A 113,194-nucleotide genomic window follows, 5' to 3' on the forward strand; every position below is an offset into this window, starting at 1 on the left:
ACACTTTTTTTTCTGAGTCATCTGACATATGCACTCATCGCAAGTTTAACCCAAAGAATCCTCCTCCTGAGGACAAGAGCATTTCACACAGGACAATGACGGCACTCAGGACACATACACAGGTAGATGCCATTCTCCAACAGCCACTTACAATTCAAATTTACCCAACTGTCCCGAGAACATCCTTCATATCTGTTTTATCTTCTTTGGAACCTTTATTAAAGGTCCCCTAAAGGGAGTCTGGGAATCATGCCTCTCTGTTTCCTCCCATGTAGGACTGTCGCCTCAGCTTTGGTCCAGTCATTCATTCACGTAGTGAGTCAGTTGTATTGCAGCTTACAGCTTTGATCTGTTTGAAGAGTCCAGGCCAGTGGCTTTGCAGAATGGCTCTGGATCTGGATGCATCTGATTGTTTCCTCATGATTAAGATTCAAGGTTGGGGCTGGAGTGGTGGCCAGTGGTAGAGCGCTTGCCTAGCCTGTGTGAGGCACTGGGTTGGATTCTCAGCACCAAATACAAATAAATGAACCAAATAAAGGCCCATCAACATCTAAAAACTTTAAAAAAAAAAAAAAAAAAAGAGATTCAAGGTCAACTCTTCTGGGGGAACCATGTACTTCAAAGGCAATGTTTGGTTCTCAGTGCGTGACAGCAGGGGGCATGTAAGGCTGGCACTTTGATCACCTAGCTCAGGTACCTAAATTAGCCTGGAAGGCTTGGTTAAAACAGCGACTGACAGGTTTCTCCTCCGACTGACAGGTGTGGCTCCTACTGAATGTGCATTGCTTTCACACCATCAGAAACCCAAAACACTGAAAGTTGAAACTTTGTCAGAGAAACATCCGTATAGGTTCCCTTTTCCCGGTCCCGATTGAAAAATGTAATCTCTGAATTAATCCTTGATGTGTCTTGCGTTGAATCAATTATTTCTCTGGTAGCTGCAATTGGTGATTTTTCTAAAACCACCTTTGTCTCTGCATGTATTAGGGGCATTTCTGAATGGGATTTTTTTTTTCCTCCAAGGGGATGGAGGTGACACTCAAGTCTGAGCTCCTCCCCAGTCTCAGTTTTCAGGAAGCCTCCTGAGCTATAAACCGGGGTAGATGCCCAGCCCTGTTCTCTGCCCTCGGGCCATCCCATAACCCTCTTCTCTGGGCACTTCCTTATCAGTCAACGGGAGGCAGGCGGATGGGGCTCAGGACTCTACAGCCTGGGTTCCAGTTGTCCCTGAGGCCTCACATCTGCCCTCTCCAGGTGTGCAGGGGGGCAATTCTGATGCCAGGCTCAAGCAGGGCATGGGGCACAGGCCCAGCCAAGGCCCCTCTCACCCAGCAGGGGTGGCAGAGGTCGGCAGAACAGGAAGGGAGGGACAGTGGCTGTGCCTATTGCCCTGGCCATGGCAGATCCTTGTTTGCTAGCTGGGTGGGGCCAGCCGGGAGGCCTTTACAGCTAAGCCCAAGGCCCATGCCCCTGTTTCTTTCCGCCCTTCTCCAGGTCTGGTGAGGCTGGGATGCCCAGCAACTCTCCCTGGTGACTCCAAGGACCCTGTCCTTCAATACGATTCCCTGAACACACAGCAAACTGCTGCTCCAGTGGCCGCCTTGGAACCAGAACGGAGGAACCTCATCTGTCCTGGAAACTGAGCGTGCTAGCCGGCTCCAGGTGAGTTTGTGTCTTTCTTTCTTGGATCTGAGCCCACCTGAGAGCTGATAAACTCTACCCGACTCATCCATCCACACGGGGTTGTTGAGATCCTGTTCTGGGCCAGCCTGGAGGGTGAAGCGTGAGGGGTGGGGGTGGGGGACGTGGTTGGCAAGGGAAACTCTGCCTTGGCCCTCAGGGAATTCAGTTAGATGGGGGGGGTCAACTTCCTGAGCGCAGAAACTGGGCTAGTTGGCTCCCGCCTTCGATCTATCACATAGTAGGTGCTCAACTAACCCAAAGAAAACTTGCTTTGTCTTCTGTTCCATTCTGCCTTTCACGCTGCTTTGTTGGCCTTTCCTAGTGTGGTCCTCTCTCTGGCCTGCACCTTTTTGCTCAGGCTGTTCCCTCCACTGGGAGCACGTTCAGCTGTTCACTGATCTGTCTGTGGAGGTGGACCACGGCCTGGCACGGAGTAGGGGGCACATTAAATATTTGACGACTGACTGAACGAATGAATGAATGAATGACTGCCTTTGTCCATTGTACACCCCAAGAAGCAGGGACGCTCGGGACCCTCCCTATTCTTCTCTGTCCATCGTCCGCCCGCTGGGGATGAATGCATCTTTTCATTCGCTGGCAGGATGGCAGGGCTGGGGCAGAGAAAGCAGGGCGGGAAACTGGGTTGGGGGCTGTCACCTCCCCCCGCCTCCTCAAGGGTCTGCTTTTCTGGAGTTTGTGTCCTCTCCCCGAAACTCGGCCTGGGTCACCTGACTCCCACGGCCAGCCCCGGGTGCCTTAACACCAGGGGCTCCCCAGACTAACACTCCGCCGACAGCACGCGGTGCAGGGGTCCCAGCTTTTTATTGGCTGCTTGTCTCCTTTCTCCCCGGCGATTGGCCGGAGCCCAGTCGCAGCTCCCCCCTCCGCCGCGCTGCAGTAGTACAGCCCGCCGCGGCTTAGGCGGGGCGGGATGGTCCACTAAGCCGCCGCGCGGGGGGTTCGGGAAGAGCCCGGAGAGGCGGAGGGATCCCCCTGGAATGTTTCCGTCGGGTCCACCCAAAGCGGGGCAGCGCGGATTGGCCGCGGACGCAGGCAGGCGCCTCCGATTGGCTGCCCCTGGGCGCCGGCCCCGCCCCCTCGCCGCGGCCGCCGGAGAGGCCCGGGCCAGAGTTTGCGGAGGGCCGGGCCAGGCACGCGCAGGGCGACGGCGCGGCTCAGGTGAGTGTCCCCCGCCTGCGAGGTGCCGCCGCCCCGTCGGGGGTTGGGTGCAGGGCAGACCCTGGGGTCGCGGACTCGCGAGGATCCAGCAGATCGTGCGAGGTGGGGCCGGCTGCGTGGACGCAGCTGGAGGTGGAAACTGGGCGCGGGGATGCCCCGGACCCCTTCGCAGCGGGACAACTCCCTTCCGGCTGGTGGCAGGGGACAAGCGCCTCCGCCGCTGGACTGGGGTCTCCCGCCGCGCCCTTGCCATTCTTTCCTTAGCTGGATCGTCTGGTTCTGGTGTAGACAGGCGGGGGGCGGTATTTCTGACTCTTCCCGGGATACCGTTCCAAAGCTGGGGGGACGCGGCGAGGACCGAGGTCTGGATGATGATGGTGATGGTGATGATGATGATAAAACTCACCCTAGCCAGCTTACTGAGACTTCCTTGTCAGCCATTTACATGCGGATCACCGAATCCAAACACCTCATGGGAGGGGCTTTCAACTTCTTTCAGAGGTGCGGTAGCATGCCCAGAGAGGTGGAGTGATGTGTCCAAGGTCACACAGCTAGCAAGTGGCAGATCTGGGTCTCCGAACCGTGCCTTAGGGTCCAGAACTAGAGTCTCGTCTACTAGACCAGATGCCCGGTGACTCCAGGGCTCAGGTGTCCGTGACCAGCTCCTGAGCTCAGCCCCACCCCACACTCACATCTGGGCTACACCTGCTAGTCTACGCTTTCTGCCCACCCAGAGCTCTCCAGACACCAGCACTCAAACAAGAAGCTGGATCATGTCCCTTCTTCCCTGGGCTGCAAAGGAAAGGCCTGAATACCTGGGGGTCCTGAGAGAGACCAACGTCCAAGGAAATGGGCAGGGAGCCAAGATGCTGGAGTCCCGGGCATGCAAGGCCTCCTGGCCTCTGGGCAGCCTGCGCCAGGACTGGGCAGTGGGCGGTTTCCCGAGAACCACTCAGGGGCCGGTTTTTCAAGAATGAATCAGAGGCTCCTGCCTTCCTTCTCTCCAAAGCAACACATTGCTGGAGGGGGGGAGCCAGGGTGTGGTGTGCCCCCCCACCAGCTCGCATGGGCTCCTGAGAACCCCTTCCCTACTTCCTGCTCCCCTCACTTTGCTTCTGGGTGGTCTAGTTGCTAAGTTTCAGGGCCTTCCCAGAGAGGAGAGGCTGGGGGGTGCTGGAATTTCGCCCAACCTGTTGGATGCCCAAAAGCTCCTCTTCATGGGTAATTGGTGTTGTGGGAACTACCTGGCTCACAGCAGGCACGTGAGGGTGGGGCCCAGACACACATTCATTCATCCTAAGGTTGGGGGGGCTTTTCTGGCAGTGCTGGGATGGAAGCCAGAACCTCGAACATACTAGGCAAGTGCTGTACCTCGGAGCTAGATCCCCAGCCCTTACAAGTATTTATTGAACTCCTACTGTGTGTTAGGCACTGAGGTTGGCTCCAAATACGATGGTGAGCACGACAAAAATCCTGCTTTCAGAGAGGGGCCTTCTAGTGGAGGCAGAACAGGCAACAGACAAGTCAGTAAGATCATAGAGGAGATCACTTCAGGTCTTGCTTAAGTGCTGTGAATAAAATATGAAGGAGTGGCATCAGAGAGAGTAGCTGTGGGCCGGGGGTGTGCTCCAAGAAGTGGCTTTTTTGGTGGCAGTGGGATGGAACCCAGGGGTGCTCTACCCCTGAGCCACACCTGCACACCCTTTTTGTTTTTTTGATTTTGAGACGGAGTCTACATTAAGTTGCTAAGGTTGGCCTTGAACCTGTGATTCTCCTACCTCAGCCTCCCGAGTTGCTGGGATCAGGCGTGTGCGGTGGCAGGTGAAGAAGGTGGCTTTTGGAGTTGAGACCTGAACAAGAAGGAGTCCACCCCGCAGAGATCAGGCAAAGCTCAGGCACAGGCAGGGCGAAGCCTCGGGGCTGCGCGGGTCCAGGAACAGTGTGCTGGGGCAGAAGATGGAGTCGGGGTGATTCTGCAGGAGGCTGTGGGTCCGGGTAGGGGGCTTTGTTGTGTGGGCTTTTTTCCCCCTGTAAGGTGGGATCCTGTTGTAAGATCTGAGGCAGAGGAGCAATGTCATCTGGTTTACATTTTAAAATAGAGACACAAAGTGAAATAACAGCCTGATGCTGGAGGACAGCAGTTGGGTCAGGGCAGCATGTAATTAAGTTCGCAGGCCTGAGCCGACTGGACCATAGAGGCTGGTCCAGCAGGCTAGAGCAAGCCAGGAAGGCTGCCTGGAGGAGGTGCTGCGAGCAAGGCTCAGCAGACACAGAGGACAGGGGTGTTCCTGGGCAGAGGAGGGAAGGCCTTTGAACAGTAGGAAGGACAGCAGTGGCTGGGTCTAGCTCCGGGGTGGAATGCTTGCCCACCTCGTGCGAGGCTCCGCCAGCGGTCCCAGCTTCCCTAAGTGGCAGAACAAAGTGCCAGCGGGTCACATGCGGGCACACGCGCTCTGGATCCCTAGAAGCACTCCCAGAGACAGGAATTCTGCCCGTTTTTCAGGTGAGGAAACTGAGGCCCCATGAAGTGAAGTGACTTCCCCGCGGCCACGCGACTGGTAAGTGGCAGGGTTGGGATTTGAATCCAGACCAGGATGCCTCTAGTGGCCCCGTTTCCCTCTCCACCAGTGCTCCCCTTGCATAGGACACCGGGCTGGCCGACCCCAGGGCCGTGGTGTGGTCAGAAAGAGTAAGGAGGTTGGGAAGGGTGTGTGACACTTGGGAAGTGGGGATCCTGGAAATTGGTCATGGTGACTGACTGAAGGACCGTTTTGATGGAAATTGTTTAATAATCATCAGTATTTATAGACCTTTATTATGTGCCAAGAATTGTTCCAAGCACCTGCATAGTTTCCTTGTAGCTCAGAGAGGTTAAGCTACTTGCCCCAAATCACACAGCTAGTGAGAGGGGAAGCCAGGTGCCAGCATCCTACCTTCCAGCAGATGGATCGGGGATAGTGACGATGACAACTGGTGAAGGGTGGGTTTTTTCTTTTTTTCTCCCTTCCTTTCCTTTTTCCTTCCTTTCTTTCTCATCATTAAGTTTGCTGAAATAACTTGAGGGGGCCGTACTGTTTTATTCATTGAGATTTTTTTTTTTTTTTTTTGGTCAAATATTTAGTGAGTGCCTACTGTGTGCTGGACTCTGTGATGGCTGTTATGGTAGAGAAATGAGGGGAGCAATAAAAGACTGGTATCCAGAGTATATGAAGAGTTCCCCCGGGCTGGGGCTGGGGCTCAGGGGTAGAGCGCTCACCTCGCACGTGCGAGGCCCTGGGTTCAATCCTCAGCACCACATAAAAATAATTAAATGAAATAAAGGTATCGTGTCCAAAATGAATTCCCCAAATCAATAAGAACAAAACTAGGCCACACAGTTTAAACAGACCATGCATTAAAGGGGAGGGGGCCAAGGCTTAAGCAGGCAGTTCACCAAGGCCAGTCCGGAGGCCCAGTAAGTATCTGAGAAGGTGTGTGCGCCCCTGGTCGTCAGGGGAGTGCACAGACCCACAGGGAGGCTGAGGGAGAGGCTGGATGGAGCTCCTTCATGTGCCAAGCAAACTGTGAGCAAGGGGCCAGGGGACCACAGACGTGGGACTTGTGCTTTTGCGGGGGAGACGAGACCCTCCTGGGGACAGGGTCTCCAGCCCACAGCCCTTCAGTGCCACAGGGCCAGGCCCAGGGACTGTTGACCAGGGAGCTTGGGGTCACTCGTTCCTTCGACAGGTGTTTCCTGAGTGCCCGCTCTGAACCAGACTCTGCTCTGGGCACTGAGTGTAGAGGGGACAATGCAGCTGGCGTCCCCGCCCTTCCAGAAAACAGACAGTGACAGGGTCAGTGGACAAAATGCGTATTCCGCCTGAAAGACAGAGGGAATGAGTCACAGCAGAGGGAGCGGCCAGTGGAGGGCCCGAGGCTGGACTGTGTTGGAGGGAGGGAGGGGTGGGCAGGGAGGGCAGGGAGGGGGTGACAGGTCTGTGGGCCACTGGACAGGAGCTTTTATTCTGAGTGAGATCCGAGGCCTGGGAAGGGTGGCAGAGGATGGGTGTGAGGTGACTTCTGTTTCACAGGTCATTTGGCTGCTGTCTTGACAAGACTCTGAGGGGCGAGCGCAGACCAGAGGCCCCAGGAGGCAGCCTGTGGTGTGGGTGAGTGAGTGTGCGGCCAGGGGCTCGGGGAGCGCCTGAGCAAGGGTGGACAGGGAGTGGCACCAGCCAGGCTCCGAGAGCCCCTCCCAGGGCAGCAGGTGGGCACCGACCCATGAGGTCGGTAGGACGTTCCCCTAGAGGATCGCACAGCGGAGGCCCAGGGAGGTGGAGTCGCTCGGGGGACAGATTCATGGTCGTGAACTTGGGTTTGGGAGTCAGACTGCAGGTGCCTCTTGGCTCTGCGACTTTGGACATGGGACTTAAAAGTAAAATCTAGCTGAGTGCGGTGGCACTGGCCTGTAATCCCAGTGACCTGGGAGGCTGAGGCAGGAGGATTGCAAGTTCAAGGTCAGCCTGGGCAATTTAGCAAGATCCTGTCTCAAAATCAAAATTAAAAGGGCTGGGGCTGTAACTCAGCAGTAGAGCGCTTGCCTCGTACATGTGAGGCATTCGGTTCGATCCTCAGCACCACATCAAAATAAGTCAATAAAATAAAGGCATCGTGTTTAGCTACAATTAAAAAAAGATCTTAAAAAAAATTAAAAACTAGATATGGGGTTAGAAATGATGGTGGGATGTGTTGGACATTACTATCCAGAGTCCATGTATGAAGACGTGAATTGGTGTGAATTTACTTGTATACAACCAGAGAAATGAAAAATGGTGCTCCGTGTGCGTAATAAGAATTGTAATGCATCCCACTGCCAAATATAAATTAAAAAATTAATTTAAAAAAATGTTAAAACTGAAATAGAAAGGGCTGGGATGCAGCTCAGTGGTAGAGCGCCCCTGGGTTCAGTCCCCAGAACCACAAAACAAACAAAAAAAGTGAAACCTGAGCCCTGCCCCAAATGACCCTGCATGGCTGGTCTGGTCGGCGTCACCTCCTCTGCTCTCACCTCCTCCCATTTACTCTGTGGCTCAGACCCCTCCCATCTCCTGAGGTCCAGAGGCCCTGTGTGCTGTGTGCCCTGTCACCTCTCTGCCCTCCCCTCCCCCACGCTGAGCCACACAGGCCTCCTCCCCATTCCCCAAACAGGCCAAGCATGTCCCCACCTCTGGGCCTTCGCACCAGTTCCTGGACATTCTTGCCCCAGATCTTGGCAGGGGGCTTCCTCCTGTCCCTCACGTTCACCTTCACCTGCTCAGAGGCCCTCCTTGACCTTGTGCGCAGAATCAGTCTTGATTTATTGTCTTCCTAGCACTATTAGGGCCTCACTAAGTGCTGAGATTTGGACTCAAATTTGCGACCCGATCCTCGTGCCTCAGTCTCCCGTGTCACTGGGATTACAGACATGTCCATGCCCGGCATATAGTCATGTCCACTTAACAGTGAGGATAGTTCCTGAAACCCTCATCATTAGGCAAGTCTGTCATTGTGCAATTAGCATATTAGAGCTGACAGTAGGGGTTCCCACACCGGCTGGCTCTGTTTTCTGAGGAGTATGGTCAGAGCCCCAGCTAGTGTAAGTAGCTCCCGTATGTGAACGGGAAAAAGACCCGCCTTCCTCCCGGCGGACACCGCCGCACCAGGTATGTGGTTTGGCAGACAGAACGCAGACTGAAACTCAGTCCTGCCTGATATCTTGGTTTAGTACTTTTGCACAATAGACAACCTGTAGAACTGCCCTGATGTTCCTGCCCTGGTCTTATTAAAATGGTACGTGGAATGTACTAAGTACCCCCCTCCAAATGTTTCCTTAGGGAGGGAGAAAGAGAGAAATAAAGAATAAAGAAGAATATAGTCATATCCACTCAACAGTGAGGATACTTCCTGAGACACACATCGTTAGGCAATTCTGTCATTGTGCAAACATCGGTTTCACTTACACAGACTATGATGCCCCTAGGTGATCTAATCTTGAGGAACCACTATTGTGTATGTGGCTCTTTGTCCACTGAAATGTCATGCATCACATGACCATAAGTCCATCGGGACAGGTTTTGCTGCTGTAACAAACATCCCCCAAATATTAATGGTTGGACCAACCAAGGTTTAGGTTTTGTTCTTGCTGTGCATCCACTGGAGCTCAGCAAGAGGTTGTATTTATTGTAGTCTCCCAGAGCCTGGCCTGACGGAGTTGCCACCATATCAGATGTGGCCGATCACCCTGCCCGAGGCTGATGACCCCATGAATTAAATGCTCCAGCTCAGAATGTCACATATTGCTTCCTCTTATAACTCATTGGCCAGAGGTAGTCCTGTGCCTGTCCCATCCCAGGAGGATCAGTAAGTGCCATCTGCCTGTGTGCTTTGATGGGGGAGACCCCAACTTTTTGCACACCTCGTTGATGACTGTGACTGATAGGAAGATGAAGGAAGGCCTCGTTGTTTCCAGCCTCCGTGCTCCTCATCTGTTAAATGGACGTGATTATCACATGATGTGGTCTCTGCGTTATAGTGTGGGGTGAGGACTGAGGTCGCAGGCAGTTGCACAGAGTCGTGGTAGATACTAGCTGGGGTTACTTCTGTACAGTTCAACACCAAGCTGAGAATTCGAACCAAGACTCATCTGTGTTCTGAAGAGTCGCTCTGCCATGTCCATGGGTTCTATGTCCACCGATTCCACCAATAGTGGATGGAAAATACCTGGGGAAAAAGTTGGCATCTGAACTTAACAACTGGACACAGACTCTAACTTATTATTCCCTAAACAATATAATGCAACAATCTGCCAGGCGCAGTGTCATACACCTGTCATCCCAGTGGCTCAGGAGGCTGAGGCAGGAGGATCGAGAGTTCAAGGCCAGCCTCTGCAATTTATTGAGGCACTAAGCAACTCAGTGAGACCCTGTCTCTAAATAAAATACAAAATAGGACTGGGGATTGGCTCAGTGGTAGAGTGCCCCTGAATTCAATCCCTGGTACCAAAAACATATGTATATATAATGTAACAACTTTTTTTTTGGAACCAGGAATTGAACCCAGGAGTGCTTGACCACTGAGCCACAGCCTCACCTTTTTTTATTTCCTCTTGTTAAGTTGCTTAGGGCCTCACTAAATTGCTGAGGCTGGCCTTGAACTTTCAATCCTTATGCTTCAGCCTCCTGAGCTGCTGGAATTACAGGTGTGTGTCACCACACCCAGCTGTAACAATGATTTTTATAGCATTGGCATGTGTAAGGTATCTTAAGTCATCTACAGTTGATTGAAAGTCTCGGGAAAGGCTGAGGTGTCGCTCAGCAGTAGAACAGGCACCTGGCAGGCACAGGGCCCTGTGTCCCATCCCCAGCACCACAAAAAATAAAAATAAATAGTTAGACATAAGATACATGGAAGGATGTGCGTAGGGCCTGTGCAAATACAACTCCTATTTATATCTGAGACTTGAGCATCCAAGGGGCAAGTGCACATCATTGTCACTTGTTGGATGGTACTCGTGGGGGGGCGGAGCACCCGAGTCCTGCCGGCCCCTGAGCCCTGCCTCCCGTCTGCAGATCTCCTGGGTGGACCCCCACTTCTCCCTGCTCATGCCGCTGGGACTGGGGCGGCGGAAAAAGGCACCACCCCTGGTGGAAAATGAGGAGGCTGAGCCCGGCCGAGGCGGGCTGGGCGTGGGGGAGCCGGGGCCCCTGGGCGGAGGTGGGGCAGGGGGGCCCCAAATGGGCTTGCCCCCCCCACCCCCGGCCCTGCGGCCCCGCCTCGTGTTCCACACCCAGCTGGCCCACGGCAGTCCCACGGGCCGCATCGAGGGCTTCACCAACGTCAAAGAGCTGTACGGCAAGATCGCGGAGGCCTTCCGGCTGCCAGCCGCCGAGGTACCTGTGGAGGGCCCAGCAGGGCGCCAGGGCCCCTAGCGGGGGGCCACAGGCCGGGGTGAGCCGGGGCTCAGGTGCCACCGCTGTGGGTGCAGAGGTGGTGTCCCGCTCGATGGTGGGGAGCCGGGGTCACTGGTGGAAGCCACGCTCCGTCAGGCCTTTCCAGGTCTGTGCCCCAGGAGAGAGGTCCTAGAGCTCAGAGGGCGCCCGGCCCTGGGGTGGAGACCCCTAGCCCTTTGCCAACCCCCGCCCCCCCCCAGGTGTTAGCAAAGGGGCCCGGGGAGGGAAGCCAGGGACGAGCATCTCCCACCCTGCAGGTGATGTTCTGCACCCTCAACACCCACAAGGTGGACATGGACAAGCTCCTGGGGGGCCAGATCGGGCTGGAGGACTTCATCTTTGCTCACGTCAAGGGGCAGCGCAAGGAGGTGGAAGTGTTCAAGTCGGAGGACGCTCTGGGGCTCACCATCACAGACAACGGCGCTGGCTATGCCTTCATCAAGGTGCCTGGGTGGTCGGGGCACCAAGTCCTGGGCCCAGGGCAGGCCATGGGCCCCAGGTAGAACCACCAGGGCTGATGACCCCTCTCCTTCCCAGCGCATCAAGGAGGGCAGCGTCATCGACCACATGCAGCTCATCAGTGTGGGCGACATGATCGAGGCCATTAATGGGCAGAGCCTGCTGGGCTGCCGGCACTACGAGGTGGCCCGGCTACTCAAGGAGCTCCCCCGAGGCCGCACCTTCACCCTGAAGCTCACAGAGCCTCGCAAGGCCTTTGGTGAGGGGCTGCCTCCTGCACCCCGCCCTCCATGACCCTGCTCCTGGCCCCATGCGCCTGCAGTGCCTGGAGCCACCAGCAGGTGGCGGCCGTGCCTGGCTGGCTGCGGGGGAAGGCGGGAAGCTCCGCCCCGCCCCAGGAGGGCGCGCTGGCTCCCCGCCCAGCCTGGGAGCAGGGGCCAGGGGGGTAGGAGGAAGTTGCCCCCACACCCCGCTTCCAGGAACCGTAAGCCCAGCCAAGCGCCCCCAGCCCTGAGAAGCCAGGCTTGGCTGCCCTGTGCCCGCACCCCCACTTTTCCATCTGGCTTCACTAACTCCCAGGAATGGGCCCCAGGCCCCTGTGGTGGGGGTGGAGGACTCTAAAGCCTTTCCCTGGGCAGACGGGGCCGGTCTGTGGCCGGCAGCTATGGCCCCCACCCCTAGGCCGTGGGGACAGTACTCGGAGGCCAGTTCCCATCCCCTCTATTCCTCGGGGAGGAGAAGTGGCCCCCTCTGGTCTCCTCTCGCTTTCTCCAGGCCTGGGCTCCGGCCCCCGACCTCGAGGGCCTGGAGAAGCTTGGAGAAGGTGGGGAGGGGGTTCGCCGAGGCCAGAAGGCTGGTCTCTGGCCAGGGCCTGCTGAATTCCATCTCCCCTCCTCCCTCTCTCCTCTTCCCTGCCTCCCACAGACATGATCAGCCAGCGTTCAGGGGGTGGCCGCCCCGGCTCCGGCCCACAGCTGGGCACCGGTCGAGGGACCCTCCGGCTCCGATCCCGGGGCCCTGCCACAGTGGAGGATCTGGTGAGTGATCTACCCAGCTCCAGCCCCTCGCCCTTCAGGTCGTGGTTGGTGAGGGGACTCTGGGCAGCCTGCCTGGATTCACATCCACTCCTGCCCCTGGGCCTCGGTTTCCCCGCTGTGAAATGGGAGTCATAATAGGAAATGTCATGGATGAAAAGATATGTGAAGCCCAGAAAAGGGCACTTAATAAAGGCACTAAATAAGTACCGTGACAGTTCTGTTCCTATTATGATGACGTCCCTGTCCCTGCTCCCCCCACCAGCCCTCAGCCTTCGAGGAGAAGGCCATTGAAAAGGTGGATGACTTGCTGGAGAGTTACATGGGAATCAGAGACACGGAGCTGGGTAAGCTGCTGGGTAGGGAGGGTCCCGGCCTGGGAGGGTCTTGGGGAGGGGGCTTCTCGAACCATCTGTGCCTCCACCTCATCTCCTCCCCCACACAGCTGCCACCATGGTTGAGCTGGGGAAGGACAAAAGGAACCCAGACGAGCTGGCCGAGGCCCTGGATGAACGGCTTGGTGACTTTGCCTTCCCGGATGAGTTCGTCTTTGACGTGTGGGGTGCCATTGGGGACGCTAAGGTTGGCCGCTACTAGGACTCCACTGGACCTCATGTGATGACCTGGGCCCAGCCTGGTGGGGATCCCCAGAAGGACACCAGGGCCTGGGCCCGAGTTCCCAGCCTGGGGCAGTAGCTCAGCAACGTGAGGACAATGCGGAGCAGAGGTGGGGCCTGCCCCGGCCCCAAGCCAATCGGTACCACCACCCTCCCTGCTTCCCAGCCCGGCTGGGGTCCCCAGCCTCCCTGTCCGGTTCCCCATCTACCTCAGCCGGGCCAGGTGCGTGGGAGGGATGGCCCAATTGGGCTGCTGCCCCTCCCCCCAGCAGTCCCCACCATGGCTGCCAGACTGGTCCCAGGGTCTCTGGGGCCTCAGGTCCTCTCTGGGGGCTGTGACCTCTCCAGTTTCCTGCTGCAGGGAATGCAGAAGGGGGGCACCCCCCACTGCCAGCAAATGCAATAATACCCTCCCCTCCGAGAGGAGCCCCTCAACCTGGATTCTGTTACCTCCGCATTTGAAGAGTCTGCTGTGAACCCCCACCTCCCCACACCCTCATGGCCAGGCCCCAAACCAGAGCGGGAGGGAGGGACTTTGTATCTGAATTTGCGTCTGGAACATAAAGAATCTATCTGGTATTGGACCTGGTGGCCTCGGGTGGGAGGGAGGTGGGCCTGGCAGGGAAGAGCACAGCAGCTGAAATCCATCTTCCCCGGGCTCCAAATTGAATTAGGAGCTGGCCGGGCCGCCGCCCCCTCCCACTGCCCTGACAAGGCCTGGCCTCGAGCCACCAGGCTTCCAGGCAGTGCGGAGATTCCTGGCCTACTAGGGGCTCAGCTCCTGGCCCCCGCCCGCATCTCCCAAGCCAGTGTTGGGCCTGGACGCGCAGGGTCCGTCCGCAGGCCCATGGCACGTGACCCCTCCCACGGACATAAACCCGTGGCTTGTTTTGACAACCCTCTTCATCCCAAAGGATTGAGGGGATCAAGGAAGGGGAGGGCGGGACCCTGGCCAGACCTGGAGAGAAGGGAGAGGGCTGAAGGAGGGAAGCGGGGCCAGAGGTCTCCGCAGGAATGTTTGGGGGGTGAGCGGAGGTGCGAAGGGGGTAGGGAAGGAGCCACGTCCCTGGGCACTTGAGGACTCTTGGTGTGGCAGTGCCAGGGGACAGCGCCAGGGTGAGGGTGAGGGCTGGTCCTGGGTGTCTGTCGGGTTGATGGCTGGTGACCATGTTGAGCAGGACTGCAGGTGCATGGTATGGGTGGGGGTGTCTGGCCGAGCTGTTGGAGTAGGAGCTGGGGGGTGCCCCTCCTTGCATCTCGGAATGTGCCTGTGGGTCCTCGTATTGCTAGGGAGTGTCTTCCCATGGCCTGGAGTGACGGGGACTTTGCAGAGTCTCAGGTCCTCAATGCTAAGGGGTGTGTTGGAAAGGTCATTTCAGGGGGCTGTGTTTTGAGGTGTCAAGGGAAGTGGCTGGTGTCACAGGGGGTCAGACTTTCCTGTGGCATCTCAACCCCCCATACATAACCGCAGGGACCTCTGACGCAGCTCCCCTCCAATCCTCTCCCCTCTCTCCAGCTCTGGCCGGGGTCCTGCCCCTCCCTCCCTTCCCCTCAGTCCTCCAGGAGGGTGCTGCAGGGGGGCTGGGTGCTAGGATGACGCCTCTGAGTGGGGCCAGGAGGCAGCAGTGGCTGGGTCTCAGGGTGAGGCTGTATGGTGGGCCCCCAGGGGTGCGCATCTCAGGGCATGAGGTGAGGCCGCAGTCTGTCCAGGGTGCGTCTTCATGCCTTGGGGGTCCCACGTGTGCTCAGCTCATCCTAAAGCAGGGTTGCAGAGGCTGGCCTCATCTCCAGGCTTCCTGGCTCCCCTGGGCCCTCAGCCTCCTCCCTGTCTCCAAGGGTGTGACTCCCCGCCGCCCTGGCCTGGGCTTAAGCCCCTGTGTAAATAGTGGGCGGGTCCCCTGACCAGGCTGGGCCTGACCCAAGCCAGTCCGTCCAAGGCACTGACCACAACCACCCATCTTGATGCCTACAAAGGTTCTGGCAGGTCAGGGAATAGTTGCTGCCCCCCACCACATGTTAGGCCAGCCCCCCAACCCTCAAACCTGGTGGAGACAGCACCACCCCTGCAGCCCGCCCAGCTTGCCCTGGGCGACGCTCATATTTTCCAGTGTTTAGATTTTATCCGCTTTATTAATGAGGCAGGCAAGAGGCCCGAGCCCGGGGGGAAAGGGGCTGCTCCCGCCCCACTGGGCGGAGGGGGTCACAGGGGACCAGGCCGACTCTTAGGAGCCTCCCTCCTCATAGAGGAGGAGCTGGTGCCCCCAGTGGTCTCCACCCATTGCCAGGAGGACAGACTGGGGGTCTCTGCCACTCCAGGCCCCCAGCAGGCGCACAAGGGGTGGAGCGGTCCCTGGAGGCCAGCAGGGCTGCGGGTGGAGGCGAGGAGCCGCCCCAGGAAGAGGGAGGGAGGGAGCGGCCGCCCAGAGAGCCAGGCGCAGCGGGCGTGGGCAGCCGGGCCTGAGCGGTGGGCCATGGGGACCCAGCGTCCCAGCGCTGGGTAAGAAGGCTGGGTTCAGGGTTGGGTTTGGGGATGAGGATGGGACCTTGGCTACTTTGGTTGATACTGCTGTGTTCCCTGGATCTCAGTCCCTGTGTGTCTGTCCTTGGGTCTTACTCTCTGTCCATCCACCTTTCCCTCTGGCCCAGGGTGAAATCTGGCCTTTTACCCCCCACCACCAGGGTGTGGTGGAGTGGGAGGGGGAGAGGGAGGCAGGATGTGGGTCTCCCTGAGGTCTCTGGGACAGGGAGGGGTCGTGGGCAGTGTGGGATCGTGGGCCTCCAAGTGAGGTGGTGGTCAGGGATGGTGCCCGGGTGAGAGAGCAGTGGAGCCCAGAGACCACCGTGGAGGACCAAGTTGTGGCCATGGGCACAAATATGACCACAGGGCCCAGAGACGAGGTTCTGGGAGAGAGTACCATGGAAGCCAGAGATGGGACTGTGGGGACAAAGACATGACTATAAAGATACAGTGCCATCAAAGCAAAAAATGGGACCAGGCTGTGAGGCACAGAGATGGGGCCTGGGACACAGAAATGGGCCCACAGACAAGAGACGGGGCTGTGGGGGAGGGTTACGGGGACAGAGACAGTGCCATGGGGGTCAGAGATGGGTCTATGGGGACGGGGATGTCTGTGATAGTGGAGTTGGAGCTGGGGACATAAGGATGGGACTGAAGTGAAGGTGACATGGTGAAGGTCAGTGCAGGCACCTGCGAGCAGCCTGTCCCTGGGGTCAGAAATAGGTGTACCCCATGGGGCCCTGGGCCAGGAGTTTGCGGTGCTGCAAAAATGGGAGATGGGGGTCAGAGGTGGATCTCTGGGGTGCAGAAGTGGGGCAGAGACCTGGGGGGCTGGTCCAGGGCAGCCTTAGAGTGGTGGGCATATAGGAAGCAGGCGACAGAGTGGAAGGAGGAGCAAGAGATGGGCTAGTGAGAGGCGGGGGCATCAGAACAGCTAGGGTCATCTGGAGTTGCCACAGGCAAAAGGGCCTTGGGGTCAGATGGGTTCTGGTGAGATGGGACAGTCAATCCGCGGTCTCCCGCGGTGTCCCTCCAGACTCACTTGCCTTCATCTCCTCTACCCAGCCCTCCTGGCGCCTGACATGAGTCTGTGCGGGCCCCTTAACTGGAGCCTGGCCGGCGAGGCTACCACGTGCTCGGCGCCCGGGATCCCCAACGTGTCGGTGGTGCCGCCCTTGGGTGGCACGGGCGGATCACCAGCGCTGCCCATCTTCTCCATGACGCTGGGTGCAGTGTCCAACGTGCTGGCATTGGCGCTGCTGGCTCAGGCCGCAGGCCGCCTGCGGCGCCGCCGCTCGGCCGCCACCTTCCTGTTGTTCGTCGCTAGTCTGCTGGCCATCGACCTGGCGGGCCACGTGATCCCGGGCGCACTAGTGCTGCGCCTGTATGCTGCGGGGCGCGCACCGGCCGGTGGGGCCTGCCACTTTCTGGGTGGTTGCATGGTCTTCTTCGGCCTGTGCCCGCTCCTGCTGGGCTGCGGCATGGCAGTGGAGCGCTGTGTGGGTGTCACCTGGCCTCTGCTCCACGCCGCGCGCGTCTCGGTGGCCCGCGCGCGCTTTGCGCTGGCCGCATTGGCCGCTGTGGCCTTGGCGGTGGCGCTGCTGCCGCTAGCACGCGTGGGTCGCTATGAGCTGCAGTACCCTGGCACCTGGTGTTTTATTGGCCTCGGGCCACCCGGCGGCTGGCGCCAGGCGCTGCTTGCCGGCCTCTTCGCAGGCCTCGGCCTGGCTGCGCTACTCGCTGCGCTAGTGTGCAACACGCTCAGCGGCCTGGCCCTGCTGCGCGCCCGCTGGCGCCGCCACTCCGGACGTTTTCCCCAGGCCTCCCGCCCAGATAGCCGCCGACGCTGGGGGTCACGAGGCCTCCGCTCGGCCTCCGCCTCGTCTGCCTCATCCATCGCTTCAGCCTCCCCAGCCCTCCGCAGTTCCCGGGGCGGAGGCTCAGCACGCAGAACCCGCGCCCACGACGTGGAGATGGTGGGCCAGCTCGTGGGCATCATGATGGTGTCGTGCATCTGCTGGAGCCCGCTGCTGGTGAGGGGCACAGGAGCCCCTCAAGTCACATGCCTTCCCCGGCCCCGCCCACTCTTCTCTATTCCTGTAGAGACCCTCACCCAGCCAAGGCTCCACCCCTTTAAGACCCCACCCGCCAGGAAGGCGACCCTTTGCCTTCTCGTTGACCTCCGTTCTCCCAGCCCCGTTCTCTTGGTCCTTCCAGGGGTCTGTGTGAGCCGCCCCGACCTACACCGGCCCCCAAGCCCCTCTCCCATAGCCGCCTCCTCCCTCTTTCGTGGCTTCCCTTTTTCCTGTATGCTTGGGGAGACTTGGCCCTTGTATGCCTTCTGGCCGACGCCCCCACTTCTGGAGGCCTTTGCTTCTGCACCCCTCCTTCCACAGCTCTTTCCCACATAGATAACCATTTAAGGTCCCCATGACACTCTGCCCCTCCCCCCACCTCCTTCCAGCCATGCCCCACCCACCCCAGCCTCACCCTCCCGCCCTTCTCTAACCCCGGTCGCACGGCTCACACCGGCTTTTCCCGCAGGTGTTGGTGGTGCTGGCCATCGGGGGCTGGAACTCCAGCTCGCTGCAGCGGCCGCTATTTCTGGCCGTGCGCCTTGCTTCCTGGAACCAGATCCTGGACCCCTGGGTGTACATCCTGCTGCGCCAGGCCGTGCTGCGCCAAGTGCTTCGCTTTCTGCCTTCAAGGGCTGGCGCCAAGGGCGGCCCCGCGGAGTTGGGCCTAACCCGGAACACCTGGGAGGCCAGCTCTCTGCGCAGTTCCCGGCAGAGTGGTCTCAGCCACTTCTGAGTGCGCCCGAAGGCTAAGCCACCCAAAGTGCTCAGCGCAGCGCCTTTGAGAAACCAGAGTTTGGTCCCGTCGGGGCTGCAGCACACACTGGGGCCACGTGGGGGCGGCAGAGGATCCGTGTGCGCCTCGAGACCGGTGCAGCTCCGAGGCTTGCCACGCGAGGGCGCAGACGCCCGAGGCTCAGTTGTCCAGCTGGGAATCCAGAGCCAAAGCCACAGGAGCACGCGCACAACGCCAGGGCCCCAGCTCCGCAGTGACTAGAGCAAGAGTGTTTGGGGGGCACTTTCTGTCACTGCGGCCGCCAAGACAGATTCTGTTCATTAGATCCTGAGCTCCTCCCAAACAGCCCCAAGACCTATGCCCAAGCCATGCACCTTCATGGCCTCGAACTCCCAAAGCCTCCAACAGGACCCTGACCCCCTCCCATCGCGGCTCACCACTCCTCCCACCACAACAGCACTGAGTCCCACCCTGCCCCGACCCTCTTCAAATGAACCCCCACCGATCTGCCCCATCACCTGGCCCTACCTCCAAGCATGTCCAATCCCAACCCCCTCTCGACGCACAAGAAGGGCCAGGATGCAGGGCTGGGGCAGACCCCGGAGGCCTTTTTAAAAACTAAGAGCTCGGGGCAGGGGCAGGGGATGGGCTAGCAGCCGCCGGCCACGAAGTCGAAGTCCTGGAAGGCTGCCTGCTCAGTGGCAGTGAGGGGCCGCGCGTCGCGGGGTGGGCTCAGCGTGGGGGCCTCCCCAGTGAACTCCTCGTCGAAATTGCTGACATCGGTGCGCCCCGAGAGCGTGGGCACGAAGGGTGGGGGCAGGCGCCGGGCCAGCAGGGCTTCCCAGCCCAGTGTCTGGGAAGGCAGGAGAAGGAGGTCAGGATGGGAGGCTCGGGGCAGGCGTGGCTGAGAGGCCGGCCCTGGGTTTGTGGGGTCAGCACAAGGTAGAAGAGGGATGAGGCTGGGGCAGGGGGAACTGGCTCACCCGGGACACGGCCCACCAGGCCAGAAGGAGTGACTTGGCCTCCACGGGGCAGTGTGGGAGGGGAGGGGAGGACACAGCCCGTGGCTCAGGGCCCCTGGGGTGGGAAGGGCGACTGGCTCCTGGGGTCTCACCCTGAAGAACGGCTGCTTCTTCACGTCCTCTGCATCTCGCTCACTGGACCCCAACCTCCGCTCTGGATTCCTCCGCAGCAGCTGCGGGTGCAAAGCTGCGTCAGGTCCATATCCCGCCGAGGCCCTGACCCAGAGCCCCTAACCCAGAGCCCTGTCTGGGCCGTCCCTGCCCGGGCATCCTCACCCTCCGCATGATGCCGATGGCCTCCGCAGACAGGAAGCGCGGGTAGCGGACCTCATCATTGACGATGCTGTCGAACACCTCCTCCTCATCATCCCCTGGGAATGGCGACTGGGGACAGGGGTGGGGTGAACGAGGCCCCTCTCCGGGACACCACACCCAGTTCCACCCGAACCCTTGCTTTGGCAGTGCGTCCCCACAGGGGCTGGCTTGAAGAGGGGCGGGTATCCCATTTCACAGATTGGGCACTGAGGTCCAGGGGCACAGCCACCTGTCCTCCTCCCCCAGCTGTGACGGAGGCAGAGTTGCGTCCCAGCCCTGGGCACAGGCACACACTCCAGGCCCCGTGGGGCGCCCTGGGGCCTCACCTCACCGACCAGCATCTCGTAGAGCAGCACGCCCAGCCCCCACCAGTCCACGGCCCGGGTGTAGGACGTGTCTGTCAGCACCTCGGGCGCCAGGAACTCCGGGGTCCCGCAGAAGGTGCTGGTCCGGTCCCCATAGCCCATGCCTGGAGCAGCAGGGCCAGACGAGCTTAGCGGGTGGCCCAGCACGGCCACCGTGGTCCACACAGCCGGCCGCCCCCTCCCTGTCCGACCCCAGGCTCCGCTGCTCACCCTCTTTGCAGAGGCCAAAGTCTGCGATCTTGACGTAGCCCTCAGTGTCCAGGAGCAAATTGTCCAACTTGAGGTCCCTGTGGGGTCAGAGGTACAGACAGGCTGGTTTGGGGGGGCTCTGGCGGTGCCAGGGCCGAGGCGCCCCTGCAGCACACACCTGTAGACGATCTTGTGTTCGTGGAGGAACTGCAGCCCCAGAACCACGCAGGCCGAGTAGAAGCTGCGGAGAGAGTGGGCGGGTCCTGGGAGCCTGCAACCCGCACCCTTGGGCCCCCAGCCCCCAAGAGCTCCCGGAGGCCGGGGAGGCAGGGCCCAGGGATGGAGGGGGCGCCAGGGCTGAGAGCCTGGGCAGTGGCTCACACGGCTCGCGGCTCGGAGAACACGTCGCTGTGGATGTGCAGCATGAGGTCGCCGCCCGCGGAGTACTCCATCACGAAGCACACGTGCTCCGGGGTCTGGAAGCAGCCGAAGAGGTTCACCAGGAACGGGTGTCCCGCGCTGGTCACGGCTGCCAAGATCCGCTTCTCACACATCAGGCTGGGAAGGGACAGGGGGTGGGGGGCACAGGTCACGGACACCCCCAACCCCCAACCCCCACTCTCCCCAGAGTCCTCAGTCCACCGCAGATACAACTGTGCACTCCGGATAAGTTGCTTACAATCTCTGAACCTCAACAACCTGATCTGCTAAAGAGGCACCCAGAACCCATCTGTCTTCCCAGTAACTGCCCCATGACCTTCCTTTGGGGAACCGCAGGGCTGGGCACAAGGCCCAGGCCACTGGGGTGCTCCAACTCTTTGGCCAGGGATTGGTTCAGGGATGGGCAAGCCTAATCAAGGGTCTTGGATTGAGGTCCCTGTGGGGTCAGAGGGTACAGAGAGGGATAGACTAGTTTGGGAGGGGGCTCTGGCTGTGCCCAGTGGCTGAGGCACCCCCACAGGGACTCTGCTTCCACCACTGGATTACCAGGGTTTCCACTGGAATTATTAAGGAATGAAGGCTAAAGCTGTGGGTGAATCTCAAGCTGTTGGAGTACAGAGGTATCTTTGCCCTCTGGAGGGGACTGCAAGCCAAGTCCGCACACAGGAACACAGAACTGAGAAACCTCATCTGAGCACCTGGATACAGCCATGCCTGAAGGCACTCACCCCAGGACTTTTCTGGTCCAGCTCAATAAATTCTTTTGTTTGTTTAAACCTTTCTAAGTTGATTTCCTGATTATTATTATTGGGAAGGCTGGGGACAATCCCAGTGCCTCTGTTGAGTGTTTATAGGGATTAAGCTCTGTTTAGAGTACTTCAGATGAATCCTCTCATTTACCCTGCAAGAAGGATGTTATCATTCCTCTTTGACAGATCAGGAGACTGCAGTACTGAAGGGAGAACTCAGGTTCTCCAAGCACATCCAGCAGAGCTCAGATTTTAACCTGGGGCCCTGACCCCAAAGCAGAGGCAGTGTAGTAGCACCAGCTTCGGAGCCTGAGGCCCTAGGTTCAAAGCTGGACCTGCTGCTTATTGGCCATGTGACTTTGGACAAATTGCTCAATCTCTGTGTGCCATCAGCAGAAAGGGAACTACAACAGTATTTACTGCTTGAGAAAATAACTGCTCTTTAAATTGTCACTATTATCTTAAATATAAGAGTAATAAGTTCCAGTGGCTGTTATGAGTCACTCTCACTACAGCTCCAAAAACAGTATGGCTCTGTCTCTCATTTCCCAGAAGAAAAGACAGAGGTCCCCAGAGGGTCACAGCAGGGTTCTCACCTCTCTACCTCATCTCGGGCCACAATGTCCCCTTTCTTCAAAGCCTTGATGGCAAACAGCTCCCCGCTGGACCGGAATTCAGAAAGCAGCACCTGGAACCACAGGCAGCCTCAGTGGCCAGCCCAGGACCCAGCCGGACAGGACCCCCAGCCCCCAAATCCTTGCCCTGCACTCACCTTCCCAAAGTGACCCCGGCCAAGTACTGCCAGGAACTTGAAGTCCGCGAGGGTCAGAGGTGACTTCCTCAGAGGGCTGTGGAGAGAGGGCACTGGTGGGGACAGGGATGGGGGCAGGGCTGGGGAGTGGGGACTGGAGAGAGGCGTCACCTGCACAGGGCGGGGCCCGGGGTCTCCTGGGTTTCCGGGGGCAGCTCAGGAGTGCTGACAGTTTCCTGGGTGGGGGAACTCTATGGAGGAGAGAGGAGGTCAGGTGGGGGGCCGGATGCCCCTGCCCCGACCTGCCCATCTGCCCTGGACCCCTCTGTCCTGGCTCTTCCCACACCCGCCTTGCGCACACCCCTCCAGCCGTGAGGCGTCCCTGCCCTGCATACACTGGGCACACTGTGTGTGCTGCCAACTTCTGACCTAGAGCCAGACCCAGGACAATGCCGTCACCTTGGCAGGCTCCCCTGTCACTCTTCTGTGAGTGATCCCTATCTGGAGAACGGCAAGATCCTGACCTTGTCATTCACAGGAGCTGTGCAGGGGCCGGAGGTGAAGCTACTCGGCGCAGGTCACTCAGCAATGAGGGGGAATGCAAGCAGCTGGGCTCCCCATTCCCTTTTTTTAGGACTGGGGATGGGCCCCAGGCCTTGCAAGTGCTCTGCCACTGAGCTACACTCCCAGCCCCTGAACGCAAGGATAGAAAGCCAGGCTCCAGTTTTACTAGAGACATGCTGTGTGAGCCCAGGGAAATTCCTGGCTGTCTCTGATAATGGACCAGGATGCCCAGCACAGCTCGGGCCTAGTGGGAGAGGGGACAGACGCCTACCAGGCTTGAGGGGCTGGAAAGAGGCCCCGGGAGGCTCTTCTGGGGCGAGCTGTCCGAGTCAGCTCCGAGGTTCAGCTTCTCCACGGAGACGTCACTGCTAGAGGGGAGGAGGGTGTGTGGGACCCGCAGCGGCTGCAGCTGTGCAGTGAGAGGCGGCTGGGAGCCCGGGGCGCCTCCTTACCCTGTGGTTCGGGCCTCGGACCCTGGAGAAGGCCCGGGACTGAAGGTGCCTGTGGCAGTGGCGTTGGGAATGAGCCTCCGAAGCAGCCGCACCCACGTGGCGACGTCGATGTTCATCTGCCTGGCACGCTGGAACGCCTTTCCTGAGACAAGACCCAGGGGCTGTCACTCCCTGGGACATTCGGGCCGCCTCCCCCGCCCCAGGCCAACCTCACCTTGCTGCTTGGAGAATATCTTCTTCTGCCTCCGGAGCCGCGGGATCCTCTCAATAACGGGGTTGCGGAAGGTGACCTGGGCGGGGAAGGCGAGGCCCTGCTCACTGAGGGCAGCCTGGTGAGGACCCTCAGGAGACCAGGTGTGTCTGCCCGTGCTCTGTGGGTTCTGATCACCACGCACTGCGCTCAACCCCAGAGAGCCGGGTGTTCCCACCTGCCTCCTGCTTGGAAAGGGAAGGAGCAGGCGACCAGGCCCCCGGAGGGGGAGGGTCCGGCCCATGGGACTGACATCTGCGCCAGCCAACTGAGGTCCGGCAGCACCCACTGCCCTGATTCCCCAGGTGTGGCCCAGGGCAGCTGACCTGGTGGCACCTGATGCTGTGGTCTAATCTGGAATGGCCTGTGTTAAAGGCTGGTCCTGGGCCTGTGCAGTACTGGGGGGCGGAGCTCCTGGAGGCGGGGCCTGGGGCAAGGCCGTCAGGTCGCTGGGCACCCCAGCCTGGGACACCAGGGCCCTAATCCAGGACACCAGGACCCCAGCCCCAGCCGGTTCTGCTCCTGCGGGGCTTCCAGCTGCCATGAGAACAAGACCGTCTACCACGTGCCCCTGGCAAGATGTGCTGTGCCCCACAGGCCCAGAGCGACGGTGCCAAGCAGCCACTGACCCAAGCTATGAGCCAAACACCTCTTTTGTCTTTTAAGTTGATCACTTACAGGTATTTTGTCACAGCGGGAGAGTTGACTAACACCTGGGAACTTGCTCGAAATACAGATTCTCAGGCCCCCATCATGGACTACCGAACCAGAAGCACTGGGGGTGAGGCCCGCCAGGACGCCAAGGTCCTCCCACACGGGAAACCACCGTCTGGCTCAATCTTCCCAACTCCAACAGCTTCTCGCAGGTTCTGAAGTCCAGAACCACAGTGTCCCACGTGGTCACCACACATGGTGACTTAAATTTAAATTAGTTGAAACTTAAGTACCATTAAAACTTTGGTTCCTCAGTCACACTGCCACGCTTCAGATAGGAACACTCCAGCCACGACAGAATCCAGTGACCGTGGCTCTGGGACGACAGAGCGGCAGCAAGTTCTGTGACTGGAGCTTCAGGGGCCTCCGACACAGACAGAGGCAGGCGGGAAGCCTCGGCCTGGCGCTGCCTCCAGCCCCCTCCTCCTGGTGTTTCTCTTGTTTGTGTTTGGTTTGGGGGGAGCTGGGGATGGAGCCCAGGGCCTAGGCACTCAGGGAGGCCCTCTCCACAGGGCCTCGCCCCAGCCCAGAACAATTACACTGCCCACCACCTGAACTCGCCTTTCCTTCAAGGACCAGGTTGCGTAAGAGTGTCCAGGTGAGGGTGTGGGACAGGAGACAGACTCAGATACAGGGAAGTAAAGGGTTTTTTTGTTTTGTTTTGTTTTGTTTTTTGCTATGCTGTGAAGGGACCCAGGGCCTCACTCATGTTAAGCACGCGCTACCACCAGGTCCCATCCCGGCAGGTCCCATCCCAGCTCCTTCCCTACTTCTTTTTTTTTTTTTTTGGGGGGGGGGGGATCGGAGATTGAATTCAGGGGCACTCGGCCACTGAGCCACATCCCCAGCCCTATTTTGTATTTAATTTAGAGACAGGGTGTCACTGAATTGCTTAGGGCCTTGCTTTTGCTGAGGCTGGCTTTGAACTTGCAATCCTCCTGCCTCAGCCTCCAGAGCCGCTGGGATTACAGGCCTGCACCACTGCACCCAGCTTGTTCCTCTACTTCTGGTGGAATTCCACCCCAATATGAGGTTGAAATGTCGTAAGCTACAATGCACTGAATGCCCCCAACCCACCGAACGTCGTCCTCTGCCTCGCTGCCAAAATCCTACCAGAACTACCCCCCAACCCCACGCCTGCAGTTGAGCAGAACCGTCCACCGCACACCTATTTAATCTAAAGGCATCGACTAGTTCAGGTGGTTTATTGACTATGGTACTGAGGGTCAAGGTCAGCACAGCTGTGCTAGCAGGTGACCCAGGGTTTCTACTGCATGTGTTCTCTTTCTCCCAGCATCATAAAGTTGAAAAACATTAAATCCATGCTGGGGGTCACTCAGGAGCAAAGCCCCACCAGAAAAGAAGAGAAGAGGAATACACACACGTGGGTGCATATAGAAAGAGTTTTTGAGGGGCTGGGGTGGGGCTCAGTGAAAGTGCTTCCTTGCATGTGTGAGGCCCTGGGTTCCATCCCCAGCACCACAGAAAAATAGATAAATAAAGATCCTGTGTGTTCATCAACAAATGAATAAATAGGAACAAAAAGTTTTTGAGAAAAATCTGGCCAATGAGGGGGGTCAGAGACTTTTCTTCTCTGTGCCTGAGTTTCCCCCTCTGTCAAATCCAATTAATAATGGTCCTCTGTGTGGCTGCTCTAAGATGTGACAAGTTCACATCAGCAAGGTCTCAGTACCGAGTCTGGCTCCACGATCCTGGGATCTGCTAAAACCGTTATTAATTCCACCTGTTCTCCACCAGAGGCCTCCTGTCTGGATAAATATGTGCTTTTTTTGTTTGGTACTAGGGATTAAACCCAAGGACACTTCATCACAGAACTACATCCTCAGTCCTTCCTATTTTTAGAGACAGGGTCTTTGCTGAGGGTCTTGCTAAGCTGGTCTGGAACTTGAGATCCTCCTGCCTCAGCCTTTGCCTCCCTAGTCATGGGGATTAAGGCATATGCCACCAAGCCCTGATGGAGATATTTTTGCCTGTCAGAACTGGAACAGGCCTGGGCAGGGTGGCACACGTCTGTCATCCCAGTGGCTTGGGAGGCTGAGGCAGGAGGATCAAGTTCAAAGCCAGCCTCAGGAAAAGCTAAGTGCTAAGTGAGACCTTGTCTCTAAATAAAATGCCTTTGCATATTTTATACAAAATGGGGATGGGGCTCAGTGGTCGAGTGCCCATGAGTTCAATCCCTGGTACTGGGGAAAAAAAAAAAAGGAACTGGAGTGGGCAGAGCTGCTACTGGCACCCTGTAGGAAGACCAGGAAGCACCCTACTCTGCTACCGTTCACAGGATGCCCTGCCACAGAGAATGAGGATCCAGTCCCCGGTCAGCAGTGGCTTTAGACCCTAACCTAAGGCATCTGTGGGAGGAGCCTCTGCCTGTGAGGCTCTGGGGCAGGCTCCACCCTTGCTTTCTTTGTGGGCTTGATAAAACTTTGTGATTTTCTTCCCGCTCAGTGCTGGGGACGGAACCCAGGGCCTCCTGCACACCAGCCAGCGCTCCCCCGAGCTGCACCCCCAGCCTTTTTCAGAGAAACAGACATTTCCATCCCTGTGCAGACGCCGTGAGCGCACTTCACACAAAAGATGGTAAAGTCAGGAAAAAACCACGTAAGGTGGCCACGGTGTCACTGAGCGATGTCACCTTATGGGGCCTCCCTTGTCTACCTGGTCTGTCCTCTGCCTCAGAACCGAAGCAACCAGCGTCACTGATGGGACTGAGTAAGGGGCCGAGGCCCATCCGAAGTGCGTCCTACCCTCCCAGGAAACGGGGGGCGGGGGGGGATTTTCTCGGGGTGGGGGGCGGGGGGCTGTACCTCAGCCACCAGGCAGCCCTGGGGCTCCATGTCCAGCTGCACCTCATGCCTCTCGTTGTCCAGGAAGTCCTCCAACTTCAGGAACTTGAGGGCACACAGGCCCCGCTGGTCCCTCCAGAACACCGCCAGCTCCAGCTCCCGCGCCTCGGGGGACAGGAACAGGGTTATCACCTGGGGTGTCCGGAGCCCAGAACTCGGCTGACCCGTCTGTCCAACACAGCTCACCCTCTCCAGCTCCAGGGTGAAGTTCTGGTCCCAAGCGTTGGGGCCACACGGCTTCCAGGAAGTCTGTCCCACCACTGTGTTGTCAAGCTTGAGCACGGTGCTGACCTCACCTGCAACAGGGGAGCAGGTCAGGAAATCGTGGGGGGTCTCTAGGGTCTTCTTAAAGAAATCCCAGTAACATTCTCTTTACCATATTGGCAAAATTCCAAGTTTCGCCTGTGATGTTAAAGGCTTTGATCCAGTTGATTTTTTCATATGGTGTGAAGTAGGGATCCAAATTCACTTTGTGTGGGTGTGGTACTGGGGAGGGAACCCGGGGACACTCTACCACTGAGTTACATCCCAACGCTTTAAAATTTTTTTTTTTAATTTTGAGACAGGGTCTCTGTAAATTGTGCAGGCTGGCCTCAACTTGCAATCCTCCTGCCTCAGCCTCCAAGTAGCTGAGATAATAGTTGTACACCACCACTTCCAGACAAATTCACTTTTATTCTATTCACAAGTGCCAGCAGTATACTCCTACCCTAGATAAATGCATGCAGGCGTTATACTTCAGGAGATGCATACATATGCTACTTATATAGTGGACCTAATCAAGAAACATCTCACTGTCCATTAAGAAGAGAATATAGGTTGAATACCCCTAATATGAAAATCCCAAATCTGTAATGCTCCAAAATCTAAACTTTTTGAGCACCAACCTAACCTTCATTTTTGAACTTAGTTTCATGTCCAAGATCACTAAAAATATATAAAATTACCTTTGGGCTATGTGCATAGAGTATATGAGACATAAATGAATTTTGTGTTTTGACTTGGGTCCCATTCCCAAGATATTTCATTATGCCAATTCTCCATAATAAAAAAAAAATCTATATTGTTGGAGACAAACAGGTGCTAAAACTACAAAGGAAAGCAAGGACATTACAACCATAAGCATGAGAAGACCAGCTACCTGAGGCTGGGGCTGGGGCTCAGTGGTAGAGCACTTGCCTAGTATGTGTGAGGCACTGGGTTCGATTCTCAGCACCACATATAAATAAATAAATAAAAAAATAAAGGTCCATTGACAACTAAAAAATATTAAAAAAAAAAAAAAAAAGAAGAAGAAGAAGAAGTCTAGCTACCTGAGGGTAAAAGGATTAGAATTGAACTGGGAAAAGGAATTCTGGAAGGCTAGCAATATTCTATTTCTTTTTCTTTCTCTTTTTGATATTAATTGAACACAGGGGTGCTCTACCACTGAGCCACATCCCCAACCCTTTTTATTTTATTTTTTTTATTTTGAGACAGGGTCTTTAGCTAAATTGCTAAGTTGCTGAGGCTGGCCTCAAACTTGTAACCCTCCTGCCTCAGTTTCCAGAGTCGCTGGGAATACAGATGGCAACAGTCTATTTCTGGGCCTGGGAGGTGGTAAGATGGGTGTTTGCTTTATTGTTATTCTTTTGATTTCTCTTGTTTTGAGTTTTTGGCTTTTGTTTTTGCAGTGCTAGGGGTTGAACCCAGGCCCCTGAGCTAGGCAAGCACCCCCCCACTGAGCCACGCCCAGCCTTATACTCACGTTTTTGTACATGGGTACGTCTTTCTTTCTTTCTTTCTTTCTTTCTTTTTTAAAAGTAAACCAAAATGCACATCAACACCACCATAATCATTGTTGAGTGGGCAGCTCTGTGGCATTGAGCAGTACCACGATCACCACCACCATCTCCAGAGCTCTTTTTCATCTTACCCAACTGAAACTCTGTCCCCACAAACTCCCCACTCAAGTCTCTGGTACCTGCCTTCTAATTCTGCCTTTATGAACTAGACTCATGAGGAAGTCACGCGGTGTTAGACTGTGTGTGACTGGCTTACTTCACTTAGAATGTTGTCCTGAAGTCCTCCATGTTGTAGTAGGGGACAGGATCTCCTCTTTCTAAGGCTGAACCATGTTCCCCGTACGGCTACAGCACACTGTGCTTCTCCACTCATCCACCGGTGGACACCTGGATGCTTCCACCTTTTGGCTACTGTGAATAATGCTGCCATGGCTGGGCAAGGTAACGCATGCCTGTTATCCCAGTGGCTTGGGAGGCTGAGACAGGAGGATCACAAGTTCAAGGCCAACCTTAGCAACTTAGTGAGGCCCCATGACACTTAGTGAGATCTTGTCTCAGAATTTAAAATAAAATGGACTGGGGATGTGGCTCAAGCAGTAGTGCGCTTGCCTGGCATGCGAGCGGCCCGGGTTCGATCCTCAGCACCACATACAAACAAAGATGTTGTGTCCGCCGAGAACTAAAAATAAATATTAAAATTCTCTCTCTCTCAAAAAAAAAAAGAATTTAAAATAAAAAAGAAGTGGGAAGAGCTAGGGTCGTGGCTCAGTGGTTGAGCACCTGCCTCACATGTGGAAGTCACTGGGTTTGATTCTCAGCACCACATATAAATAAATAAAATAAAGGTCCATCAACAACTAAAAAAATTAAAAAAAAAAAAAAAGGAGTGGGGATGTAGCTTAGTGGTTCAGTGCCCCTGGGTTTAATTCCTGGTACTAAAATATAAATAAATAAATTATACTGTTGTAAATGTGGGTACACAATGTCTCTTGACGATCTTGTTTTATATGCCAGGTGCAGTGGCGCGCACCTGTAATCCCCATGGCTTGGGAGGCTGAGGCAGGAAGATCGAAAGTTCAAAGCCAGCCTTAGCAACTTATCGAGGCCCTGAGCAATTTAGGGAGACAATCACATTGTATAAAATAAAAAAGGGCTGGGGATGTCGCTCAGTGGTAAAGTACCCCTGGGTTCAATCCCAGTTACCAAAAATAAAAAAAGAGAAATTTCTTCTAAGATCTTATTTCCAATTTTTAAAAAATTTTTGTTGATAGAATTTTATTTTTATTTATTTATATGTGGTGCTGAGAATCAAACCCAGTGCCTCACACATGCAAGGCTAGCACTCCACCACTGAGCCCCAGCCCCAGCCCTTGTTTCCAACTGTTTTGGATGAATACCCAGAAACAGAATCACTGGATCATATAACTTTATTTCTTTGTGGCACTGGGGACGCCACCCGGGACCTCACAGGTGCTAGGCCAGTGCTCTACCTGAGCCACCGCCCAGGCCATGCTCCGTGTTCTGAGGAGCCACGGAGTTCTCCACAGTGTGCCCTTCACATTCCCCCCAACTGTGCACAGAGGTTCCAGCTTCTCCAGGTCCTCACCAACACAACACTCTGCTCTGTTGTGGCTGTCACTGCTGTTGTGATAATAGATGAATTGGGGAGAAGGGACGTTGGTTGGTTGTTTTAGTGTTTTTTGTTTTTGTTTGTTTCTCCTTGTTTTGGCTTCTTTGCTTTGTTTTCTGGAGATGGGGTCTGGCTCAGGTATTCAGTTGGCCTCCCACACAGCTGGGATTACAGCCGTGTGCCACATGTGCACTGTTTAAAGTGTCACAAATGTGGGCGTCCGGGGCCCCATCCATGCCCACCCTCAGGCCCGGTGCCCACTCACTCGTGTTCTCAGCTTCCGCTTTGAGGCTGCTCCGGCCGCTGAGGCTTCCACTTCGGCTGTAAAGGCCCCGAGCTGGGCGGCTCAGGAAGGTGGTGCGGCTGTCAGGGGTCCCAGGTACCCCCGTCGAGGGTGAGGGGTTCCAGGGGATGGTCTCTGGGAGGTCTCTGCAGCCCACCACACGCACCTCCAGGGTTCCTGCAGGAGGGGCAGGATCATCAGGGGCCACCGCAGGAGCAGGCTATGGGGCCCATAAGGGAAGGGACACATCCCAGGATACAAGTGGGAGCCCATAAAGGACAATCGGATAGATGGCTGTGCCCAGATACGAGAACAGGGAGAGGTACTCTAGAGGGTCTCGAGGAACTCGCCAGGACCCACGGGTCTGGGGCAGGATCTGGTAAGCTGATCTGAGGTTTGAGAGGGGCTGAGGCAGAGGTTAGAGGTTCAGGGCTGAGGGGTTTGTCGGGCCAGGAGCCAGGTGGAGAGAAGGGGATGGGGCAAAAATCTAGAATCAGAAAGCAAAGTGGGGTGGGAAGCCAGGCTTGGTAGTGCACGCCTGTAATCCAGCGACTCCCAGTAATCAAGCTGCAAGAGGAGGACTGCAAGTTCGAGGTCAGTTTCAGTAACCTAGCGAGGCCCTAAGCAACTCAGTGAGACCCTGTCTCAAAATAAAATATTAAAAGGGCTGGGATGTGGCTCCGTGACTAAGCGTCCCTGGGCTCAATCTCCAGTACCAAAAAAAATCCAAACAGGTGGGAGCCCACGTGCAGAGGGCTGTCTGACCTGCGGACATGGGGTGCAGGATGAGAGAGACAGGTGGCAGGGAAAGGGAGAGGACAGAGGGACAAGACTCTGATTGGAAGGCCTGGATCCAGTTCAGAGGTCTCAGGGCTGGGGCAATATGAGGGGTCAGAGGCCCAGAGCCGCCAGGGGAGGGCAGACCCGGGGCGCACCTGTGAGCGGCGCAGGCTTGCACAGGGTGCTGTAGTGCATGGCGGGGAAGGGCCCAGTCAGGAGCGCGCTGAAGGCGGCAGACGAGGCCACAGCGAGCTCCTCCCGCAGCAGCCGCCCCTTGGGGTGGTCAGCAGGCAGCTCCGTGAGCCTCCGCTCCAGCGCCTCTCGAAGCAGCCCCAGCTTCTGGTTGGACTCGGTCAATTTCTCCTGCGCCTGCAGTGGGAAGGCAGGGCTGAGGGCGGGACTGGGCGGCCTACCCAAGCACAGATCTAGGTACTCCCCCAGCTTGGGTTCCTTCTCTCTAGGGGTTTAAATTTCAAACCACTGTTCCTGCCCTTGAGCTCCCTGTAGACCAGACCCTGCCCCTTACTAAGGCCCATCCCTTGCAGAGGCCACACCTCTTACCAGTTCATCCAGCCCGAGGCCTCGCCCCTCACCGAGGCCCTGCCCTATAGTGGCCCCATTCCTAGCCCAAGCCCCACCCATTGCTGAGGCCCCACCCCACGCTAATGAACCGCCCTGCTGAGGCCCCGCCCCTCCCTCATTGAGGCTCCACCCTCACCAGGGCCGGTGCAGGCTGTCACTGCCCTCACTGTAGCTCCGCCCACCGCTGACGCTCCAACCCCTCACCTCCCCAAGGGCCTTGCGGTCTGGGGTCTTGGCCGCGCTGAGCAGGCGCAACACATTTTTGGCACCCTCGGCCACCGCATGCTCCACTCGGAAGTGATGTCGTAGCTCCTCGATGCGGAGCTCTACTGCTCCCAGGTCTGGGCCCCCTGTTGGGATGGAACTTTGGACAGTGAGGCTGACCTGCAGGTCCCGGGGGAACCTGGCCCCAGACACAAAGCCATGCAGAGGCACAGGCGCTGGCCACAGACATACCACCGCCAGGACGCATCCCGCTTCTCCCCAGGGGCAGTCACTTAACAGTCATGCTGCCACTCGCAGGCAGGCCACACTCAGCCAGACTGTCACTCTTATCCAAACACCACCACTCACAGAGAGCGTCCTAAGGACGTAGCAGGAGTCACTGTAATGAAACACAGGCATGCTGTCAACCTGGGCTTAGGGACAGTCCCACTGTAATTGCGTCTTCATTCCAGAGAGCAGCAGGGGGACAGGCATGCAGTGATCCAGGGCAGTCACAGAATTAGCTAGAGTCAGTCACTGTCATCCAAATAAGACACTACATTTTTCACCCAGGGACTGTCACCCACAGGGACAGGGACATAAATCATGCTGTCATGAGGTGTTGACACACTTCACTCCCCAGTGAACAGTCACCATCCTGCGGTCACATCCTTAACCAGGCACAGGGACACCTGTGGGCATTTGGACAGCCACAGGGATTCAATGACACTGCACTCACGACGCTGGAGCAACAGCCATCCTAAGACAGAGTCCTGGATGCTCCGACCCCCATGGGGCACGTTGGAGCAGGGGCCTAGGGAGGTGACGAGGATGAGTGGAGTCGTGAGGGGCACCTGGGATAGAACTGAGGCCCCTCAAAGAAGAGAGACCCAGGCTGGGTGTGGCCCAGCAGTCCAGCACTTGGCTGGCAATCCGAGACCCCTTCTGTCCCCAGCATGGCCAAAGAGACAGAGGGACAGAGACCAGAGAGCCTGCCACGTGTGCTCACTTGAGCACATGGTGCCTTCCCCTCCTCCCCACCTCAGGACATGGCCAGAAGGTGGCCATCCGCAAGTCAGGAAGAAAGCCCCTGCCCACCACGCTGTCACCCTGATGTCACCCCAGGACTGTGGGAAAACAAATGTGTTCATTTCAGCCTCTGGTCTGCAGTCCTGAGATGGCAGCCCAGCCCAAGGCGGACCTGCGGGCACCCTGTTGCCCACAGGGACAGAATGCCATCACCACCTGTCACCTGCAGTGGAACACACAGGTCACAAAAACACAAGCACACTGGCACACAGGACTGCTCCCAGGTCTGGGTCAACGACACAAGTCAGACTCTGTTACCATACAGACACAGTCCATCAACTTGGCACAGGGACACACCATCACAGGGGCAGAGGGACCTGGTCAAAAGACAGGAATGACTTTATGCCCAAGCCCAGAGCCAAGAAAAGGGACAGTTACACTGCAGCAAAAACCCAGGCACTAACTCCAGCCCGGGAGTCATAGAAGCATGATCACGCCACCACAAGGGCAAGGCATTGGGACGGCTAAGAAATGCCACCACACTCCTCAGAGGTGGGGCTGTATCACTGAACCCACAGAGACTCAGTGTCACAGAGAAAGACTGGGTGTCAATGTAGATGAAGGCACAGGGACAAGCCACATCCCAACACAGGAAAGAGCCACCCAATGGCTCGAGGAGCACATCCTGTGACACAGGTGTAGGAATTTCATCACTCACAGGCACCGTCACAGCTCACTTGGCTACAGCTGTCAGTCATTAGGATGGTCCTACAGTCCTGGGTAATGGCCCAGTTCAGACCTCGCACTTTATCACAGAGCCACGTCAGTCACACTGTGCCCACAGGTGTGTGGCGCTCTCCTAGACAGGAACTGATGTTCCCGGAATGTCATCTTACAGTCACACAGGGGTTCCCAGGCATGCTGGTGCACGATGCTCAATATGCCACAGAGACTCAGGGATAAAACTACAAGCCACTAACGGTGACAACACCCAGAGGCAAAGGGCCACACTCACACAACACAGTCACCAAGAAGCACACAGACACACCACAGATGCACACAGGCCCCAGACACACATGCTGCCACCAGTCACAGGCCAAGAGCTGACCCTCCATTACCTCCCCTATGACACACTAGACATATAGTTGTCCCTTGATATCCACAGGAGACTGATTGCAGGATCCTCCTCTGGTACCAACATCAAGTCTCATTTATAAAATTGAGTAGCATTTGCATAGAACCCACGCACATCCTGCTGTAAACCTCAAAGCACCCCTGGGTGACTTAAAATTCAATGTGAACGCGGTGTGCATAGATGTCACGCCGCATCATTTACAGACTAATAACAAGAAACAAAGGTCTGCACGTGTTCATCAGAGGCACAATTTTTCCTTGAAATATCTTCAACCTGTATTGGCTGAATTTACAGACAGGGAACCCAGGATATGGGGGGCCAACTGAACATCAGCCCCTGGTCCCCATCCAAGTCACATTAATGCTGACCCACACCAGTGGTACAACCACCGCACACAATACACCAAGACCCTGCCTGCGCTTGGGGCTGGCAGTCTCAACACTTCAGCTCATTCGTACCTGCAGACCCAGACATGCAGGCTCATGCTTAGAACCGTGCGTGCGTGTACACACACACCCACACACACACACGGATTTGTCCTAAGGATGAGAGTTGACTGATACCTGATTTAGTCCAAATTTTAAAATGGGACAAAATTTCAAACAGACCCAGAGAAGATCAGGAACAGGTTACAGTCACACAGCGGGGTCATGGTACCTGCCTCCTTGCCCCAGAAAAGGATGCTTTGTGGAGCTGCAGATTGAAGCCTGCAGGGTGGAATGCAGGCCAAGCTATCTCAGGGTGAGGGACTTGCCTTGGGCCTCCTCTGGGGCCACCTGGCTCTCCAGCTGGCCAGCCTGCAGTGCCCGGCGGAGCTGCATGCGGATGATGTCAATCTTGGTCTTGCTGTCCTGCAGCATCTGCTGGGCTGTCAGCAGCAGCTTGCGGTCCTGGAGGCAGAGAGGGGTTGTGAGAGGAAGGCTGGAGAGCTGCTTCTGTCCACACCACGCAGACCCTGGAAGGCTGTGTGACAGTGAGTGTTCACGTGTAGGTACAACAGCGCACACTCCCATGGAGTCCTGGGAGGTGGGTCAATGTAGTCCATGGGGTCTAGGTCCTCACTCTGCCACTCCACCTCTCTGGGCTTCAGTGCCTTGTCTTCAGAGTACTAACGGCACTCGTCTCCACTGGCCCGATGACTGAAGGAGCTGGTCTGTGTGCAGAGCGCAGAGCCAAGCCTGCTAATGTCTGCATTAGCCCTCAGAGTGACGGGCATGTGGGGAGGCGGTCCCCCAAGGCCACACACAAAAGGCTACGCATTGTATTTATGTGAAACTTCCAGAACAGGTGTCCATACACACAGAATGTAGATTCGCTGTTGCCAGGGGCTAAGGGAGGGGAGGGGGGCTGACTACTAATTAAGACGGTTTCCTTTTAGGGTGCCCCCTGAAATGTTCTGGTACTAGACAGAGGTGCTGGTTGCACTACATGGAGTACACATAATGCCACTAACCTGTGCACTTTAAAATGGGCACCATGGTGAGCTGGGTGCTGTGGCGCATACCTATAATCCCAGTGACCCAGGAGGCTGAGGCAGGAGGATTACAAGTTCAAGGCCAGCCTGGGTAACCTGGTGAGACTCTGCCTCAAAATACAAATTTTTTTAAAAAGGCTGGGGATGGAGTTCAGTGGTAGAGTACTCTTGGGTTCAACTCAAGTATCACAAAAATAAGTAAGTAAATATATAAAATGGTTTAAAAAATGATGAATGATTGGACACTAGATTAGTTTTTGATTGTTTTGCAGTACTTGGGGGAACCCAGGGCCTTTCACATGCTAAGCACATGTTCTGCAACTGGGATGCACCCCAAGGCCCAGGGTGATTTCTACTGTGCTGTGCTTGGGGTCTGTCCTTGTGAGACTCAGTACAAAACAATTCTGGCACCTCCCCTGGTCTCCCCCATGTGACCTCTCAGGTGCCCGGCTGCCTCCCCTTACTGTTCTGCCATGAGGTCCTCCCCAGAAGCCGAGCAAACGCCAGGCCTGCGCTGCACCTCCAAACTGACCTAAATAAATTATTTTTTAAATAAATTATCCAGCCTGTGGTTTAGCCGAGTTCAGTGGCGCACACCTCGAATCCCAGGGGCTAGGGAGGCCGAGGCAGGAGGATCGCAAGTTCAAAACCATCCTCAGCAACAGTGAGGCCCTAAGCAACTCAGTGAGACCCTGTCTCTAAATAAAACACAAAGTAGGGCTGGGGTTGTGGCTCAGTGGTCAAGGGCCCCTGGGTTCACTCCCTGGTGCCAAAAATAATAAATAAGCAGTCTGTGGTTTTCAGTTATAGCAACTGAAAATGGAGGAAGAAGATGTGTGTGATCGTGTGTGCACACACATGCAGGCGTGTCCCTGTGTGAACATGCAGGTGTGTGCCCGCGAGGAGGGTCTGCGCTCGTGGGTGTGCACACAGGCCCACGTGCGCCCAACGCCCACCTTGGTGCTGCCGTTGCTGTAGGTCTGGATCATGTTCTCCGCCCCCTGCTTCACCTTCTGCTCAATGGCCAGCTGCTTCTCCAGACCTGCCACCAGGCTCAGGTTGGTGGCCGAACAGGCAGGGCCGCCCATACCTGGGGATTGGGGGCCATCTGGAGGGAACAAGAGGAAAAGCAGTTACCACGACTGTCACCTAGCTCTGCCTAGGACACGTTGCTCCAGCCATGAGCATCCACCCTCAGCCCACCTGGGACATCGGATGTTACCCAGGGGCAGAGGGGCGGAGGAGCTGCTGCCACCACACAGAGGGGCAGACACCAGGGCCCAGATGTCCTGACACCCAGCCCTCACGGGAAACCCCTTAGGACTGGGGTCAGGACCCAGAATGAATGAAGATGGCCCACATCCAGGTGAGTGCCTGCCTTTGGGGTTCACTGGTAGGAAAGGGCCCCAGGTGTTCACACAGCTGTGGGTGAGCCCTCGGGGTGGGTGTGCTTATGTTGGTGAACCGCAGGTGTCACCCCCAATGCTGGCACATCTGTGAGATACTGGGAGATCCTGGTGTTGGCTGTTCTGTCCGGGACACCACTCTGTTTGGGTGTGCAGGGCTGGTGTGGCTGTGCTGGTGCCTCGGGGCGTCTGCATGAGTCTCTGAAGGGTGGTGGGACACAGGCAGTTGGAGCCGCAGAAGCAACTGCGTGAGATCTGGGTGTTGGCTGAACTCTGTGCCTGCACGCAGGACACGGTGACAGGCTCTGTGCGTGAGGTGCTGGGCACTGGTGTGGGAGTGTGCGTCTCTCGGTCTTGTCTGGTCACAGGTGTCCCTCTCTGGCTGTCCAGGGGACTGTGGAAGTTTGCAAGGGTTGGTGTGTGTCTCTGGGAGCTGGTGTGGCACGTGTGCAGGTCTCTGTGTGTCATCTGTGTTTCTCTAGGTGCTGGTGGCAGTAAGTGTGGGTGTTGTCATAACTAAGTGACAGTCTCTGGGATGTGTAGCTGGGTGCAATGGTGCATGCCTATAATTCCAGTGGCTTGGGAGGCTGAGGCAGGAGGATGGTGAGTTCAAAGCCAGCCTCAGAAACTTAGCGAGGTCCTAAGCAACTCAGTGAGACCCTGTCTCTAAAAAAATATAAAAAGGGCTGGGGATGGGGCTCAGTGGTTAAGTGGCCCTGGATTCCATCCTCGGTACCCCCCCAAAAAAAAGTCATATGAGAGTGTCTAAGTCCTTGGTGTCCAAAGGGTGTTGTGATTGATGGTGTGTTTTTCTGGGGAGTTATATGACAAGGTGTAAGTTCTGGGGTGCCATCTAGGTGTTGTGTGACTGTAAAAAGCTTTAGATGAAGAGTTCTAGAGACCTGTTACAGCAGTGTGAGCATACGTAACTCAATAAACTGCACTTACTGTGGTAAGTTTTACATTTTTTTTAACCACAATTAAAAATAAAAATATAATATTTTTAAACATTAAAAAAAAATGGGTTGGGTGGAGCTCAGTGGCAGAATACTTGCCTGGCATGCTCGAGGACCTGGGGTCCAGGCCTAGCACCACAGAAATGAGAAATGAAAAATAAAGTCCCTGGGAGTCGTGCAAGCATTATGTGGTGTCTCCGGGGTATTTGTGTGACAGTGTGCACATCCTTGTGTGTGGGTGTGTGACTGGTGAGAGCTGCCGGGTGTTCACGTGACAGTGTGTCACCAGGTGTTGCCCAGGTGTTGACATGTCCGGGTTTTTATTTTCTATTTTCTGGTACTAGGGACTGAACTCGGGCCCTCCACCACTGAGCCACCTCCCCAGCCTGTTTTCAGGCACTTGTGTAGCCATGTTGTCTCTGTGTCGGTGTGGCTGTGGCACCATGAGTCTCCGGGTGTTGTTTGGGTGTCACGGTGGCTGTGTGATGCAGTGTGCATCCTTGGGTGGTGTCGGGCACGGGTGTGACCAGGCATGCCTGTCTCTGGGTGTTGGTGACCTGACCGTGTGGGGCTGGACACTTGCTGTGGCTGTGTGCTGACATGGACAGGTGTAGTGCCGGTGTGTCCCCCTGGAGGCACCGGCAGACGCCCTGTGTCCCCGCCTCACCTCCAGCAGGGTCCGGCAGCACCACATGGGCGTGCAGCTCCTGCAGCTGCTGGTGCAGCAGGTCCAGGCGGCGCGAGGAGCCGCGCAGCAGCAGCTCCACGGGGCCCAGGCTGCGCCCCAGGTCGGTGGTGGCCCGCCGCAGGTTCTCGGCCCCCTCCTTCAGCTTCAGCTCCTTGCGGATCTCGCGCCGCAGCCGCTCCCGCTCCAGCTCCAGCTGCTGCTGTACCCCGGGGGCCGCCAGGTCTGCCCCAGCCAGGCCCAGCTGCTCCAGCAGGGACCAGCTGCGTGGCTCGCTCTGAGGGGGACACAGCAGGCGGGGGGTGAGGGGGACTCTGGGTGCAGCCCCCATTGCACAGCCGCCCTGGCCTGAGTCCACCCTCAGAGGCTGGCACCTTCCAGCACTTACCCGACCTCTGACCCCAAACTGCTTCCTGTCCCCCAAACTGAACGGTGGAGAGCAGGTCAAGAGCAAGCCTTCCTCTCTCCCTGTCCGCTAGACCAGGGGACCCCAGGTACAGTCCCGCTTCCCTTCACCTGTCCTATATGCAGTGGGGTCCAGGGGCAACCCTACTGCCCCCAACTCTGCCCCCACGGAGGGGACTAAAGGAAGATGCCTTCTCCCCACGGCTGCACCCCCAACTAGGAGGTCCTGAGGAAGGCCCTGTGTTCCCTCTACTGTACCCCAAACTAGGAAATCCCAGGGACAGGCCTCACATGCTAATGTACCCCCAAACTAGGAGGTCTCAAAAGTAGAACCTTCCCTCTGCCTCCTAAAACTGGGACTCCACAGAGCAGAACCCGTCTTCTTCTTCCTGTCTCCCCAACCTACAAGCCCTGGAGGCCCCAGATATGTTTACCCTCCGCACAGAACTGACAACCACACTGCGTCCCCTCCACAGTCCCCAACCAAGAGGTACCCAGGGCAGGGCCTCCAGCTGGTGTCACTCGGGGTCCCCTTCCACACACACCCGCGGGGACCCCAGCTCCCACCTCCAGCTCCTGCTCCGTAGGGGGATCAGCCTCCGCCATCCTGGGTCCAGGCTGAGGGCCCCGCCCTCTTCCTGAACCTCAGCCCTGCCAGGGCCTCTGGGCCACCACTTCCTCTTTCCTGCCAGCTCCCAGCACCCCCTGCGCCAGGCCAGCTCAGGGGCATCTGAGAGGCCCTCAGGGTCGTGCCTGCTTTTTCAGGGCACCCCAGAGACAGCCCTCGCTCCCTGCAGATGTCCACAGTGTGGATACCCAAAGTGTGCACATGGCAAAAGGGTTCCCGTGAGGGCACACAGGCTCCAGAGGACAATGGGTGTGCGCATGCTTTCATACGTCTAAAGGAAGGTGCACACAGCACAAGGTCACAAGATGCACACACTTACAGGTCTGCAGGTGTGTACGTGGAACACAGGCGTGTACATGGAACAGCAGTCACTATAGGCCCTCAACGGGCTGGGGCTGGCCTGGTGCTGGCTTGCCCAGCATGCAGAGGGCAGCGGGTTCCATCCCCAACATCACACACACACAACAGGTTCACAAATATGTGCAGGCTCACAGGTACACACATGCACACCTATGTATGTGTGTATAGGACAGGGCTCATAACTATGAGCACACTTCCCTTCCACACCTTCAGGTGTGCGCCCAGGCTCACCTGTGACACTCCTACTCCCACCTGCATGCATACTCGTATGCAAATGCCCATGAATTCTTATCTGGGTCACTCCAGACCCCACACGATACACACTCCACCTGCCCAAGTGCACACAGCTCACGTGCTCACGCCACACGCACACTTCCCCAGGCACCATGGCCTCTAGCCCCAGTACTACCTACCCCAGGCACACCCTCCCACCGGCCTTGTGTCCCCAGCTTCCCCTTTGGGGTCAGAACGGGCAGTCCTGCAGAGGCCAGGCCCCCTTCTTGCAGACAGGCCATCCTGACTTCCTGCTTCCTCCCTGTCCAGACAGCAACTGCTGCTGGCCACAGCCCTGAGGCCTAGGGGTACCTCCCTGAGACCAGCACCATGAGAAAATAGCACTGGGGGGCAGGGACAACAAAGTCCTCCAAACAAGCAGCCCACAAACCACTTGCTGAGCACACGGTTAAAAAGCTCACCTATCCATAATAGATGCAGGCTGGGGCGGAGCTGGTGGCCGAGCGCTGGTCTACCATGCGCAAGGCCCTGGGTTCCATCCCCAGCACCACCAAAAACAGCAACAGCAGATACTACAAACCTCCCCCAGGTCTCAGCTAGCACAGTCCTGTGACATAGGTGCTATTATCAACCCATCTCCAAGATGAAGAAACTGAGGTCCAGAGCACTTGCCCACAGTCAACAGGAAGCAGGGCCAAGATTTAAAGAGCATTCAGAAACCCCACGAGAGCTGGAGGTCCCCACTGCATTATATCCCCTGGCTCTGAGACTCTGTTTCATAGGTGAGGAAAGTCCTCCTTGGTTCCTGACCTCAAGGGCAGCTGCCCCCAGGCTGGACCATCACAGGTCAAGAGCTTAACTCCATGACCCTACCATCCCCCAGGACACCCCTGAGCTGCTGCCATTGCTCCCCCACTTTACATCGGAGGAAACTGATTTTGTCCTCACCCCAGGGGACACGACACGTGGCAATGTCTGGAGACAGTTTGGGTGTGGAGGTGGCATCTATCAGGCTGATTCTAAGAATGCTGGCCAACATCCATGGTGCACAGGACAGCCCCCACCACAAAGAAGGACCCAGCCCCAAAGAACGCCTCTGCCCACCGAGTGTGGCCCATGCCTGTTTCTCTCTCCATCCCTCTAGGCCTGGCTCCCCCTGGCAGAATGGAGGCTCCGAGAAGGGAAGGCATTTGGTGCAGAACATCCAGTTAGAAAGGGTCAGTGCTGGAATTGAAACCTAGGCTCACCTAATTCCACCCTGGCCCAACTGGGCTCCACCCACCACCCTGCTGCCAGCCCCACCCTGTCCCCAGCAGGCACAGCAGACATAGCCAGGAGCAGGGCCAGCTCAAATGGGGGAAGTCCAGGCAGAGAGGAGGAGTGACCTCCCTAGCCCCACCCACAACAGCTGAGGCCTGAGAATATGCAAAGCAGGGAGGAAGCTTAGGAAGGAGGGAGGCCGGGCCTCCTGGGTCCTCCTACCCTTGGGTGACTCACTGCTACCCAGGGGCAAAGGGTCACCTGAGGGCTAGAAGGGGAACCCAGGAACCAGGCCTGGCATGGCCTCGGAGAATCCCTACTCCTCCACCTCTCACCCGGGAGCAGGAGACACCAGACCCAGAGTGCCCACCTCCCAGAATTCCCCTCTTCCCAGAGCAGCCAGGGACCTAGACCCCACGTCCTGAGATTTCAATGCCTTGGGCGGTTCAGGAATCTGAACAGGACATCCGTTCGCCGGACACAGAACAGACAGGCACACATTGGGACGGAGGGACAGGGCAGCAAGCCCAAGCAGCCACAAGAAAGGGATGACCAGGAAGGGAGAAGAAAGTGGGCAAGTGGCAGGGACAGGGACCGGGGCATGGGTCCAGCCTCATTCCAGGAATCACAGCCTCCATGTGGGTCATGTGTGGCACACGCCAAGTGCATGCATGCACCAGGGGACTCCTACAAAGCCCTTCCTGGCCTGTGGGTGGAGGCAGGGACCCAGGCCCATCCCAGCCCAGAGGTCTGACCTTGTGTGATCGGCAACACCAGATACGCCCAGCTCCTCGGCAAGGCTGGCAGGCCATCAGCAGGACTGGGGGGAAGGGGGCACAGGGAAGACACAGAGGGGACAGAGGCAGGTATAGAAGATGAAAACCTGGTTACACAACAACCACAGGACAATGGACTGGATGGTGAAGCACCAGTGGAGGCAGAGCGACACACACACTTCTCAGATTTGGGTCCTTGAACCAAGAGGGTCAGAGGTCACCGTGGCCCCAGATTGTGATGAGAGGGGAAGGTGAGTCCAGGGCAGTGATGCCCACCAAGTGGCACCAGGCAACCTGGTTGAGCAGCAGGCTGGTGCCAGTCACTGTGTCTCTGTGTGTAGGGGGTTCGAGGGTGACCCAGCAGTGCCACCCATGCATATGTGTAGGATTCTAAGTATGGGAGCATGCTGGTCTGTGGATATGGACACTCCCCACCTGGGATAAGGTTCCAGCAGGCAGCTTCTGGCAGCCTGAAGGGTGGGTGTGGGGGTTCCCAATCCCCTAATCTAATGAAGTGACTCGGGCACTTCCGCCAACAGGTGCCTATCTGGGTGGCGTCGAGACCATAGTAAAGCTCAATCTGGAGGCGGGGTGGCTGGAGCTTTGTTGTGCGGGGGAGGGGCACGAGCCGGGCAGCCTCCTCCCCTCAGGGGCACGGTGCCAGACACCTGTCCCAGGTGAAGCGGCACCTGCCAGGAATCGAATGCTGAGGAGGGGGATGAAATGCGGACCAGAGACATCGGGATGCACAGCCAGCCACAGACACCCAAGGGGGGGTCTCCACTGCGCGCCCACAAATTCTCGGGAGGGGCCGAGATTGGAGGTGCGGTAAGAGCCTCTGGGCCAGCAACTCCTCCAAGGACCACGTCTGTGCCTCCACCTGCCAAGAAGGGGGCCGCGCTGGCTCTCCGGTCCCGGCCAAGGGAGAGGACACCAGGCGCTAGAGGGGTCCCCGCCCTCGCCGCCCCCGTCCCGGGAGCCCCGGCAGCTCCCGGGCGGGGGCCCCCGGCGCCGTCCCGCAGCCCCGCGGGTGCGGACGCAGGTGCGCCTACCTGCACGGCGTCGCTGGCCATGTCCTCCTGCCGCCCGCCAGGGGTCCCCGCGCGGAGGGAGGGGCGGCGAGAGGAGCGCGCTTGCGCCCCGTGCGGGGCGGGGAGGGAGCGGGCGCGGGCGCGGCGCGACCCTCCCCAGGCGCGCGGCCCGCTCTGGCCTGTTCCACTCCGGCCCCGCCTGGCCAGGCCGCCGCGTCCGCGCGCCGCGCCCTCCGGCCCCAGCGGCCGCCGGGCCGGGTCACGTGACCGCGGAGGTCGGCGCCCGGGGAGGGGGCGGGGCCGAGGGGCGGGGCTCCCGGCGGCCCCCGGGGCTGCGGGGTCCCCTTCCCTCCAGCCCAGAGCGCCTCCTGGCACCCCTGCTTGCCTCCTTCCGGATCCCGCGGAGACCGCGCTCTGCGCAGGGTTCCCACATCCAAGCGCGCGGGAACCCCAAAGAGATGAATGGGCCTCGTTAAAGCGGGCAGTGCAGAGGCCTCTGGGGCTCCCGGGACCACTGTAAAAGCAAAAACGACCATTTATCCCCCAGCATTGCAAGCTCAGACCGCCTGAACCCACGGTCCCCCGGTCGGTGGCTTGGAAGTTTCCCCATTGCCTGCAGACGAACTCTGGGCGGGTCTGAGTTCGAATCCCAGCGAACGATGTCGAGGGAGCCCCAAAGCCGAACGCTTCGTGCGTGAAATGGGAAGGGTTTACTCACCTCTCGGGTGTTGGTAAAAATTAAGTGCCAAGTGCATGCTAAGTGCTGAGAATACAGTAAGTGCTCAGTAAGTGTTGGCCATCGTCACTTTTAAAGCTACTGTTACCATTATTCAAAGGGGTTCGAATCGCAACACGGCCTCGCACTGGCTGCCACTGTGGACCTCGGGAGCTTCTGAGCTTCAGTTTCCTCCCCCCCCCCCGCTGTGAAGTGGGGACCGGGCTCTTTTTCCGTAAATGCAGATTAGTACCCAAGCGAAATGTAGAAGTTTCTGCAGAATTTCTCCAAGGTGCTGGAGTCCCCCGGGGAGTGCAACTTGGTTTGTGGCCGCCGCCGGCCCCCTCTCCCCCTCAGGAACCCCGTGAAGAAGCCAAACCTTGGTGCCCGGGGTTCCTGGCGGGGAGCGCTCCCTTGAGGCGGTGCTCGCACTTCGGCGCCCTCCCGGGACCGACCACAACGCGGGGTTGTGGGTATCTTGGTTACCAGCGGCGCAGCTCTACGGGTGTCTGTCGTCCCAGAGATCAGGCTGCGGTGTTTTCTCTTGTTTGCTTCTGGGCAACTCTTCGGAGGATTTTAACAGAGAAAGGAGGAGCAGAAGCGTGTTGATAGAGAATCCGCTCACTTCCACCCTCTCCAGGTCCAGCTCTCACACCACTCATCTGGACCAGTAGTTGCCTTCTCCCTCTTCTCAAGGCCTCGTCCTCATCCCCCACAGTCTGTTCTCCCAAGGGATCCCGTGGGCACCTGAGTTGGGGTATATGTCTCTTCTGCATAGAACCTGGCGCCCAACTCACCAGAAACAAAACAAAACGCAGCCTATAAGACCCTGCACAATATGCCCTTACTTCCTCCCATCTCTCCTCTTCATTCCCTCCAGCCAATTGGCTTCCTAGCTGTTCCTCAGATGTTTGTTGAATGAATTCAATAACTCTTCAAGCTAGTTATTTTGCTCCTAGTTATTAGCAGATAAAAACAAAAACCCTGAGAAGCCTCTTACTCTAATAATCAAGATAGGATATTTGCCAGGCATACCTGTAATCCCAGAACTCCTGAGGCTGAGGCAAGAAGATCACACGTTCAAGGCCAGCCTTAGCAATTTAGCAAGGCTCTAAGCAACTTAATGAGATCCTGTCTCAAAACAAAACATAGAAAAGAGTGGGGGATATAGCTCAGTGGTAAAGTACTCCTGGGTTCAATCTCCAGTACTGACAAAAAAAAAAAAAAAAAAAACAGGATATTTATGGTCTTTGCACTGATGGACATATCATCTCCATCTAGTTTTCTCCCACCCATTTAACAGAAGGGGAGTCCAAGGTAGAGAGGTTTCCAGGGAGGCCAAGGATGATTGGCAGAAAGCATCTTGCCCAGGGACGAGCCCTCGCCCGCCTGCCAGGTCCCAGGCTGCTTCCCTGGATGCAGCCGGGGAAATCAGCCAAATGTTCTCTTCAACCTTCCCGCATTCATTTACTCAGTGAACATTTATCAATGCCCGCTGGGGAACTTCGGTGGCACTGGAAACAGAGTTACAATGGGGATCTAAAAGGCAGACAAAGGACTAACTGTAATATCTGAGCTAGCAGCACGTCCACCGTAACTTTTCTGGCTACTCATCAATCCATTCTGGGGCCCTGGAATCCCTAAAAGACACCATCTCCCACCTGTCCCTGCTGGAAAACCTGCTCCTGGCTTCCCATCAGTCTTACAAAAAACTTCTCACCCCTTACCTGTCCTGCATGGTGTTTTTGTCAGCCACCCCATGGGGGGAGCAGCCAGCATGGGCTTCCCAGAAGGGCTGGCACTGAAGTTGAATTCCAAAAGATGAATTAGAAAATCGCCAGGTGGTTAAAGAGGGGCAAAGGCCCAGAGAAGAATCAGGAAAACCAGGCACACTCTGGGGACGGCTGTCCTCCATCCTCATCTCCCACCAACTCCATGATCATTCCACTCTAGTGGCACATGCCTCAAAGGTGCAGAGCCTGTCCCCTGCCAGGGGTCCTCTACCATTAAGCTACATCCCTTTTTATTTATTAACTTTAATTTTGAGACAGTGCCAGGCTTGGATTCAGGAGGCTGAGGCAGGAGGATTGCAAGTTCAAGGTTAGCCTTGGCAACTTATTGAGACCCAGTTTCTTTTTTCTTTCTTTCTTTCTTTCTTTCTTTTTTTTTTTTTCTGTGATACAGTCTAAGTTGCAAGGCTGACCTCGAATGTGGCAGTCCTCATACCTCAGTCTCCAGGATCACTGGCATGACAGGCATGCACCACTGTACACGGCTCATTTCCATCTTTGTGCAAATGTCACCTCCTTAGAGAAGGTTTCTCTGATTGCTTCCCCATCTATATAATAAATCCCATCCCATCCTTTCCAAATTTCATCCCTCACTTGGCTTGATTTTTCTTTCATGCAAATTTTAATAAATTTTCTTTACCGTTCCTTATATAGCTCCCCCCAAAAGATGACAATAATCTAAGGGCGAACATTTGTCTTGTTCTCTGCTGGGTTCCTGCCTCCTAAAACAGGGTCTGACACATACTAGATGCTCAATAAACAGTTGCTGAGGGCTTGAGGTGTAGCTCACGGACAGCCAGCTTGTATAGCATGCATGAGGCCGGGTTCAAGCCCCAGCACAGTAATATAATAAATAAAGTAGCTGCTGAATTAATAAATGGGGATACAACCCAGACATCATACAGCTGAGCTGGAATTTTTAGTGCTGATAAACTTCAATGTGGATTCGGCAAGTTCCAGACACTGCCCACGGTGTGGTGGGAGTTTCAATTTGACCCTGAGGACAGTGAGAACCAGTGATACATTCTTATCAGGGAGGAACAGAATGAGGCTGTATTTCCCAAAGATAAAGTTCTTTGCAGACCAAGTGTGGACCAGCAGGAGCCAGAGAAAGAAACAGGAGTGAATTAAGCTGAGAGCAGAACTAAATGTACCAATGAATCTATCTCAAAAAAAAAAAAAAAAAAAACATTTCCCGGGAGACCATTGTGGTGGCCCATGCCCATACATCCCAGCTACTTAGGAGGCTGAGGCAGGAGGATTACAAATTGGAGGCCAGCCTGGGCAACCTAGTAAGACCCTGTCTCAAAAATAAAAAGGGCTGGGGATGTACCTCAGTGGTAAAATACTTCCCTGGGCTCAATCCCCAGCAATAAATTAAGAAAAAAAAAAGTACAGTGTGATATGATTTTCTATTGATTAATAAAACAGAGAAATAAGGTAGAAAGGTAGGAGAGCCTCATGGAGCTCACACTAATACAGACAGCTCAGGCAGGTTACTGTTCTGTATTTCAGTTTGTTCATCTGTTAAAAAAGGATGATAATAGCAGCCCCTAGTCATAGGATGGCTGGAGGCTTGAATGAATTAAGTCTTCTGGAACACAAGGCCATGATTATTCACTAGCATTATTTTTTATTTAGGGTATTGTTACTGTAGCAGGGCAGGTGGTGAAGCAGGGTACTTTGACTTTATAATGTGTTATTTCTTTTGTTTTAAACTATTAATTATTTTGACTGAAGGACATTTTAGCTATGGTAAGATAAACAGATCTTTGGGTGGGAGGTGTGGCACTATAATTTTTTTTTTTTTTTTCTGTAGCTGGGATGGAGTCCAGGGCCTGGTACATGCTAGGCAAGTGCTCTATCACTGAGCTACAGCCCCAGCTAATTTTCATATACGTCTATACCCGGTGGTCACCACTTGGTCCAGTCTGCCACGAGGAGTTTAGTTTGTGTCTCTGCCTAGGCAAATTCCTCCCATAATTTCTAATACCATTGATTGAGTTTTCCTTGAACTTTGTATTTCCTGGAATCATCCACATGTGCTTTTTTTGTGACTGGCTTTTTTTGCTCAACATGTTTTAAATTTATTTATTTATTTTTATTGAGATTAAATTCACAGACCATAAAATTCACGCTTTTAAAGGTGTTTGACTTGCTGGGTGTAGTGGTGCGTGCCTGTAATCCCAGCAATTTGTAGGCTGAGGCAGGATTACAAATTTGAGGCCAGTCTGGAAAATTTAGCAAGACTCTTTCTCAAAATTTAAAATAATAATAATAATAAAAGTAAAACATGAGCCAGGTGCAGTGGCACACACCTGTTATCCCAGGGACTCGAGAGGTGAGTCAGGAGGATTTCAAATTTGAGGTCAGCCCAGGCAAACTGGTGAAACTGTCTGTGTCAAAGAATAAAAAAAAAAAAAAAAAAAAAAAAAAAAGGGCCGAGGATGTAGGATGTAGGAAAGCATCCTTGAGTTCAACCCTCAATACCACAAAAATTTAAATAAGTAAAACTAAAAGTGTATGATCCAGTGATTTTGATTATATTTATAGAGAAGATGTTGGCTTTGAGATTCATCCATAATGTTGTGTGTATCATTACTTAGATCTTTATTTAAATTTCTAGCAGTGTAGTCATCCCTCAATCAAAGGTGATTGGTTTCAGGATCCTCCCAATACCAAGTCATATGGCCGTTCAAGTTCAACTCCCTTTTAGGAAAGGGTGCCACATTTGCATAGAACCCATGTACATCCTCCCATGGACTACCCCCCCCCTCAGTTCTGGGAATTGAACCCAGGGGTGCTCTACCACTAAGCTATATCCTTGCCCCTTTTTGTTTTCAGTTTTGAGACAGGGTCTGGCTAATTTCCTCCTAAGGGCATTAAACTTAGGATCCTCTACCTCAGCCTCCTGAGTCACTGCGATTATGGGTGTGGGCCTGAGTGCCCTGCTCTTCCCATAACTTTCAATGGTCTCCAGATGACTTATAATACCCGAAGCAATGTAAATGCTCTGTAAATAGTTGTTATACTGTATTGTTTAGGGAATCATAACAAGAAAAAATTCTGTACATGCTCAGCACAGATGCAATGCATTTGGGCTTATTTATTTATTTATTTATTTGTTTGTTTTGGGTACTGTGGATTGAGCCCAGGGGCACTCAGATACATCCCCAATCCTTTATGTTTTTTTATTTTAAGACAGGGACTCTCTAAATTGCTGAGATTGGCCTCAAACCTGTGATCCTCCTGTCTCAGCCTCCCAAGTAGCTGGGATTGAAGGTGTGCACCACGGGCCCTGATTCTCCACTCACTTTTTATGTGGACATTTGAGTCATTTCTAGCTTGATCCTTGCTCATGTCTTTTGTGAACAAAAGCATTTCGTCGATTGTTAGGTCCTCACCTAGGAAGACTGCTTGGCCATGACACAGGTCTGTTTAACCAAGGGGAGCAGGGTGGGTTCCAGGGTGCGAAGGATTTTGCCCCTTCCTCTAGGGGGAGCCGTGAACAGTGTCTGGGTACATCTTTGGTTATCATGACTAGAAGGGAACACAGGTATACAGAGGCCAGGAAGGGGCATCCTATAGTACATAAGATAGTCCCCAACACCAAGCTGAAAGAAAAGTCAAGGGTGCTTAGGTTAAGATGCCTGGTGATCCTTATTAGGAACTGCCCAACCGGGGCTGCAGATATAGCTCCCTAGCAGAGCTCTTGCCTAACATGTACAAGGCACTGGGTTCTATCCCTGGCACCACAGAAAACAAAACCCTCAAAAAACAATGCTCAGTCACTTTGGGGCCTCTTGGCTAACATGAAGGCTGCCCAGAAATTTTCCAAAGTGGTTTTGCTGGTTCACCAGCCTCCAGCAGTGGGTGAGGGTTCTGCCAACACCGTAGGCTCTCCAGCCATCAATACTGTCAGTCTTTCTTTTTAGCTCTCTGGGTGGGTGTGTTTTAAGTCTTTTCTATCTTAAAACATTCTGAAGTGGATCGAGCCAATATGACAAATGTTAACATTTGCTAATCTTGGGTGGTGGGTGTATTTTAGGAGGCTCTGATCTTTCCTGTAAGTTTTGTGTTTTTTTTTTTTTTTTTTTTTTGTAGAACCTTCTCACAGGCTGCATGGATGGTGAGCCACTGTTTCCCTAGACTTCTCAACAGGACTCAACTAGCTTCAGCCTCTATAAACTCATTTCAGATGATCTAATTACTCCAAGTGCACCTCCCACCTCTTTCTCTGGGGCATCTCTCTCTGGGGACTGATTTTCCCCAGGCTTCCAAGTTACTTGGCCTTGGGGATGTGGCTCAGTGGTAGAGTGCTTGCCTAGCCTGCATGAGGCACTGGGTTTGACTCCCCTAGCACCACCAAAACCAAACCAAACCAAACCAAAATGAAACAAAAATCCTCAGCCAAATTACTTGGCCTCAGCCTCTGTCTCCACCTTCAGAGGGTACAGCCTAAGAAAGGGACACAGCCTGGCTTGGATCTCTGCCAACTGTGTGACATTGGGCCTGGGATTAATCCTCTCTAGGTTTCAGGCCATGTATCTGGTAAAAAATATGCTAATGCCATCCCCTCACTTGCTCCACATGGTGATTAAACGTTTGATGGGATCTGTTGATAGGTTTAGATTTCTCAGGATAAGGGCTAGCACCTAAGCCCAGGACTAGGGGTGAAGTGAGAAACTGGCTTAGGGCATAAAATTCGAAATGCACCATGTGTGCTGGACATGGTGGCATATGCCAGAAATCCTAGCTACTCAGGAAGATGGCAAGTTGCAGGCGCCAGTGTGAGCAATTTAGCAAGACCCTGTTTCAAAAATTTAAAATAGGACTGGAGAATGTAGCTCAATCATAAAAGCTTCCCTGGGTTCTATCCCCAGTAACATAAAAAACAAAACAAAAGGAAAAGACAATGTGTTAATGTAGTATTGGTGGTGGTGGAAGATGAACAGGGAATTGAACCCAGGGCATTTAAACACTGAGGCACATTACCAGTCCTTTTTATTTGAGACAGGCTCTTGCTAAATTGCTGAGATTGGCTTTGAATGTGGGATCCTCCTGCTCCAGCTTCCCCAGCCCTGTCTCAAAATTGTTAAAAAGGGATGGGGATGTAGTTTAGTGGCAGATCAACCTGGGTTCAATCCCCAGTATTGGGGGGTGATAAATCTACTAAATCCAAACCTTGCATACACAATGGTATGTGGTCTACCTTTCTACTCCTAGGAATTCGACTCCAGAAAAATCTGTTCACAAAGGTACTTGTACAAACTTCATTAACACCGGCCAAACTAGATGTGGTGGTAACTTGCCTAATGTTCCCAGATACTGGGGAGGCTGAGGCAGAAGGATCGCTCGAGCTCAGAGGTGCAGGGCTATCCTGGGCAACAACAAAACGCTGTCTCAGCAGGGAAAACAGGGGCTCAGGGTGCAGCTCAATGTCAGTATGCTTGCCTGGCAGCACAAGGCTTTGTGTTGTTCAAATAAACAAAATCAACAACAACCAATTGATCATTAACAGATGAATGGAAAAAAGTATATTGGCTCTATTGTAATATAGCCACACAATAAATACTACTCCACGAGAGAAAACGAAAACAAACTGCTGGTATGCCCAGCAATTTGCGCTCATATGGACATTTTACTAAGCAAAAGAAGCCAAGCCAGGCGGGTGTGGTGGCGCACACCACAACACAGCCCTCCCCCGGGGCTGAGGAGGCTAAGGTAGGAGGATTGAGTTCAAAGCCAGCTTCAGCAAGTCAGCGATCCCTGACTCTAAATAAAAACAAAAAAAGGCCTGGGATGTGGCGGTGTAAGCGCCTCTGGGTTCAATCCCTGGCACACACAAAAAAAGCTAAAGAAGCCAGACACCAAAGACAAACCTATTGCAGGATTCTACTTCTGTTAAATTCAAGAACAGACAAGAATAGTCACTGGAAGCCTCCAAGCCTCTTTGGAGTCCTTTCAGAGCCTCCAGGGTGGAGGGCCCCCACGCGGGCGAGCAATGCTAACTCCGGGAGCACTGGATTTAGCGTCAAGAACGGAGGCCACGATTCTACAGGGTGGGGCACATGTCAAGGGCTAATTATCTGTCCTTCAGTTGCCAGCACTAAACATGGCGGCACCCATGGAGGAGTGAACCCAGATCACATGACAGGGCGCCGCCCGGCGTAGATCTCATTTTGGCGCGCCTACTTTCAGATTGACCAATGAAGCGGAGGCTTGAGGCACGCCCTCTTTTCTCCTCTCCACCAATAGCCTCCTGACACCTTCCTTATTATCCAATCACCACTTCCGCTTCTCTTGACTGAAAAGCAAGCTGTCCTGTGAGCAGAACCACAGTCTTACTGAGGAGGCAGGAAGCGCCGCAGCTCGTGTCGCGGCGCGTGCCGGGTAACCGGAGTCAGGCGGCTCTCCTCGTAGCACGCGGAGGCGAACGGAGACCCAGGTAGGCGGCGGCGCCGGGGGCGCGGGGCCGCGGTGCGGGGACGTCGGACCTGTGGATAAACGGGCGAGAGCAGATACCGCGGGCTGAAGGGGAGCAGGAGGGGGGGCGGGGCGTTTGGGGCTCCCGGAGCGCGCGGTGGTGGCCGTTGGGCGCCGGGGCGCATGCGCCAGGACCGGGCCGGCCGTTGGCGCGCAGGGCGCGGGCCGGCTTCCGGGAGGGGGTGTCATGGCGGTCTGTCTGCGGGCTGGGCCCGAGTTGGGCGAGAGAATAGACCCCGGGGCGGCTTGGGGCCTTTTGTGGGAGAGACTGAGGGGGCTACACCGGAGTTTGAGGCCGCGGTGGGAGAAGCCAGAGCTACCAGACGGGACTGGTTTCTCCGGGTCCGAAGGGCGTCCCCCTCCCCCACTGCACCTTGTTCTTGCCCCCTTCATCAGCCGGACTCGAGTTCCAGACACTTAGGGCAGAAATCATCGTCTTTTGAAATTAGAAGTTCCCAGTAGGGAATCAACGCCGGGGTGGAAAGCCTATCTGGGGACAATGGAGGGCAGATGGGTGCGCGTGGCACGTCTGGGTTGTCATTTACCCCGGTGTCAGCTTCCAAGCCCTGCTGCTCCTGGAACCTCGGCTGTCGCGGCCGGCTTTTCTGGGCTGTTAGACCACACCAAATCCTGCCTTATGACCCGATTTGTTTCGAGCATAGGACTCTGGCCAGCCACTTCTGGGAGTTGCCTTTCCCCCCCTTCCTCTCTCGGGTTTGGAGTTGGAACCCAAGACCTCGCGCTGGCTTGGAAAACGCTCCACCACTGAGTTACATCCCTCGCCCCTTCTGCAAAATTTGTGCTGCGAATATGTCTCCACATCAACACAAAACAACTTGGCTTGGTCTGTGTATTTAAAACCCGCCGTCTCTTGGCCACCCAGATTTGGAAGTCAGAGGAGGTAACTCTGGTTCTTTTCCATCTGTGGGTTGCCCAGGTGATGCCTGTCTCTGACCTGTTTGTCCCGCGGTCTCCTCTCCTCTCCTTCCTTACTTAGCCAGCCCCCCTCCCACTTTAATTCCCTTCCATTTGGTGACTGGTTTTCCTGGCTCTTGGTGTCAGCCTCCTGCGTCTGTGGAGTAAATTCCTCTTGGGTAAATCCTGATTGACTCACTCAACTCTGAAACCTAATCAGCGATTCCCTATTGCTTAGTAAATTAAGCATAAGTGCCCTGGGCCTGACCAGCTCTTCCAGCTTTGTCTGCTGCCTGTACTTCAGCCAGCCAGTTGTTCTTCATACCCCCAAAAGATCTGGTGCTTTTTGGACTGATCTTTTTTGGCTCCTGTTCTTTCTTGGCCCTTGGTCTTTTCTCTGGTGCCTGGAAAATGGACCCCTCCTGTCTTTGCCAGTAAGAATTATTAGGGTTGGTATCAGATTGCTTCCAGATTCAGAGACACTCTGCCTTAAGACCTGATTCTTGTTCCATTCATTCAGCCATTGCTTTTGAGTGCTTATCTGCTCTGTGCCAGTCCACACAGGGCGGGACTGACTGGAGGGGGTGCTTTTTATGTTGGGGCTATAAGGAACTGCCCTTTTGGAGCAATGGGGATCCAAAAGAAGTGTCCGGCAGGGGAGTTCTTTACTGTGCCAGGCGCCAGAGATTGCAAGTGCAAGTGCTGAGGTGTGTTTGAGATGCAGCAAGGCTGGTGAGGTAAGAGAGTCAGCATGGAGAGGGGGCTGTGGTGCTGACTTGAGCGTTATCTGAGCACAGTGGAAGCCTGTGACAGGTTCTGAGCAGCATAGTGACATGCCAGGCCCAACTTAGCTTTAACAGACTCCCTTTGACCGTTTTGGGTAGAAGGGGATGGGAACAGGGAGCCACTGAGGAGGCCGTTGGCATAGTCCAGCCAAGAAGTGATGGCACCCAGGTAACAAAGATGTGTTAATGTGCCCACACAAGGGAATATTATATGGCTATAAAAAGGAGTGAAGCACTGATCCATGCTAGAAAGCAGATGAACTTCGAGAACTTGATGCTTAGTGAAGAAAGCCAGACACAAGGCCATATGTTGTATGAGCCTTTTAATGTGAAGTGTCGGGCTGGGGATGTGGCTCAAGCGGTAGCACGCTCGCCTGGCATGCGTGTGGCCCGGGTTCAATCCTCAGCACCACATACAGACAAAGATGTTGTGTCCGCCAAATACTAAAAAATAAATATTAAAATTCTCTCTCTCTCTCTCTCCCTCTTTCTCTCTCTCACTCTTTAAAAATAATAATAATAATAATGTGAAGTGTCCAAAACAGGCAACTCTGTAGAGACAAGAGATTAGTGGTTTTCTGGGCTTGGGGATGGTGGCTGAAGCCTCTGATGGTACAGAGGCTTTTTTGAGCTGATGAAGCATTCTAAACTTGACTGGTAATGGTGACATGTCTTTGTGCTAAAATCCACTGAATTGTGTACTTTGAGTTCTGTAACACATGAATATCTCTGTAAAGCTTTTCTAATTTTAAAAATAGCATGGCAGCTTGGGGTCAGTGTAGTAGCATGAGTGAGAAGTAGCACCTGCCTAGCACGGGTGGGGCCCTGGATGGATGTGGTGGAGGGATTCCTTGGCTGATCAGAGAAGGAGGTTGAGGGAGAAAGAGAAGACAAGATTCCTTCAGAGAATGGAATTGTTTTGTAGATGGGGATGCAAGTCTTCAGGGAGAAATGGAGAATTTTGCTCTGGGCATTTTGAGTTCAATTTTTAGTGTCACCCAAGGATGTGAAAGTGACACCTGGTGACTGGGTCTGTTGTTTAGGGAAGGGGTTTTGACTAGAGACACAGGGCCATCAGCACAGAAATGGTTAAAACCATAGGGCTGGATAAAGTCCACCTAGCACACTTAGTGTGTTGGCCCAGGAAGAAGCACTGTCCCACCTTCAGCTGGAGGGGGGTGGGGGAGGGGGGGAACAAAAGCATATTCACAGTGGGTCCCTGGCACTTAGTGTCTATTACTAGATAAAGCAAGGAGATGAGTGAACTTTGTATTAATTCCATTTACCATCTCAGCTCTTTGATTGGCCAGCACCTAGTGGGAGGCCTTTTCATGAAAATAGTTATTCCCCTGGGTGGGCCGCAGGTAGCAGAAGACACCAGAGCTGGGCAGGCGCTTCTCGCGTCCTCACATCCTCAGTTTTCTTTTTTAAAATATTTTTTAATTATAGGTGGACACAACATCTTTATTTTATGTGGTGCTGAGGCTCAAACCCAGTGCCTTACACATGCCAGGCGAGCGCTCTACCTGTGAGCCACAACCCCACCCCACATCCTCAGTTTTCTCCAGCATCTGGGCAGCTACACCTGCAGGTGTCTGGGGTCCTTGAGGAGCAAGGGGGGAAGGGGGATTCCTTTGGGCTCATTGATCCAAGCAGGTCTTGAACAAGTCTCAAGAACTGAGACTTGAATGTTGAGAATGATGTTTTTGTGCAGAATGTTCCCCCAGGGGGCAGCAGGGCTTGAAGGCTTGGCATAGGGGCTCTGTGAGTCTGCGCAGATGAACAGAGCAAGGGTGGTGTGCAATATGGTAAGCAGGGGCTGGACCCGGAGGGTCGTGAGGACTGTGGAGCAGAATTGGGATTTCACTGGGTGCCATGGGAGCCCTTGGAGCTGGAGGATGTTGATGGGCATGTGAGGACATGAGGAGAGACCTGGTAGCTTGGAGGAGGGTGGTAGGAGTGGGAACCATGGGCTGAAGCTGGGTGGTATTGCACAGGTGGAGCTGGTGGCGCATGTTGAGGCAAAAAGGGATCTGAGGGTGAAGTTACAGCTCTGTCGGTGGCTTGCTTTTTATTTTTTGAGACAGGCTCTTGTTAAGATGCTTGAGGCGGGGCCGGGGTTGCCCCTCAGAGGTAGAGCACTCACCTAACATTGTGAGGCACTGGGTTCCATCCTTAGCACCACGTAAAAATAAAGTTGACAACTAAAAAAAATTTTTTTAAAAAGATACTTAGGGTTTCTCCAAGTTGCTGAGGCTGGCCTTGAACTTGCAATCCTCCTGTCTCAGCCTCCTGAGTCTTGGGATTACAGGCCTGCACCACCATGCCCAGCGCTCCATTAACTTTCTGTGCCACCTCAGGGGCTTGCCCCCCCATGAAGCCCTCTTTTGGGTCTGTGTCAACAGCTTATGGCTGCCAGGTCTCCCTTGCTGGGTAGATTGTCCTGCCTACACTTTGTCACTTCCCTTGGCCCTTCCTCTCTCTTCTGTTCTCAGTACCATGGCAGAGCAGGATGTGGAGAACGAGCTCTTGGATTACGAAGAAGATGAAGAGCCCCAGGCTCCTCCAGAGAGTACTCCAGCTCCGCCTAAGAAAGATGTCAAGGGGTCCTACGTCTCCATCCACAGCTCTGGCTTCCGAGACTTTTTGCTGAAGCCAGAGCTCCTGAGGGCCATAGTGGACTGTGGTTTTGAACACCCATCCGAGGGTAGGCCTCCCTGGTGGTGTTCTCCCGCCGCCCCAGCTCATCTCCCCAAAACCAGCTTTGCCTGCTCAGAGCAGCCTAACCTCTAGCGTGTCCCGGATGAGGGAGGGTTTGCTTTCCCTGTGGGTCAGCTGTGCAGTTGTCCTGGGAGGTTCTGCAGCATGGCAGTCTGCTCTAACTGGGGGAATACCCCAGACAGGCAGATGTCTGTGGTCTGGCCCAGGATTGTCCTGAGGTTGCCCCATTTGGGGTCCCCTCAGTCACCTTCCCAGGAATCTGTAGAGAAGGAATGCCCTGTTTTCTGGTCACTCACATGCTCCTTCTTCCTCAGTCCAGCATGAGTGTATCCCCCAGGCCATCCTGGGCATGGACGTCCTGTGCCAGGCCAAGTCTGGGATGGGCAAGACGGCTGTCTTTGTGCTGGCTACTCTGCAGCAGATCGAGCCTGTTAACGGACAGGTGAGTGCTGCTTCCAGGTGCAGACTGCCTGGGGCAGGAGAGCCCCAGCTCCCCTTGGTAAAATTATGCTCCCACATTCTTTTTGTGGGCTTTTTGAAATTAAGTAGTTAAAATTTAAAAAGCCAATAAGGCAGAACTGGAAGGTACCTGCAATTCATAAACCACTCAGAGATATTGCTGCTATTTCAGTGGGTGCTTCCCTCGTAGCTTATGCTTTGGGAGGTAGAATTGCCCTGTCTGGTTGTTCCTGCTATTCCTGATGATAGGCCTGGCGACCTCATGTCATTAACATTGTATTCCATTATCTGGGGGATAACTTGGGTGAATTCTGGTGTTTTGATCTTAAGAATAATACAGGGGGTGCTGGGTGTAGTTCGTTTGCAGCACATTTGGCCAGCATGAGTTGAGGCCCTGGGTTCCATCCTCAGCAGCAAAACAGAACAAACAAGAGTCATGCCAGGTTTCATAACCTTGTGTGGTGTGTTAGAACCTGTACCCTTGTCTTGGGGCAAGTCCTGAAGGATGGAGTCTTGGTGGAAGACTGGTGTGACCAGTGTTTGACATGAGCGGGAAGGCAGGGGCAGCTCGAGCAGAGGCAGGATGCTGTTAACTTGGAGCCTCTGTCACCCTGGGTGGGCAGGTTCTACCTTTACCCAATCCCTTCTCTCTCTGGCTTTGTTACGGGTCCTATCGTCAAAAGATTAGGCCTCAGTAGCTGTGAGAAGTTTTGCAGCAATGAAGGGCTGTGAGAAGGTGGAGGGACGCAAGACATTTGGACTGGGCCTTCAAGTGGCCTGATGTGTAGGACACTGAGGTGTGGCTGGTGCCCTGTCAGGTGGGGACCAGTTAGGTGTGGTGGGTATGAGCTCTGGGGAGGGAGGATTTAGGCTGCCTTCCTCAAGGATTTCTTACATATTCATTCCCCAGGTGACAGTCCTGGTCATGTGCCATACGAGGGAGTTGGCCTTCCAAATCAGCAAGGAGTATGAGCGCTTCTCCAAATACATGCCCAGTGTCAAGGTGAGCCTCAGGCAAGCAAGCAGGGTGCCCCATGGTCTCTGTAGCCTTGCTGACCCCAGCTCTGGGCCAGCCAGCATTTACCAAGCTTGGCTACAGCAGCTGCCTTTGAGGTTTGCGGTGGTTTATGCTCCTTTAAAAGCCTGATGAATTATGTATGGCCTCTAGGGGCCTGTGCCCATCCCAGCCTGGGGCTGCCTTTCACTGGCACTGGGCTCTCAGGTCTTTGTCCCTGGGTTTTGAGGCACCAAGGCTGGGGTGTTGGGCACTCTTGGGACTGCTGGGGCCTGAGCTCTCCAGACCAAGGATGGCGTATGAGTATGGACAGCCCCAGATATGTGGAAGCAACTTTCTCTTCATGCCTGTAGGTGTCTGTGTTCTTTGGGGGCCTCTCCATCAAGAAAGATGAAGAAGTGTTGAAGAAGAATTGTCCCCACGTAGTGGTGGGGACACCAGGCAGGATCCTGGCCCTCGTGCGGAACAGGAGCCTCAACTTAAAAAACGTGAAGCACTTTGTGTTGGACGAGTGTGACAAGATGCTGGAGCAGCTGGGTGAGTGTTCCTACCAAGCCTGTGGGGCTACCTGGGGCCCGCCCGCCACACCTCCCACCTTGCAGGCCCCCAGACTCCAGAGTCAGTTTCTAAGTGGGTTGTGGCAGTTTCTAAGGGTCCCAGAATGGGTCTCATGGATATGGCCAGAACACAGGCCTCTGGTAAATGGCTCTAGGGGAAGTTCTGTGCTGGCAGAGTGGGACGTGCTGCTTCTAAGCCAAGCTCAATGGGACCACCGTGCCCGAGCTGCTAGCCCTTCCTGGGCACATGAGCATGCCTACATGCACCTGGAGGAGCAGAGCGGCTTCTGCCACCTGTTGGGTTAGTCCTGGGTGCCACCTGCCCTCAGTCAGCTGTGGCAGGACCCGTGGGAGAAGGGCTTGTGTCCTGGGAGCAGCTACGGCTCTCACCCCAGCGGCTATCTCTGCCTCAGGCTCCCCTCCCCGAAGCGCGGCCCGAGGCGCATTGGCACAGCTGCTCCGCTCTGGCAGCGTGTAAGTCGACTGCAGTTCCTCCCGCGCAGCGCTCGCTCTCCCCTGAGTCCAGCCCCTCAGGCACCTGGGACTCTCCCTCCTGCCACTCCCTTGACTCCCTCTGTCCTCGTCATGGTGCCAGTGGCTCCCTGACACAGGTGGGAGGGGCTGGGACTGACTGGGCTGGGCTGGTGGTCTGGCAGATACTCATGCCCCCCTGGTTCTTGCCTTCCCCACCCAGACATGCGGCGGGATGTGCAGGAGATCTTCCGCCTAACGCCTCATGAGAAGCAGTGCATGATGTTCAGTGCCACCCTGAGCAAGGAGATCCGGCCAGTCTGCAGGAAGTTCATGCAGGATGTGAGTAGGGTGACGCCCCGGCCTGCCCGTGGTGGCTGAGACCTCAGCGCAGCAGCTTCAGCCCTCCCCAGGGGCCTGGGGCCGCTCCACGACACCCACATTGCCCTCACGGCTGGAAGGATGCTGGGAGGCCGGCTGAGGCTCCTTCTTTCCCCTGTTTTGTCACACTGAGAGTCGAGTGTGGTCCACGCCTGAGCCAGACCAGAGCTCACATCCAGCTTTTGGTAGAGAATTGTTTCTGAGGTTGGGTACAGCAGGCCCTCTGGGAAGCATCGCTGCAAAGGAGCCACTCCCTGGAAGGTTCTGGGCAGGCGAGACGCCCAGAAGTGAGCCCCGCTCGCCCCTTCCTGCTTCCCTTCCCACACAGCCCATGGAGGTGTTTGTGGACGACGAGACCAAGCTCACACTGCATGGGCTGCAGCAGTACTATGTCAAGCTCAAGGACAGCGAGAAGAACCGAAAGCTCTTTGACCTCCTGGATGTGCTGGAGTTTAACCAGGTGATGCCCCTGCAGCCTGTCCTGGGCTTTGGGCCTCAGGAGCGGGTACCCAGCCAGGCCTAACCGCTGCCTCTCCTACAGGTGGTGATCTTCGTCAAATCCGTGCAGCGCTGCATGGCCCTGGCCCAGCTCCTTGTGGAGCAGAACTTCCCAGCCATCGCCATTCACCGGGGCATGGCCCAGGAGGAGCGGTGAGTGCACGCCACCTGCCGTGGCCAGAGGGAGCAGCGCCCAGGAGCCCGTGTCTGACAGCCTCCACTTATTTCTCCTGCACCCAGTCTGTCACGCTACCAGCAGTTCAAGGACTTCCAGCGGCGGATCTTGGTGGCCACCAATCTCTTTGGCCGAGGGATGGATATTGAGCGCGTCAACATCGTCTTCAACTATGACATGCCCGAGGACTCGGACACCTACCTCCACCGGGTAAGAGGTTCTCCTCCTGGGGTGACACTGGGGTGGGCACCTGGCTTTGCTCATCATCAAATCCTGAGTGCATGTCTATGGCCTGACCCTGTTCCTGCCTCCCTGCAGGTGGCCCGCGCAGGTCGCTTTGGCACCAAAGGCCTGGCCATCACTTTTGTGTCTGATGAAAATGATGCCAAAATTCTCAATGATGTCCAGGACCGGTTTGAAGTGAATGTGGCTGAGCTTCCGGAAGAAATCGATATCTCCACATACAGTAAGTGGTTGGGGCAGGGCCAGCATTTGGGGATGCAGGTCCGGGGCAGAGGACCTCTCCCTCACTGCCTCCCCCCTTGTCTTTGCAGTCGAGCAGAGCCGGTAACCACGCGCCTTGAAGACCCAGCCGCCCTGCTTCCCACGTGCTGCTTCATGTCCTCTTTCTAGGCAACAGATGGGTGTCTCTTTTTACTGTTCAAAAGCTGTAGATTTGTGTAAGAATAAATTTTTATTATGGAAGCCTGACTCCCACCCCATCTGTTTCTTTGTCGTCTGTCAGCATTTCATGGACACGGCCTGGCCAATGAGCAGCGCCACCTTCTGTATCATGATATTTAATTTTTTTAAGTGTCAACACTGAGAGATTTACACAGATAAAAAGACATTACACAACATCCAACCTTCACAACAGGGAGACCCCTCTGCCCCTGCAGGTGGGCAGCCAGGCCTCTGTACCGTGAGCGTCAGGGGCAGCCAGCTTCTCTGTCTCTGACTTCAGTCTTGGCTTAATAGGCAAGCTGAACCCAGCATCCTGGCCCCTTCTGTTCTGTGGCAAAGAGCTGAGGGTAAAGGGCACTGGGGTCTGCAGTCTGTCCTCAGGACTGGCAGTATGTGCTAGAGCAGTGGGTTGCAACCCTGGGCCAGTTTCTGTCCCCACAGCTTTTGTGGGGCACAGAGATGGTCAGCAGCTCCCCCCTGTTCTGGGGTTGAGTGTGAGACGAGCTGTGGCACGCTCTACTGCAATGGGGCCCAAGGTGGGAGGACAGCGGCAGGAGGGTAGCCTTCAGCACGTGCAGGAGTCACTGGCTTGGCGTGATCCTTGCCTTTACATACCAGACTCCGATGGCCTGAGCTCCTGGGGGGAGAGGCGCCTGTGAGGACTTGACCCCTGACCAGGTGCCTTCCCAAGTACCCTGTCTCAGGCACAGTCCCTTACCCGAGTCTGATTGTGGCTGGTGCCAGTTGTGGAAGAGGCAAACTCTGAGTACTTGCTCCCAGCAACCATGCAGGCCCACTTGCGGTACTCTTCCCTCACCTGCAAGCCCAAGGTGCCAGGTCAGGGGAGAGGCCACCCCAGCACTGAGGCATAGCTCCTCCCACAGCCTCCCCTGCCGGCCCACCTTCTTGTTAAGAAGGCAGAGCAGGACGTAGAGGAAAAGTCCCTGCAGGCAGTTGAGGATGGTGAAGATGTAGGTCAGCACCGAGCTGTAGGGTTCAAAGAGGAACAAGCCAAAGACCCAGGTGCAGCCCAACACAAAGAGCTGGGCAATGGCTGTGACGGTCAGCACCCTGCAGGGGAGAGGGACAGATACTGATGGGGGCCTCCATCCCGCACTCCCTTCACCCCCGCCCCTTATCTCTGCCCACAACCTGCACCTCCAGGCCCCTCAGGTCCCAGCCCCTCCGTGGGATTCCAGCCATCTCACCTTGCCTTCCGTAATTTCTTCAGGTCTGGGTTGATTTCAGAAAACTTCTGAGTGAGCCTCCAGACGGTAATCACGAAGATCACAGCATTGCACTGGGTGGGGGGTACAGATTGTGGATGAGAGGGTGGGGAGAGGGGTGAAGGTGGGGACCCTGACACTCAGGCTTTCTGTAAAAAGGGGGCACTTACCAAAATGATGAAGGCCAGGGGTCCTACGAAGCTCCATAAAAAGCCATGCTTTCTGCTCAACCAGCAGCTGGGAGAGGGGAGGGGACCCATCAGACCCCAGATGGGCATGGAACTGGGGTGCTGTCACCTGGCACCCCAGCCCCTGCCTTTGCCCCATCCAGCACACTCACTAGGTCTCGCCGACGTAGCCCTCGCTGGCGGTGGCCGCCGCGGTGGCCGCCGAGATGGCCACGATGAGCAGGGGCACGCCGTAGCCGATCAGGCAGAGCCAGCGTGTGCTCAGGCCCTGGCCGTGGAACACGCGCACCACGAGGAAGTACAGCACCAGGCCCTCGAGGCTCATCCAACAGAAGGCGGCCAGGAAGCAGTAGTGCAGCAGCCCGGCCACCAGGCGGCAGCGCGGCCCCGCCTGCGGGAGCAGAGGAGGGGCCAGGCGACGTCAGAGCGGGGCGGGGCCGCGTCGCCCCAGCCCCTCCCCCGGGCCAGGGGGCGTGGCCAGACGCTTCCGGGTCGCCTCTGACAGCGCCCTGGCGGGTGGGCACGTGCTTCCAAGGCCGGCGCCCTTCGCCAAGACCGCGGCGGCAGGCGGAGCCGCCTGGCCTGGGGGTCCCAGGGGAGGGCGGGGCTCACCGCTTCTGGGTCTCCCAACCCCACCGCAGGTGAGGGCGGGGCGGGCCTCACCTCGCCGTCTGGGGTTTCCTTTTCGATGCCCGCCAGGAAGATGGCGGAGCCCACGAACAGGCAGACGCAGAGGTGCAGGTGCACGGTGGTGCGAGAGCTCTGGATGGGCCGCACCAGCAGGAAAGTGAGGATGCACAGCAGAAGGCAGACGAGCGACAGCGACAGTCCCACCTTGGTGATCAGCTCCAGCTTCCAGTCCTAGGAGCCGGATGGGTGGGCGGAGTCCCGTCAGGGCCCAAGGGCCACACTCCATCCACGGGGTAGTACTTACTGGGCCTCGGGCTTGGACCCCAGCCCCCACTGTCTGGCTAATTTTGGGTGACTTTGGCCCAGCTACCTATGGATCCTCCCTAAGGCCACTAAGAAAACTGTGCTACCTTGGAGTGTTCTAGGTGGGGAGGTTTTTGTTTTGTTTTTTGGGAACCCAGAGGGGCTCTACTACTGAGCCACACCCCCAGCCCTTTTTATTTTTTGAGACAGGGCCTTGCTAAGTTGCTCACGGCCTTGGTTAGTTGCTGAGGCTGGCCTCGAACTTGCAACCCTCCTGCCGCAGCCTCCCGAAGGGCTACGTGGGGAGTTTTTAGCAACATTTCACAACTGGTGCCAGTTCGACAGGCAGAGGGGCACTGACTGCAGTAGGGCTGTGCCAAGCAGCACAGCTGCTGGGTCATGAAGTCCCAGAAAGGGTGACAGAGGGCGTGGCATAGGGCCACTTGACTATGCAACCACAGGGACAGGGACATATTTGAACAACCAGATGGAATGTACCATGGAGAACCAGCTGACTGTCTTGCCTAAACTGACCTTGACACCTGTGGGCCCTTTTCTTTTTTTTGGCAGCACTGGAAATTGAACCTGGGGTGCTCTACCATTCAACTACTTCAGCCCTGTTTTTGTTTGGTGCTGGGTATTGAACCCAGAGCCACTTAACCACTGAGCCACATCCCCAGCCCCGCCCCCCACCCTTTTTTAAAGTTTTGAGACAGGGTCTAAGTTGTTTAGGTCCTTGGTTAGTTGCTGAGGCTGGCCTCAAGCTTGTGATCCTTTTGCCTCAGATTCCCAAGTCCCTGGGATGACAGACGTGGCCCACTGGGCCAGCACCTGTGGCCTTTTGAGGGTGTCCTCCGCCCCTTACCTGTATGTCATAGTGGGCCATGAGGATGGCAAAGCTACTCAAGTGGTTGCATCGGCAGGTGGTGCTGTTATCCCCGCTGCCCAGCTTCCAGCAGCCGGTGGTGTCCCAGTGTCCACTCTTGTTACTGTCAATCTTCCAGAAGGCACAGATCACCTCTTTACGTTTCCCGGATATCTCCCCCTGTGGGCAGAGGGGGTGAGCAGGGAGGTTGGCCTGGTGCTCACTTGGGTCCGGGGCTTAAGCCAAGTAGTCTGCTTTTCATTGGACAAGTATTTACTAAGCACCTACTGTGTGCCCCAGGCTTGGGCACATAACAATGAAAAAGGCAGACGCAAGTCCCTGCACTTCACAGAAGAAATACAACCGGTCAACAAATATTAAAAAAAAAAAAAAAATTCAACATCTCTAGAAATTAGAGAAATGCAAATTAAAACTACACTGAGATTTCACCTCACTCCAGTCAGAATGGCAGTCATCAAGAACACAAGTGACGATAAATGACATGATGGTGAAGGAGACGGTCAACAAATCATAGGCCTCAGAACAGCCAGAGCAGTGCTCAGTGAGAAGAGGGAAGGGGGGGACAGTGCCAGGCCTTAACCTTCACAGCAGAGCTACGGTAACAAGAACGGCGAGGTGCTGGCACCGAATCAAGACACAAAGACGATCCCACGTGAACACAGTTACCTCGTACCAGACAAAGTACCAAAAAGGTACATTGGAGAAAAGACAGCCTCTTCCACAAGTGGTGCTGGGAAAACTGGAAATCCATAGGTAACAAAATGAAATCAGACCCCTGTCTCTCACCCTGCCCCAAACTCAACTCAAAGTGAGTCAAGGCCTTAGGCCACAAACCCTGCACCTACCAGAAGAAAAAGTAGGCCCAACTCTCCATCATGTCAGCCTGGAAACTGACTTCCTCAAAAGACTCCTAAAGCACAAGAAGTAAAATCCAGAATCAATAAGTGGGATGGTATCCAACTAAAAAGCTTCTTCACAGCAAAGGAAACTATCAAGAATGTGAAGACAAACCCTATAGAATGGGAGAAAATCTTTACCACCTGCACCTCAGAGCATTAACCTCCAGGATAGACAAAGAACTCAACACCAAAAAAACAAATAACCCAGTCAATACACGGGCTAAGGAACTGAACAGAAGAAATACAATGGTCAACAAATATTAAAAAAATGTTCAGCATCTCTAGAAATTAGAGAAATGGAAACTAAAACAACACTGAGATTTCACCTCACTCCAGTCAGAATAGCAATCATCAAGAACACAAGTAACAATAAATGTTGGCAAGGATGTGGGGGAAAAGGTACACTCATACACCGCTGGTGGGACTGCAAATTAGTGCAACCATTCTGGAAAGCAGTATGGAGATTCCTCAGAAAACCTGGAACCATCATTTGACCCAGTTATCCCACTCCTTGGTTTATACCCAAAGAACTTAAAATCAGCATATTACAGTGACACAGCCACATCAATGTTTACAGCAGCTCAATTCACGATAGCTAAGCTATGGAGTCAACCTAGGTGCCCTTCAACAGATGATGGGATAAAGAAAATGTGGTATGTATACACAATGAAGTATTACTCAGCCATAAAGAAGAATGACTGTGACATTTGCTGGTAAATGGGTGAAACTGGAGACTATCATGCTAAGTGAAATAAGCCAATCCCCCCAAAAAAGTCTGAATATTCTCTCTGATATGTGGATGCTAACACACAATAAGGATGGGGCGGGGCAAGAATAGAAGTTCATTGGATTAGACAAAGAGGAATGAAGGGAAGGGAGGGGGAATGGGAATAGAAAAGACAGAATGAATGGGACGTAACTTTCCTGTGTTCATACATGAATACGTCACCAGTGAAACTCCACATCTTGAACAACCAGGAGAATGGGAAGTTACACTCCATGTATTTATAATATGTCAAAATACACTCTAGTGTCATCTACAACTAAAAAGAACTAATAAAAAATTTTTAAAAATAAATAGGATGGGGCTGGGGATGTGGCTGAGTGGCAAAGCACTTGCCTGGAGCATGTGCGAACTAGATTCAATGCTCAACACCACAAAATAAAAACAAAAAATAAAATAAAATAAAGACTGTGCCCAAGTATAGATACAAATTCAAAATAAATCAATAAATAGGATATTATTTTGCAGCTTAAAAATTATGTCATAATTTTTAAAAATAATGAATAAATCGTAGGCCTACTAAGTCCCCCCTCCCATGCTGGGATGGAGCCCAGGCCTTGCACGTGCTAGGCAAGCACTCTACCATGAAGCCATGCCCCCAGCCCAAGCGTTTTGGTTTTAAATAAGGAGGTCAGGGAGGACCAATGAGAAGGTGATGTTTGAGCAAAGACTAGAAACAGTTAAAGGACTGGGTTCCATAGAGCAAAGGTCCTGAGGTACAGGTGAGAAGGAAGCAGGTGGCTGGAGGTGGGGAAATGAAGGCACTGCGGGCACTTGATTTGGCTGTGGAGTGAGCGGCAGGACCCTCGCCTCCTCCCACCCGTGGACTCACATCGTGGGAGAAGGCGAAGGTGACAGGGGAGGCGAGCTTCTCAGTGTCCTTGTTGGTCAGAAAGACGGAGTTGACGGGCGAGAGGATCTGGACGCGCGCGCCCCGGAAGGGGCCTTCGTGGGCCTTCTGCAGCTCCTCTCCCTTCTCGGGGTCCAGAACCAGGGAGGCGTTGACCAGCAGCTTCCCCATGTTCGGGTTGGACAGGATGCCCACCACAGTGGTGCCTGGGGACAGACGTGCTCCATGCCTCTCCTTCCGCCCCACCTCCCGCCCAGGACACCCCAGTCCAGACCTGGCCGCCCCCGAGGCCCGGAGCCGCCCACATTCTAGACCTGCCCAGCCTCCCCCACCCCCGGGCCACCTCCCCCCGCCCCCGCGGCTCCTCTGGGGACCCCACCTGTGCTGGAGTTCCCGGCTCCAGTTGCGGTGGCCCAGTCTAGGTGGATCCGTGCGTGGCTCTGGCCCAACGTGACATTTCCATTCCCTGGCTTCTGGTTCACCAGGGACAGCTCTGAGGAGAGAGGGGCGGTGACTGGGGACCTGGAGTACTGCCGGGCGGAGGCTGCAGAGGGCGGAGGAAGCCTCACCTGTGTCTGAAGGGGAACGGTAGGTGAAGGGGCCTTCAGGCAGCGACCCCGCCAGGGTCCTCAGAGATTGCTCCAGGCCCAGGAGCAACTGCGTGGCCACCTGGTGCCGGACAGGCAGGGCAATGTCCTCCACGTCCCCAGGGGCTTTCAGCAGCTCGTCCATGGCCCCAATGAGGCTCTGCAGGTGACAGAGACGCCGGGTTATTGGACCCCAGGAGGCCACCTTGCCTGAAGGACCTGACCTCTCCTAGGACCAGCGACAAGTGGACAACGGCTAAGTGGATGGCGGGGGACAGGCCTGGGAGAGTCGAGAGGACACAGTGGACAGAAAACAAGGGATCAGTCTGCGCCGCGAGGAAATCTCACAGCGGCACTCAGGTCGGGCTGTCCGCCACCTTTCCCAGGGCGCTGCACACAGCGGTGGCCACCAACCACAGGTGCTGTGCCGCGCAGGGCGGCCGACCTGCTCCAAGGGGCGCACACCCGGTTCCCTTGGAAAAACTGAAGGTAAACGGGCTCAACTTGCTCTCATGGTCCCTGTTGAGATGGTTGGCATCCTCTGCTGGGTTAAAGGAGCTCCGGGACTGGACAAGCACTGAGCTGCAGCCCAGCCCGCTTTATTTTATTTTAAATATATTTTGATGGATCTTTATTTTATTTTTATGTGGTGCTGAGATTGAACCCAAGGCTTCACACATGCTAGGCAAGGGCGCTGCCACTGAGCTTCAGCCCAGCCCTATTTTATTTTTCTTTTGAGACAGGATCTTGCTAAGTTGCCGAGCCTTGCTTTGGCATTATTATTATCACCACCTTACACGTGACTGAGTCACACTCCCCGGCTGGCTGGGTGCTGAGTGAGGCGCTCAGTCGCAGAAATGTGGCAGAGCTTTCCCTACCCTTCTTGGGTCCGAGGGTCCGTGTCTCGGGCATGGGTGTGTCTTGCTACAGCCCCATGGATGAAGCTATGCTCACCTGTTCCTTTGTAATATAACCCCTTGCCCTGTTTAGAATAGGATCTTCCATGGAAGTGCCTTGTGTGTGTTGCCTTCTCTTACTGTGCCCTTGGGTGTGGCCTACCCAGGTGTCAGTCAACCTGCTGACAGTGGACATCATGAAGATAGACTCAGCCCCCTGAAACCTGACCCCTTGCCTCATTTAAATAACTTCTCCTCAATAAAAGGCGTCAGCGTGCGCTCTCGCTCTCTCTCTTTCTGCAGACCCTTAAAGTCAGAGGAGCCGTCACAGCGACCCCAAACAAAAAGGTATTTGTGTCTCTTGTGTGGTTATTTCGTGCAGCTCAGTTAGCCCAGTTTAACTGGAGTGACCCCCTAAGCCTTTTAGTCTTGAGAACTGAAACCCGGCAACCAGGTATTGAACTCAGGGGCACTCAGCCACCAAGCCACCTCCCCAGCCCTTTTTATATTTTATTTAGAGACAAGGTCTCACTGAGTTGCTTAGGGCCTCAGTGCTGAGGCTGCCTTTGAACTTGTGATCCTCCTGCCTCAGCCTCCCGAACTGCTGGGATTCCAGGTGTGCACCACTGCACTCAGCTTATTTTTACTTTTTGAAAATGTAATTACTAAAATGTTTTAAAGTGATTCACATTTCTTTCCCCTTTCTCTTTCTTCCTTTATTTTTTACATTATATTTCTATTATGTTTCTCATGGATGACACTGTTCGCTAAGCTTTATTTCTACCAGTAGGGTTCACTGAATCCACACCATTTTCATGCTTGTGTTACAGATGAGGAAATGGGCCCGGAGAAGGGAAGTCAGCTGCCTGAGGTCACACAGCAAGAAGTGGCAGTGAGGAGGTTTGCATTGTTGTGGCCCAAAGCAAGGGTATTGACTGCTCCCATCTGTTGCATTAGCACCCTAGTGTGTGTGCGTGCTTATACCAGGGTGCATCTACAGGTCTGTGTGCGGGAGATGGGTGAATGTGTGGGCACATGAGTGTCCTGGCCCCTGCTCAGGTCAAGGGCTGTCTCCATCCACATGGAAGCCTCCCCCAGCCTTTCCCACACCATCCTGGGGTCCCCCTGGATCCTGCCCTTACCTGGATGGTGTCGGTTGCCGCGACTGGCTTGAAATCCTTGTGCAGACTGTTGACTTTGTCAAAGAAGCGGGAGAGACTCTGGGGAGGTGAGATGAGGGGTCACAGGTGGGTGGGAAGCTCAGGGCCAAGGGGTGGACAGGGTGCTGCCCCAGGGAATCCCACCTCCCTGTCCTGGCTGGGGCGCTCACCTGGCTGTGGACCTCAGGGGGCAGAGACCAGGTGAAGAAGGGCATGACTGCAGGGACGACAGGACAGTGGTTCATTAGGAGGCGTGCACGCATGAGTGCGTGCATGGGTGTGTATGAGCATGTGCATGAGGGTGTGCACGTGTGTGGGGTGGGGGAGGTTCTGGGGTCAGGGCAGGCTGGGTACCTTTGCAGATGGTGCTGTTCTGGTCATTGACGCTCCCAGGAATCAGCTCCCAGCCTGGGCGGCAGTGGCACTGGTACGACCCCAGGGTGTTGGTGCAGATGGTGGACTGGTGGCACTGATGCTGCCCAGAGCTGCACTCGTCCACATCTGGGGACACAGACAGAGGGGTCAGTCCCACCTCAGCCAGGACCAGTGCTCTCTGCCGTCCGAGCTCCACCCACTTCTTCCTGCCATTAGTGCCCTGCCTGGGCTGCGGTGCGGCCACCTGGAGATCCACACCCTTTTGAGGTGGGCACCAGGTCAAGGGGTGTGCGAGGCCTGGTGCGCCCCAGACCTGCCCTGTGCAAGTGCAGGTTGTGAGGCTGCGGAAACTCGTCACCCAGTTAGTCACTAGCTGCAGCCCAGGACCCGGGAGCCTCCTGTTAGACTCCAGCTCCTCCCCCAGGACTTCGTCTTTCCGTCCAGCCCCCGGAGCATTAGCTGGCGCAGGTGCAGGCGCCACAGCACTGGACGTGGACGGTTTGCCCGTGATGGCTGCGATCCTGGCTGGACTGCAGGCCTCTGAGTGTGGCCTCTGAGCCCCACCTTCGCACACGGTGTTGTTGGGGCCGTTGGGGGATCCGGGGACTGGCTTCCAGCCCGGTCGGCAGCGGCACTGGTAGCTGCCCACTTGGTTGAGGCAGTGGGTGGATTTGTGGCACGGGTTTTGTCCAGAGGCGCATTCATTCACATCTAGGACAAAGCAGGGGGTCAGTCCCCGCCCCTGACCGGCTCCCATGCCCCGCTCACTGCACCCACTTCTCCATCTTGTCGCAGCCTCAAACCAAGGACCTCTGCATGTGCCTCACTGGTGACCTTCAGCTTCACCTTCAGAGCACCTCAGGTGGCCTCCCTGCATGAAGGGCACAGCAATGACCCTGGTCTCCAGTTTACAGGAGCCAGGAGGGAAACTGAGCCAGGGGGTGGAACCTCCTGACCAAAGACTCTGGTCTTCCTCTTCGAGACCGCGGTGGGGACTCCTTGTCAGAACTGAAAGCGACTCTTCTACTCTCACATGAATGATGAGGATGGGGCTGAGGTCTGGGGCTCCACACGGACCCAGAGCTCAAAGGCCCTTCGTCCACCCTGCCCTGTGGCGAGAATTCCTGGGAGGTGATTCCCCAGGTGGAGCCTGAGCCCCTGGACCTTGGGAACCTCAGGTCTTCTCCCTCCTTGGGCGCAGGACCTGCCTCTGCTGCACCTCTGGATCCTGTCCACCCTCAGGGGTCCTCCTGGGGCCTCTACCTGTGCACAACTTCGGGTCCTTTGGGTTGAGCTCAAAGCCAGGCAGACACTGGCACGTGTAGCTGCCCTGAGTGTTGATGCAGGTGCTGCGGCCCTTGCAGATCCTGGGGTTCTGCTTACATTCGTCCATGTCTGCAAGAGGAAGAAGAGGGGCAGGATGCGGGCAGCCAGCAGCTTCAGGTGGCTTGTTGGGTTGGATGCGAGTGTTGTGATCAGAGGGTTTGGCTCTGTCGGCCCAGGTTGGGAGTCGGCCAGGTTCCTGGCATGGGGTGGACCCGCTGTGTCCCCAGGTTCCTTTCCTAACCCACAAGGAGGCTCTCTGTGGGGTGCATGGTCTCCAGACCCTCTGTTGTCCTCCCAGTGCCCTCTGCCTCCCTGGGAAGCTCCCAGCTGGGCCAGGGTGTCATGGCCACATGTGTCCTGGCTTGAGGATTTGGAGCAGAGGCTAGATGGGTCCTCCTGGGACCCGAGTGCAGGGAAAGTGCTGAGCTCCCGAGGGGGGCCTGTCTTGGCTTCCAGGGTGGCCTTTGGCCTGATTCTGCTAGCAGAGCTGTTCGATGGCTGAGTTGTCCCTGGGTCCCAGTGACCTAGCAGGACAGGTCCTGTCATCCCACTAGCTCTGAGAGCCCAGCTCCAAGGAGAGGAACTGAGATATGCTCCTGAGCCAGGCCCACTGGGAAAGGACTCAATGGCAGGGTCAGGAGTGAGGACCATGCCAGAGCGCCCAGGGTTGACATCCAGCCAGGCAGCCCTGGGACTGTGCAGGTGTCTTCCTGACCCTGTGAAGCATCCTCGTCCTATGGAGGCCAGCTGTGGGTGGACAGCAGCAGAGAGTGGAGGCATGGGGACGGGGAGGGGTGGCAGGCCTTTCTGTCATCTCTTCTTCACCTCCACTGGGACACAGACCGGTGGCTTGCTGCGTGGGACCCAGCATCGTCTCTGTCCCCAGTGGTCAGGCCCTTAGGATCTGGGTTGACCTCCTCCGGAGAGGGGTAGGGCTGGGCAGTGAGTGGTTCCACGTCACCCTCTCTGTGTGTTCCAGACCGAGCGTCTTCCTCCACCCGACTCCATGTCACCCTGCTGACCCTTTCCTGACACTCCCTCCTCCAATGCCTTCAGGTGGACCAGTTAGTGGTGAGTCAGGATGGAGAGAGCAGCGCAGAGAAATGAATGAGGCTGAGCGGCGCAGGCAGGAGTGGCTGATGAGCGAGTGCCCATGGGCGTGGCCGAGGAGGGCGTAGCCGGTGGGCGTGCCTGGGGCGTGGCCGATGAGGGTGGGATTGGTGGGCGTGGCTAATGAGGGCGTGGCCGAGAAAAGCGCGGAGCACAGAGGCATCCTCTCCAGGCCCCAGTGCTGGCTGGGGACTGGGGCCTACCCTCGAGTCTCCTTCCTCCTGAATTTCCCGACTGGGTCCCTGGGTCCATCGTGGCTTGGGGGCCCGAGTGTGTTCCAGGTGTGGCTGAGCCCCTGTGGTCCCCAGAAGGGGCAGGGCTCGTCCCGGCAGCTGCTAGCAGTGGGAAGAGGACAGAGTGGCGCTGGAATGGGCTCCCCGCGGGCTCCAGGGCCAGCTGGGGCCATCTTGACCCCTCCCCCTTGCGGTTCATGCAAAACAGATGCCAGATGGGCAGCGGGGTGTTCCGAAGGTCCAGAAGTGGCCCTCTGCGGAGGGTTCTGAGTCTTGGGCGTTGGACAGTGGGCGACCGACTGTCTTGCACAGCCTAAGGTGGGCCAAGGAGCCAGGGGCGGGTCCCAGGTCCCCTGCCCAACACAGGAGTGAGACGCTAGTGGACGTATCCTCTGCGCAGCACAAGCCCAAGTGCTCAGTGAGGAGCTGAACCTCAGGTGCTTCTCCAGACGAGCAGACTGCTTTCTCTGTCACCTGCCTTGGGGCCCATGGTGTCCCCTATGTCACTTCACCCCTATTCATCCGATTCTCTGCCCAGCCACCTGGCCCCCTGCCCCAGCCCTGCTTGTTTCTAACCCTCAGCAGCCCACCTTCTCAATATGGATGACCACCTGGGACGGAGCATGCTGGGAGGAATCCATGACCACCAGGTGCAAGTTGCTCACTGCACCAGGGTGTCCACCAAGGGGGCCGAAAACACTGTGTTGGTCACACCATGGCTGTGTCCACGCGGAAAGGGGCCAGCCTTTTTCCAGTTCACACCCAGACTGTCCCCTGGCTGAGTGTCATGCATTCCTGGTACGCACATTTCTGCCCTGAGGCCCAGCTTCTCGGGCCTGTTATCCTTGGCTGTCTGTTTACCCTCAGGGCAAGAGGGTCAGGGCTGGGATCTGGGCTGTGGGCTCTTGTCATTCTGCAGACAGGGAAGGGGCTGCTGCCCTTCCTCAGGGTCCTCTTAGACCCCCAGCTCAGTCTCAGCTCATCATCCGGTGCTAGCTCCCTCCTCTCCCTGTCCTGGGGTACTCTGCAGTAATCCCCACTACTGGCTCCCACTTGCCCCTGCCAATGCCTGAAGCCCCTCCTCTGCCCAACCTATGGGAAGGGCACAGCCTGACCAAATTGCCCACCACCCCAGGAGCCGGGTCAGGAGAGGGTACACCCACCCCAGTACTCAGAACACAGTCTGCTGGGGAAGTGCTCAGTGGCGGAGGCTGCATGAGACCTCGCTTCCAGCCTAGCACGCAGAATGCAGTTGTTTGTTTGTTTTGTTTTTTTGTACTGGAGACTGGACCCCAGGGCACTTCGCCACTAGGCGACACATCCCCAGCCTTTTTGTTTTTTGTTTTGAGACAGGATCTCATTAAGTTGCTGAGGCTGGCCTTGAACTCTCAATCCTCCTATCTCAGCCTCCTGAGCCGCTGGGATCACAGGCTTGGGCCTCCATGCCCAGTTTAAGAAAAAAAAAAAATTAAGTCCGAAAGCCATCACTACTGTGGCAGTTTCTGGGAACCAGGACCTGCCCAGTGCCTTTGGATCTCATTTCCCCTCCTTATGACTCCCTGCCTCACCTTTTACTGGGGACTGACCCAGGGACCCGCACCTGCTAGACAAGTGTGCTACCACACCCAGTCCACAATTCCCCTTCTACAGATGGGCAAACAGAGGCACAGAGAGGTGAGGTGACTTGTCTGAAGTCACACAGTGAACCAAGAACAAAGCTACCTCTGGTTTTGGTTTTGATTTTCTCAGTGCTGGGGAGGGAGCCCAGGGCTCTGCTCATGCCAGGCAAGGGCTATGCCCGGGAGCCGCACCCCAGCCTCTACTTTTTAGCTTTAGAAGATATGGGCTCCTTCCTGTGGGTTATTCTTTTTTTTTTCTCTCTCTCTCTCCCCCTCTTTTTTCCCACCTTGGGATGGGGTCTCTCTGTTTCCCAGGCTGTCCTTGGACTCCTGGGCTTGAGTGATCCTCCTGCCTCAGCCTCCCAAGTAGCTGAGACCACAGGCACTGGCCAGTGTGCCTGGATTTTTTTTTTCTTTTTTTAAACACAATGATGTCATCACATCTCTCATGTCCACAGGGTTTCCTGATAAGCACCCTGGCCATCGTCACAGGCAGAGCTATCAGGATGGGGCCAAGCAGCTGGTCCCAGAGTGCCCTGACCCTCCTGCGCCTCTCGTGCTGGTGACAGGTGGCTATAACTGGGCGCTGTCCCCAGATCAGCTCTGGTGCCCTGAACTCCATGTGGGGTGGGGGTGAGGGGTGGGCCTTACCTTGACATGTGTTCTCACTCGCATTAGTGAAGTTTGTTCCCCCAGAACGGAGCTCATAGCCCGGGCTGCACATGCAGTAGTAGCTCCCCTCCACATTCTGGCAGTCAGCAAGTTTCCCACAGGACACTTTCATGGGTGGCACACATTCATTGATGTCTGCAACATAATAGGACAAGCGGTCACCTCCCAAGGTGTGTGGTCTCTCAGAGAAGAGACTCCTGTCCCCTTCCTAAACCCCCAGAATGGGATCTGACGTTGAGTTAGTGTCTTCTGGACAGAATCCTGAGCTGTACTGCTGACGCTGTGCTGTAGCTGGAGCAAGCCCTTCCTAAAGGCCACATAATCTGCTCTGTTCATCTCAGTCCCAGTTTGGACACAGGGGACAATGCCAAGGCAGTGTGTGGGCTGCAAGCTCAGTGTCACCTTCCCCAGACCTAAGGGCAGGCTGAGACCAACTCCTGGGGCCCAGGTCCTCTCTGTGCAGAAAGCCATGCAATTCCCTGGTCTCTCTGCCACCTTACTCTTTCCTTTCTGTTTTCTGTCTTTTTTTTTTTTTTTTTTTAAAGAGAGAGTGAGGGGGGGGAGAGAGAGAGAGAGAATTTTAATATTTATTTTTTTAGTTATTGGCGGACACAACATCTTTGTTTTGTATGTGGTGCTGAGGATCGAACCCGGGCCGCATGCATGCCAGGCGAGCACGCTACCGCTTGAGCCACATCCCCAGCCCCCTGTTTTCTGTCTTTGATGCTGGCCTTGAGGTCAAAGGCTCAGCCTTGACCATTACCCATGACCCCACTGGCACTGGGCACCCGCAGTCTCTGATGTGCCCTGCCCCTCCCCCGTCCTCTTTACCATCACAGATCTCCAGGGGGTCAGTGAAGATCTCTGTAGACGAAGAGGCAAACCCCGGCTTGCAGCGACAGGCGGTGGCGTTGACACATTCCGAGTTAGGAGGGCACCGGGGGTTACAGGCTGTGGGGGCACAGACTGGTCAGAGGCTGGGAGGGGGCAATGTGCTTCCAGAGGAGGTCCCAGGAGGTGGGGAGATGCCCTGAGCCTCCCTGCCCAGGCCTCTCCTCCCTGGGCTGCGGGTGCAGGGCCCTTCCCAGGCTCTGGCTGTGGACAGGCTGCTCCCCACACACTCACCCTGAGAGCCCTGGGCTCCAGCTCTGGAGAGACTCAGCAGGACACACAGCAGCCCTGCAACACAGAGAGGGCGGGTCAGCCGGCCCAGCAGGCAGAGGAGGCCGGAGGTGATGCACTGCAGGGCAGGGGCTGTGGACCCTCCTGGGCTCGGACCTGGTCCACTCCTCAGAGGGAGCCCAGGTGGCACCTCCCAGAGGGTCTGGGGGATGGGAAGGGGGCTGAGCCTGGCAAGCTCTGGGCTCCAGCCGTGCCTCTCCTGGCCTGTGGGTGGGGGAGTGGAGCCTGGTGGTCCTGGTTCAGACCCTGGAGCACAGGCAGGTTGCCGCACTGCCCTGCCTCAGTTTCCCTTTCTGTGGAGTGGGGACAAGATGACACCCAGGTCCTAGGGTCACATGGGAACAAACCCCAGTGTGTCAGGGTGTTTACCACCATCGCTGACCTTTAAGTAGGAAGGGAGGGTCAGGGCCAGCTGGTCTCTCCGGTCCCCTGCCTGGTCTCCCTGGTCCCCACCCTGACTTTCAGAGGATCCAGCCTTGGGGACACAGGTGCACACCCACCACACCCACCCGCTGGCTCCAGCTGTACCTGGAGCATCTGAGAGTCCCATCTGATGCCACAGTCATCAGCCCCAAGGCCCATCCTGGGACCCCGTGGTGACATTTCACCTCCCACCCCCGACACAGAAAAGATGCCGTGGGCACGAGCTGGGCTCCGGCTGGAGGGGCCCCCTCCTCTGTTCCTGCCCTCAGGGGCATGTCCTGGGGGACCCTCCTCAAGCCACCGGGGGCCTCCTTGCCCTTCTCCAGAGAGAGACAGGCAAGGAGACAGGGAGAGCGAGAGGAGATGGGCGACAGGTGAAGAGACGGAGAAAGAAGACAGGTGGGGGCTGGGTGCGCACCCTGGAATCCCAGGGACTCGGGAGGCTGAGGCAGGAGGATGGCGAGCTCAAGGCCAGCCTCAGCAACTTAGTCTCAAAATGAAAAGTGAAAAGGACTGGGGTGTGGCTCGGGGTGGAGCACCCCTGGGTTCAGCCCCTGGTACCTCCCCCCAAAAGGACAGATGAAGAGAGATTAGAGAGATAAAAAGAGGGGGGCCGGGGGATAGAGGACAGAAGAGAGGACAGTGACACGGGAAAGAAGCCACAGGTGGAAAAAGAAGGAGGGTGGGGGACAGAAAGCGCAGGGACAGAAGTGACAGGGAAGATGGTAGAAACTGCAGAAGGCGAGGGGCGGAGGAGACGGGCTGGAAGGCACAGGCAGGGACAGACAGACAGACAGACAGGGGGTGGATGGAGCAGGAGGGAGGAAGGCGTCTCCACAGAGCAGGTGCTGAGGGGACAGACAGCTGGGGCCACCGGAGAAGAGTGAGGACCCCAGTAGTCCAGGGATCCCCCAAGGGGGTGCCCTGGTGGAGGGACGTGTGAGTCACTTCCTGGGGAACAGATGACTCACTCGTTGCCTCAGTTCAACCCTGGACGGGGCTCCCGGGGGTAATCTGGGGTTGGTCACCATGAGCAGCACCTGGGGGCTGTAGGGGACCCCCACTAGAGGATGCCCTGACCGCTCAGTCTGTGCCTACCCTTGGGGCCCCTCAAGCTGGCAGCGGGCAGAGAGCCCTCCCAGTGGGGTACACCGAGGCGGGAGGGCCCTGGCCCAGCCCCAGGCCCTCCGCGCTGGGATGCCCCTGGGTCCCGGGATGCCCCTATGTCCCTCTCGGTCCTCCTTGGCACCAGGGCTTGGCTAGTTCCCCTGGGCAGGGACCCACTTCCTCTTCTCAGGACAGACACACAGTGACCTCCCTTCCCTGCATGGTACGGGGGTGGATGGTCCCCGGCTCCCCAAACCCCACATCACTCCTTTGTCTCAAGGCCCTTCTAGGAGGCAGGGGCTGGGTCTGTGTCCATTCTACACTCGGGGAAACTGAGGCTCAAGGCCAGAACAAGATCGGGAAGGATCCAGGGAACCGAGAAGGCTGGGAAGGGTGGCTTTGAGGGTAGGGGTCGCCAGGCCCCGGGGGCTCCTTCCCACACTCCCTGCCCCTCCTGGGCCGGGCTCTCCCCACCACCGTCCTGAAGCTGCTGGGCCATCTGGGGCCTTGGACGGTGACCAAACAGGAGCCGGGAGAGAAGCTGCTGGTCGCTGCTCCCGGCCCATCTGGTTCTCATTCCCCGGCCGGCAGAGCCCGGAGCAAGAAGAGTCCCGCCTGGGACCCTGCGTGGGGGTGGGGCGCCCTCCGCCTCCTGCTGAGGACCCAGGATTCTGGGCCCTGGAGTGGCTCGGGCTCAGGGGCTCAGAGAAGCCAACCCCAGCATCCCCCAGGCGTCCCACAGACCGAGGTCCCTAAACAGTTCCTGGGTGAACTTGCCCGAGCCTCCAGACCCAGCCCGTCCCTCCCCCTGACGGGACAGAGAAGCTCTGGGCTCTGTGACGGGGCTCTGTAATGCAGCCAGGCCGGCCGGGCAGCTGTCCCCCACCCAGTGTGCCCGGGCGCGCTCCCGAGCCCAGGGGGCGCTGGGCTGCCACCAGCCACCAGCGGCTGACAACAGGAGAGTCCCTGTGGTCTGGGCAGCCCCATCTGCACCCCAAATGCCATTTCTTCACTCTTTGTTGCCCCGTTGCCTGGGCAACCGCTGCCCTGATAACCGTTAGAGCCACCCTGGGTGGGGCGGGAAGGGAGGCCCCAGGGGAAGCCACACAAGGCTCCAGTTCAAGTTCAAGCCCACAGCCCCCAAAACCCTGAGGGCGCCGAATCCCAGCCAGTTCCTCCAGGACCAAGAGAGGGCTCTGAGGCTGTCCCTGTCACTGAGACAGCAGGGGACACCCTCCTGGGGACACCCAGGAGCTGGAGAGGTCCAGGCCACCAGCTCTCCCGCAACCCCCGCCCTGCTTCGTAAGGAGGGCAAGTGTCCGCGGGCGCCGGCACTTGTTGCTGCCACCTTTCCTCACTGGTGCCTTGGGGTCCCCTCTTAGGGTGCAGCCTGAACACCTCTGGGCAGGGCACAGGCAGCTCCCTGCGGTCTCTGTCCCCATGTGCCCAGCGGTGCCTCCCATTTCTCAGCAGCCGCCTGGGGTCCCGCCAAGGTCCCCGCCCCTCCCCGCATAGCCCAGAGCTCTTACCTGGAAGGCGCAGGGGGCCCCCCATGGTCCAGCTGGGGCGGGGCGGCGCGCAGGGCGTGGGGCAGGGCCGCTGTGTCCTGGGCAGGCAGCTGTGTGGCCGGTCGGGAGGCAGGCCCTTTATGAAGAGGGGCGGTGGGGACAGCGCCGGCCAGGGCCCTCCCCGGAACTGGCGGGGCAGCTGGAAGCCAACAGGAAAGTGCTATGAACACGCGCGCGCACACACACACGCACAAACACAGGCACACACGTGCACGGGGACCTGTTCTGTGCAACCTGCTTTCAGTTCTCTGCCGCCACCAACGCTCCGGGGCCCTGAGGGCTCCCGTGGCTGCATCAGAGAGGCCAGGGGAGGCCAGGCAGGGGAGGCTCCTGGCCGCCTGGCTCCGTCCCCAGGCGGGCAGGGCGGGCCTGGGGGGCCAAGCTGGTTACTGGCCAGGACAGAAATAGCTCCGGGCTCCCTCATCAGGGCCGCCCTGCGCTCCGGTCTGAGTTGTCACCCTTTGTAGCTGGGCTGACGGCGCCTTCCCGTCCCTCTCTCTAGATGTCCAGATGGGGAGCAGACACAGGAGGCCAGCGTCCACCCAGGAGCCTGGGGAGGGCAGAGGGCCCCTCAAGGGTGCCAGGCAGGCGCTGAGGAGAGCAATTTGGGGGGCTGGGGTGCAGCTCAGTGGTAGAGTTCATGCTTAGCAGGAGCCAAGTCCTGGGTGGGAGCCCGGCACGGCCCAAAGAGAAAGGGTGAGAAACTTCCAGACCCAGGGTTAGGCCATGTTCCTGGGCTTCCTGGGCCCAGTCCAGGGGCTGGTGGGCGTCACATCATCAACAGGGAAGCGCATGATGGGAAAGTTCCCTGAGTAGATCCTGCGACCCCCTGGACTCTCCATCCTGGAAGCACAGGTGTTTACAAAGCAGTGAGTCTGCACCTGGCCCCGTCCTCCTCAAAACACCAGCAGGCCTGCTGAGCCAGGTTCCCACTCACAGGGGGACAGACCAAGGCGCACAGCTCATGGGGGGCCCGGCCAAGAGCGGTACAGCCAACCCAGACCCCAGTCTCTACAAGGAGCCCAAGGCCACCGAGTAAGTCCTGGCTAGTGACCCTGAGGCTCCGCAGGCTCAGTATCCAGACCTGGCTTTGTGTCCCCTGAATGCACATTTCTTTTGGTCTGGGGTGGTAGCTCAGGGACAAGGCACTCGCCTGGCAGGCAGGAGGCCCTGGGTTGTATCCCAGTCCCACAGATAAATAAAGAGGACTTTCCGCTGGGCGTGGTGGTGCGCATCTGCAATCCCAGCGGCTTGGGAGGCCGAGGCAGGAGGATTGCAAGTTCAAAGCCAGCCTCAGCAACTTAGTGAGACCCTCCGTAAGAAAGGGAGAATTTGTTTCAAACACTTAAAAATTAAAAAGGCTGGAGATGTAGCTAAGTGGTAAAGCATGCCTGGTTCAATCCCCAGTGTGTGTGTGTGCGTGTCTGTGTGTGTGTGATGTGTGTGTGTGCACACGTGTGCGCTGGGAAGGGGACCCAGGGCCTCCAGCAGTATCCCCAGTCTCCTTGTCACATGAAAGGATCCAGGTGCAAAAGAAAATTAACAGTACGGAGTAGTTCAAGGAGGTAGAGACGTGGCTTTGGGGTGGCTGTCACCAGTGGCCTGTACAGCTCTGCGGGTGGCGGACACTTGGCTGACCTGTGGAGCCCCGGGGCCTTCCCCACCACGAGACCAAACACAGGAGGCAACAAGCCGGAGTCAGGGAAGCCTGAGGGGTGCAGTCCCAGGCTGCTGCCCGGGAGCTGAGGGGTCTGGGAAGGGGAGTGGACAGCAGGGGAGGCCACGAGGACAGGGGCCAGCTCCGGTCCAGAGTGGATTTTTGGCTTTTTCCCTGGAAAGCTGGAAACCCCGGCTGAGGGCTCCGCCCTGCAGACAGCAGGTCAGTCAGCTGGTGTCTGGGGAAGCCATCTGGGAGGCTGGAGGGGCTGCCCGCTGCCCGCTGCCCAGGCGGTGTCCCCACCCGTCTCTGGTGACCGTTATCCCCTGCCTGCTCCCCCAGGGATGGTCCTGGGCCCCTGGAGGAGGTCTGGCCTCCCTGGACTCAGGATTCTGTCTGTCCAACGGGGACTCAAATGCCCGACCCGCTGGCCGCCCAGAGCCGGGGAACAAAGGAGCAGGTCACAGAGGACAAAAGGCTTCCAGATGTTTGTCCCGTTCTTGAGGAAGGCCTGAGAAGGGACATCCCCGCTTCCACCACTGCCACCCCATAATCTGGCCCGTCAGCAAGTCCTGCGGTTGTGCCTTCAAATAGACCCAGAATGACTTCTCCTCCTCCGCGGCTCCACCCGGGCCCAGCCTCAGCCTCTGACCCGGTGCCCTGCCGGCTGCTCCCTGGGCACCTGAGTCGGGGCCCACACCTCAAGAACCCTCTGGAGCTCCCACTGCATGCCCTTACAGCAGAACCCTGCGCTCCCTGGGCCCCGAGGCCCTGCACACTCTGTCTCATCACTGCCCGGTTCTCGTCCCTCCTCTCTGTCCCTCTTGCCTTCACAGTTCCAGTTTTCCTTGTGGAGAGGACAGACACAGGGCCTTTGCATTGGCTGTTGCCAGGGCCTATGAACTGCGCTCACCCCAGCAACCTGCAGTCTGCCCTCTTCTTCAGGGTTTTAGTCAGACACACCCTGACCACCCTCACCCCGATGCAGACCCCTCCCCTCCTCTGGCTGCTCCCAATACTTCCCAACTGTTTTTTTTTTGGTGGCCCTGAAGATGGCCTTGAGCTGCAGCACATGCCCTGCCCCTGAGCTACGTCCCAGCCCCTCCTGCTTTCTTGGTTCACGTCCCGGTCCCCATCGTATAATCTGCTTGCCTTGTTTACTGTCTGCTCCTGTCCTCTGCTGGACCCCAGCCAGGGGCAGGACTCTCGTCTTCTTCCGTGCAGTGGCCTGCGGGGGTAGGGCTCCCAGGGGTGGACGGGCACCTGATGCCCTTCACTGGAGGAAGCCTCCCCAGGTCTCCTGATCTGACTCCTGTGCCCCGAGGGTCCAGCTCCCAAGACCCATTTGGTGGCCCCTGGACCAGCTCACAACCTCGGTTCCACCTGGCGTCAGGCAGGGACAGGAAACTGGCACCTGGGGAGGGGCTGAGGTCGGATGACCCGGGGTCACCCTTCCAAGAGAACAGGGGACTCATTATGTTGTTAAAAGAATCCCGTCATTTATAGGACTGTCCCCTCCACGTCAGCGTGTCCAGCACCTGGCACTTCTGGGCACTCATGGTGACAGAGCTCACCCACCCTCTCCGGACCCTGGGCAGCAGGGCTGTGATTCCCACTTGATGGATGGAGAAACCGAGGCCCGGGTGGGTGTGCGCACTGTCTTGCCCAGAGTCCCAGAGCACCCCGCGTCCTGTCCCAACCCCTCCCTGTGTTGCACTGTGTGGCCCTCTGGCTGGTGACAGGGCCTCTCTGGGTCTCAGTTCCACCCAGGGCACAGCCGCAGGGGTGACTGGAGGTGGCCGCTGGGTGAGCACGGCCTGCCTGAGGCGGGTGGGCGCTGGGGCTTCTCCTAGCTGCCCTCTGCAGGCCCACGGGAGGAGGGGACCCCGGTGCCCGTGCCCAGCACCCTCATAAGCCTGGGCCCAGGCAGGGGGTCAGCTGGGGTCCCGGTGGGGGGGCCTAACAGGATGCCCCGGGCTGGGACACAATGGCAGAGGAAGGGGCCGGACAGCCCCGCGGATGGGCCTGAGCGGCTCCGGCCAGGCGGCCGCTATTGTGGGAGGCCACAGCTGTCGGAGGCAGGAAGCCCCGGGGCAGGGAGGAGCTGGGGGCTGCGGCACCCCCGACCTGGGCAGGCCCTCTCCTCCCGCAGGCCGGACACCTGGGGGCACCCCTGGCGGGCCAGCAGCTCCAGCCCTGTCCCCTTAACCCCGTGGTCCCCGCCTAGCCCGGCCAGGCCTGCGGAGGGTGGGAGGCTGGAGCAGCCTCCTAAATATAGATGGAGCCACGTGGAGGCCCTGCCCTGGAATTGGGGGGTCCAAGACCCCCGCCTCTCAGTCTCCTGGGGCTGGAGCTGCCGGGTCTCAGGGGCAGATGGGGGACAGAGAAGTGGCAGAGGAGCAGCATGAGGTGGCAGTGGCTGGAGGCGCCTGTGCCCGCTGCAGACAGGTCCCAGCACCTGGTTCCTCCACCCGCTGCGCCCTGCGGTGACAGAAGGCGCTGAGCCGCTACTTCCACGTCCTCAGCTTCTAGGAAACAGCCCTGAGGAAGCTGCAGGGTGCCCCCAACCCCAAACAACCCGACGCCCGGCCACACACTTCCCCTTCCCCGGGTCCCAGCTCACTGGTTGCCCCAGCCGGGGGCTGTGACGCGGGGTGGGGGCGGGGACGGGCTATAAATAGGCTGTATATAAGCAGCTGCTGAGACTGCAGGCCGCGGGTGGCCAGAGCGCCAAGGGCTCTTCACTGGGCAGCTGCGTTTCAAAATGTCCCCTCTTTGCCTCTTCCACGGGACTGAGGATCACCAAGATTTGGGCCAGTGCCCGGGAACAGGGGGGAGGGTTACTTAAAAGGGCAACTTCAATGATTCCCCTCCCTCCTCCCGCTGTGCTGGGAAAGGAACCCAGGGCTTCCCACAGGCCCAGCCCCTGTGGGTGACTGACACCACAGTGAAACCCAGGCAACTCCCCAGCGGTAACTGCATAAACAGGTGAAATATAATACAGCCAGGAAAAAGAACCCCGGGAGGGTGCAATGTGATGGCTGGGTCTCCATATCACATTCCTCTCAATTTAAAAAATTGAGGATCTAGCTCATTAGTGGGGTGCATGCTTAATATGTAGGTCTGGGTTCCTTTTCCAGCACCATAAAATAAAGAGAGAGAGAGAAAGAGAAATCTTAAATTTGAGTGTGACAATTTCATACAGAATCTTGAGAAGGAAAATCAGAAAAAGAAAAAAGTCCCTCAAACCCCATAGGAAAGACCTCTTCACCAAAAAGCTCAGACCCAAAGTAAACAAAACAAGATCTGGTTTCAGCATACAAACATATGTGAGAATATTTTCTTAAAAAATAAGGATGTGAGGCTGCGGTTGTGGCTCAGTGGTGCAGCCTAGGAGTGAGGCCCTGGGTTCCATCCTCAGCACCACTAAAGAGAAATAAATAAAACGAAGGTGCTGTGTTCACCTGTAACTTAAAAAAAAATTAAAACTATAAGGATGTGGTACACACTTGCAATCTCAGCTACTGGGGAGACTGGGGCCGGAGGACTGCAAATTGGAGGCCAACCTGGAAAATTTGTCTTAAAAAAAGAAAGAAAGAAAAGGAAAAGGAGCAAAGGAATGAAGGACAAAAAAATGGGTGGGGGGTCTCCTGTAGGATAGGGAGGGGAGGGGCAGAGCCCTAGTTCTCGGTGGCTCAGGCTCACAGGTATGTATTCTCTTGTCTTTCTTTCTTTTTTCTTCTCTTTCCCCCTTTTTTTTTTTTTTTTTTTTTGGTGGGGGGTAGTACTGAGGCTGGCCTCAAACTTGTGGTCCTCCTGCTTGAGCCTCCCGAGTCCCTGGGATTAGAGCTCTACACCCCACCCCTCGCTATTTCCTTATGTATATACGTCTTTGCTAAGTGAAAGTCTCTATTCCCACCGATTGTAAATAAGTACACGTTTCTGAATACAAGTGTTTTCTTAAATCGACGGCCGTTTAGCATAATGTCATGCCACACAGAGAATGTGGGGTTTTGAGGTGAAATACAGACATGACTTTATAAAACGAGAGAGGAAAGCAACAGAAATCGGGTTCTGAAAAGAGCTTGCTTCAAGCAAGAGAAGGAGAACGGGGCCGGTGACCTGGGCCCGGTGACACCCACCGGTGATCGCAGCCACCTGGAAGGCAGGAGGATGGCAGGTCCCGGGCCAGCCTGGGCGATTCAGCAAGACCCTGGCTCACAGTGAAATAAAAGGACTGGGGACGGAGCTCAGGGGAAGAGTGTCCCCCACCCGTCACTCCCCGAGGTGGAAAGAGAGCGGGAACTCTCTTTCCACCTCGGGGAGTGGGCACTGGGCACCTTGGGGACACCTGATGTTGGTAAGTCTGCCTTGGCCATTTCACCGGATCAGATCCATCTGTGGGCGGAGCCGGATTAGCCCCCGATCCCATGTCTTCTTAAATTGTTTTTGGTGCTGAGGATGGAACCCAGAGCCTCACTCACAAGCCCTCTACGGTGAGCTCCGCCCCCAGCCCTTTTTTTTTTTTAATATTTTATTTTTTTTAGTTTTCGGCAGACACAACATCTTTGTCTGTATGTGGTGCTGAGGATTGAACCCGGGCCGCACGCATGCCAGGCGAGCGCGCTACTGCTTGAGCCACATCCCCAGCCCTTCCCCCCAGCCCTTTTAAAAAAATTTTTTTTAGTTACACATGGACACAATATCGTTATTTATGTTTATGTGGTGCTGAGGATGGAACCCAGGGCCTCACGTGTGCAAGGTGAGTGCTCTGCTACTGAGCCCCAGCCCAGCCCCCTTCCTAATTCATATATATATATATATTTTTTTTTTTTTTTTGGAGACAGAATCTCACTGAGTGGCCCAGGCTGGCCTCCAACGTGTGATCCTCCTGCCTCAGCCTCCAGAGTCACTGGGATTACAGCCTCTGATGTCATTTTAAAAAGTAAATAAGGCCATGTCTGGTGGCCCCCACCTGTGGAGCCAGCTACTTCAGGAGGCCGAGGCAGGAGGATTGCTTAAGTCTAGGAGTTGAAGACCCGGCTGGGCGACATGATAGGACCATCTCAATAAAACTGCTTTACAAAATAAGTTAAAATAAAGTAACAGGCGGCGGGTGGTGGGCGAGAGGCGTCCCCGGAATCACATCACTGAATAGCTTCTGTGAGCCTGGGGACCTTAAAGAACTGGGAAAATAATGGTTCAGGGTGCCGGGTGGGGCTCAGGGCCCTGGGCTCCATCCGCAGCAGGGAAGGGAGCACGTCCAGGTGGCCACAGGCTCTCCTGGGCAGCAGCTGGAGAGGACCCTGGAGCTGGGCCTGAGGCGCAGGGGAGCCGCTGGGGGCGGGGACTGGCAGCGGCCGCAGGAAGCTCTGCAGTTCTGAGCTGGAGACAGCAGGTGACACTTGGCTTTTCCGTCACTCTCTTGCAGTCCCTGGCCTCTTCCTCTTTCTGCAAGGGCTTTTGGGTGTAGCAAAGCGGATGGAGGCAATGCCCAGGGGAGGGTGGGCTCCTGCCTCCGGGGGACGCTGCAGGAGGGGTGGACCCAGGACCCTCGCGGCCCTGGGGAACCCGGGCGGTGGATGGCGCCGAGGGTCGTAGCCCGTTCTAGAAAGAAGTGACTGGTGACAATAAACTAACCCCCGCCCCCCATCGCTCACTCTGCCCATGGGGCCGGGGTTTCTTCTTGACAGTAGTGAGAAATGGGTTGTCACTTCCTCAAAAAGTGACAGGTCGGGCTGGGGATGTGGCTCAAGCGGTAGCGCGCTCGCCTGGCATGCGGGCGGCCTGGGTTCGATCCTCAGCACCACATACCAACAAAGATGTTGTGTCCCCCGAAAACTCAAAAATAAATATTAAAAAGAAATTCTCACTCTCTCTCTTAAAAAAAAAAAAAAAAAAAAAGTGACAGTTCGTTCGTTAAGTTACTCAGTGCCACAGCCATTCTATCCTGGGTTACGCATCTGCAAGAATGGACACGGGATTCAGAGGCTCCAGTTCCACGTCCCGGCCAGTGTGGACACCACCCAGTGGACGAAGAGGTCAGCCAAAGGCACAGTGGAATATTAGTCAGCCACTAACAGGGATGAAGCTCCCACAGCGTGGGTGGACCTCCCAAACATGACCCGGAGAGAAAGGGGCCAGTCACAGAGAAGCACGCCGCATGACTCATCCACACGAGATGCCCAGAACAGGGGAATCCCTGGAGACGGAAAACAGATCCGCGGTTGCCAGGGGCTGGGGGCGGGGCATGGGGTGACTGCTAACAGGGGCAGCGTCTTCTTTGGGTGAGAGGGAGGCGATAGTTGTGCAGCGTGGTCTGTGGACCGTGTGCAAATGCCCCTGGTCACTCACTTTAAAATGGTTCATTTTGTGTTCATCTTACCTCAAAAAATTAAAAAGCTGATCCAACGAAGCATGTGCTCCCCAGCCCCACCCTGGACATCGTCCCACCTGACACGGTCCTCCTTTGTGGCCACCAAGGGTCCCTCAGTTAGTCTTCCTGCAGCCCTAGAATGAGGCAGGCATTTTTCTCCCTCACAGACGTGTCTATCGTGCATTCACTCAACAAACACTGCCTGCCCGGGGCTGCTCTGGGCCATGGAGGACGGAGGTGTGAACAGCCACACAGAGACCTCCGCCCCGTGGGGCTGACTTTCCAGCAAAGAAGACAGTGAGCGTGACAAATGAGTTCCGTGTGGAGAATGCTCAGGATAGGAAGATGGGGCAGGTTACCCAAGAAGGAGGGTGGTTCCTGGGGGTTGCAAACTAAAGAGGGCTGTCGGTGAGACTGAGCCGCAGTTCCCACTTGAACACCCGGCAAGGCATGGGGGCTGCCAGCTGGGACATCATGGTCCACAGGCAGCTGCCTGTGGGTCCTGGATTCTGTGGGTGTGTGTCTGTCACAGGGGACGCGGAGGTACAGAGAGGTCTCAGGGCGGTGAGGGCACACGCAGGCTGCCCAGGGAACCTGCACCTAGCTCTCCCGGCTCCTTCGTTTATCTGCAGGAGGTCGCGGCTCTTCTGGGCCCTTCTCAAGCCCCAGATGGCTTCTCTCTTGTCCCCGCCTCATCCATAACAGTGTCTGCATGGCCGCTGCGTTCCACTCCCCCAGCATCCCTGCCCCGCCTGCTCCGAGCCTGACACCTGGGGAAACGGAGGCTCCCCATCAGGAGGGTGGCTCAGGGTCACACAGACGGGGGCAGAGCTGGGGTTACGCCATGGTGGCCAGTTCCAGAATCCACACCCTGTCATGGCTCACCTGGATCAGCTGCCCCCCTCCAGGGGGCACAATGAACACCTGGTCTGCTCAAGAACCTTCCAAGGCTCCCACCTACCTGGCTCAGAGCAAAATATACAGCTGGTGCTCAATAATGGTTGAATGAATGAATGTCTGAGCCAGGAGTGGCGGCACCTGCCTGTAATCCCAGTGACTCGGGAGGCTGAGCAGGAGGATCCCAAGTTCAAAGCCAGCCTCCGCAATTTAGTGAGGCCCCGAGCAACTCAGCGAGACCCTGTCTCTAAATAAAACACCCAAAGGTCTGGGCCGGGGCTCGGGGTGAGGCGCCCCTGGGCTCATTACGGGTCTATTTCTGATCCCTTTGAACAGCTCAAGTAATTGCTTTCAGTTTTCTTTTTTCTTCTTTTCTGTGTGTGTTAGTGGGGGGTGGAACCCAGGGGACTCTGCTACTGGGCTGCAGCCACCGCTCTTTGGATTTTGAGACAGGACCTAGCTACGTTCCCAGGCTAGCCTTGAACGTGCCATCCTCCTTCCTGGGCCTCCAGAGCAGCCTGGGAGGACAGGCGTGGGCCACTGTGCCCAGCTCTTTCGGTTTTCCTTTCATCTTTGCCTTTTTTCTGCGGTGCACGGGCTGGAACCAAGGCTCTACCACTGAGCCCCAGCCCAGCCTCGCATTTCTTTCTTTCTTTCGAGTACTAGGGAGTGAACTCAGGGGCCCCCAACCACTGAGCCCCATCCCCAGCCCTGTTTTGTGTTTTATTTAGAGACAGAGTCTCACTGAGTTGTTTAGGGCCTCGCTCTGGCTGAGGCTGGCTTTGAACTCTCGATCCTCCTGCCTCAGCCTCCCAAGCCGCTGGAAGGACAGACCTGCGCCATGGCGCCTGGCCCTCGTTTCTTTTCCTTTGTGTCTCTCCTAAAACTTTTTTTTTTTTTTTTAAGAACAGTTTTTTGACAAGAGTGGCTCTCTGGGTTCTGGGAGTGCAGGCACAGCCCGAGAGGGTGGCCCCTAGACTTGGCTGGGGCGCCTCCTCTGAGCCCCCGAGGCTGCGGCATGAGCGGAATCCTGACCTCCTCCCCGCTAATGGCTTTCCTTTCCTCTCTGCTCATGGAAAGGGGCCCTGGTTTCCTTTTGTGGTAGTGGCGTGAAGTTTCCTTTCTAAATAAGTTCATTTAAGAATTTTTAAAAAAGGAAAAGTGAGCTAATTGAAAGAAAAAAAAAAATCTGTGGTCTGTGGAGAGGCTCCGGGTGCCGGGGGCCAGGGAGGAGGGTCCTCATCCTGGATCTGCTCACCTCCAGGAGGGGCCACAGCCTGCTGGGACAAGGAGCCACGCGGGGCAGATGGCATCGCCTTTTCTGAGCGGTTGGAGGTGGCACTTTGTGAGTGCCCTTCCTGCGGGCACCCCCGAACAGGGCACGAGAGTGTCACTGGGATTTTCTGTGGCCGTTGACGAGTCTTCGTGACACATTTCAATATCAGGGCTCCCCCCCCCCCGGGAATGCTGCCACCACTGCTTCTCTCCCCCAGCTCCTGCCCAGGACTGAAATGCCAGCCCTGGAGACCTTGTGGCCAGATGACCCTGGCATTGGCCGGAAGCGTGACACCCACACCCTAAACTTCCTTCGAAACCGTCGTTAAAAGCCCCGCTGGACAAACAGCCAGTAAACACAGGAAAAGATGCCCGACGTCTAATCTCTAGGAAACGCAGAGCAAAACCACAGTCAGATGCCACTTGACCCCGCGAGGGTGGCGGCCACCCAAACTGCAGAGGGTCTCTGGTGGGGTCGGGGCCGCTGGGAAGAGCAGAGCCCCGTACACCCCTGGCCGGGACAGAAAAGGGATGGAGGTTCCTAAAAGTGACACAGGACTACCACAGGGTCCAGACCTGCGCCCCCGCGGGCCCAGCGGCTCTCCCCACCCCAGCCTCACTTGAGGGGCAACCCAAGGGTCTGCGGATGGATGGATGCACACCAAGGAATATTATTTGGCCTGGAAAAGGAAGAAAATTCTGACCTGCGCTACAGCCAGGATGGACCTTGAGGACAATATCCTGAGTGAAATGAGCCAGTGCCCCGGAGACACGTCCCTCAGATCCCACTTGGTTCCATTTTTATGAAGTAACTCAACTAAAACTCATAGAAACAGAAAGTCAACAGGTGGTGCCAGGGGCTGGGGGCGGGGTGGGAAGTTCCCGTTTAATAGGGTGAGAGTTTCAGTTTTGCAAGACGCAAAGGGTCCTGAGGTCCAGGAGCACAGGACTGCGAAGGCTTCTCGCTCCGAAGGGTACTGTTAGGAATTGTCAGGGGGCACGTGGATGCTATTTTAAAAAATGCAATTAATAAAAATGAAATAAGGAAGGAAATTCTGGCCCGTTCTGCATTTTGGATGGACCTTGAGAGGAAATAAGCCCGACCCCCGAAGGCACAGGCTGTAGGAGTCTCCTCATCGGAGGTCCCCAGAGCCATGAAGTTTGGGAGGAGAAGAGAAGGGTGGGTGCCCTCCGGGTGGGTGCCCTCCCGGGGAGCGGGAGGGGGAGGCAGCGAGGGCTGAACGGTTTCCAAGATAAGATCTTGAGTGCTGGAGATGACGACGGTGACCTCGGTGACCACGAGGTGACCACGGTGGTGACGGCCGCAGCACAGTGTGCATGAACCCAGTGTCCTTCACGGCACACCTAACAGTGGGGAAAGTGTCATGCACATATTATCCCACACTTCACACCACCTGGCCCAGAGGGTGACACGGGGCGGAGGCATGAACCAGCGGCTGCAGGGACCCCGAGTCTCTGCCCTTAGGGGGTGGCCGGCCCTGCGGTCCCCGCAGGTGCCAATGCCAATCATCAAGGAGCCTGGGCCAGCTCCCCACCAGGACCTCCCTGCTGGCTCCAGACACCCCCTGTCCCCGGCCTCCCAGCTGTCGTGGTCCCTGTCGGTTCACCTGCGTGATCCAGCTCCCGCTCCAGGTACCAGGTCGGGAGGGCATTGCCCCGCCCACAGCGCAGCCACGTGGCCCGTCTCGACCAATGAGACGGGAGCCGGTTTGACAGGCGTCGCTACTGGGCGGGGCGGGGGGCTTTTAAAACTGGGGCGGGTTTTGCTATATTTTGTTTTTCTTTTTCCTTCCTTCCTTCCTTCCTTCCTTCCTTCCTTCCTTCCTTCCTTCCTTCCTTCCTTCCTTCCTTCCTTCCTTCCTTCCTTCCTTCCTTCCTTCCTTCCTTCCTTCCTTCCTTCCTTCCTTCCTTCCTTCCTTCCTTCCTTCCTTCCTTCCTCCCTCCCTCCCTCCCTCCCTCCCTCCCTCCCTCCCTCCCTCCCTCCTTCTTGACGGGGGACTGAACTCAGGGGCGCTTCAGCATTGAGCTACACCCCTAGTGTTGTTTTTTTTTTTTTTTAAGTTATTTAAAAACATTTCTGCTTTTGTTATAGATGGACACAACACTTTTATTTATTTATTTATGGTGCTGAGGATGGAACCCAGGGCCCCACCCGGGCTGGGCAAGTGCTCTACCCCTGAGCCCCAGCCCTATTATTTTATTTATTTAATTTATTTTTGTTTGGGGGGGATACCGGGGATCGAACTCAGGGGCGCTTAACCCCTGAACCACCTCCCCAACTCTATTTTGCATTTGATTTAGGGACAGGGTCTCACTCAGTGGCTCAGCGCCTCACTTTTGCTGGGGCTGGCTTTGAGCTCATGGTCCTTCTGCCTCAGCCTCCCGAGCCACTGGGATGACAGATGTGGGCCACCCAGGTCCTTATCACCTCTTATGGGGCTCATCTGGTCCCACCTCTTGGTTTCTCATCACGAGGATTACACCCCAACATGAATTGCAGAGGGGACACACCACATGCAAATCACGGCGTCCCCTGGCCTCCCACCCCTCTTCTCTTCTCCCCTGGGGCTTCCTGGGGTCGCTTCCCATAAACTACCCACACTCAAGTCCTGGCCTCGGGCCCTGCAACGGGCTGGGGGCATTGGGGGGCTCGGCTCGGGGTGATCACACTTTTCTTCAACATGGCAGAACCCATGACTCTGGGTTCCCCTCCTAACTTCTGGCTGAATCTGCTCTGTGTGTTGTTTCTTGATGTTTAACAAATGAAACCCAAAGTTAGGGGCTTAAAATATAGGTCATGTGTCACTTAGCAACGGGAACACATTCTGCAAAACGCAGGCCATTAGGTGAATTTGTTGTGTCAACATCGCGGTATGTACTTAACAGGACCTCCACCGCACGGTCGATGCGGCCTCTTGATGTACTCGATCCATGTCCTAAGTCTGGGGTGGAGCTCAGGGGGAGACGCTTGCCTAACGGTGCAAGGCCCCGGGTTCCCTCCCCAGCCCCAAAAAGCCCGTGTGTGTGTGTGTGTGTGTGTGTGTGTGTGTGTGTGTAAGGCTGCTGGGCACCTTGGCGTACCCTCAGGAGGCTGAGGCAGGAGGATCTCAAGTTCAATGCCAGCTTCAGCAACAGCGAGGCGCTAAGCAACTCAGTGAGACCCTGTCTCTAAATAAAATGCCAAATAGGGCTGGGATGGGGCTCAGTGGTCGGGTGACCCTGAGTTCAGTCCCCGGTACTCACACATTCCTCCACACACACACAGATACACCTCCGGCTGCTGCGGGCAAAGCCTGTGACAGTGTTTCACAGCAAACTTCTGTTCTAAGCAGAAGGCGCACACCCTACAACAATGATACGTTACAGCGGAGAAATTCACAACCAGTAACAGTCAGGGGTCATGGCTATCGAGCACCATGTGCTATTCACAGGTTCACGTGCTACACCTTCACAGCACTGGTGACACCGCAGGCTTGTGTCCCTCGCATCACCAGAGGCACATGGAGAAGGCATGGCACCATGACGTCACCACGACTGTGATGTCACTGTGCAACAGGAATCTTTTAGTTCCATGATAGTCCTGGGGAGTCGCCGCGGTCCAGGCAGCCCGTGGTGACGTGGCTGCTGGTAGCTCACAGTGTCCTGGGTCAGCAAGCAGCGTGGCTGGGTCCTCTGCTCCAGGGTCCCGCCCAGGCTGCAATCAGGTGAGGCTGGGCTGCCTTCCCCTGTGGAGGCTGGGTCAGGGAAGGCTCTGCTTCCAAGCCCCCTCACCACGTTGCTGCAGGATTCAGTCCCTCGCAGCTATGGACTCCAGGCCGCCCTCACTTCCTTGCCATGCGGGTCTCCAACAGGGCCCATCACAGCCTGGCCTCTGGCTTCATCAGAGGGAGAGAGCCAGAGTCTCTCAGAGCAAGGGGGAGTCACAGTCTTTTGGAATGGAATTTCAGAAGGGACACCGCAGCACTTTGTCATATTCTGTTGTTAGAAGTGCGTCACTAGGGTCAGTACAAACCCAAAGAGAGGGGCTCACACAGGAGGCAGATGCCAGGAAGTGAGGATCACGTTGGGGTTATGCAACCTTTTTCCTTACTGTAACAAAATACTTGAGACTTGTAAATTTTATAAAGAAAAAAGTTGGGCTGGGTTGTGGCTCAGCAGTAGAGCCGCTTGCCTAGCACATACGAGGTGCTGGGTTTGATCCTCAGCACCACATAAAAATTAATTAATTAATTAATTAAAGGTATAAAAAATTATAAAAATAAAGAAAAAGGGTTTAGCTTGCTTGCAGTTCTGGAAGCTCAAGGGCATAGTGCTTCAACCAAGGGCATTGGCTCTGCTATGGGGAAGGCCTCCCAATAGTGGAAATGTGAGCGGAAGCAAGAGAGCACACGCAAGATAGCGAACCAGCGTGGGACTGGGTCCCCCATCTCTCCCCGGGCACACCCCCTGCTGACCTAAGGACCTGCCACTGACACCCATCTCTTAAGGTTCCCACCCTCCAACACCTGCCCTGAGGACCAAGCCTCGAGCCCATGACCCTGGGGACAAGCCACATCTGAGCCCTAGCAGGAAGCCCCGGAGCCCTTCCACCTCACCTCTCTCCTCCAATTTCCCGCCTTCTTAGAGCATGACTCCACCACAGCTCAGCTGGCCAGGTCCCAAGTCGGGGTGACCCTGGACTGTCTCCTGCTCTGATCCTGTCCACAGATGCTCTAATCTGGCTTCAACTGGCCCCTGACCTCACCTCCTTTTCTCACCCTGGGCTGATCCTACTGGATTTTCTGCTTTAAAAAATATATATATATATATTTATATATTTTTTAATTTTTAGATGTACACAATATCTTTATTTTATTCATTTATGTGGAGCTGAGGATCAAACCCAGTGCCCCACACATGGAAGGCAAGCGCCCTATCCCTGAGCCACATCCCCAGCCCTACTTTCCTGCTTTTATTAGAAGCTCAGCCCCACCTCAGGACCTTTTCACCTGCCATTCCCTCTGCCTTCAATTCTCTGTCTCCAGAAATCCTCATGGATAGCTTCAAGGTCTCTCACTGAGCTGCCATCTCATGCAGAGGCTCAGTTAGTGAAGGGTCCACTTCCTTCAGATCTCAGCTCAATGTGAACAACTGTCACGACTTCCTCTCCTCTTCCTCCTCTGCCTCCTCCTCCTCCTCCTCCTCCCTCCTCCTCCTCTTCATCTTCTCCTTGCCATAGTCACCGGCTATGTTGCCCAGGCCAGCTGGGCCTCTGGCGCCTGCCACCACGTCCTGGTGACCCGCACTCCTGGAGGATGCTGCCCTAGTCCACCATCAAGTCCAGCCCTGCGCAGGAAGGGGTTGAACTCGGGGGCTTGGAAGCCCTAAGCCTGCACAAAGAAAGGTCTGTCCACACACAGCCCCTTGCCCTGCCCCTGGAAAGTGACACGGTGAGACCCAGGTTTGGTCTTGTCTTCATGTCCTGGGACAGGACTCTTGAAACCCTGGACTTTCCAAAGCTGTGACCGTCCTTCTGTGCGCTACGGTGCTGAGTGGCCCGGCAGCCCCTGGTTAGCCTTAGGGGGGGGGCTGGCTGCCAGCAAAGACCCAGGCTGGGGACCCCTCCAGTGGTACCTGAGGTCCCCCCGCGGGCGGGGTCTGGCGCCTGGGCCCAGCGGCGGGGGGTGGGGGTGGGGGGGGTGGAGGTCCCCCTCCCACCTGCCTCGCGCCCTGCGTCTTTGCAGTCTCCTTCAGCGTCCGCTGGTAAGTGTGAACGGGAGCTGCAGCAGCAAGCTGACCGAAGTAGGGGGCGTGTGAACCCCGATTTATAACCAGGGCTCAGAAGCACAGGGACAACCGGCTGAGGATGGCAGTGGGCCCCCGAGCAGGGGCCATCGGGGAGCGAGACTCAGTCTGGGGGTTCGGACGTGGTCGAGAGCACCTGCGGGTAGGAGTGCACCCGGACACCCGGCGATGACCCCCCTGGACGTCCACCGCGGCGGCACTGGGCGGGGACCGGGACCTGGCGGCAGGGTCTGGGGCAGCGAGGCGCCTGTGCTGCAGGAGGCTGAGGCAGGAGGATCGCGGAGACCCGGAGTTGGAAGGGACCCTGGGTGACACAGCAAGGCCCAGCTCAGAAAACAAAACAAAAGGGCCTGTGTGAGGGTTCAGGAGAGACTGAGAGGGACTCTGTGGGTTCCTGTATCTACAGGGTGACTGTGTCTGGTCTTTTTTTGGTACCAGGGGTTGAGCTCGGGGTGCCTAACCCCGCAGCCACATCCCCAGAGGTGGCTTAGAGAGACGCGATCTCACTAAGTTGCTTAGGGCCTTATAACATTGCTGAGGCTGGTTTTGAACTTTTTGAGCCTCCAGGAGGCCACCATGCCCAGCCTCGGAGTCACCTCCAGGCTGCTGGAGTAGCTGCCGGAGAGGAGTTTCCCCAAACTGGGTGCAGTGGCGCACACCTGTAATCCTAGCTCCTCAGGAGGCTGAGGCAGGAGGATGGCAAGTTTGAGGCCAGCCTTGTCAACTGAGCAAGACCCTGTCTCTAAAGAGCATTTGAAGAAGTTCTGGGGTGCGGCTCAGTGTAGAGCGTTTTCCTAGCGCGCACAAGGCCAGATAGGCTCACAGTGTGACTTGCAGTGGGACCAGGGACACCACACACTTGAGATCAAGCAGCTGAGATCAGCCCCGGGCCCGGCCCTGTGTGTGGAGCTGGTGCCTAATGAACCCTGGACAGGGGCGGGGGGACTCAGCAGAGGGCACCTCCCAGGCTGCCTGAGACCCCGGGTTCCATCCCCGGCACCCAAGCAGCCCGAGAGCCCTGGGCACCAGGCTTGGGCGAGTCCCCAGGTTGGCGCCCATTGCATTGGGAAACTAAGGGCAGTTACCTGACCCCGCTGGGAGGGGACACCTGGAGGGTCATGTCCTCCGGGATCCTGTCCCCCACCCCTCCTTCCTTTGCTGGTTTCAATCTGGCCCTTTGGGGGTCTGCACCCTAACCCTGAACTCACCACCTGGTCTGACTCAGGAGTCTTGGTGGATCATGGACCCCGAGGTCGTCTTGGGGACCCCCTGGCACACATGAGCCTCTGTCCCCAGCCCCCCTGCCCTGTCACTGAGTGGAGTGTTCTTGCTCATTTTCTTTCTCTCTTCTCTGGACTGAGGCTGCGGAGGCCATGGGAGACTGGGGGGCGGAGCTGTCAGGGGTGAAGTCCCCCTCTGCTGGCTTCTGGCTGTGTGGCCTTGGGCAAGCAGCATCACCTCTCTGTGCTTCAGTTTCCTATCTGCAGGATGGGAATGGCCGCCTTCCTCACAGGACCCTCCGGGTGGATGGGCCGGTTTATTAGCTCCTGTCGGCTCTCCCCAGGCTTCACCCACTGGATGGGTCACCCTGAGTCCCCTGCGGCTGCCCAGCCAGCTCAGGAACAACCCGCGGGAGCCTCCTCCAGGGGGAGGGCGGGTGCAGGAGGCCCAGATGGTGGGAGGAGGGGAGCGGAGGCCGAGGCTGGGAGCCGCTGGGGGTGGGGTGCTGGCCACCCCCGCCCGGGCCACCCACACACTCTGCCAGGGCTCTTTAGGGCTGGCCGAGGGGAGCTGGTCCCTCTGTGGTCAGGAGGGAGGAGCCGAGAAGCAGCAGATCTGAGCCCAGGGCGCAGGGTGGGGAGGCCGATCCCACGGTGGAGCCGCCAGGAGGAAGTGTGTGGGCGTGGGGCAGCTGCGCTGGGCTGCCTCGGGGCCTGGGAAGACGCCTCCCGGGTGCTGGACCCGTGGAGAAGCCCCCAAAGGGCAGACAAGCCGCACACTCCCCCTGCCCCGGGGGAGGGCCAGCCTCCCCCTCCAGCCTCCAGATTCTTCCACAGAAGGCTGGGGGCTGGGCTCACCCGGAGTTCGTGGGCCGCTGGCTTCCCAGGGAGCAGAAGTATGAAGGGGAGGGCAGGTCACAGGGCCCAGGGGACAGGAGCCAGGAGAAGGGGCCTCACCCTGAGCCTCTGTGGACCCGGCCACTGCCTCCCTATGACCCAGATGCTCAGGGTGCTTCCTTCCAGGTCCTTCTCCGTCCCTCTGTGTCTCTGTCACATCAGTGACTCAATCCTGAAGGCTCTGCTTTCAAATCCGTCCAGAATCTGTGTCCTCCGCCTCCTGGTCCCCACCCGGCATGTCCCCTTAGATCACTGCAGCCACCCTCACCCTGGTCTTAGCTCTGGGCTTTGTCCTGACCCCACTGTTTTGTCTGATTGCACCCTTGCTCTGCTCAAGAACCCTCCGTGGCTCCCACTCACTCTGTGCAAAAGCCACAATCCTCCCCAGGCCCCCAATTCCCTGCCCAGTCCATGCCATCACCACCCGCCCGCCCTCTCCTTTGATCCTCCTGCTCGCTCAGTCCCGCCAACCCCGGGGCTTCCTGCTGCAAGCTCCGACCACAGGGTCTTTGCACTGCCCCCTCCCTATTTTATCTTTCTTAACACTTATCACTCGCTGACACCCGGTGCATTTGAGCTCTTGATCTTGCTTGTTTCCTGTCGGTTGAGGGTGGGGATTTTTATCTGCTTTGTTCCCGGCTGTGTCCCCAGCTCAGAACAGAGTCTGGTACCATAGGCACTTGTTGATTCAATGAGTTGAACGGTGATGATCCTGTCTGCAGCCGCCGCAGCCACATTTTTATTGCTTTATAGAGGCGTAATTTACATAGCATGCAATTTGCCCATTAGAAGCCCACAGGGAGATGAGTTTTAGTAAATGGCCCAAGTTGTGCAGCCACACGACAATTCAGGGGCTGCGGAGACAGACCGCCCCAAAGTTCCTCATCTGCTCTTCAACGCTACGCCTGGCTCCGGCCACTTGCTGCTCTACTTTCGGGTCTAGAGCTGACCCTTTCTGGAAGTTTCTATCAGTGGAATCTTGCGGCATGCCACGCGCTCTGAGCCCCACCCCGGCCTCTGACTTCTTACTGTGACCCAGGGCTCCACCAAATGGCTAAGGCTGGCCTTAACCGTGTGTCCCCACCTCAGCCTCCGAGCCCTGGGTGGACAGGTGTCCCCTTGTTGTAAGGTTTCTGGGGTTTCCCGGTTAGAGCTGCAGTGACTCTTTGCTTGTTTCTCTTTTTCTTTTTCTCCGGTGCTGGGGATGGAGCCCAGGGCCTCGGCCTCCTGGGCAGGTGCTGTCCCACTGGGCCGCGGGCCACCTCGGCGGCGGCTTCTTTTTTCTTGTACCTAGGGTTGAACTCAGGGGCCCTGGACCCCCGAGCCACCTCCCCAGCCCTATTTTGTATTTTACTTAGAGACGGGGTCTCACTGAGTTGCTTAGCACCTCGCTAAGTTTCTGAGGCTTTGAACCCGAGATCCTCCTGCCTCAGCCTCCGGAGCTGCTGGATGACAGGCGTGGGCCACTGTGCCCGTGTTTCTTTTCATCGCCTGGGGGGGGTTCCCTTGAGGAGGGGCCACAGTTGTGTGTCCACTCATGAGCTTGCGGATGCTCACTGTCCCCAGCTCTGGGAGATGCTGGACCATGCTGCAGGGGGCATTGGGGACACTGGCTGCCTTCACGTCTGGATCCCGTGCTGCCTGTGTGGGGAAGGCCCTTTCTGTGGGTGTGCGGCCGACCAGCTGTTTACATTTAACATAACTGCCTATTGTTTTCCAACGTGTCTGTGCCAGGGCGCATCCCCCAGGGATGGCGGATGCTCCCCACATCCTCACATCCTCACTCACAGGAGATGTTAGTTTTTGTAACTTAACTCTTTTTTTTTTCTTTTCTTTGTTTCATTTTTTTCCTTTTCTTTTCTTCTGGTACTGGGGGTTAAACCCAGGGCGCTTTACCACTGAGCAACTTCCCCAGCCTTTTTATTTACTTTTTCTGTATTTTGAGACAGGGTCTCTCTACGTTGCGGAGGTTGGCCTCAAACTTTCGATCCTCCCGCCTCAGCCTCCCAGGTTGCTGGGACCACAGTGTGCCACGCCTGGTTTGCAAGATTCCTTTGTTTTCGTTTTCAGTATATTCTGGATTCAGGTTCCCCTTTCAGACTCAGGATGGGCAAATGTTTCGCCCTGTCCCATGGCTTATCTTTTCATTTTCCTTATGTCCTTTTGGATATTTCCATATATTTCCTTATGTCCTTTTGGATTCTCCTGGCCTGGAACCTGGGCCTCCCGCGTGCCGGGCAGGCGCTCCTCCACTGACCTGTGGAAATTCCAAGGGGTCGTTGGGTTTCTGCCTGAGCAGGGCCTGGGCCTTCTCCTGCTGTGACTCCCAGGAGGACCAGGGCCTGCCTGGATCGGCCACACCAGGGCCACAAGAGCCTCGGCAAACAGGATGCACCCCGCCCTCCCGGCTGCCGTCCAACGAGGCTCCTTATCAGCCTCTCCATCCATCAACATCTCTGACCAGGCCTGGGGCCGCCACCCCGCCCGCTCCTTCCACCAGCCGGCTCTGCCAGGGGCCGTGACGCCAGCCAGAAGGCCCGGCCCTGAGCCCGCTCTGGGGTCCAGCTGAGTGACCATCGCCTGCCCCAACAGCCCCCAGCCGCCTGGAGAGGGAAAGGCAGAGCCTCCCCACGGCCCTGCCCAAGCGTCCCCCGCTGGGTGGAGGACGGGCCTGGTGGCCTGGGCCCCTCCCTGGGTCGTGGGAAAGGCCACAAGCCCAACCCCAGGGAGAGGTAGGGACCTGGGCATAGAGAGCGGGGAAGTCCCTGGCGGGAGGAGGGGGGAGGACAGCTCACCCCAGGCCACTTCCAGCTGTTTATAAACACAAGCTCCGTCTGTAAACACCACGGCTGCTTTTGTGGGTCTGACAATGTGTCTTCCTGTGAGCGCCTTCCTCTGCCCAGAACCCTCCTCGGGGCTCACCCCACTCACAGCAATGTCCTCCCGGTGACCCACGAGGCCCAGCATGACCTGCCCTGTCACCTCCGGCCCTCACCTCCACCTTCTCTCTCTTCCTTGGCTCCAGCCACATGGGCCTCCACACCGTTCCTCGAACACACAGGGGCTAGACCAGCCGCAGGGCCTTTGCACCTGCCGGGCCCTCTGCCTGGAACATCTTTCCTTGGAGAGTCTCAGCTGTCACCTCCTCATGAGGCCCTCACTGATCCCCCTGTTTAAAATCTTAGCTCTCAGGGTTGGGCACGTAGCTTGGAGGTAGAGCGCCCACCTAGCAGACTGAGTCTCGGGGTCTCCAGAGTCTTGCCTGCCCCCCGCCCCTCGCTTTATTTCTCTGTAGCTTTGCTAGTCCTGGGTTCACCCAGGGTGTTGGCCTGCCGGGAAAGGGGCTGTTTCTGCCCTGTTTTCTGCTAGAACAGGGCCAGGTACACAGCAGCTGCTCAGCGAGTTTATGAAATGACCTGCAATTTTCTCTTCCATCCCCCGTCCACCCCCATCACCAGGAGTGGTCACATGGCCCATCCTGGCCTGTGGACAGTCTACCCTTTCTGGTCACAGGGACTGCTTCCTAAGTGACGCGTAATGCCAGGCTGTCCCATGGCAAGGAGACTCGGGGTTGCTGTTTTATTTTTCTGGAGCTGTTGGGGTTTTCTGATGCCCGTCTGCAGTTGCTGGGGCTTGCTGAGGTCGCTGGGTCCTCGGGGGAAGTGGCTGGCTGGGATGGAGCTCCGCAGAAGAAAGTTTGGTTGAGCGAGGGCGATCGTTTTGAGCTCCTGGATCCAGCTGTGTCTGAAGCTGACCATAAACGGACAGGTTATGATTTTGCCTCAAGTCCCGTGGGTGGGGATTTTCACTTGCAGCTGAAGATGGCCCTAACCAGTCCCTCCTCTCCTCCTCCTCCCGATTCCTCCCCTCCCTTTCTCCTCCTTCTCCCCTCCCCTGTCTCCTTTAACCCGACCACGTCCTACCCCCAACCACCTTCGGCCCGGCAGCACAGCTGACAGGTTGTGACCTCACCTTCCCGCCAACAGCCTCCGCCCTGCGCGCCTGGGACTCGGCCACGCGGGTGTGATTCTCCTCTCCCCGCTAGAGGGCGGTGCGTTCCCCGCAGGCGACCTCCCTCTGGGCCGGCTGTCCACCTGGGCAGCACCGTCCCCGGCCGGCCTCCCCTCTGCCCTCTTCTGCCCACCGCCCACCCGGGCCTCTTGCTCGCCCGCGCTGCTCGGGCTCTCTGGCTCCCTGTCCTCAAGTTTCTTCTGACTCCCCCAAGTCCTCCCTGCAGCCTGTGGAAGGGTTCAGGACTCGGAGGGGCGGCTGTCACCACCTGGTTTTGCAGATGAAGACACTGAGCCCCAGGCTGCCAGCCAGAAAGTAAGCAGGGCCCTCTTAGAGGGGGAGGTAACAGAGGGAGGCTGCAGAATCCGCCGAGGACGAGGTTCCAGGGGAGGCAGGGAGGTCCGGGGAGGCTGGGAAGGCTCAGGATGGGCGCTTCTCAGAAGCGCAGCCACCAGGGCGCGGTGTGTGGAAGCCAGAGGACACAGGGAGGGGCCCTATGTTCAGGGCCCAGCAAGGGGGTGGGGAGCTCAAGGAGCCGAGGCTGCCTGACCTGTAGGCCCCAAGATTCACATGGCAACAGCCCACGGGGAAAGTGACGGGAACAACCTGGGGGAGCTCCTGATGAGCGCCGTGTCACCTCAGTGCCACCAGGGTTTCCTCCAGGAGAAGGTTATTGTTTGCGACATCTCATTCTGGGCTCGCTCTGGCCCCATTGAACAGATGAAGAAACTGAGGTTCCATCCCCCAGACCTGGAACCATCAGCCCCTGGCCCCCCAGGCCCTGCAGCCCCCCAGGCTGTGCAGTATCAGTGGGGAAACCTGGGGTCCTTAAGACCATCCTCAGCCACCTCCTCCAGGAAGTCTTCCGGGCTTGCTCTGGCTGGGAACCTCTCCCTGAAGTCCACCCCGGCCTGGGTGGGATCCAGCAACTGTGTTCCCCGAGGGGATCCTGGAGGCTTGGGATCCCTCTGACCCCGCCCAGCCCACCATGCCCTATCATGTGCAGGAAAATGAGAAAAAGCACAAGAAAAGAGGGGGGGCGAGGAGGGGTTTCTGGAAGGAAAATATTTTGGTTCTCAGGAGGCGAGAAAATTGCCTGATTCCCAACCGATTAGGGGTAATTAACCCTTCGCAAGGCAGTAATTAAGTCTGCTGACTCTGAAGCCATAATTAGAAGTCCCAGAGGCTCCGCCCCCTCCCCACCAGCGGGGCAGCCCCTTCTGCACCAGCGGGGACTGGAGACCACGGTCTGCCCCCCTCTGGGGGTGGAGGCCTGGCCTCTGACCCCCACCCCAAGGCAGGGACCTGCAGCGCCGGGTGCGTTGGACCAGGTTTCCCTGCACAGCCACCTGCGGGTTGAGAGGTGCAGAGGGAGCATGAAGGCAGGGGGCTGCGCAGGGGGCTGGACGGGGGGCTGGACAGGGGGCTGGGCAGGGGGCTGGGCAGGGGGCTGGACGGGGGGCTGGACGGGGGGGCTGGGCGGGGGGCTGGACAGGGGGCTGGACGGGGGGCTGGGCAGGGGGCTGGACAGGGGGCTGGACGGGGGGCTGGGCAGGGGGCTGGGCAGGGGGCTGGACGGGGGCTGGGTGAGGAGCTGGGGACAAGCCTTCAGGGCCCCTTCTTGGGCCAAGAGGCTCTACAGCCGAGACCCCAGCCGTCATGGGGATGGGGATGCCAAGGACCCAGGCAGACCATAGGGAGGATGGGGTGGTCCTGGGCTCAGAGGCCAGGGCACCCTATGGTGGGGTGCTCGCCACAGCCACCCAGGCTGTCAGAGGTGGGGACCCTGGGGCCTGCAGTCTCCCTTAGTGTCAAAAGGGAAGCCAGGCGTTGGGAGCTGGGTGACACCAGACCCACAGGGTGGGCCAGAGGATGAGAAGAGAACAGGCCGCGCCTGGTGGTTCACACCTGGGACCCCAGCATGCTGGGGAGGCCGAGACAGGAGGATCTCAGGTTCACAGCCAGCCTCAGCAACAGCTACTCAGTGAGGCCCTGTCTCTGAATAAAATACAAAATAGGGCTGGGGATGTGGCTCAGGGGTCGAGTGCTCCTGGGTTCAATCCCGGGTATCCCCTCCCCCAACAAAAAGAGAACTGGAGCTGGGTGCCAAAGATGGGGTTCCCCTGGGTGTGGGGCTTATTCTCCTCCCTTGGGCTCTTAGGTGGTGGCCCCAGGGGCTGTGAGGGATCACATCTGGCTCCATCCCACCTCTCAGCTCAGCTCAGCTCTGGTCACCCTGACTTCCTGTCCTATCCTCCACTTTCCCTTCTGCCCCAGTGCCTTTGCATCTGTGGTGCCTCCCCCTGGAGAGCCTTCTTCCACTCTTTTAAAAATGCTTTTGTGGTGATGGGGATCTGGGGATCCAATCCAGGCCTCCGGTTTGCAAAGCAAACCCCGCTCCACCACTGAACTACCTCCTGCCAGCCGGTTGCTCCAGTCCTGGTATATGGAAGAAGTCACCTCCCCACAGTCCCCGCCACATCACCCGGAGCAGCCCCCTCCTGTCTCAGTGGCTCATTCCATCCTGCTTACCGGGCTCCTCCGGGGCACTTGGCCCCGTGGCCCATGGTGATTGCTTTCTTCCTTGTCCCTCTTCTTTCAGGCAAGGATTTTCAGGTAATCAGAAGGTCAGGTTTATCTGTTTTATTTCTTGCATCTTCTGAATCAAGCAAGCACACAGTAGGCGTTCAATAAATGTCTGTGGCGTGAATAAATGGGCCGGTTCTGGCTGGGGAAAGCGGGATTTGGAGACTTTCCTGGACGTGAGCTGCTTCCAAAACTCCCGGGGGCGGGGCCTGGCGCCCCAGGTGGGAGCAAAGGGGGCGGCGACCCACTTTCCCGGGCGTCGCACGGGCCTCCCGCTGGCGGCCCACAGGTGGCGCTCGTTCCCCGCGCTGCAGCGGCGGGCAGCGAAGGAGGCCGCGCAGAGGGGAGGCCCCGGGTTCAGCCCGCTCGCTGCTGGCCCCATTGGGTGGCGAAGTCCTGGGGCCGTGCTCGGGGGCTCCGCTGCTGGCGGGAGGCTCTTCTTGTCGGTGAAGGCTTTTGATTCAAGTGTGAGTCTGAGAGGCGTGGGGGGGGACTGGGGGGGGACTGCGGAGGAGGAGAGCCCAGGGCTCCGCCTTTGTGCCCACGCGTGCTCCTGCTGTCCCCCCAAATTAGTCGGGCAGCCCCGAGCCTGGGGAGTGGGGAAAGCGCCTGCCCCGGGCGTGTGGGGCCTTAATCATTTGGAGACTGGAGCTGCACACGGTGCCGGGTCCTCAGCGGGTCCCCAGGGCACATCTGTGCCAGAGCGAGTGGCCCAAGCCCGTTTTGCAGGCGGGAAAACTGAGGCTCAGGAAGGCGTGTGGCCGGCCCAGGTTCAGAGCCAGTAAAACGGTGAGGTTGGGTTTGGAGCCTCAATGCCTGTCTGGCTCCAGGATCAGGTTACTTTAAATTTTTTTTTTTTTTTTTAAAGCCAGGCATGGTGGCACAGGCCTCTAATCCCAGTTACCGGGGAGGCTGAGGCAGGAGGATCCCAAGTTGGTGTCTAGCCTGGGCAACTCCACTAGACCCTGTCTCAATATAAAATTTAAACGGCTGGGGGTGTAGCTCAGGGTCAGAGAACTTGCCTAGCACGTGCAGGGCCCCGCATTCAATCCCCAAGTCCTGCCAAATCAGTCAATCAATAAATGAGATGCATTTCTCAGCTCTCAGGTGAGACAGCGGTCACTCTGGGGAGCTCAAACCGGCCCTGGCTTTCCCTTCTCAGCCCCAAGGTGGTGGGAAGGTCGCTCTCTAGCCTCCTCCTCTGCCTTCATACGCATGCTGCAGGGGCCTCTGGATTTCCCAGTGGTCACTGAGCATAATGTTGTGCTCTCTGGGTCTCAATTTCCCCATCTGAAAAATGGGCTTGATGGACACTGAACCCTCTTCAGGGCGACAGTGAGGCTCCAGGCTCTGTGGGCAAAGCCTGGCCTACAGTGGTGCCCAGAATGTGCAGGTCCCCTCAGGTCGTCTAAAAACATATGGTGGGAGACGCCTGGGGCTTGATCCTTCCCCAATATTCCTCCAGTACAGGCCCCGGGGACACAGGTCTCGCTGTGTCTGTGTTTGACTAAAGCGACACTCAGTGTCTCCCTGGGGCCTCCGTGGACATGCTCATGGCGTACAACCCTGGGCTTCTAGAGACCAGGCCTTCTCAGCCTCGTGGCCCTTGACATTGAGTTCAGGTTGTTCTTCACCAACAGAGACTGTCCAGAGCTGGGAGGTACTGCGCGGAGGCCCGGCCTCCGCTGGCTAGATGCCGTACTACCTGCGTCCCGGAGTTTTTACAAGCAGAAATACCTCTAGCCGTTGCCTAGGGTCCCCTGGGGGCAGAATCGCCCCTGTGGACCCCCTGGGAGGCTCACAGCTGGGCGGGGGGATGTGCTGGTCTTCACCTGTCTGTGGGAACCTCAAGCCTGTGCCTCGCTTGGCTTCCCAGGAGCAGGGAAGGGACATCCAGCAGGTCATGCTACGGACACCTGGGGTTGGATCCTTCTGCAGGCCCAGGGAGACGGCCCACAGCGCCTGCCAGGGAGGGGGCAGGGGTATTGACCATCCACTGCTTCTCTGGCCCCCTGGGCTCCTGGGGCATTAATCTGGGCACTTCTGGCTCCTGGCCGCGTGCACTCGAGTGCTCAGGGCCCAGAGGTGTTCCTGGCGGGGAGGCATCTGCACGAGGTGCCTCTGCCCTTCTGTGCGGCTGTCCCCGGGGGGTCCCTTTGGGCTCCCACCGGCTGTGTGTGCCCGTGTGCGTGTGCCCGTGCGTGTGCCCGTGTGCATGCCCGTGTGTGTGCCCGTGTACATGTGCACGTCTGTGTCTGCCTGGCAAAGTGTGCTCCCCTTTGTTTTCCCTTCTGCTCCGTCTCCAGGAACGTGGGGGAAACTTCTGTTTTTAATTGGGGGCCAGCGACTGGGTTGTTGATGAGCCAATGGGAAGTGGTTTTTCCGGCCCTTTTGAGAGGTCAGAGTTGGGGGAGGGAGCAGCCAAGCCCCGGCTGCTTCCTGGGTGCCCAGGAGGGAAACGGAGGCACCAGGAGGCTTGGCAGAGGACAGCCAGAGAGAGGGAGTTGACAGGGAAGCAATTGGGTGTCAAGTTTTACTTGCAATAAACTTAGTGAGTCCCTATAACTAACTACCACTACATACCCGCAAGGTGGCTTTTTTCTTTACTTTTTTTTTTTTTTTTTTGCAGTTCTGGGGATTGCACCCAAGGGTCCTCTACCACTGAGCTACACCCCCAGCCCTTTTTATTTTTATTCTGAGGCAGGGTCTGGCTAGATTGCTGAGGCTGGCCTCCAACTTGTGATCCTCCTGCCTCAGCCTCCTGAGTCACTGGGATTACAGGGTGGGCACGCCGGCGGCCAGCTGTGCACAAGGAATTCTTCCCATGGACAGATGAGGAAACCGAGGATGGGGATGGGACCCAGCTTCCTTGGGAAGCTATGAGCTCCCAGCTCTCCAGGGTCCTTATGCTTTGCTCCAATGGCAGGCATTGTTGAAGCCCTCCAGACCGTCCCTGCCTCGGTTTCCCACCTGGTTGCCGTGAGTCCTCCGCTGCTGGCCCAGGCAGCCCAGCCCTGGAGATGTGAATGATCTGTTTCCTGGCGGGGCGCCGAGTGCCTTGTGCTTCCCTCTTGCGGCTGCCGCAGGCCCAGAGGTCTGGCTGATCTGTGAACACAGATATTAATTAGCATTAATTAATAAATCCCTGCGGGGTGGGGGCAGTGCTGGCGGACACCCAGGCTCTGAAGGACCTAGAAGCTGACTTGGGTGCCTGGTGAATGGCACTCAGAGCCGGGGTCCTGGCCGGGCCGAGGGCAGGGGGCAGGTTGGCACCACGTGGAAGGTTTTCACCTAACACAGGGACTTTCCGGCTCAGCCCAGGAGGCCAGGTTGCGTCCCTGGGCTTCCTGCAGCTGCGAGATGGCATCTGGACCAGAGGACACCCTCGCCTCACCCTGCAGGGGATGGAGACTGTGGTCCCCGGAGGTCACCGGCCACGTGGGCTCTGCTCCTGCTTTGGCACCTGCCTAGCCTTGGGCAGGTGCTCTCCGCTCCCGCCTCGTACCTCATCTGTCGCATGAGGCCATTTCTGCCTTGCAGGGTGGTTGGGAAAATTAGTGACCCTGTGCCTTTCATGTCACATATACAGAGGCTCCATGGAAGTCAGGGACTGGAGTTAAAGTCTCAGCCGCCACCGGGGCCAACTCTGTCGCTTCCCAGGTGGGTGTGAGCCGGATCGGGGCCCTTGACCTCCCTGGTATCAGTTTCTGTGTCTGTACAATAGGACGCTCGCTCCCGGAGCTCCACCGGGCTGTTACACAGATGAAACAAAAATAATGCCACACGACGCTTATAACTGTGTTGGGCTTGTGCACAATGGAAGGTGGCTTTAATTGGGGGGAAAGGATCTTCTGTGATGAGCTGAAGATTGAAGGTGTGGGGTGCGGGCAGGGGGATACGCCATGCAGTAGGGGGACCTCTCATGACATAGAGGAAATGGCACTGTATCAGGATCGCCCAGTGGACGTTGTTTTGGGTTTTGTCTCATCAAAAGTTATGTTCAAGTCCTGCCTATTGGGACCTGTGAAGGTGACCCTATTTGGAAAGAGGTCTTTGTAGGGGTGCCTACTATTCTAAGCCACTCCTTTTGTGATCCTATGTGACGTCAGCCCTGGGAAACCAGTACAGGCATAGGTACCTTTTCATAGTATTCCACACAGTTGCATAGTATTCCACAGCACCGTGGCTGGTTTCCTCATCCCTTACTGATGGATACGTGGGTGGTTTCCATTCTGCCCGGTCACCAACAAACCTGCCAGAAACATCCTGGCTCCCCCTCCATGCATGAGGGCCACTTCTTCTTACAGTCAGCCACTCTGGAGGGGACTTGACAGCAGATGGTTTGTGCATTTCATGTCTTAACACACCCTGCCAAGTTGCCCCCCCCCATGCTGTTTACTTTAACCCCCTCCAAACCAGAGTTCCCTGAGAACGGACTCCACAGTGGATACAGCTGCCTGCTGTAATGCTGCATTTGAGTCCAGATGCTGCTTCTGTACCCGGGAGAGATGCAGAATCTTTCTTAACCCACGCCCTGGGTTTTTGAGTCCCTCTCTGAGATGTGGGTTCCCTGAACTCAAAGGGGCTGGATAGGTTGGGGTTGCAGTGGGAGGTGACCCCAGGAAACATGAGAAGGAGGTGCAGAAGGGAAGGGGGCGAGGAAGGCTGCTTCTATGAGCCGGTTTCCACCGGGTCTTGCAGAGGGGTCTCCAAGAGCCAAACGCAGCCCTCAGAGCTTCCCGCGCCCCCATGAGGAGCTGGTACTCAGCCATCAGTCCCCTTCAGCCACCGGGCAAGGAGAGCGTTCGCTGTCTGGAACTTTCTACCCGCCCTGGCAGGAATCCAGCCGTCAGTGCCAGTCCTCAGGGCTGTTCATTAGATGCTGTGGGGTCAGGTGTGGGGACATCGGTGCTGACCTTTTGGAAGAGGAGGCAGATGATCAGCAGAACAGGTAGGTGCGAGCGTGTGGGGAGAAGGGAAATGCGATCGGGGAAGGCACCGACTGCGGCATTCAGTAGGTGACTAATAAGTGTCCGTGCTTCTCTGCGGTCCGCGGGAGGAGAGCGCAGGAGTGGAGGCGCGGGGCAGTGTGGGAAGGGGCGGGAGCCGCCGGTAATGGTGCGGAAAGTAATGGGCCCTTCTCTCTGGGAGGCAGCGAGACTCTAATTAGAATGAAAATGTGGTTTAATGAGGATGGAAACGGTAATTGTGCCGGGCAGCGCTGTCCCCGCAGTCCCCCGTCCCATGGGGCACCTTCTGGGGCTCCAGTGAGCTGGGACTCGCGTGTGGATGTGGGTGAAGACTGGTGCTGGGTGGGGGGCCTCGGTCCCACCCACAGAGTCCCCGAGACCCCGGGTAGGGAGCCGGCCTGGGCCAACAGTGGACCCAAATGACTCTGTCATTTATCCAGTCACCTACTGTGTGCCAGGCACCGTTCTATCCCCTTGATGAGGTGCTAACTTCGGTAATCCTTAGAAGGACCCCCATTTTACAGATGAGGACACTGAGGCACTGAGGAGCATGGTGAGAAAGGTGGATTGAAGTGGCCAGGAACTCCCTGCTGACCCCCTGACTCAGATTCCTGGCTGTGCCACCCATTCCTTTCAGGTCTGGCGCTATTGGAGCAGGTGGGCGTGGCTAGGTGAGATAGGCGTGGCTTGAGATGATATGGGCGTGGCTTGAGGAGCCTTGGGCGTGGCTTGAGGGGCCCTGGGCGTGGCTTAAGGAGGCTCTGGGCTTGGCTGAGCAGCTCCCCTTAACTTCAGGAATGGAGGCATTAGGCAAAGCCAGGGTTCCCATGCCTGAGCTTTCTTGTCCTGAAAAGTTCTTCAGGGTTCTTCGGGTGTTGGTCTGCGTGAGACTGAGGTTTATAAGCCCTCAGGGTCTCCGCTTTGCCTTCCTGAGGTACTGCAAGGAAAACACAGCCTGCAGAGAATTCTTTGTCAGAACAGAAACATTCTCCGGGGTCAAGTGGGCAGTAAAAATAGATTTTCTGAACTTTCAAAAGGGGTCCCAGATCAAAGGAGATTAGATTGTTTACCACCTATGTAGCAGACAATGGGTGAGGAGCCTTAATATACCAAGAGCACTTTGAATCAATAAGAAAAAGACAAACATCTCAAGTGTGAAATTGACACAGGAGATGAATAGAGGGTTCACCAAGGAATGATAAAAAGTCAATAGACTTCTGCAAAGATGCTGTCTGACCATTTTTCAGCTAAAGAATTGTTTTTTCTTTTTTGGTACCAGGTATTGAACCAGGGGCTCTTAACCACCGAGCCACATCGTCAGCCCTTTTTAAAAAACTTTTTATTTAGAGACAAGGTGTCGCTAAGTTTCTTAGGGCCTCACTAAGTTGCTGAGGTGGCCTTGAACTTTCTATCCTCCTGCCTCAGCCTCCTGAGGCTTGGGGTACAGGCCTGCACCACCATGCCCAGCTGAAGAATCACTTTTACTTGATCTCCCTAGTGCTGTGTGAAGTTCTGGGGATGTGCCCTTCAGCACAGCTGTGGGAGTGTACCCTGATACAAGTTTCCTGGGGGGCAACCTAGATATCATCATTAAACATTTTCAGGGCGTGAACTTCTGAGCCAGTAAGTTCACCTGCAGGAATTTATTTCAGGGAGACAATCTGTCAAGTGTATAGAGAGCTACAAAGAGTCAGGCGGGTGGTTAAGAGCCCCCGAGTCCCACAACTAGAGTTCAACTGGTCCCCGCCACCTTGGAGCTGTGTGGCCTTGTCACATGACTTCATTTCTTGGGGACCTGATTCTCCCACCGGTACAAGGGGCCTCTCTTGAGGACACCGGGAGGTACTATGTGTGGAATGCTTAGTGAGCTTCCTGGCTGGCACAGAGTAGGTGCTTGTTCTTGTCACCGTCATTATGAAAGAAAGCTTGAAATAAAGGAAGGGCACGGGCCTGGGGGGAGGCTGGCCAAATGCACAGTGGAAAATGCACCCATCGAACCTGCATGGGGGGGGCTCGGGGGAGGGGTCGCTGGCCCAGCGGGCACCAGGCCGGGTTCATCCCCAGCACCGCGACACCAACCCCCCAAAGCCAAAACCACCTGAGTGCCTCGACTCCGCGTGACCTCTGCAGGGCAGTAACTGGGCAAAGCAAGACAAAGGAAACGGGTCGCAAGCATCACAGGGAGCCACCACCTATTCAAGCATTTTGGTCCCGCGTTAGGGAATTTTTCACCTTGCAGCGGCGTCCACCCGGGTTTGGGTGGAGACGGTTTCCCGAAGGCAGAGGTTTCTGGGCGTGGTGGGTCCCCACCTCTCCCTGCCTTTCTTTCTTCTGCTGCGAAGGGCGGCGGGTCCCAAAGTGGCCTATTCTCCTCTCCAGGTTCTGCTGGTGCAACCCGAGCCCGGGAACGGGGGTCAGGGACTGGGGTGGTGTCCACGGGTGGCTAGGAGACAGGCGGGGTGCTGCCTGTCCTCTGGCTTGGTTTCACCCCATTATTGGGGCGCAGCATGAACGCGTGAGCGGGGTGTCCCATGTGCACGTGCGCGTGCTCCTGTGCCCAGGCTGAGTGGCGGGGCCTTGGCCTCAGACCCTAGGGGCCACTCTTAGGGGGTGTCCGGGACTCACCCCTCACAGTGAAGGTGTGGTTTCTTTTTGCTCTGGGGGTTGGGCCCAGGGCCTCTCCCCTGGCCATATTCCCCGTGTGAAATCTTAGAAAGTGCAAGTGATGGGAAAGGCATCGGAACCAGCCTTCACCGTCCGTTTTCTTTCCTGTCTTTTTTCCTTCTTGGCACAGGGGATTGGGTCCAGAGGCCCTCTACCCTGAGCTACGGCCTTTTAATTTTTTTAGGACAGGGTCTTGCTAAATTCTGAGGCTGGTCTTGAACTCATCATCCTTCTGCCTCCCTTGCCTTCTTCGCTCCTTTGTGGGCCCGATGTGACTCGCGGCCTTGGGCAGCTAGGCAAGTGCACTACCCGGAGCTCCACCCAACCCAAAGCATCAAGTGCTATTTTTTTTTAATTTAATTTATTTTGGTGCCAGGAATTAAATCAAAATTAATCAGTGGCACTTAACCACTGAGCCACATCTCCAGCCTGCTGTCATTCATATATATATATATATTAGAGACAGGGTCTCACTGAGTTGCTTAGCATCTCACTTTTGCTGAGGCTGGCTTTGAACTCGTGATCCTCCTGCCTCAGCCTCCCAAGCTGCTGGGATTATAGGTGTGTGTTACCGCGCCCGGCCAAGCATCAAGTTTTTTTTAGATCTGACTCCAACTTCTGGGACTGAAGCTCTCTCCTCCACTCAATCCTGGTGCACATTTTCGTGTGTTTGTGCAGTTAATGTGTCTGCATGCACGGGTGCGCGGGCAAATGTGTGTCCCTTGGTGTGAACACACTGTGTCTGCATGGTTCCATGTGCAGCATTGTGTAGGTATAGATGCAAACACCTGTGTACATGCATTCTTCCCCATGCACCACGCGTAGGCAAGTGTGTGCGCGTGTGCCACATGCACAGAGAAGTGTCCAGAAAGACAGCTCTCGACCATTCATTGCACTTCCTTCCAGGAGGGGAGAACTCAGGTATCCGCCTCTCTTCTCTGTGGTTTTTTTTTTTTTTTTTTTTTTTTTTTTTTTTAAGAGAGAGGGAGAGAGAAAGAATTTTAATATTTAGTTTTTAGTTTTCGGCGGACACAGCATCTTTGTATGCGGTGCTGAGGATTGAACCCGGGCCGCACGCATGCCAGGTGAGTGCGCTACCGCTTCAGCCACATCCCCAGCCCTTCTCTGTGTTTACTCTGGCATAGGGTCTGAATATTTATGTCCCCCAAATTTATTTATTTATTTTATACTGGCGGTGGGTCCCAGGACTTCGTGCACACATTCCCAAAATGTGTATGTTTAAGCCTAATCCCTAATGCAATAAGATTAGGAAGTGGAGTCTTTGGGGATGGTTAGGTGGTGAGGTTTTGCCTTCAGAAATAAGACTGGTACTTTCTTTCTTTCTTTCTTTGCAGTGCAGGGGGTGGAACCCAGGGGGGTTCACACAGGCTAGGCAAGTGCTCTACCACTGAGCCACGCCCCCAGCCCCCCATTAGTACTCATGCTGGAGACCCCAGAGCTTGCAGTGAGAAGGTGCCACCTGTGTGCAATAGGCCCCCAGACACCATCTCTGCTGGGACCTTGATCTGGGACTTCCCGGTCTCCAGAACCATGAGCCACAACCCTCTGCTATT

At 56.5% G+C, this 113,194-nt stretch overlaps 5 protein-coding genes across 13 annotated transcripts; 3 read left to right on the top strand and 2 right to left on the bottom strand.

Moving 5' to 3' along the window:
• The first annotated feature begins 2,785 nt into the window (after positions 1 to 2,785).
• On the top strand, positions 2,786 to 13,507 carry Gipc1 (GIPC PDZ domain containing family member 1). The gene is made up of 8 exons (XM_076847892.2): positions 2,786 to 2,862; positions 6,933 to 7,010; positions 10,449 to 10,769; positions 11,087 to 11,272; positions 11,367 to 11,547; positions 12,213 to 12,325; positions 12,588 to 12,669; positions 12,768 to 13,507. Exons 3-8 carry the CDS (start codon positions 10,482 to 10,484, stop codon positions 12,917 to 12,919), a joined length of 1,002 nt encoding a protein of 333 aa, XP_076704007.2. The 5' UTR covers positions 2,786 to 2,862; positions 6,933 to 7,010; positions 10,449 to 10,481; the 3' UTR covers positions 12,920 to 13,507.
• A 3,032-nt stretch (positions 13,508 to 16,539) lies between these two features.
• On the top strand, positions 16,540 to 18,320 carry Ptger1 (prostaglandin E receptor 1). The gene is made up of 2 exons (XM_076848080.1): positions 16,540 to 17,490; positions 18,002 to 18,320. The coding sequence occupies exons 1-2, from the start codon at positions 16,540 to 16,542 to the stop codon at positions 18,266 to 18,268; spliced, it is 1,218 nt and encodes a 405-aa protein (XP_076704195.1). The 3' UTR covers positions 18,269 to 18,320.
• A 530-nt stretch (positions 18,321 to 18,850) lies between these two features.
• Pkn1 (protein kinase N1) lies at positions 18,851 to 43,822 on the bottom strand. 4 transcript variants are annotated; one of them, XM_076847587.2, is made up of 22 exons: positions 43,608 to 43,822; positions 38,875 to 39,169; positions 36,802 to 36,953; positions 35,126 to 35,261; positions 32,208 to 32,353; positions 31,577 to 31,790; positions 30,624 to 30,818; positions 27,131 to 27,240; positions 26,906 to 27,049; positions 23,331 to 23,406; positions 23,117 to 23,258; positions 22,936 to 23,029; positions 22,272 to 22,351; positions 22,122 to 22,197; positions 21,946 to 22,037; positions 20,541 to 20,717; positions 20,338 to 20,400; positions 20,181 to 20,257; positions 19,932 to 20,074; positions 19,567 to 19,674; positions 19,383 to 19,463; positions 18,851 to 19,121 (listed from the first exon to the last, which is right to left on the bottom strand). In XM_076847587.2, exons 1-22 carry the CDS (start codon positions 43,626 to 43,628, stop codon positions 18,918 to 18,920), a joined length of 2,826 nt encoding a protein of 941 aa, XP_076703702.2. In that variant the 5' UTR covers positions 43,629 to 43,822; the 3' UTR covers positions 18,851 to 18,917. The 4 variants fall into 4 exon arrangements, with proteins under 4 accessions (XP_076703702.2, XP_076703692.2, XP_076703682.2 ...); XM_076847577.2 differs by having other exon boundaries at positions 22,936 to 23,032; XM_076847567.2 differs by lacking the exon at positions 43,608 to 43,822 and adding an exon at positions 39,865 to 39,930.
• An 8,590-nt stretch (positions 43,823 to 52,412) lies between these two features.
• Ddx39a (DExD-box helicase 39A) lies at positions 52,413 to 61,259 on the top strand. Of its 3 annotated transcripts, XM_076847869.2 has the most exons (12): positions 52,413 to 52,539; positions 53,240 to 53,478; positions 56,773 to 56,984; positions 57,313 to 57,440; positions 58,368 to 58,460; positions 58,826 to 59,009; positions 59,724 to 59,842; positions 60,210 to 60,341; positions 60,423 to 60,532; positions 60,620 to 60,764; positions 60,873 to 61,020; positions 61,109 to 61,259. In XM_076847869.2, exons 3-12 carry the CDS (start codon positions 56,777 to 56,779, stop codon positions 61,123 to 61,125), a joined length of 1,284 nt encoding a protein of 427 aa, XP_076703984.1. In that variant the 5' UTR covers positions 52,413 to 52,539; positions 53,240 to 53,478; positions 56,773 to 56,776; the 3' UTR covers positions 61,126 to 61,259. The 3 variants fall into 3 exon arrangements, with proteins under 3 accessions (XP_076703984.1, XP_076703983.1, XP_076703985.1); XM_076847868.1 differs by lacking the exon at positions 53,240 to 53,478; XM_076847870.1 differs by lacking the exons at positions 52,413 to 52,539; positions 53,240 to 53,478; positions 56,773 to 56,984; positions 57,313 to 57,440; positions 58,368 to 58,460 and adding an exon at positions 59,443 to 59,503 and having other exon boundaries at positions 58,989 to 59,009.
• A 79-nt stretch (positions 61,260 to 61,338) lies between these two features.
• Positions 61,339 to 79,541, bottom strand: Adgre5 (adhesion G protein-coupled receptor E5). Of its 4 annotated transcripts, XM_076847601.2 has the most exons (22): positions 79,497 to 79,541; positions 79,224 to 79,401; positions 76,108 to 76,161; positions 75,814 to 75,933; positions 74,962 to 75,117; positions 72,662 to 72,793; positions 71,286 to 71,417; positions 70,587 to 70,733; positions 70,002 to 70,148; positions 69,818 to 69,864; positions 69,630 to 69,707; positions 67,574 to 67,751; positions 67,384 to 67,497; positions 66,987 to 67,210; positions 64,451 to 64,630; positions 63,316 to 63,513; positions 62,805 to 63,043; positions 62,635 to 62,701; positions 62,447 to 62,538; positions 62,141 to 62,309; positions 61,957 to 62,055; positions 61,339 to 61,875 (listed from the first exon to the last, which is right to left on the bottom strand). In XM_076847601.2, the coding sequence occupies exons 2-22, from the start codon at positions 79,246 to 79,248 to the stop codon at positions 61,846 to 61,848; spliced, it is 2,628 nt and encodes an 875-aa protein (XP_076703716.2). In that variant the 5' UTR covers positions 79,249 to 79,401; positions 79,497 to 79,541; the 3' UTR covers positions 61,339 to 61,845. The 4 variants fall into 4 exon arrangements, with proteins under 4 accessions (XP_076703716.2, XP_076703725.2, XP_076703734.2 ...); XM_076847610.2 differs by having other exon boundaries at positions 72,662 to 72,790; positions 79,224 to 79,518; XM_076847619.2 differs by lacking the exon at positions 72,662 to 72,793 and having other exon boundaries at positions 79,224 to 79,516.
• Between the last annotated feature and the right edge of the window lie 33,653 nt (positions 79,542 to 113,194).

The sequence above is a fragment of the Callospermophilus lateralis genome, chromosome 1 (assembly GCF_048772815.1).
Source record: "Callospermophilus lateralis isolate mCalLat2 chromosome 1, mCalLat2.hap1, whole genome shotgun sequence".
Classification (NCBI taxonomy): Eukaryota; Metazoa; Chordata; class Mammalia; order Rodentia; family Sciuridae; genus Callospermophilus; species Callospermophilus lateralis.

Bases quoted from the DNA above. Each gene is read 5' to 3' on its own strand.
- Gipc1 (XM_076847892.2), top strand. From the start codon at position 10,482: ATGCCGCTGGGACTGGGGCGGCGGAAAAAGGCACCACCCCTGGTGGAA. The intron at 11,548-12,212 runs GTGAGGGGCTGC...TGCCTCCCACAG, and splicing joins AGAGCCTCGCAAGGCCTTTG to ACATGATCAGCCAGCGTTCA. The intron at 12,326-12,587 runs GTGAGTGATCTA...TCCCCCCACCAG, and splicing joins CTGCCACAGTGGAGGATCTG to CCCTCAGCCTTCGAGGAGAA.
- Ptger1 (XM_076848080.1), top strand. From the start codon at position 16,540: ATGAGTCTGTGCGGGCCCCTTAACTGGAGCCTGGCCGGCGAGGCTACC. The intron at 17,491-18,001 runs GTGAGGGGCACA...CTTTTCCCGCAG, and splicing joins TCTGCTGGAGCCCGCTGCTG to GTGTTGGTGGTGCTGGCCAT.
- Pkn1 (XM_076847557.2), bottom strand. From the start codon at position 39,903: ATGGCGGAGGCTGATCCCCCTACGGAGCAGGAGCTGGAG. The intron at 32,354-35,125 runs GCAAGTCCCTCA...CCATCCCAACAG, and splicing joins GGCCCCAGAGGAGGCCCAAG to GGGGCCCAGACCTGGGAGCA. The intron at 27,241-30,623 runs GTGAGTGGGCAC...CCCCTGTTGCAG, and splicing joins AGCGGAAGCTGAGAACACGA to GTGAGGTCAGCACCGTGCTC.
- Ddx39a (XM_076847869.2), top strand. From the start codon at position 56,777: ATGGCAGAGCAGGATGTGGAGAACGAGCTCTTGGATTACGAAGAAGAT. The intron at 57,441-58,367 runs GTGAGTGCTGCT...TTCATTCCCCAG, and splicing joins TCGAGCCTGTTAACGGACAG to GTGACAGTCCTGGTCATGTG. The intron at 59,010-59,723 runs GTGAGTGTTCCT...TTCCCCACCCAG, and splicing joins CAAGATGCTGGAGCAGCTGG to ACATGCGGCGGGATGTGCAG.
- Adgre5 (XM_076847601.2), bottom strand. From the start codon at position 79,248: ATGGGGGGCCCCCTGCGCCTTCCAG. The intron at 75,934-76,107 runs GTGAGTGTGTGG...GTGCCCCCACAG, and splicing joins TGGAGCCCAGGGCTCTCAGG to CCTGTAACCCCCGGTGCCCT. The intron at 70,149-70,586 runs GTGGGGCTCAGA...CTGTGTCCCCAG, and splicing joins CAACAACACCGTGTGCGAAG to ATGTGGACGAGTGCAGCTCT.